This window comes from Dromaius novaehollandiae, chromosome 26 (genome assembly GCF_036370855.1).
Source record: "Dromaius novaehollandiae isolate bDroNov1 chromosome 26, bDroNov1.hap1, whole genome shotgun sequence".
In the NCBI taxonomy this organism is placed as follows: Eukaryota; Metazoa; Chordata; class Aves; order Casuariiformes; family Dromaiidae; genus Dromaius; species Dromaius novaehollandiae.
Window position 1 is genome coordinate 7,811,354 of NC_088123.1, and position 129,221 is coordinate 7,940,574.

General features: G+C 49.0%; 3 long non-coding RNA genes across 4 annotated transcripts in view; 2 read left to right on the top strand and 1 right to left on the bottom strand.

Annotated features, from left to right (window-relative positions):
* Window positions 1-1,310: 1,310 nt before the first annotated feature.
* Window positions 1,311-66,577, top strand: LOC112996721 (uncharacterized). The gene is made up of 6 exons (XR_003262524.2): window positions 1,311-1,416; window positions 2,120-2,245; window positions 13,171-13,365; window positions 17,436-17,535; window positions 55,381-55,578; window positions 66,409-66,577. It is a non-coding gene; the product is annotated as an uncharacterized LOC112996721 (long non-coding RNA).
* A 12,994-nt stretch (window positions 66,578-79,571) lies between these two features.
* Window positions 79,572-121,666, top strand: LOC135323671 (uncharacterized). Of its 2 annotated transcripts, none has more exons than XR_010385148.1 (3): window positions 79,572-79,847; window positions 118,427-118,523; window positions 119,980-121,666. It is a non-coding gene; the product is annotated as an uncharacterized LOC135323671 (long non-coding RNA). The 2 variants fall into 2 exon arrangements; XR_010385147.1 differs by lacking the exon at window positions 79,572-79,847 and adding an exon at window positions 100,924-101,041.
* Window positions 121,667-125,358: 3,692 nt separating this feature from the next.
* The window catches only part of LOC135323672 (uncharacterized), an 8,084-nt gene continuing 4,221 nt past the window's right edge, over window positions 125,359-129,221 (bottom strand). Inside the window, exon 2 of the long non-coding RNA XR_010385149.1 lies at window positions 125,359-129,221. This exon is cut by the window's right edge and continues 237 nt beyond it. This is a non-coding gene — a long non-coding RNA (uncharacterized LOC135323672).

A 129,221-nucleotide genomic window follows, 5' to 3' on the forward strand; every position in this document is an offset into this window, starting at 1 on the left:
TACTTTGCTATCCTTTGGGATGAAAGGTGCCTATATAACAATAAGATGTTATTATACTGCCTTTAGTGTTGTGTACACGCATAGTTTACTGACTGCTAAAAATCCCCTGGTGGAATGCCTCTTTGATGTCATCTGTCTTCCCTAAGTAGTGGTTACTGCTTGCTTCTTTCCTACCCAACTGGTTGTGATGCTGCCTTTGGCAATTTCGGTGGCTAAATTCCTTCCTCCAGTAAAATCTTAACTAGTTGGACTGAATCTTGAAACAGGTCCACATCTCCCTCAATAAATATCAAAAGGGAAATCCAGCTAAATATAAACAGAGAATAGCAAAATGGTGCTATTTATATGGTTCAATTTCCCTTCAGGTAAACCACTAATGGCACATATAACTCTTATAATTAAAAGCCACATCTGATGGAACAGTCGTCTGTGAAAGCAAAGAAGAGGGGAAGATGAAAGTGCCACCAGTACAAGCCAACAGTCCAGCTATAGGTCTGTACATGCCTCTTTTTCCTATTCTGAGAATCAGTCAGAGCTTGAAACCTCTTGACAAGTAGCTTCTCTGATGACAGATGTTCCCTGCAGCCTCCACAGGCTGCGAACAAATGCATTGTTCTTGCTGTCAGCTCCCCATTGAAAGGTGATTCCAGTAAGCAACAATTGGCCTCATTTGTTAGCATTAGTCAGCAAGCGGATGGATCAAATTTGCCAGCAAGAAAAAGGAAAAGCAGGCCGGAGAGTGAAAAAAACAGAGCTCATTACCAAGAGCTTGTCAGTGTGTAAGTTTTGCTCTTTGGAATGTGAGTGAGGGACACGTTGCTACTCTTTACTTCAACTTCTTGGCACTTTAGGACAGAACTCATTTTTGTGGAGCGGTCTGGATAAAGTGGTCACATCCCTCTGCAGGATAATCACCTGGACAGCCTACAGACTTCATCAGCTGTGGCAGGACTTGGTGGCTCTAGCAAAACTCTAATGTGAAAAGGGAATGAACTATTACAAAAAATTGATCCTTGAGCCAAAGTAGGACTATTGATCAGAAGAGGGTGATGGAGGAAGAGGGGGAGGCTCTGGATTAGGATAGTAACTATTAAGTAGCCTTGATTATTGTGGTGGTATCTCTTCAGCTGCAGCTGGAAAAAGAAAATGGAGAGCCTGCCTACTGCTTCTTAAACAGCAATTGGCAGTAGGGAATAAATTCCTGCTATCATTTTCTGCCCAAGTTACCCTACCACCTTCAGTGCATCTGACTGAGGGTAGTCCAGTACACAGTGTACAAGCTCATGTGCTTGATTCCAACTTTGTCATGGAAAAATTTAAATAACTATGTAATTTATGACTCCTTTCTCTCCTTAGCTCTCAGCAGCAGCCAGAGACCCAAAAGAAATGATAGATTCTCCCTGTCCTGGGCCCGAGGTAAGCAGATATCACACCAATATGGTGCTAACTATAGCTTCAAGCTTGTCTGTGGTGTACTTGTCTGTGCTTTACAGAGCATCAGAATTGCTCACAGTGCAAAAGCATAGAGCAGAGATGAGCCACAGAGATGGAGCAGATGATTTAACACTGAGCATGCAGGCTGGAGCTGCAATTGCACCTGATTTTTATTTTTTTTTTTTTTTAAGAACATCTCAGCACTTTCTCCCTAGCCCTTCCCCTCTTCTTTCCCCCAACACAGCTAGAAGTAGTCCATTAGTGTGAATGATGCGTGTCACTGCATGCTGATCTAGGGCAGAGCTCAGGCTGCTTTTCAGAGCAAGTGCCTAGAAGCGTATTATACACAGGCTAAGATTTTCAGTGGTGATTTAAAAAAGGTTTTGCTTTTAAAGGTACATCTTAAAGGCACCTAGTTTCCTAAAAATTTAAAAGGTACTTGGTTCTTACTATCTGCAAATCAGAAGCTCTCAAACTAGGTACCTAAGAATGGAACCATCCCATAGCATTAGTCACTTCTGGAAATATCGTTAACACAGCCTTATTTCCTTCTAGTCTGCAATTTGTGCTCACTGCTCTCTGTGTGAAGTGCCCAAGTGTAAATGACTATTGATGGGAGAACCAGGCCCCTAGGATTCGAGCAGGTTGTGTTCACATTGTTTTTTTCCCTGTCTGTGCATTTCAGTCACAGCCTACATCATGTCACCTTATGGAGATGGTGCTTCCCCCAGCCCAGCTGTGTCAGAACACCACAGCCTTGACCAGAACTACTCAGCTATCGTATGTTAACCTGGACTCAATTGCATCCTCGGTGAGTGGCTGTGATTCTGACCATCGTATGCCTCCATGTATCTCTGCCCCTGGTCAGTCCTGTTTAAGTTCCGATATCCCTGACCAATTCTGTATTGCTATGTCTGTTGTCCTGACCAGTTCCCTTAAGCCAGTTCCATTCTGAAGCTTATAGATAGCTCAACAGTTGTCAGTGTTGTTAGATACTTGAGTTGCTTTGATTGTTTGACTCTTCTCTAAGCCTCATAATCATCGTTCTTATTGTGGAATTCTTTGCAGAAAGGTTGTTAACCATGTAGATTCTTCAGCTGCCTTAGGTTGAGGAGCAGGCTCAACCTGACAAGGCTGGAAATACTAAGACAGCTTTTTGCCTGCGAGTTAGTTATTAAACTCTTCTCTCCAAAGCTTGTAATGGCTGCTGATTGTTATGGGGAAAAGGAAATTTATTTATCTGGGGTAAAAGCTTTAGAAATACTGACCTGAGCAAAGTTACAGCTGCTTAGCATCTTCCTGCATTTGCCCCTTCTACCTTTTTATTAATTAACAATTCAACAAGTTAAGCCTGAGCAATTGCATCCAATCCCATGGCTAGAGTAACATCTGTGACTGTACTCTGCCATTTGCAGAATGGAACATCTCTAATCTCTTGAGCACACTGCTCTTCAGTGACATTTCCAGGACATCCGCACTCCAAAAGGCATGCAGTAGCCTTGGATTAGAGTTTAAAATAGAAACATGTTTGCCTTTGTATGCAGCCTGGGCTTGCTAAGGAGTAATAGCAATGAGAGTGCAGTTGGATTGCCTGACCTACAGTAGTTGTATGGTTCAGAGGCTTTCGTGTGGTGGGACTTGGTCTGCCTTTTGCATTACAGTGATACTCTGAACAATTTATTCAGCTTAGTCAGGTAAAGGCATTACCTGTTCTTCCCAAGAAACTCTGTTGATCTTAGTACAACCAGTCCTTATTGACACAGGTCTAAGTTAGAGCAAGAACTAAGAATAATGCTTTAGAAAACTGGATGAACTGACTGAGGTACTTCCAATGTAACATAAATTCAGGAGAATCCTGCCTGGTTACAGAATAGTTGCGTTTGGAAGGGATCTCTGGAGATCATCTGGTCCAAACCCTCCGCTCAAGCAGGGTCGGCTAGAGCAGGTTGCCTTGGGCAACCTGTTCCAGTGTTCAGCCACCCTTACAGTAAAGAGTGGTTCTCCCTGCACAGCCTATGGATGAAGTTGTAGAAAACATGCCATTATTTTCCTTGCTCCAGCCAGCTGAAAATGTCTGTACCATGCAGTAGAGGGCAACTGGGAGGTGCCAGTCTGTTTTGGAGGCAGTGTGCCATATTAGTGCCGTGTCATGTCTTAGCTAGTGAGCCTGGTCTCTAAGCTGATGTGCCAGTGCACCTCCTGGTTGCTTCACAGGCTCAGCTGATAGCAGCTCAGGTCCTTTCTACCCTCCTCTGTAATGCAAAGTAAATACCTCGTAAGTTATTCTTGATCTTTCATGTTGCTGAAGGTTCTTTTCATAAACGTAAGCATGTTAGCTCCTGTTTCCTAACAAACAACAGCTGAAATAGATCTTCTGTTTGTTTGTTTTAGGTATGGTATTTTTAAATACTCACAGCAAACTGGTGTTGTTTATCTGTATGTTGATAAATAGTAGCTGCTGACTTTCACCTTGGAAGAGGCAGAATTTGAACAACTAGTAAATTGCTTGGCTAGATCAGGCACAGAACTCCTATGGGTAGATAAGGGGCATGTTTCCAAAAGGCAGTTTGCTTCTTAAGCCTGCTGATTTTCACCCTGAGCGGGGTGCATAAGCATCAATCCATGCCTCTGGAAACCTCCTTTGGAATCATTGTTTATATACCTACGATTCTGAAGTAGGGATTCTGGAGACCTTTGTCTGGCACAGGAAGTCAGGGCATGTTAAAGAGCTGGGTGCACAGCAGGCTTTTTCTTACTTTCTCCATCCCCTCTCTGCCCTTCCTCCTTCCCTTCTCCCCTCCTCCCTCATTTCAGCAGCCCAGTGCAACTCGCTGCAGGCTGCTGGTGCCCAGCACAGCCGAAGCCTGGCCTTGTGTATTTTCCCATTCAATTCTGCAGTGGCAGTTTTCTGCTGGTTTGTAGAGAGCATCCAACTGATTTATTGCTCCCAACGTCTCTTAGTTTGTAATAAAGTTTTCAGCAGCTCTGTCGAGCCCGCTCCCCGCCCCCGCGCACGCACACATCCCCGCGCTTGCTTTGTTCTTCTCACACATAATGTCAACTCATAAACCTTTCATCAAGTCAACCAGGTGGAAAAAACCCATTACTGAAAGAAGTGTTCATTCAGGTTCGGGGGGGAAATGGAGGGGAAGGCGGAGGAGAAAGTTCCCCAATGGAAAAAAAGAGGGGGGGGAGCAAAAAAGCTGTGTGTACTCTTAGCTGAAAAGCCGGCTTTGCTGCGCGCCCCAGGTGCCAGGCCTCACAGAAGCCTGACAGATCTGTCATCCTGGTGACAGGATATGGAAAGCGCTGTGTACATATTCAAAGAGGCAGCGATTTGGGCCTAATACCCGCTGATGAAAGGGAGGCTTCAACACAGCCGGCCTCTGCCAGCTTGAACAAAACCACTTGTGCTTTTGTACGGAAGAGAGGACCCCCCCAGCACCACACGCGTGCGCACACGCACACACACTCGTGCAGGAGGCTTCCCTCCTGCTTCCCCCCCTCCCGTCCCGAATCGATGCGTTCGAGCCGTGTTGGCTGGCGCTCCTGTGCTGAAAGACGCTGCTGGCCGCACAATAGAGGGGGCGACACGGGTGTGTCTGCAGGAGACATGCGGCGTGGAGAAGGCGCTGAAAAATGGAAGTGAGGAGGAACGTGTGAAGTGCAGAGATCCGGGAGCAGCCGGAGATCTCTTCATATTATGGCAGTGTGCAACTGAGAAGACACGTGGGGACAGGGTGCTCGGAGCCTGGGTGGTGCGGGTTGCTGTGCCAGCAGTGCCCAGGCGAGGAGCCGGTTCCCTCAGCAGCGAGCTGAACCGTCACTGCTGTCACTGCTACCCGGAGACCCCAGGGCTCTGCTGGGTGGGTGCCCTAGGGCAGGAACGAGGAGCGTCTCATGGGCAGCGGCATTACACCAGGACTCAGGAGATCTGGGCAGAATAGCCCTGGGCAAAGCATCTTCATTTTTGTGCACCAGCCTCCACCTAGGCAGTACAGATCATCATATTCCTGCTCTTTGTCTCAGCTACTCGGGATGTAAACTCCTTGAGGAAGGCACTGCTGCTTGTGTAAATCATTGTTCCCTGTGCTCAGTAACATTTCATAAATTTTGAACTGTGTTTCAACCTAAAGGGATGTAGGTGGAGTTCACTGGAAAATGAAATCTCCCTTACACCCAGCATTTCTGTGGTTTGGGCACACAATTCAGGTTTGGTGGATTTTTTTTACACACAGACTTTGAGAAAGTTCTGCACATAATTCTATTTAAATAAGGTTTTCAGCAGTGTGGTTCAGTTACTGCTCTAGAGAAGGGACAATGACTGGGCACTAGGGGATGGAGAAAAGGTGGAAAGCAACAAAGGAACACAGGCAGTGACATCTGTCACTAGTATTTTCTAAGTTAAAAATTCAGCATAATCTACTGCCACCCTGTCCGCTATGCTGAGTTCCAACAGTAACAGAATTGTCATGATTTCTACATGAATTAATTCAAATCTCTTTTGCATGATATGGCGTAAGAAAGGGGCCATCTGGTTTGTGTTCTAGGTGTCAGAACCACTCATACCAGCACACTCTCGTAGTGCAAGATGTAAATTGACTGCACATATTAATGTCTCCTTACCCTCTGCCTCCCAGAGATCTGATGCTGTTGTCCCATTATGGTGCTGCCATTTATACTGTCAATAGCAATAATAATAATAATGCAATGCTTGGCATGCACGTAGTACCTCCTGTTACAATTATGGGTGAGTGTTACGTATCATTACAGTATTTATACTGGTTTCTTCATACGTAGGAGGCCTAGAGATGTTAAATGGGATCATGCCATGATTAAGTTAGGAGTGGCCAAGTGCACAATAAAGGGTTGTCCAGTTTTCATGAAATTAGTATCTAACTAGATAAGGCAGACATCCTAGATCATATGCAGAGGTGAAGTGGCTTCCTCTAGACTACAGAAATAGTCATTGGCAGTAGACTTGGGAAAAAGAATCAAAGCATTTGGAAACCTGCTTATTCTATAGGGGAATGACAGCTGCCAATCAGATATCTATTTATAATAGTAAATATTTAAATGGTGGCTGTCAGACTTAAGAGCCTGCTTAACTTAGATAATAGTAAAAATAGGATGGTAGTAAGGTGACAATGCTGTACAGATTTATATTGCCTGATTTTTAGAGATTTAAGCAAACCTGGAAGTATTAATCCACACAACACCCTGCAGCAGTGCATTACTGGCAGTTCCTGAAAATGGGCCTGACTGCTGGCCTGGGAGCAAATACATCAGATAACAACTACTTATTATAGCAAGTTTTGTTTTTAATTTTGTTTGCTTTACAGCTTGGTGACAAAGTAGTTCGCTATGATTTTCCAGCAGTTAGTTGGATACGCAAAATCTGAGCAGGACTGGTGTGCTGAGACTCATCACCTAAGCCACAGACCCAGTTTCTGCTGCCTTGACTAGATGAAAGCAGCTCAGAATAGCAAGGAAAAAGTCCCGAAGAAGAAAAGCCTCATATACCACAGATTAGCTCTGTTTACATTGCAGAGGCTCTGGCTCAAGTGAGGGGTTTTTTTCTTAGAAATATTGTTTTAGCATGAATTTATCTTGAAATGAACTTTGCGATAAATAGAATTTAAGCATGAGTTAAATTTAAGGTCTTATTTAAGTGCTTTTCTACTTCACTTGCCAGCTAAGGATCTGTCCTGGGCTTTGAAAGTCTTAAGGGAGAAGAAACAGATTAATGGGATTAGAACACTTGTCTCTATAGGCTCTATAAAACATATTGGCTGGGTGTTAGTAGGCAAGCATGCTGAAAATGAGGCTTGCTTGTGCAACCTTTCAGATTTGGGGAACGTTTTCAGTAGCCTAGGGGTATGTTCAGTTTCACCAGTCAAGGTGCATTTAATATTTCTGCCTGTTTTTTTGAAATCCAGCTTTTTAGTGCTTAACTCTCAACCTTACTGGCCTAATTTCCTTCCTGAGGTTTGCGCCAGATATTTTACAATAGAATAGGGTCAGTAAATGAAAAACGTGATCATGGAAAATGGTGATGGCTGACCTCGGAACAGTCATGCCTTTGCCCAAAACATTTAAACTATAGCAGGGCCTGGACCGCTACCTGTTAGCACCTCCTCCAGCATGTCCACAGGTGTGTACCCACACTCACCCCTGCAACTTCATAGACAAGATGCAAATCCATGATACTAAGTTATGCATTTTTTTCTTCCTCCCATTTCAGAAATAAGCCGTCTCCAGAGCAGTGCAGTCAGGGAGTCAGAATACCCTGGTGAGCTCATATTTCACCCTATGACACTGGGTGGTTTCCATTTACACGATGATGCAATGTAAAGCAACCCCGTTGAGAATAATAGTGTAATGTGGATTGTCGGCCTCAGGGGGTGAAGGGGCTTGTCAAAGGGAGATTGAGCAATTGCAATAGACTGGAGTTTCCTGCAGCTGAAGTTCTCCAGTGGACAAAGTTAATCGGTTCCTCAAAGGTTTTATTTGCAGGAAACTAGCAAGAAGCCCAAATCCCACAAAATATAAGAAACTCCAGGATGTTTCTGTCCAGAGATTTTCACTAAGGCAGGTTTCCCTGAGAGTTTAATTGCACGTTCATCTGTTGCAGCCCCTGGTAGTTCAGGCTCTGAAAAGCCACATGGAAAGAAGTAGGATGAAAATTTGGAGTATTCTGAATTCTGCTCCTGATTATTCCTCGTCAGTGTCAGTTGGTTCCCTGATGTGTCCCTCCCTTAGTCAGGAGGAGAGAGGGAAAAACACAAAGAACTGAGAGTACCTATTCATGGAAGGGATGTGAAGAGCAGAGGGCAAAAGCACCAAAGCAAACTAACAAGGTTATTTATAGCAGTCATGTGCATAAAGTTGAGCGTATATTTAATGCAGAACTCTCCAAAAATGCAGCCAAAGTAAATGACTGTCATACAAAGCTTACACCTTTTAAGCAGGTGAAACACGGAAGACGTTTTGAGTGGTGCCAAGGCAAACTCAGTAAAACGTGCAAACCCTAGTTACAGCTCAGTTTCCCTCATTGAAATAGTGAGTATAATTAAAAATAAATCTCCATTGCTTTTAGTTTGATGAAATTACCACTTATATTATCAGCAGCTTGAGCTGACTTTAAATCAGTTTCTGCAGAATGTCACTTTGGGATTTAAATTATTTGATTGATTAAAGAATGTGTTGTGCTGCATTTGGGAAGGAAAAGAGTAGAAGGCCAATCAAATCACACAGGGGTGAATGTAAGAGGATTTTAGACTCGGGTGCCCTGAAGTCTGTAAGAAATGAAATTAGTCCTTTTGAAAAGGGCTTGATTGTTTTTCTCCAAAGATCCTCCCATCTACTCAATTCATCTGCCCTAATCTGGTGTGGGAGTCAATTTTGCCTTACTGGCCAAAGGGATGAAAAGAAAAAGTACATACTAAAAACACAAATCAGGGGATTCCTGACTAAAAGGCAGTTTGATTCCCTGTTTGTTACTGGTGAAGACATTTAAATACTTGTTCTAGAGATGATCTCTATTTAGAGTCTTTAGAGGATGTATAAAAAACAGACTAAAGCAAGAAGTGGCACAGTGCTATAAAATCTTCTGAACTGAAGCATCTTAGTGACTGGGAAGCCAAGCAGACTATGTGGGGCACAAGAACTTAGAGTCTTCCCTCCCCCCCAATACACTGTTCAAGTTGCACCTAGCAGAATTCAGCAGTGATCATACTGAACCTTTGATCCTGGTATGAAGATTTCAGTCTTTTCAAATGTGGAAAAAAGTCTTCCTACTTTGGTGATTTTATTGCGAGTTTCACAAAATTAAGTATTTTTATAAAAATCCCATCTTTTAAAGACATGAACTTAGATGAGAACCGTGGTTCTCATTCTTTTTTGTTTCATTTTCTTTGTTGACTAGGTTCCTAGCCATTGACATTGGAAGTTTAAAAATCAGGCAGATTTTTTTTTTTTTTAAAAAAAAGCATTTTCTGAAACTGCATTCTGTGTTGCAGTTATGGTAACTGAGGGGAAAGGAGAGCTTGAACTCATGAATTTTGAAAGTTTGGGGTTTATGATGCTGCAAAAGGACTATTCGTGAAGTACATGGCCTGATCTGGAAATGCATTTAAGACATGCATGACTTTGAGCATATAAATAGTTGCACAGAAGTCAATGGAACATAAATTTATGAATTTGCCTAAGTGCTTTGCTGGATCTTTGCCTAAGGAACCACTTACCATGAGTTTGAATAACAGAATCATGGCCTCGTTAATGAGCAAACCTCTGGACCAAGAGCATCAGTGAAATGTGAAATCCAGCTCCATGCTGTATCTATGCTACTCAGCTTGATTTCATCTTTATGTAAACTCATTCTGCTGTGCTGACATTTATGTCCTTTGCCTTCTCTAAAATGTGACTTACAAGTTGCATTTTACACTTGTGACTACAACAGGACTGTGCAAAATGTTAAGCAGCAGCCATAGCAATCTGAGTATGGTGCAATTAGGTCTTCGTTCTAGAGGGCAGGCATTCGAGCAGCTTTTTCACAGAAAAAAAGGCGCTTTCAGAGCTTCATCTGTGAATTGCAGCTTTCACCTTCTGCTTTTTTTTAATTACAGTTTTGGGGAAGTTGAGGAGGCTGACCAGGAAAGACAAACATGAATGAGTAAGATCAGTCCATCTTATCAGGTCTCTGCATACTTCATTAGTGCTGGCAAGCAATAGAAATGCAGATGGCACTGTGCAAAATATCATAAATCACTTCTGGAAATGGCAGTGGGGGCAGGGGTACTAGGAAAGGAAGAGAGGGACAGTTCAGACACTGCAGCACCAGGTAGGTGAAGACAGAGCCATTCATGCATTAGGAGGGCCCTCTGGATTGGGCCTTTCACAAAGAAAGATGTTGAGTTAAAACATCATCTGTTATTTTAAAAATGAAACAGTTTTCCTGCTAGAACAGTGACTACTAAGACCTCTGTCCCACGTGTTTTCCTGTGTGTCTAACTTCTTGTGAATGAGCAGTGCCGCTGCCATCAGTCTCCATGCTAGAAAGCACACGAGTAACAGCTTGCGAGGTTGGTGACTGCAAGGCTGCAGAAGGCTTCCTGTCCCCTTGGAGCTGGGCTGAGCAGAGAGACTGGTCTGCAACAGCACCATGGGCTGGAGACCAAGCGAGGAAGAGGGAATTGCCAGCTCAGTGCTCTTACGAGTAGTCGCAGGAAAGGATATCGATCCTGTTGACTGAACTAGTAAGGCAAGAGCTGCTGTGGCAGGAAGGCCTTGGAGGCATTGTATGTGGTTACGTGGACTCTGTTCCTTCATTGCCTCCAAATTTGCAGCTCCAGCAATGGGCAAATTACTGCAGATGGGCTGGCATAAGGCCTGTGCCACCACACAGGGATGGCCCTGGTGCCTCATGAAGCCTATTTATTTCTGGGTGTTCTGGGTAAGGCCATCTATCCCAATTCTTCAGTACACAGGCCTTGTGGTGGCTCTCTGCACAGGACAAGTTGTATCTACTACCAGCAGCTACTTGTTCCAACGCTGCCCGGCACCTCTGGGAATAGTCACAGCACCTGTTTTAAACTGCTCTGCTAACTGTTACCGTTATTAGCTTCGACAGTTCAGGTAGCAACTAGAGGTCAGATCAGGTCTCCACTGAGCTAGGCACGATACAAAAACAGAACAAAAATAGGGTCTCTGTCTTCAGGATATTACAATGTTAAGAAAAATAGGAGCATGGAAGTGCTTGGAACCCATGGAATGGTTATAGTAGCTTTGATCCTCTGCTGCAGGCACACAGAGGGGAAAAATTAAACCGATTGTTTTTCAGAAGTAAACCCCAAAACTTTTCCAGGATTCCCAGGCACTGGTTAAAGGGCGTCCACTCCTTCCTGTTCTCACAGCATCCTCAGCTGTGGGTTCACACACAACTGTGCTAACATGAGTCTGGAATATCTCAGCACCGTAATTATTTATCCTTCAATAAAACAAAGAAAACCATGTCTGAATCTGACTAATATCTCCTCTTCAACCTGCCAAGTGGGGCCTTGTGTTTTCAGTACTGAAAACCAAGCCTGACTTGCTGCATATTTTGTGTTACCATGGTTTATGTCCAAATGCAGGGATTTAATTTTGTCCGTCATCAAACCATGGCTTCCATATGACACCAGTACATTCCTTCCTTCTGCCTGCAGTTCTGACAGACGACAGAATAGAATTAAACATTCCAACTACGACGCTTAAAAGCAAGAGCTTATGTTCCTTAGGTTTTGGAGATCAAGGGGCAGATCTTCAGTGGGTATAAATTGTCTTCACTAGAGCTGTGATAATTTTCACCATTTACCCCAGCTGAGGTGCAACCTCAGATGTATTTATTGCACAGTGCAATTCCAAGAAGATAGATGCAAGAAGACTGATAAAAAAGATAGGCTCTCCTTGTCTCGTTCCGTGCCTAGGTATTGTGAATGATTACTGTATTTCCTCCTGGAACAGTTACTGACCAGCCCAACTTATGCCTCTGAAAGCCTGTAAAGAGAAACCCCTCCACATATTTCTCCACTGACTGCAGCCTGCCCTGCATGCTGGCCAATTTTGATTTAGCGATACCAACATTAAAAAAAGCCAATCCGCAGTCACTAGCAGATTGAGACTGGGGGTGGAAAAATGACCAGCTCCTTTTCAAAGCAGAGGCTGGGGTTTTCAGAGGAAACTGAGGGAATTACGTACACATCTTGCTTTGAAATTTAAGCTTTGGGTCTTGAAAGAATAGGTTTGTTTCACAACTTCACACCCTGAAAGGGCAGCTCATTGCCTGGGATTGCTATGATGTCATCCCTTTAGGGAATTTTTTCGGATGAACTCCGTGTACAAACCTAGGCCTTCTCGTGACCTCCATCTTGATCAGAACACCAGCGGTACCATCCTGGGCTGGTTGGGTTTTAAATGCTCATGAGTAATGGCACTTTTCCTGTCTGTCCATCAATAATGCTCAGTCAGTATGTTGGAAATACGGTATTGCATCCGAGCATTGTAAGAGGCTGAGCTGAAAAATCCCAGTGGATAGGAAGAGGAGATACGTTATTCTCAGGAAGGAAAAAAAAGAGTCCAAGAGGATGATAATAGCAATCCAGCTGGGCCTGCAAGTCAACACTGTTCCTGGATTTAGCCAAGAACTTTGGCAGTTTTTGAAGTGCTTGGGATTTTGCCCTGGATGTATAGTCTCAAGAGTGGCTGTTGTCAAGATTTGGTAGGTGTGGTAGGGCCACTGCTGCTGATGCCAATAGTCTAGGAGAGGGGAAGGGAAACCTGCTGAGACTTGGGGATGAAACAAATTTGTATTAATTAAAAGCAAATGCTGTATGTTGGCTCTTGGGTTCCAAAGCAGATGTTTGTCAAAATAGCCAAGAGATGGGTCATCTGAAAGCAAAAGCTATAAATAATAATAACTATGTTTCTCATTATTTCATATTTTCTCAGGTCAAAGCCATGTGTCATTCAGTGCTGGAAAATATCATAGAGTGAAACATACTGTGGTCAAAAAACAGTAACTTGCACGTTTTCTGTTGTTATGCTTATAGGGAGTTATGTGCCATAGTCTCTGTGTATCTGACCTAGAAACTCAAACCAATGTGCGGTTAGAAACGTGTGCATGGCATCCCACGTACAACTTGCTGTCGGCTGCACAGATGTTTACAGTAAGGCAAAACTTTATCAAAACTTTTGCAGGCAGAGGATGGGAGCCTTGCTTCTCATCTGACCATGCTTCCAGACCAGGAGTCACACTGTCTCTCTTCAGTTCTCTACCAGTTGGACACATCTGTATGCAGGGCACCAGCACCGCTGTGAATCCCTTCTCCAGTCCCATTATGCATCAGAAGATGAAGAAAGAGACCCATCTGTGATCCAAGCTTACTGAATAAAGTAAGTTTCTCTGGGGGAAGTTCCTGGTTTTAATTCAGCTTTGTTGAAAATGCTCTGCAGGACACCCAAGGATATTGGCAGCCAAATTTGGGATGCCTTATTCCCATAATGGTCTTTAATAATTCACCTCTGGTCTTCAGTACCAGCTAAGTCTTCACCCTTCACTCTGCACATGGAACAGCAGCTCCTGGGAGGCTCTCCCTATCCTGAGGGCTGCAGAAGCATAAATACATATAGAGCCAAACTCAGAACTGGCACAAGTACACCTAATCCATAACCTTCAAAAACATGTACCTGCTTGCCATTGAAGTGAACCTGGCCTGCTTATTTCCTCTTGTACCACTATATATAACATCCCTATAGAAACATACTTTGACCATGTTCTACTATTTATATACAGTGTGGTGTATACTGTAAAAATATCTCTGGGTTCAATTGCCAGCACATAAATCAGCACGGTTAAAGAAAGATATGGATTTACACTGCTTGCAATTCTGACTTTATAAATGAGTCAGTATGAGCCAGTTCCCCAGCGTGGCACTTCCCATGCAAATGCCAGCACTTTCTGCAGAGAGGAAATGGTATGAATTGAAGGGTAGGCCTCTAAATCTCGTACCAGAACTTTTGCATTCCACAATCAACTAGCTGGTGTATCTGTATAAATACAAAAAAAGACATAAAACTAAACTAACAGTTGGACTTCACTTTCCAGAAGAAGTGAAATGCAATTTTTCCCCCCAAACTTTAAACAAGTAAAGGTACTTCAGATTTAAAGAACACTGTCCATGGTCTGTATTCAAATTTGCTTACAAGTAATGTAATTAAGAGACATGTTTAAAAGGAAAAAAGAAAAAATATGTATGAATTACTTATCTTGGGATGTATCCATGTGAGTGTCTTCGTGTGTGTGTAGATGTTCAGATGTTTTGTATCTTTGAAGATATGTATGCAAGAGCAAAAAACCCTATATTTAAAATTAATTTGTGTGAATACACATGTTCATATAGACCACCTCCTTGTATATACACATTTAGTCACATTCATATGTGCATATATAATAATGTTTGTGTACATAAACACAAATTATGTACAGAAAATTAAGCATATGCCCATCTCACCCTAAATGATGCATCTCTCCAAGGAGCAACTCCGCTGTGTCAACAAGCAGACCTCTCCAACCCAAGAAGGTATTATTATGGATTCACAGTGAAAAGCAGAATTCTCTATACCTGTAATGGCAGTTACGTATTTATGCAACACATCTACTTTCTCCCAGTCACTCCCTCCCACTGCAGTCTCTGTCCCTCTCGGGCAGTGCTCCCTACCCTGGATCCTCTGATCTTTGCCCTCTTTTCCTTCAAATTAAATTTCTGCTTTTTTCAAACCTCTGGTAGAGTGACAAGCCAGTGCCAGAACTGTCTTTTAATACACAAAAGCATAAATAATGCCATCCATCAGAGCTGTCACTCAGAAAGATAGATTGCTACTTGTCCAGACACTGGGATGACACAAAAGTGAAAGTTAGAAATTGTCTCTTTTCTTTGCTTTCCTTCTTTCTCCTTTTTTTTTTTTTATTTGCCGGACTGCTTGATTCTGATTAATGGTGCTGTCAGGGAGGGATTCCGCTTGCCCGGATAATGAGTCAGGAATGTATTCCCTGTCACAAACACAGCAGATGTCAGGGGCAGAAGGGCCCAGGAATGCCAGAAACAATATACAGTTTCTTCCTAGTCCCCTGACAGGCCAATATGCTGCACAAGGTCTAATTTATGTAGACAAAATGCAGGCAAGGGGCTGTAGCAGCAGAGAAACTGTGCTGGGAAGTCTGAACTACAATGCAGCAGAGGAGCGAACTGAAGGGAGGTAATGAACGCTAGCAGTGGGACTCAATAGCACTGCATCAAATGGCCTTAACAAGAATGGCCCAGGACCACTTTGACTCCATTAAAGTGCACTTTACATCATTATAGAGAGAAATCAAACAGGGCAGAGGGCTTCTGTTTCTTTTAATGGCTCGATTAGGTTATTCACTGATCGGGGTTTGCAGCTGTCATAGTAATGCAGCAACTGCCAGGAGAGGTACAATAACACTCGTGGCAATGTGGGGCCCACAGCCCCTCTCAGAGTGGAGTGTATTGACTGGATCTGCAAATTCTCCACGTGCACACAACGACGAAGGCAAAGGCAGAATTAGAAGGGATTTGCCAGTCCTGGTAAAAGAATTTCAAAGTGATTCATCTTGAGATGCCTTCATTTTCGGGGTGGCCACCTGGAAGCACTGGAAAGGGGCCAGGTCTTCGCTGAAAGCTGAGCACCTGCCTTTGGATATCTGGGACCCTGGCTTGACATGCCAACAAGAGGAACCCACATTCACTTTAGAGAATAATGACCTTCCCTACAATGGAAAGAAAACTGTAGCTTTTCAGTTACAAAATGCTGATGTCATAAAACTAACTCACATATTGGGAAAATAAATTAACATTCTGAAGTATGTGCAACTGCACTGGTCTGTTGCACTTTCTGTTCAGCAGTCTGGGGCAATTTGGTTTGCCAGTGCTTGTTCAGCACTTGGTATAATGAGGTCCTGGTCCAGGAGGACTAACACTCGGGGCCATGTGATGGTGTGTTTCAGTTCCACAACACTTTCCCGAAGGTGCTGCCAGGCCCCCCCCCACCTATCACAGAATGATGTGAAAATGTTGGTTACAACAGAATCATGGCTTAGGAAAAGGGTTTGCTTCAGAGTCCTCTGATGTCTGCCATAGTTTTTGAATTGACATCAAGGGGTCATGCAACGAACTCCTAAGCACTTTGGAAAGGCACTGCTTTCTTGAAGATGCCACATTATGTGTCTAGCATCTGCCTAATGAAATCACATTATACAGGAAAATTTAGAGTGCAAAAAAAGAACACCTTAAGGTATGTATGAAGTCTCATCTTCAAGAATTCAGTCTTAATCCTAATACAGATCATTTCACTCCTGCCTTTAACTGGATTTAAAAAAATGAAAAAACAAAGCAATTTAAGGCGTTTTGGTGCGTTCAAAACACTTCCTGCTGGCTTCAGCGCACTTTATCGCAGTGCAGCAGCAGTCCATGAACTCTTCCATAAGAACTATCTCTGGCTGGCTTTTATCTCCCTGCCACTTTAACTTAATCTGAACCCTGAACCATGAAAGGTCCCAGTAACTCCTTCCTGAGAAACAGAAGCTCAGCTCTGACATGATTTTGGCACTGAATGGTGAAGGACCTTGAGGTCATATGATCTGCAGGAGGAGGGTGCATGCATCCAGAAAGGTAAAATGAAGAATGACGGAGAGATGAAAATAAAGATAAGATTCTGCTACCCGGAGACACAGGGTAGACAGGAGCTGCTGCTTTGAATGTGAAAGTACAGTCAGGATGCTGGCCTTGGCTGATTTCATGGCCAGATTGAATAGGATTAAATGAAAGTCTTGAGTTTTCCCCAGACTCTGCCTAAAACCCTGCAAAGTATCACAAAGCCATGTGTGTGCAGCGCATATTTCCTGATGTTGTTCATCTGGGTAGCAGACATTCAGTTTAAAAGTGGCACTGTTTTAGCGAAGCCCATTTACAGTAGTCGAGGAGCTGGGCTAGCAGGACTGGGTTTGCCAGACCCACACTCTGAACGCATGATGGTATTTTTACTCAGATCAGTATGAATCCAGCCACTGGGCCATATTTGATTTTATTTACAGCAGCAGCAGTCCAAAGAAGCTCTCCTACAAACACCAGTCTGTTTGTTCAGCAGCACAAATTAGCATAACTGTATCACCATCATTGAATTACATGAGTAGAGAGCTGTCCTGGTGCAGCTACTTTGACTTTACCGGGGTATAAAGTCTGTACTTGGTCCCACTCTACTGAAATCAAGCTAGTGACTTCATATTTACCAAGTGAATTCTAAGCAAAATCACACTTTGGTTTTGTGAGGCTCAAGACGTAGGGAAGTCCATCTCTGAACATGCTCCTGGAATTAGATTTCCCAAAAATGCTTGCAGTCCTTGCCCTCTTGAATCCGACAGTAAAGTCTATTTGCTCTCTCCACAGATGATGATCTTCTGATCTCCAAACCATCAGAATGATGTGACTAACAAGAAAGATTGCTTCTCAAGTTGCCTGGGTCAACACAGCCTTGTCCACAACACTGGTGAGCTTGCATTGAAAAGATTATTTCTTCTAAATTGATGAGGCTGTTGTTTTTTTTCCCCTAAAGCTCAACATGTTTTTATTTAAAATTTCTTTATTCCTGCTCAGACTGTCCCTAATCAGAACCAGCACCTAACAGCCTGAAAATAAAGGAAATAAAATTAAAGATTGCAATTGCTTTGGTTTTACAAGCCTGAGGCCTGGTGAGGCTTGCTTCAGGAGAGGGGAGGGGAGGTAAGGGACTTGTTTTTGTTAGTTTTGCTTGTACACTGATCAAAGCAGCATATTTTTAAGTAAGCACAAGCATGGCTGTAGAAAGTCGGCACATTAACACAGTTGTGATTGACATCAGATTGCAGGAGAGACAGTGCTCAAAGGGACTGCAAAGCACAGAACTCCGGACAAGGCAGGTCCTCAGATGCTGCCGGGAGGAGCTGAGCAGGACATGAAGCAGAGAGGAGGCGAAGGAGCTTCTTTGATGCTGCAGGTTAAATATGAAGCAAGATGGGAATGCAGGAAAGCAGTGAGCAGCAAAACAAAAGTAAATTTACCCAACGTGGCTAGTGCAAAGGCATATCCCAGCAGTGGCAATGTTGCCTTCATTTTCATTGCTGTCTCCTACCATTTGTATGATTTTTACCCTTCCTTAAGTGAAACAACATGAAACTTCCCTCTCTCTACCTCACACTTCATAATTCAAAGAGAGCTGAGTCTGACACCTCGCTGGGGGAAAACAGGCCTGGGCTGAGCTCCCAGCACCTTCTGCATGCTATGATCCCTGCGTGGAATGGCAGTCCTGTAGAAGCAGTTATGACATGGACATTAATAACAATACCAGAAGCAGTCTTCAGGCTGAGCTGTGTTATATGTTACCGGTGGCGCTGAGAAGAATGAATATTGTTTAACAAAGCAACCTTGACTGTGTATTGCTGGGCATCCTGTGTTATGGGGAAGGGAACACACATGTGATGAAAGTGGTGGAGATTAAGGTATTATAACATTTATTTTTTTATGCCTTCCATTGGAGTGAAAATGTGCTCTCACTTAGAGCAAAGTCTACAGTGATATTTTTGAAAGGGAGTCAGTGACACAGGCAAAGATATGCTGGTTTACGACAACATGAATGTAAAGTCCCTGCATTAGATCAAGGCCAGTGAAAGGCAAGTCATAACTCCACTGATGCTGGAGCCAGGAGGGGCTGCAAGACTTCAAGAGGTCATGTTGTAGCCTGTGAAGGGATCAGAAGTCGCTCAGCCCACAAAAGGCTGTTGTACTGCACCAAGGCTACCCTCCATGCCTGGTTGGAGAGCCGGAGTGCACTGCCAGGGCAGTGGCAGGAGTGGGGAAGGCCACAGACCACCCTCTAGCCTGTCTGTGCCCTCCTGCATGTCAGCATTAGCAGGCAGCAGCTGAACATTAAATTATTTAAGCTATCACCTGCTGAACTTTGCAGAAAGTTGCAGCCCGAAAGATTTATGCTTATCGGAGCCAGCACAGCATTTTGTGTAACCTGAGTCCTTGTAGGACCAGGTCAAAACCTGGTCAGCGTTCAGTCATCTTCCTGACTTCCCATCCACACAGCCCCATGAGAGGATATTGGATTTCAAACATGCTCTGTGTGTTGTCTTTAAAAGACATAATACAAATAAGTGACACCCCAGGACCAGGCGTCAGTATTGGGGGCGAGGGGAAGAGAGAAAAGCACATCTGATCAAAGATGCCCCCAGCCGCTTTGCTGAGGCATGTTCCTCAGGAGGGAGGCTGAAAAGACCAGTTTTCACAGATCTTAGCACCAGGAAATAGGCATTTCATCATGAGTTGAGTCATGGAAAGGAGGATTCGGCCAGGCTGCTGCTGCTAAGGCAGAGACAAATGTAATTTATTACCCTGAGGCCTGCTGAGGCTTGGGGAACTTACGAGGAACATGCAGCATTAAGGAGGCCTGGCCCCCTGGGAGGCTTTTTGGAGAGTGACTAATCGAGATGGGATATTCTCAACCATTTGAGCACGTTCAGTCCTTTCACACATTTGTATCATAAAATAAACAGCATGTAGGTACTGGGAGAAAGCGTGGCCTTGCTGTTAAAGTGCTGACATGGAATTCAGGACACCTGGGTTCACTCACAACTCTTTCAGGTGGCTTACACAATTCAGCAAGTCACTCAATCTGCTCCACTGTCAATTCCCCACCTGTAAAAGCTGATGATAATTGCACAGTGCACCCAGGCAGCAGGAAATACATGTGTCCGTATATGCATTGTCCCAGTGAATAGGAAGAAAGCAGTAGTGACTCTCCTGCCCCTAGCACGGAGATGCAGGGAATGCACAGGGACACTCACATCAGCCGGGGGCAGGAGTACAATCAGCTCCCTGTTACCTGTAATGGACTGCCTTGGGGGCTGCTGCATCAACAGCACTTCTAATGTGGGCACAGATGATTAAGAGTTGACACTACAGGTATTTCATACCACTAAAAATCCGTCATTGGGATTTTTTACTGCAGGTCTCTGGTGCTTGTTGAGGTGAGGGCATGTTCCAAAGGTCATTCCCCAGCTGATTTCAATCATGGGTGCATCTAGCTGAACTGCCCAGCTGCCCGACAAAGGAGTCTGGGGTGCAGTGCTCCAGCAGAAGGATGAGATAAAGCAGTATCAACTACTATACTTTAGTTCTTGCATCTGTGGCAGGTTTTTATAGAAGCTGTCTACCTCTGTGAGTTCTTATGTTTCATCCATCAGCCTGGTATGTATTTTGGATAAACAGGGTGATGAGGTTACATTCTAGATTCCACTGTGGGGAAGCTATATGATCTTGCAGGAGGGATTTCACTTCTACGGATTTCATTTAAGCCAGTTCTGTGGCTGAGTCTCCCATACTTTCAGTGCAGGGGAGGGAGGCTGAGGATTTGGTAATTTCTGTGAAATGCATTGAGAATTTTCAGGTGAATAGGGACCCTTTATTGCAATGTAAGGTATTGGTTTTTTCATGTGAGTGGTGATTAACTGATAGTACTAAATACTGAAACCTACCACTTCCCATATGTGCAAGCGTGTGTGTGTAGCAAGGCCAGGCAAATGACTAATGCAAACCTGAAGAGAGACAGCAGAGCATATTGTAAAGATCAACCCTATTTCAGCTTATGTTCGAATCGGAAATGCCAGAGATTGTTTCATAGTCTTCTGCAATGTTCATTATAAAAGTCCCCAGATGGCAGATGGCTATTAGCTCACTGTGACCTATATAAATGTCAAATGTAAAGCTATTGCCCCAGTGAAAATCTCAAAATAAATAACAACAGGAGGGATGCTGTTCTGCTGCCACCAGGATTTATGGATTATGAATTCATGCTAATTCATCCCAAAGCCAGCAAAGGAATGAATCTTGTCCTTTTGGAGGGATTCACTTAACACCTGCTTGCAGATGAATTCAAGTCCCACATGCCTGCTTCTTCCACTGATCTCTTCTCTGCTGCTGCCTCCCCCTCTAGTCATGTGCAGCTTATCCTGGAGGGAAAGCTGGTTCCTGGGAAGAACAGGGTATGTGTAGGGTGGTATTGATTAATGTGAGACAATGCCAATGTCACTCATCACTGACAGTGAAGACTCTCCTTTGTTTGCCAAAATCGTGTAGCAACAACTTGAACAATGATTTCAAGTTGTTTTCATTGCTCCTATTGATTGCTGTGGCACCTGTCAATCAGAGAAGGTGTGATTCCTCCCTAGGTTTTTAGGGAATGGTCATATGTTTGCAAAGGCCAGCTTGCACTCATAAGCGCAGTCCTTTTGCTTACACTGGTTCCTTTAGAAGAGAAAGGGTGGAGGAAGGGGAGCTTTAGTTGTTCTGTTATTATGTTCTTAAATAATCAAGACATGAATAATGCACACCACAAGTAATTGCACTTTTTGGAGCAAAATTTGTCCTAAATGGCCGTTTTAAGATGATTGGCTAGACAGCTCAGCAGTTGCTGTTCAGAATGTCTGTTTATGTTTCTACAGTGTTCAGATGCCTCAGATGGCATCAGGGACACATCATGTTCAGCAGTGTACAAGCACAGAAGTAAGAAAATTGCAAAAAAAATTGTGGAACTGAAAGAATTGCTTTTTTTCACACCCCAACCCCCAAAACAGACAGTTTCCACAAAACAAGTTGTTACTGCTGTCAGAATTCTTTGTTTCACACACATACATAATGGTGCTTTTTAATACATTGCTTGCTGAAAACATAAATTAGCTGATTTTAGAAATATTTCACCCCCATAAAAGGCATTCTGCTAAACAAAAAGTAGAAGTGAACATTGTATTAATGTTTTTGATAAGGAGGTGACTATATAGTGATACCATGTTGTGAATGATTCAGCTTACTAAAAAATTAAAAGGAAAAGTAGAAATGTGGGTCACTTTTATTAATGCAGGAACAGCTTCAACCATATTTTTTTCTGCAAACTTGAGATTTCATTCTTGAGCTGTCCCAATAATAAATATTCCCAAGAAGCATAAACTGACTTTCATTCTTAGCACACTGATTTATGCTGGCTGAAAGCTCGCAGGCCTCTGAAGTTGAGAATCTCTCTTTAAAAATAAACCTCATGTCATACCTAGAGTTGTGCTGCTGTTCTCTGATGATATCAGAATTGAGAAATGTAGTATATCATATATGGGGAGTATGTCCTATGTGAGGAAACACTGATTAGACTGTTGTAACATCCTCTGTAAGCCAAGCGAATCCGTAGAAAGCGATACAGTAAATCCAGGGCTCAAAAACTATCATGTAGTTAATAACCAGAGCTCTAAAAATGTGTATTAAGCATGACATTAAAGTGCCAGTACTAAATACTTCACATATTAAGTGCAGCTCTGGCTGATGTAAATTAGGAATAATTAAATGTAACAAAAAGTAGAACTGTACTGTAGTTGTGATCAGGCTGCACCATAGTTAACATGCATAGCAAAAAGGAAGGGTTTAACTTACGATGTTGGCCAGTCAAAAGTCAGTACTAGAAATAATTGTATTTCCTGCCCTTATTCTTCAGAACAGCAAAGGACACAACCATGCTCAGTGCTTCATTGCCAGCGTCAGCAGTGGATAGGTTAGCCTGACATTCAAGGAAAAATATTCTCTGGGTATGGCTTATAGGAGCAAATGCTGTCATTTTTATGATAGACTTAGTAAATTAATCCTGGTAACTTTTTGCTGCTCCAACTTTTACAAGTCTGTTCATCAGAACAGAGCATCATATTACCTTTAGGTATAAAATGAACTTGCTCCTCTAAAATCTTGGAGCTGTAGTCATTTACATGAACTAGCAATCCAGTTTAGCATAGGAAAAAGATCCAAAGAGGGTAAATTTCTTAGATACGTATTTATGTCATAGTGGGCTGGATATTTTCTTTGGAAACACACCGTGAAAAAGTGTACAGGTCCACTTCCAGTTTGATCCGTATCCGTTGTTCAACAGCTTTAGATCAACGGGCTACTGAAATTGCACTTGAAAATTAATTTCCCACAAAGCTTTTGCTGACAGCTGACAGGTGACAGATTGCTGTATTGGTTGTGTATATATTGTTCGTGCCCTAATGTGAAATGGAGGTCTTTGAACAATGTTTCTTTGTTTGTTTTTCTTTTATTAAGCTTGCAATTCCACAATAACAAAAATTGCAGCCAACGGCTAGTGCTGTGCAAAGACACCCAAGCTAATGTTGAGCTGACAACTCCAGAACCAGAATCAGCATACTTGTGCCCAAGCGAATTAACAGGGCAGGAAGGGCTAATAACCTCAGGATCCTTACCATGCGCCTGTAGTGCTCTGGAGACCTAGGCTAGTACCTCTGCCCGGCATTGCATGGGATCGTACAGAGAGGCTCACTGGAGTATCGTCGGAGGGTGAAGTTACTGAGGCTGAAGTAAAGGGCAAGTAGATTCTACTCAGTCCTCCTCTTAGACACACTGAACTTTTACGTCAGAGAAAACCAGGAGAAATAATAGCAAAAATGAGGAGCAACCTCCAGGTTTTGTGCTAGGGAACTTTGAAGCTGATGGTTATTTTCATACCTTTCATACTCCAGCACACTGATGTCAATCAGAAGATACCCTCCGAGGCGATTCACTAGTGCAGAACTGGTAGAAATAATGGCAGAATGAAGTCTGTTATGCCAGGCCTACAGAGAGAGGAAAAAAAACAGTTTAGCTGAAAGCATGTCTTTTCTTAGAGCCCAAGCTCCAGCTGCACATGGAAGCCATGTGCATCTGTGTAAGATGATGGTATTGTAGGAATTACCATCCCAAAGGATGGGGAGACAGGGAGAGCATGGGGGTGAAACATCAGCACCTTTGTTCCTTTGCAGTGTGGCAAGGTTAGAGTTAACATGACCTAGAAGCAGAAACAAAGGCTTTCCTTTTTCATTCTTTGGCATGCCTGTTTCTTGCTTCTCTGAGTATTTGCATGACCATAAATTCAGAGCTCTGGAGGATATTTTCAGCCAAAGACTACATGTGCAGGATACCATAATGTAAACTGCATATGTTGTGAGAAGTTGTTAAATGGAACCAGCAGATGATAATGTGCCCAGCACTGCTGCTAACATCACTTGATTTCCTCTCATCATAGGTAAAACAAGACCTCTTCCCAATCAATTCTAACTTTCTGACAGGCCTATAAATTAAAATAAAGAAGAGAATGGTTTTTTGGCTACCAGACCTCCACTAGAGACCCAGAAACTGGCCCCCATTTCTGAGAGAGGCTCTGGTTCTGAGAAAGCTCAGGCGTGTTTGAGCACAAATGGGCTTCGTTTGCTGTTTCACGTTTCTGCATTCTGCCTTGCAGACAATGAACAAATGTGTTAAAAAAAGTCTGGTACAATCCAGTGCATCTGCCACCTTTCCCTTCCCCCTCCTTTTCCAGTGGCTTTTCCCCCTTTTTGTGTGAATTTAGGGATAATAAGAGTTGCAACTTGCTTGAGGATGTGCAGCTGTTAAAGCCATGTTGTGTATACAGCAAACCCATTTCAAGGCATTCTCCTGGTCAGCTTCAATGGTGATAGGAGAAAGGGTGAGAAAAATGTACCATGGAGCCCACCTTATCAGTGCTTTCCTGGCACACAGTAAAGGCAATATTCTCTGAACTTAAGTTTCCTTGCTCACTTGTACCCATCTCGTGCTTTTCCTGCATGCGTATAAATGGCAGCACAAGAAGCATGGCGGTGAGGAGTCAGGACTGAGGTGGACAGAAAACAGGCACCTCTCCCTGTCAAAATATTTGGAGGTGATTACATATCACAAAAATAATTTGGATGCTTCTCTTGTAGTAAAATCCCAGTGGAGGCTGTTGTACCCTTTCACGGAAAATCCTAGGTTGAAGGAGAGAAAATGGTTTCTTTTTTTGTTTTGTTTCGTTTTTTTTTAACAGTATTGACAAAGACAAATTGTAAATGGATTATGTTGTTAGTACTACTGGGCTCTATCTTGGTTTGTTTGAAAGTCTAATATTGTATATCACATAGACAAAGATTACTGGGAGAATTTCTTAGGCAGGAACCATGCAATGTTGTAACACTCTTGGAAAATAACTTTTGTGATATAGAGGGAGGTAAAAGCTCACACAGAGGGGGAAAAAATCTTCAGTAATTCTCGTTGATCAGTTCTGACACAGAATCTCAACCTGAAAAATTCAGATTTTCTCTATGATAGCCCTTAACACAGGTATTACTGTCGATTTTACCTACCCTCTGGTTTGAAGCTTGGAACAATATTCAATTTTTCTTCCTGTGCCAATGAACTCCAAAAGTCAGCTGCACAGTGTCAATGAAATTCAGCTCTGAACAACAATTTCGGAGTTGGCCAACTGATCTTCTTCCTTGTCCTTTAGCCAGTGAGAGATGCTGTAAGTTTGGTTGTATTTTTTTTCCCCAAAAAGAATCAAATGGAGATGATATGTTTATCTAAATATTAACAACATCTAGAGGTATAACACTGAACAGTAACCAAACACATCGAAAGAATGTTTCAGAGTTTGCATTCGTTTTTAACTTTAAGGGGTCAAGAAGAGACAGCCACGTGGGTAGTTCAATCCTGTACCTGTGGAGTTTTTTTGTTTCTTGAATATCCTGCTATTGAGTTTCTTGAATTTGCTGAAGCATTTGACACAGGCCACTGTCAAAGGCAGGATATTGGGCTAGCTATATGATGTATGTGATCAAACCTGGAATTTCTTTCAGTTCTCTGTCAATTTTAGAGAGGAGCTAATTTTTAGAAGTGTTTATAAGTGCAAATTACAATCATACATCTTCGTTTTCAAGCTCAGCTGCTGGAGATCTATTTACTCCTTATTTACCTGCCAAGTCTCTTGCCAAATTGAGAATTTTTCCCTGTGAGATTCCAGGGTATTGCAAGCACCTCAAGCAGCACAGGCTGAAAGAAAAAGCTGCTCTGCTTGAGGTGTCCGAGATGTCACTAACTTGCTGAGAAAAGACAGAAACCTAAGCTCAAGACTAATGAAATAAGTAAAACAGACATAGTATTTGACTTTCCCTGTAGTTTCAACATGCATTGCATTTGCCTTGATGTTAATTTTGTTTCATTTCCTTTGCCATTTCTGGCTTTAAAACTTAATCTTTATACTTATTATTTAGTTATTGTTTGTCACAAAGGCTTCTGAATTACTCTTTAGGTGGGTCAAATGTTGTCTGGGGAGCTGAAAGAATTTCCAGTTCCAATCATTGCAAGACAATTACATTAAATCCCTGGTGCTGGGAATGCACTTGCTGTGATCTGTATCTGTGCAGTCACAAGTGTTCAGAGTCTAGCCAAGTTGATAAATCAGCAAAGCATTTTACACTGAGAGCCTAAAACATAGCTTTTACAATTATCTGCAGCGCGCTGGTGCACAGAATGTGGAAGCCCATTCTGCAGATACTTAATAAGGATCCCCTGGAATTTCTCTTTCCCCACAGCAAGTTGGTAAGCCCTGTAGGAGGTTAATACCAAGCTTGTTCTTAGGCACCCGAGTCAGGTGATGCTGTGACCGTTGCAAGAAAAGCTCTGGGCCCATAGGTGCGAGATACTACTTCGGGTCGCCATTTGGGATTGGGCAATACTAGCACTAGGAGCAACTGCGTAGCTGTGGAGGTATTCTAGGAAGTCTGCTCTCTGTGCTGTTTTCTGGGGGTTAAAGTTTAGGGAAAAGCAGGCATGGTTCTTTAATGCTGCTTCTGCAAAGATGGGGGATTAAGGCAGCCCTTCTCAGGAGAAGTGCAGAAAGCTTTGTACTCTGGCTTAGGGAAAAAAATGAAACCAGGCTTTGAGGAGAGGGAAAGAGAAATATTCAGAGAACTGATCTGTAGGGTGAAACAGTCCTCAGCATGACCACATATGATATAATCTCTGCTGAATGTAGTCTCCTAAGTGCTTTGCCGGTTCAGAACCCGAGTTCCTCAGGGAATAGTTTATGAACCAAAGGTCTGACCCTTGTATAGATGGTGCACGGAGACACTGCTAGACTTGTTTGTAGCCCCACCGCCTGCAGCGTTTGGGTGCTCACGGATGCAGGATGGGGCACCAAAGAACCCAGTTCTGGAGTTGCAGTGGAAAAAAGCTCCTATAGCCATCCTCCTTATCTTGTTCAGGAGAGGATTAATCAAGAGGATTTTCTATCAAGTCCTGCAGATTTTCCCACAAAGGCAGGTGTTGAATAGCCTGCCTGATGGGTTACAAGCATGCTCTGCCCTCCTGAAAATAAATTACTTACCTGAGTAAAGCCTGGAAGGGGGAACTTTTAGAAAGACAGCATGATTTAGATCCTCTGCTTTCCCAGGGAAGGTGTGTGCCTGTTCCTGAGATCACAGGCAATGGGGCTCTCGGGGGCGAGGAGTCCTCCTGCCTCCTTCCTTCCTCCTGGAGTGGGCCCTTTTCATTCCACGCTGCCAGTTCCCTGTGATTGAAATTTGAAAGCATGTAGCTGTTAATCTGGGAGTGATTAAAGAGCCTCATTTCTTGGAAGAGTCAGTACTCATCATCTGCCGTGCTGAATGAGCCTCTAACATCCCCTGATCCCATTATATTGTGATTAATTGTGCCAGTTTAAGTCAATAATTCATTTGTTAAAAATAGGCCTGCAAAGTATCATTTGTCTCAGGGGAGATATCAGAATAAAAAAAAAAAAATTCATTTGATACTTCTCATTAAATTAGTGTTGGGAGTTCTATTGAAGGGTTCTGTTCATGAAACATTTATTGCAGGCTTATTTGATAAGAAGTTGTATTTGTCTAAAATTATGTCTGCTAACAGATGTAACGGCCTGCATTTTTCCATTGTTAATGAAAGTATAAAGAGTCTAAATAACTGCGTGACTGGGGAGAGAAGTCTGTGATGACAATAAGGGAGATTTCTGAACATGTGTTTTACAAAACGGGCAGAAATAACGTCCTCATCTTTCACTGCAAAGTGGGGTTCTCTTCTCCCCGCTCCGTCTTCAGTGTGACAGTGTGGTAATGGGAGGTTATGTGCCTGCAATGAAAGATGGATGTGCCCCAAAGTCTCATATGTGTAAATGGTTATAAATGTTGCATTCATATTCATCGAGCCATTAAAAATGTTTCAGCTGTAAATGCTTCTAAAAGGAATATATAGGGAATAGTAGCTAGTCTGCTAATGATAATGGCCATAACTGACAAAGACACATGCTTAATATCTTCATCGCTCTAGTCAGTCGTACTTTGTATCAGAGTAATATTCCTGGAGATGTGTGGAAGGAGGTATGGATTACGAGAGCTCGCCAAAGCTGCACAAAACGTCCCTTCCAGGGACGGTCTAGGTGGCTAATGGGGTGTGTGGCCTCTGGTTGCCAGGTCACTGGTTTAAATCCAGGCCAGGCCACTAAGGGCCAGAAATCCTTGCTATCTAATGGGTGTTCAGTGGCTCGCGTGACTGCAGCCGAAGGTGGTTTCGATTGCTCCGACCTCTCCCCGTCTTGTTTATTAGAACATAAACCGAGTGGCGCAGGGCGCTCTAGGTGCCGGAGGAGGCATGCCGAGGGAGGAGAAATGATTATGTTTTATCCTTTAAAGGTGTGCAGCAAATCCCAGCCTGACACGACTGCTGAGATCCGTGCACTAAAGCTTCCCAGCACGGTCCCTGGCACGAGGCACTTCTGTGCCGTGAAGCAAAATCCAACCCCCGCATCAGCCAGTGCATTTTCGTACCTCTGGAGAAGCAGGGCTTCTCGCAGTGCCCCGGCAGTGACTGTGCACGCTGCCCAGGCGCTTACCACCGCAGCCGGGAGAGTTACTGGCCTTTTTAGAGGCTCTGAATGAAATACAACCCTCTGGCATTGCTCACCAGGCTGGCTGTTAGATTAAGCTGGGGTTACAGTCGCATGCGTAACTTTCTTTCTCTCCTTCCCTCTTTTCTACCTGATGTTTGTCAGCTTACCAGTGGTTTTATATAAAAGGTCTGTCACAGTTTCTAAGCTCCAGCACTGGGTTCTCGTTAATCATCCCCTTGCGCTGCAGGCCGCTGCCGGGACACCTGTCCGGGTGCACCCGCGCAGGGAGCTCGTCCCGTGCGTTCGCCCTTCCTCTATCGCGACGTGGTAGTCCTCAAAGAAGCGGTCCCCGTTATTCCTTCTGAGGCTCAAACACAGCATGAATGTTGTACCAGGTGAAGTAGAGCCTTTTTTGATTTTTTTTGGTAAAAAGCACCAGCACACTGTTCCTGTGCAGGTTAGAGTGCACCATGGTGTGTTTTAAATGCATTTTCACTGGCTCTATAAGGCCAGCTAAACTTGGCCCCTAATTTGTTTCAAGTAGTGAAATGAAGGATGGGGAGTGTGTACCAGGGAAGGCGGCGCTGGAGAAGATGAGGAAACACTGCGCTGTTTGAGGAAATGTGCATGTTAAACTAGAGCTAGGGTTGGAAACCCAATCAAGTCCAATGCCAGGGTCTGTTCCAAAATATATACCTAAAAAAAGTGCTTACAAACCACAAGTTTGTCTGCAAAACTGGGCTCTGTGCTTTTTGCTTGGGTCTTTGAGATATTTTATAGCTCTCGCATCAGGTTACCTGGTGATCAGCCCATCAGCCATGCCGCTCAGCGTACAATCCCTCCATTGTTTGAAAGGCCTCTTGTTTGACAGCAAGTTCTATTAATGTGATATGCTTGGCCAAAAATGTGTCACCACTGCAGAAGGGTGAACGAAAAGCGCCTTTGATGTCTGAGTGACAAGTTTCGTATGTCTGTATGGGGTAGAGGGAATGTGAGCTGGAGCAGTGATCAACAGGGAGGGGGAAAGCAGGGATGCCGTTAGCAGAACTGGCACCTACAGCCCATCGACTGTGTTTTTCTGTCTTATTCTTTGTGGATGCTGCTCATTGCTTCTTGGGAGAAAGTTGTCTATATTGCCCTATTTCTAACGTAATTATGCATTTACCACCCTGGCCTTCTAATGCACTCGTGCGACTTTGGATGGTCTCTATAGAGAAACATGATGGAACTTGCTTATGCTTAGCATAGCTTGGCTCGGTGAAGTCGATGAAGTTAAATCAAGGACAATTTCTACTCAATGAAGTTGCGAGCAAGTCTCTCTGTAAAAACAGTGCAGGTTGTGTCTACCCCTCTGACAGATGGCTCAAGGAAGGCAGGGATGTGCTGTCATTTTCTTACACTTTGGCAACGTTTTGTGTAGCTTCTCCCGTCAATAAAATCTCATTTGAATTGACCTGAATTGACAGATATCTATCGACTTTAGCAAGAGATGAATCCAGTCAATAAGCTTTCATGCCTCAGGGCATGAGCAAGTCACTAACTCAGGGAAGGTTAGAAAGAAATATCTGTGATGTGTTGATTATTCCATAAAATTGTCCACTAGGAGGATTTATGGGCTTTTGGTTGCTCACAACTACAATGTACAGGACTGTAGGGACCATTAACTTGTTCTAATCCAAGAGTTCTGAGGTTCTTCAGCTCTGAGTCCCTTTACAAGAAGTGTAGTAGAAAGATCGAGTATTGGCAGCGTTTAAAAGCATAGAAAGAAAAACAATTTTGTCACTGAATCTTAATCTGGATATTAGAGCCTGAGACATGCTTTCCCTGTGCCCTCCATCCTGCTTACAGGATCCTTTATGTAGCTTTGCACACAGCGCTCTTGCAAAGATCCTCTTCTAAATTCTCATGGTTTGTGTTCAGGACATACAAGCTTTAGTTTCTTTCTGATGGCTCACCCACACCGGTCACCTCTGTATCTTCAGCAGCTGCCAGCGAGGGGACTCTGTCCATTAGCTCTAAGGGTAGAGCTCTGCTGCAGTGGTTTATATGATTCATTCTCTCTTTGTTTTAACCAAGGATGCATTCATTAAAAGCGATAGCAATACTAATACAGCACTTTCATCTTCTTGGCCTTAATAACCTTCTAATTTATCTAATGAGTCTCAAGCACAAGCCTATAGGGTGAATAAGCATTTTAACAACTACAGAATGACCGTGGCACAGAAAGGTTCAGTCAGTTCCCAGAAGCAGCACACTAAGCTCTAACTCAAGGCCAGAAATTCTCTGCCCTCATGTTTCACAGCTTTAAGAATAAACTAGAACTAGGGTTTCTGTCTTTTTTTTTTTCTTTTTCCTAGGAGAAAACCTTAAAAGGGTCTCTTTAGACAGCTTTGTAGCTTGACTTACAGTTGAATTAATCATTGATCGCATCCTGACTAATTCACACCTGTGTGTTGTGAAGACAACCAGTAAGTTGCTCAGGACCACACCAGAGTGTGAGTTATTGCTCATTAGCTCCAATGCTTTCAGGTCCCACAGCTTCGTTTAAAAAAAACTTCTACAGTTGCAAAGCTTCCCCTCTTATTTATTCTTTAGTGACGGTCCCCCTTCTTTTGGTCCTTAGCTCACATTAAACGTTGTGGGGGTTTTTTTATTATTATTATTCAGACATGGCTTGCAGACATCTCAAAGCACCGAGATGCATGAGCAAATAGAAAGCAGGCCTTTAACTAAGAATGAGACCTTGTGCACTTCACACACACCTGTTGATAGTGGCTTTTATCGGCTCTTTGTCACTGCTTAAGTATTGGTCTCTATGAGGCTGTTCTTGCCAGCATCAACTGAAGGGAGATCTCTTTGCAGACTTGTTATCAGTTGTGTAGAATATTAACCCTGGATAGGAGTGCTAACCTGCAGGCAGAATCATATGCCATATATAGGAATGGCCATAGGATCTAAGTTTGTCTCATCACTGTCTCTAAAACATCAGGAATTCTCTGAGGAGGCTAGAGTCGCTCCCCAAAGCATGCTAAAAAGTCACCCTCCGTGTCAATTCTTCATATCAGTGCAGCCACAAAGCAAATAGTATCAAAAATCCAAAGAACCTGTAGGCCCACGCTATCAGAGGAGTTCTGGGTTTACAGAGAACCGAGGATGCTGTCCGAAAAAGAGAAGAATCTGGCACCTACTGCATGACCGTCGAGTTTCCAAAGTTCCCCCAGGCACCGCACGTTAACGAAACAGCCCAGAGGCTCACACTGCCGCTTCGCAGCAGTATGAGATTGCCCTGAAATGAAAGCCGCTCGACAGGGCTCCCCGTTCTGATCTTACCTATCCACTGTATATCAGGAACTACACGGGGATATCAGCAGAACTACACTGCTATAAAAATAACTAAAGGGGCGAATGGGATGTTTGGAGCTTACAGACTAAAACTTGGACCTCTGCTAGGCCTATGTTTTGTTGAGGATCTATTTGCATTTTACTTTGAGGGCTTTAGTAAGATTTAAGCCACTTAATGGCTTTTTGCTGGCTCCCTGCACTAATGGAGAGCAGAGAATTTTATAGTAGGCAGAGCTGGAGCATTAGATTTTTCCGAAGTTCCCAAACCCTTGCATGTCTGTTAGAGGCTGTGATTTGTTACAGGCTGTCCCTGACTTAAATGCCAGTGAGTTAAGGACTTGGGAGAATCTTGCCATAACTGCGGGTCCTACACGCTTTGAAATTCAGTCCTGTGGCATGTGGGAGGGAAATATTATCTTTGTTCTACTATTATTTTCTGATTCAAAGTTCAAATAGAAGAGGAAAGGTTACCGTTTTCATTCATCAGCAATTTATGTAAAAAGTGTGTTTGTTTTTCATTTAAATAGCAGGGGAAGGTGTGTTCCAGCTGGGCCAAGAATAAAACAGTTGTACAGATCACAGCAGTGCCACAGACCACCTGCATTAACATACCAGCAAAGCCAGACTAACTCTGTCCTGGCTTTGATACTGTCATTGCATTTATCCAACTCAGAAAGGTTTTGCTGGCTGAAGAAAAATTCAGAGCTAAGTTTTATGGCTCCTCCTTGTGTTTTGCACCCTGAAGCACCTGAGGTTTAGGAGTGCAGTGCTTGGTTCCAACTGTTAGCGGCTGTGAAATAGGCTTGGAGAAACGGTCCCACCCTTGTGCTACGTTTGCTTAAACTTAGGCTTGAAACATCCCCAGGATCTGAAATACTGAAGCTCTGCCCGGTGTAAAGAGCGCAGAGTGCCTGCAGACCCCCTGGAAAGGGCGGTTACAGGTGTGCGATCCAAAAGAAACAGTGGGCTTTCAAAGACTGTCCTGTATTTCACAAGAGGCCCTAGGTGAGGAGTGAAATCTGTCAGGCTGGTTTGCAGCCTCCTTGTAAGACTTCAGATAAAGCTATTTTTGATGACATTTTGTGAACACGTGTGTGTGAGAAGTTGGGATAACCTCACCCATTCCCCACAGGCATCAGCTAGGAACAACTTTTGCTTGCAGCCGTGGGGCGGACTCGAACTGGTATGCTGGAGGTCAGAAGCTGTCATTGCTATCCCTTTAAGTCACCCCCTGTCCCTCTGTTCCCAGCCGTCATGAGGCTGCCTGTCAGCAGGGAGCATAAAACAGATTGTGACACAGGGCAGTGATTTTTTTTTAACAATCCTATTATGAAAGACAGAGTGCTCCCATTTCCTCTGCAGCTTTTATCAAGACTTAAATTGCTGCCAAGGGAAAGGGGGGGGAAAAAACCCTCATTGCTTTTTTTATTTTTTTTTTTATTTTTTTAAGAAAAGATTTTGCTTAGTTACTAAATTCCTTCCTAAGTCTCCTCAAAGCAGAGATCCAACAGTGTCCCTATTAAATTATATAGAGCGAGTCCAGTCCTTGGCTGTCAGCGGGACCCATCAGTCCTAATTTATCGCCCCAGGAAACACAGTACAATTATGGTAATAAATAATAATAGGATTCAGTACATGACAACATGAATGATGGAGCCTCTCAGAACTCATTTACATTGCTTTGTGTTGCAATCACCCTGCTTCTAATGTAATGCCAAGCAAATGAGCCTTTTTGAATATTGTGCAATCTATTGCAAGTCAACTGGCACAAAACTCACTCAATAAATCATGTTCAAACACATGCCTCTAATGACAGGTAAATCAACAATGAAGTAATTGCATTTAATGTATTGAAATACTGGACAAAAACAGTGACCTCAAAGTGACTTTTTGTAGAAGATTTGATATAGTTGCAATGGCAAATGGGTCTTTTTTTATCAGGCGCTTCTTGCTCAGATGCACACGTGAGAACTAATGATACTATTTCCTTCGTGCACCTTGATTTACTGGCTGCTTTCTGTGCTCCCCCCACCTGATGCTGGCAGCGCTGGCTGCCGGGAGCTGCTGGTGCAGCCATTGTATTGCTGTACATGTCTGGGGACCAAATACCGGGCTCAGTTACATCCTCTCTGAGGATCAATATACTTAATAATCAGTGACGCACTAGATTCTTTGCCGCTGCAGAGCAGTGCGACTTCATCAAGGGAAATTCAGGTCTACCGATTTGTAGTGCTGGGGTTCAGGTCTGTCGCTTTCAATTGACTTTGTTCCGAGTTCCCCCAATTTCTGTGTTCCATTTGTTTCCACAGAAAAGGAAAAAGAAGGGTTGGCTTGCAGAGAAGAGGTTTTTCTGGTACCTCTTATCAATCTTCTGTGTGGTTTCTTGTGTTTTTTTCTGGGTAGCTGGAGGATGGAGGAATACCTGTGTTCAAGTTCTGCTTAAACCAGAAGCTTGTTCTGCTTTGGTGGCAAGGACAACATTAGACTTAAACTTCTGCACCTTAATGGGGTGTTTCAGGAAAGGATTTGGACTTGATTCCCCAATGCCTCGTGCAGATAGATATCTACGCCTCTGCAGGAGTTACCTTGTCAGGACCATTTTCTACTGTGCTACACCAAGGGAAACATGGGGGCGTTTCCTTCTTGCTTGCAAGGGTATAACTGACTGTAAGGATCATGTCAAAGATGGGTCGGGCTCAAAGAGTATTCTGCCTATGCAACTAGGAATAATGTGAAGAAATAGTGTTGTCTCAGGGTATTGTTCAACAAAAATGTCAGTGCTGTCGCAGAGGTCTTCTTATTTTTGCTGCAGTTCCCACACCCTGTTGCCTGCCTAAATCCTAGCAGCCGACCTGGCGGATTGCGACAGATCCTTAATTCCACGCGCTTGGCTCTTCAGCAGCCATCCCTGAACAAGATGCCTGACGAGATGCCAGATGGTCAGGCCAGACTACGGGCGACCATCGTGCAAGGAACAGAGATAACGGTGTGAAAAGCGGTGGTCTTAGCAAAGCAGCTCCTTGACTGTTGTTGCCCACTAAAAGCAAGGTAACATGGCAGACGAAAGTTGTAAGATTAGATCTGAAGGCTAATGAAGAAACGACGTTAGAGATTTTGGCTCTGACTTTCTTCCTTTACCCTTCTCTTGCAAGGGAATTTGGCAAGTGTCAAAGGTCTCCTTGGATTCTTCAGGCAGTGGAAAGGTTTTATATATCCTCAGGCTTGACTGTCTCTGCTGATAGCTCCCATATGATATAAACTGATTGGCAAAAAGTCTAGAGTTAGGACAAAAGAACTATTAACTAAAGAAAAGAACAAAAGATTTCTCCAATTTTAGAAAATTGTTACCAGTTGTACTTACATCCAGTTTGTTCCTCTGAAATAGGAATGTCAGGATGCAATCCCCCGGTTTTCCTGGACACAAGGCTTCAGTACCTTGGTTATAAATACTTCCAGTGTTGATGTTGTGCTTTTTTCTCGCTGTTACGATGGATTCCTGTCATCCCCAGACGCATGGCAGGCGTTTGGCACCAGGGCTTTCGGCAGCCAGGGTTCCAGGCGCTGCCTCAGGATGCAAGTCCATGGCACGCTGGTAGTCTGAAGGAAGGGATGTGGCGGTAGCTATTTGGCTTGGGGTTTTCTTAGATGGGGCTGTGCTCTGTGAATAGGAGCTAAGGTTATAGAGTAAACATATAATTGTTGAGCTAATTTTCTTGATGTTTTTAAGGGCTACCACTGAAAAAACTGAGGTTTTTAGGTATACTAGTCTGAGTATCAGTCCAGATAAAGCAGTCAGCTGCAGACTGGACTTCCACCTCTGACAGGCTGGAGGATCAAGGGTTAGATCCTGGTTTTGGTCCAAGTTTGTGCCTAGTATTTTGTAAAAACAGATTTTCTCTGAACTGCTGCATTTCACAAAGCAGGACAGTTGGCACAGCTGTGCTCACAAGTGCACCCTGTTACACATGCATGTTCACACACGCACGCACACATTAGCTTAGCTAACAGCGCACAGATCCTGCAGTGTTTGCTTCCACAGATAGACTTTCTTTCCCTGCTCCCGCCCCTCGCCTGCCTTCCCAAACCCCCCAGTGTGAACTAATGTCAGCAGTTTGGCGGCAGGAAATAGACTCACTCCCCTTGTCATTTTATTACGCAGCTCCCAAGAGCCAATAATCAGGCTCTGGCTGTGAAAAGACCCTGGCTTAGGCAGCTTGATTAATGACTGGGGGTCATTGCACACCACCTTTCCCACTGGATCGCTGAAGCACACACACAGCCCAGCTGGAAATGAACAAGAGTCTGAAAGTGAGGAATAAAGAGCCTGAACAATCAGGAGTTGAAAACAGCCGCAGCCAAGACAAAAGGGAGGAAATGCTGCTTTTTCAGGAGTCCTTCATCCAAGAGTTGTTTTTTTTCCCCCTGCAGTGAAGTCAGTGGAGTTACTGCATTAACCATTCTGGAGACAGAGAAGGGGGCAGGGTAGGAGACGCAGGCCTAAGCTGTAGGAAATGTGGATGCTCCCTTTCCTTCGCTGTTCTCTGCCATCCGTTCTGTCCTTGCCTGTGTGCTAAGAGGGACAAGGGGTCCAGGGAGATGTTTTTCCTTGAGACATATTAAAACACGCCACCCCCCCGCTTTTCCTTTCACTTGGTCAATAATTACTCTCTCTTTTCTTCCCATGCTTGGTTCTGCGCAGAAACCCAGCTGCAGTGCTTGGTGCAAACTCCTTTCTGGCAAGGATCCCTTAAGGGTGGAGCTAAGGTTGGGGCTATTTTCTCTTCTGCTTTTACAAACTTCATCCTCCAGTCCCACCCTGGAAAATCCACAGGCCAAGAACATGGCATCAGGCAGTGCGGTTCTCTCAGGCCCCCCGGGAAGCGCGGTTCTCCGACCCCTCTGCTCGGGCGTCAGCCCAGCGCGCTCTGCGCTGACCCTGCCGCTCGGAGGGAGTGAGGAGCAGAGCTGACGGTCTGCAGGACCCAGAGACGGTTCAGCATCCTCCAGAGTGTAAAATCCTGCTTTTGTCATATGAGTGCAGTCTTGGAACAGTGCCATAAACCTGAATGAAGACAGTTCTTGGCCTCCCTAGAGTTACTACACGTGTGCACCAGGGTACCTGTGAGCAACGGCTTGCACTCACAGTTCATTCTTTTACAGTTTACACAGGTTCCAGTTCTTCTGTAAGGCCTTGTCTATACCCAAAAGTTAGGTCTGTTTAACAAAAGCGGTCTCGAAACCACTCTAGTTAAATTGCAGGAAGCCCCCGTGTGAATACATACGTGTTTTGGTTTCAGATCATTTTAAGCTGGACTGAGAGCATCAGCACAGCCTTTGTGCTGGTTTATTAGGTCAGTTAAAAAGTATCTATTGATGTTTCAGATCCATCCTCCTCTTACCATGCCTTCACCAGTTGCTTCTCTTCATATGCACAAATGCAAGTTAACACGCATGAACTAGAACATTTTTCATTGATATTTAAGCTAATATATCTTAACTTGTGTCTGCCCTAATGTATTACATCGGTGGCAAGCGTGATACGTCAGTAGCACGTCCGAATCCTACGTGCAATTTGGGAAGCTCTGTTGCTAGGAGTGCCTGTAAAGTGGTGGCACTCGGGAGCAGTTCAGCAGAAATAATGGGGCTGCCCAGATGGGAAACTGATGCAGAACTGAGGAGGATCTGATCACGAAGCTGGATTCCCTGATACCTTGCACCAGGTTTAAGTCTTTGCAAAGGAGATAGGAAATGTTACCATTACCCTACGTAGCAGAATGAGGACATAGTAGCAGAAATCAGTCCAACAGAGCTCAAGAAATTCGCAATTAAAAAAGGCATGTCAGTCGCTTGAAGGAACAGAGAGAGATTTTGGATTTAATTTACCTCAAATTTCAGTTGATTTTACACAAGTGAGTAGTGATTTTTGATTCACTGCAGACAAGAAAAAGTGCTGATATTGCTGGTAGAGTCAGCTTTAAGAATTTGATTTGGGTTTGTCAAATTTTGTTCTTTTGTTGTTAAAATAAATCACAAAAACATGTTTATCAGAAGAAAGGGTGAACTTTTGCCCTTGAGTGAGTTCCTGATCTCTAGGGAGAAAGAGAAAGTTTCCTCTAGTTTGTGAATGTGTAGTTTCCCACTGTGATAGGCAATTCCATGTAAAACAAGCTGGGTTTGAAATGGAATGGTAAAAGAAAGGAAAATGGAACAGATGCAGCTGGAAAGTTTCTAAGACCTTATGGACTAGTAGCAGAAAATCTAATTCTCTTAGGTCACCTTGTTCACACTTACTCTTCTACCTCGGACCGACGCCTGCCTCTTCCCAGCGCTGTGTCCTGCAGTGCTTTGTCCAGCCAGCTGTAAGTGGCTCGAGCAACGTGGTTTTCACTGCTTCCCTTAAGAGTGTTTTGCAGTCTGACAGAGCTCGCCAGTAGGAAAGGTTTCCTGGTAATCAGTCTGAATGTTTCTTTGCTCGCTTTCATCCCATTACTAATTAGCTATAATCCTTTGGCCTGTTCTTCCTCGATGAAATGGCCCTGGAATCCCTCCTCCATCATATCATAGTTTCCTATTCCTATTTTCTTGCCATTTATTCATCTCCCACATCACCCACCATTTGCACCGACAGGCTGGGTCCGCGTGTTCTTGGTGTTAGCCAGCCGGTGCAAAAGACGCCCTAATTTCCAAAGCCACTGTGTGTGCAGGGCAGCGAGGTCAGTCTCGGAGCTCAGGTCAAGATCCAGCAAACTCAACACCAGAGGAAATTAGGTTGCTAGGATCCCGGGATTGTTTATTATGCTCTCAACTTTAATTAGCTGTAAGTAACATCATGTCAGTGTTCTGCCACAAATGTTAAAGCTGTCAAGGCAATTTTACTGAGTCTGGCAGCTTAAATCAGAAACAAGAAAGTCAACACGTCAATAATGGATCTAGACATGATGGATATATTAAAGGGAAAACCTGAAAAGTTCTGGACTTCATTATACTGACTTCAGCTCTGAAAATGTATGCCAGAGAAATCTGCACCTCATTGGAAAAGCCCCTTGGAGATACTGTTCTCAATTATGGGGCACGTCTCCTCACCTCCATGCGTTTGGTTTTTGCAGCATATACTTTACAAAATAAATTAAGGAAAAGAGCACGGGTGGAAATAACCCATTCAGGTTCAAGTTTTACAAATATATCTACAGAAGTGAGAGAGTCAGGTGAATCTATGGTTGGGAATGTTACTCCCCATTAAACAGGGACTTTACCCCCACTCTCCCCAAATGCAATCATCCTTAATATCAGGCAGTTTTTTTCATTGGAGGTTTCTGAGGGTGAAGCACTAGAGAATATTGCCGTGCTGGGAAGCCGAGAGATGGTGTTTCGCTGGAAGACACTGAAATAAAGATTAGCAAAGCCTCCCCAAGGAAGAAGTATGGCTGAGTGGTTAAGATGGGAAGCTAGGATTTGAGAAATGCAGACTGCCACAGATTTCTCCTGTGACCCTGCCCAAGTCCATGCTAGATTCGCAGCAGTCATGCATGATGCTTGCAAAGAATTGAGCATAATTTTTTGCAATTGAGTTTCAAAGCTATTCCTGTGGATGAATCCACAGCCTCATCAGAGACGGGAGATGCTGGCCCTGATACCCAAGGCACCTTTCCCCCATTCTGACCTGGGAAAAAGCTTTAAAGTGAGCTTAAATTCCAGTCACATCCAATTTTAGCTTTCTTAGCATAACTATCATAAACAGCATAACTGAGAATCAGGCCTTTTCATGATTCCTCCAACTCGGGCAGCTGAAGTGGTGCTCTGATGTCTCTGAGTCATGGCTGTTCCATCAGCATGTTGGTGGGGCTGGTTTTCACACGAATGATGTGCTTTGATTAACCTCATTTGACCAATAGAACAAAACTACAGCAATGCTGAAAACATGAGTGCAGACGGAGGCCTAGCTTTTTGCATGTTCTCCTCACCATGCTATCTCAGTGCCTTGAGAAGAGGCATTTCTTTATTTTTCTGAAAAAGAAGTTTGTGAGCATGAGGCTGCAGTGGGCAGCTGCAAGGAGGAGGTTGGTCAGTTGTGGCTGTAGGGAATGTATGAGAGAGAGAGAGAAAGAGCAAGAACCAACTTCTTATGTATTTCATTAGTTAATAGTTGTTTATTTTCTGACATGTCCCATTCTAAGTGTGTTTTGGCTTGTGTCTTATACATATGTCCATTAAAATTAAGCAGATTTGCCACGGCCTGACAATGTTAATACTTCTCTGAGAATGTAAACAGATGTTTTATGAGCTCTCAGGTTGTGGGTTAACCACAGCAGAAGTGTGTGCGTGTCAGGGAGCCTGTTCTCTCCAGTACCTGGCGGGAAAAGGTCCATGTGTCTTTAGGTGGGGCTGTCAACAGAGAAGCAGAGAATATTTTGTTCTACACTAGCAGCGGTAATGGTTGGTTCAATGTTTGTTTTAAAAACTGGAAATGTATAAGTTCTATAGAGGGAAATGACTCCAGAAATTCAAAGCATTTAGTCGAGCTGAACCAGCCTCTCGGTTCAGCAAGATATGCATGCACCTGCCAAATTTCGAATATCTGGATACCATATTTGCTCAAATAATGACCACACTTGAGAAACCGCCACACTTCACACCCACATACTAGTGTCAGGCAACAGATTATAGTACTTTCAGGTCAGACCAGAGCAATATGTCTGCAGCTGTCCTGGGGCGTGGGGATGGGGGAGGCAATGAATGAAAGGAAAGACCCAAGCTCGTTATACAAGCAGGAATGGCAGTCTGAGTAGCTGCAGTGATACTTCTCCTGTCCTGACGCCTTGCTCACTGAGGCCTCCTGATGCTTTAGATGCTTTGTTCACAATTCCTCTTTCCATGCAACTGTAAGCCGAGCAGCACACGTGTGTGTTACCTATCAGAGATTCATTTGCTTTTGATCAACCTTCTGTTAACTCTTGGTTGGTTTTGTTCCAGTTCCAAACTGGTAACCATACCTGATTAAGCATTCTGGATCTGGTTATAAAGCTGGACATTCCCATTGCTTGATTAGGTCATTTTTCAAATGTTTTACGTTTTAAAAATCTATTTTGCTTTTCTTTCTTTCATTAAAATGTTTTGCTATTGTTTTGCTGGTGGATTTCTGTTTTCATTCACTGCATTGGGTTTGAGGTTTGGTCTGAACTTTCTTTTTTTTCTATTGCCTGTTTTCTGTCAGTTGATTTACAGCATGTTACTGCCATGTAGCTGCGGTGCTGCAGACGTGTGCTGGCCAGCCCGGGTGTGCACACAGTGCCGTTTAATACCATATGGGAAAATGATTCAGGACCTCGGCGTGGCGCAGCTCCTCTAGCATCATGCCTCCCTCCAGCTGGCAAAGGCTGTCTTTAACGGCATCCTTTTTGGAGGCTCAGCGTTGTGCTCTAACAGCTCCCGCACTTCTACTTCTAGGGCTGCTGCTTGCCACGGTGAGTCCCTACGTCGTGCACCACGTGTGACACAGGATTGCTCCTTGTCATGTAATTCCCCCTTCTCTGTTGTCCAAACTGTGCCTCAAGCACGTGGGCTGAAAGACCTTTCTTTCTGCAGTCTTAAGGAGCCTGGTGAAATTGGCTTTGCAGCTGCCTTTCTGAAGTTCACCGGTGCACAGAGGCCATCACGCAATCAAAAATTTGGCCCCTTTACTCAAGCTTGCTTTCTCTTCCACATTTGGCTCTCCCAGATGTTACTGGTCATTTCTGGGTTGTAATAAATAATAATAAATCAACTGATTCCATCAGGGCTGGCTATTTCCTGCCACCACTTGGATTAGAGGGCTATTTTTTTTTCCAGATTTTCCAACTGCTGGTCAAGGGAAGCTGTCATATGGGGACTGTTGGTTAATAATAAACCCTACCACATTTCCTCCCTGGGAAAGTAACATCTCCACATCTGCTTTTGGGTGGAAACATCTGTTCCATCCAAGCCTTGTCTGTCTTGAGAAGAGACAGGCATTCTGGGAAAGTGTTCCAGCTGGGCGGGTTTTTTCTTTCTTTTTTTTTTTGCGCCCAGAAATCTTTCTGACATTGATACGCGCCAAGCAGCCAGCAGTATCCGAACGTTTGCCAGGCATTTGTCTCTTATGCAAAACTGTACTAGCAACCCAAGGAAAATCATGAACAATGCAATAAGATGAAAAAAAAGCTCCTTCCTTAAGGATGCAGATATTTAAGAAAAGTTTATCAACAGTACGAATGGACAGGAGCTCCCCAATCAGAGCTAACAGAGTCGTATCTTTAGCCTCTAACACCGCATAATAATGGGTGAGTCCTGTTATATAATTAAGTTTCAACTAACATAGTAGTAAAATTAGGTAGGAAAGAAAAAATCGTGCAGTGCTTCTGGGCTAACCCTACTTCAGGAAATAAATGACTATCAGATTATAGTAGAGAAACAACTGCTGAACTAGATATGCTCGTTCGAGTGACTGCAGCGAATATTTTGTTTCAGCATAATGGCGAAGCCAATGACTTTCTCATTGCCACATGCCTGCGACAGCTGCAGAGCACACTGTGCAGCGCAAGCCGGGAGGAGCTCTGCTCCGTCTGCGCTGGCTTGTCCCTGCCACCTTGGTTTCTAGACACTAGCAACACATTCACTTCAGACACGCAGAACTGAATTAATTCTCTTGACTTCAGTGCATTGACTCTCTGCCCTACAGTAGCGACAACAGTATTGGGCCCTTAGGCATCCAGCCGAGGAGTAGAGATCCCCATTGCCAATGTCTGTAACTTGCTGTGGTCTCGAATTCCTTCAGGAAAAGGACCATCTTGCTTTGTGTTTGTAGAGTAATCCCTGCAGCGGAGTCCCCAGCATAAGGAATTTCAGTGCTCCGCACTAGTGCAAATGAGTGAAGTATGGCAGCGATACTGCCACAGCTGCATCTTGAGCCTTTATCTTCTTAGTCCGTAAACAGCACCGCTAGTGCGATGAGACAGGATAGAGCGAACAGCTTGCTGGAGCACAGCGCACGGTGCTTGACAGAAGACGCTTTGTGGGTGCCCCCGCTTCTGGTTTCACTTTGCAGCCGCTTTTACTTCCAAGCTCCATTTTTATAAGTCAGGTTCAAAATACCGCTTGCATGTGCCACTATTCCGTTTGGGGACATTTCAACTAGCAACCAGAGTTGTCAGCACTATCTAGAGCTGCTCCCTGCTGCCCGGCACGTTGCATAGATCGTACGTTCCCCGTAGTCCTCGGGTGCCCGGGGTTGTCAGCAGCAGCACCCTGTCTGTCCTTCCTCTCAGCTGGGGCGAGTGTGAGCCGGGGTGATGCCAGGGGAGGTGAGCCAGGAACCTGTGGTGAACCAAGACACTGGCCCTGGCTGGCTGCTTCCCGGTGCTCTTATCCTGGTTGGAATGAGCAAGACAGCGGTGAAAGTGAGCCGCCAGCCATGGACACGTTCAGTAAATCTGAGGCGCTCCTTCCTCACCCCATAGGCAGTTTCTGTGCTGCATAAACAGTTGTTCCTTGTCGCTTGAGGGAAAGAGCACAGTGTGTATCAAAGCCAACAGTGTTCCAGCAGTGAAAATGTGAGGAGAGATGCTAAACAGTTCAGGAAAGGATTGCAAGACAGAGCGATGAAGCAGAGAACCGCAGCAGTGTGGCTGCAGAGGATCTGGGCCAGTTATTTATTTTCCTGCGGTCACTGTCTGCTCCTAAAAAACTAGCTGCAGGCCTTGTCCTTGCCCCTCAGTGTAGCCTTGACTGGCTGGTGCATTCCTGAATCTCCGAGTATGTGGCGGGCTCTGCGTTTGCTGGGGAGAAATGTCATTGGGAGCTCCATCCCCTGGGGCCTAGTTAGATGTGCGAGAAGGACTCAGCAGAAGCACTGCCAGGCAATTGCCTGGGTTTGTATTTTCTTTCATCACCTTTTTTTTCGTTTGTTTGGCTTGCACAAAGGATTCCGGGTGGCAGAGAGTCTGTGCAAGGAAGGAAGAGCATAAATTGGGCAAGACTGGCAGTGTGTGCCTCCATGCCTCGTATACATAATCTCCACCTCTGGCCCGGCTGACTCTCGCCAGAGTCCTGCTAGCACAAATTCGCATTCAGATCAGAGAGACGCTGTTGTGCACACCATTACCAAGAGCTGGACATGATGTGGAAGGAGAACAGGGAGTAACTGCTGCACTGGGTCAGCTGTGCAACACCAGCAGAGCAAGCAGTTGCCTAGGGCAGCAAAATGCTGAAGGAGTGGCTGACTCATGGTAGCTATTTTCCAGTTTGTAGGATGCTTCGCTGAGCTGGGAGCCTGTGCTGCTCTTAGGGGCTGAGATGCAAAAGTAACCAGCATGGGTAAAGTAATCACTTTCCCAGAGGAAGGACATACAAGATTTTAAGAAATGAATCCTGGAAGCTGTGGGAAGCGTCCTCAGTGCATCTCTACGAGGCTTGTTAACAAAGTACGTAATAATCCTCTTTTGAGATTATTTTTCAATGAGGATTCTTTTGAGTGTCCTGAGATGCATTAGAGCCCTCATAGGTTAAACTTCATGCAGTCCCGAACTGCCACATTAGTGTATTTACTTCCACTGCAAACAGGGAAACCGAGGCATGTTGTGATGGTCTGATTTGTCTCAGCTCATTCTGTGAGGCAAAGGCTGTGCTGGAGGAGCAGAGCTTGAACACCTTGCATCCTGTTCCCCTGCCTTCATCTGCAGCCCAAACTGCTGTGCGGGCGGTGTAGAAAAGCTGGCAGACTGTTGCTATTTGTGAGGTCACTGTCGAGGCCACAAAAATCACTGTTTTTGACAATGTTTTCTGCATAATATCCTTGCAAGGTCCTTTCCAGGAGCTCTGGAAGGCCAGCCTGAACCTTGCTGGTTTTCTAAGGACAACAGCCCTTATTTGAAGTCTTTGCAACTGTGCGAAAGCATTCTCATTCAAGCATTAAGCTCTATAATTTAGCTGTTTTGTAACTAAACCCTCTGGAGGGAACAGTCATGACTCAGTGGAAGGGAATGGGGCTGTGGGAGCTTATGCCTGCGATGGCCTGGCTCGTCTGCTGTGTTGCTGGAGGGTGAGTGGGGAATTGCTCCCCTCTGACCTCCACCTGTCCAGGGAATAGTTCCTCCATAGTGCTTGCACACCAGCAGGTACAGGCCTCTGCTGTTTATTACCTCCGGCCCTGCCATGCTGCTCTGCAAAATCTTCCCTGCCCAAGGGCCTCCAGGCTCTCCCGGCTGTGTTTGAGGGGTCTGGGGGACCACAGGTCCCAGCCCAACAGCAGGAGATGCGGCTGGACCAGTGCCGGGACAGGGAGGGCTGCCCCGTCCCTCCACTGCCACGGCCACTTCCGACAAAGCTGCAAACCTTCTCGTGCAGCGAGAGACCGAGGACGTGGTTTTGCCAGTTGGATAGGGATTTATGACTGCAGCGACGCTTTCCTCCCGCACTCTCCCCTCCTGTGTTCAGTCAGAATTAGTCAAGCCACGCGCACCCACTGCCAGGCCTTGTATGGATGAATTCACGCATTAGAGGAGGATTTGTCTCCCTCTGCTCCCCCTCGGGCATCCTGCCACCTCCAGCCGCCCCTGCCCTTGTTTACAAAGGGATGCAGCCCTGCAAGTGCAGCCCGCCTTGGTCCGCTCGCTCCAGCCATGTGTTGTACCCCATGAGCTGGCTTGTGGCATTTATTAGCAGGAGCGGAAAAGTGCTTGCCTCATCACAGAGAGCAGCTGGAGACAGAAGGGTTTTCAAAGGCATGTGACTGACCTCTACCTCGGCTGCTGGATGCCTGGGTATTGCCGACTCAGTGGAATTTTTTCTTCTTCTCTCTGTCTCTCTCGCCCTCTCTCTCGTTTCTTTCTGCAGTGTCCTGACCTTGCGAGGCCTTGGTCTCCCCCCTATCCATCTCCCAGCGCTCAGTCTCTCCTGTGAACTCATGCTGGGAGATTAATTGCCACTATCGCCCCTAATCCATCACACTTCCCAAAGATTGTTTTGACATCTAGTTAATTTTTGGCTGATGATTTATCAAATTCTTATTACCGTGCTCTGAAGGGGCTCATTTATTGTGTTGATTCATGGTAATGATAAAGGGGAACCTTTTTGAATTTTAACTACATTCCCTCATGTTCTTCCCAGCACAGCTAAAGAGGAAAAAGGGGAAAAAATATAGCCAGGGACCCTTAATTCAGAGAGTAAAAGGGGAGGGGGGAAAAAAAAACTTCTATCCTCCATTATTTGTTTGAGAGCCAAAAGTCCTAAAAGAGGTTAATATAGATTAAGACATATTTTTAGAGTTCTGGTCTGAACTGTGTTTCAAGAGCATCCCCCCAAGGCTCTTTAAAACATTTATTGCCCTGTAATATTACCTAAATGTCTACTACCATTTTATTCAAATAGAAGTTAATGCTAAATGATGTCAGTCATGTACCAGTGGAAATGTAAAACATGTCTCTCTGCCAGTCCATATGGCAATTCCAGCTTTTAAAAGTACACAGAGAATTTTCTGCAGCCCTTTATGTCATTCCCCCATCTTTGTTCCCACCTATTTTTAATTTGCTGTGCAGCTTTTAATAAGCCCAGATGGTAAAGGAAACACAGAGTAAATGTCCACTCTCTTTCCTTTCCAGGCAGCTCAGGGAGCTGGAGCCCTTATGTGGAGGGAGAGAAGCATGGCAGGGGGTGGACACGGATTCACGCACGCTTTCGGGGAAGGGAGGCTCGGTTGTAGCAGGCATCAAGCATAGCAGTGAGACCGCATTGAAGGAGCTGCTGTGATCCTAAAATGGGGAGTGCTGCTACGTGATTCATGCGGGTCATGACTGAGAGCAGGCACAGGAAGAGGTCACTTCAAAGACGCTCCGGCTACCTAACAAACAGCCATTTCCCATCTGCCCATAAAGTGACATCCTGTGTCTCCCCATTTAAGAGCTGGCTATTAGAAAAGGAAGGATGCTCTTGTGCTTAAAGCACAGCCCCGGGAGCCTGAGGCTTAGCTCCTGATTCTGCCTTGGCCTCCCCTTGTGACTGCAAGCAGTGATTTATGCTGTGCGTGCTTCAGTTTCCCACTTGTGAAAAGGGATAATAATCTTGCCTTTTATCCATCTGTCTTCACTATTAAGCTTGCAAGTTCTTTAGGGTGGAGACTGCCTCTTCTTCCCCATACATATACCCTGGCTGACAACACCTCTGGGCACTACTCCAGGATAATAAAAACACTAAATGAGAGATAAGGAAAGTAGAATCAAAATAGTAGGGAGAAAGCAAATGGTTCCTTTTTATCAGTTCAGTTTTCAACTTTAGCAGATCATTTTATTTAACCTTTAGGAACCCTGCAGGATTCATTACCAAAGCACAGAATTCATCACAGAAGAGACTGTAAGCATCCAGCCAGCAGCCGAAGGAAGGGAGATGGCTGATAGACTCTTAGCTGTAGTCAGGTTTAGCTGCAGGCCAAGGCTGCTCTGCGTGGGTTGCAGCAGGGTTGCTGGGCTCCCTTCGGGGTTCTGCCGCTGATTCCCGCAGACAGAGCAGTTCAGAGCTCTTGCTATGCTGTTTTATCAGTCTGGGTATCTTTCCCACCAACAAATGAGTATAGTAGTTTCCATCAAAAAAGGGGTATTGTTAGGTGGGAAACACAACAAAATGCCATGAAAATATCTGTTTTTCTATTTTCCTTAAAGAAATTCCTGGAAGTAACATGGCATTTTTTGGATGACCTGTACAGGGTGCTTCTGAAAGTCAGGTCCCAGCAGACAGTGCAGAGCACTTGGATATCTGGGTCCTGCCACTGTTATCATTTCCTCTGCCAAGCCAGTAAGACACACTGGGGTTCAGAGTAAAATTCCTCCAGGTTAGGTGCTCTGATGTGGCTGCAATAACCTTTCTAAACAGACAGGGGCCTCAGACCAGCGTATTAACAGTCCTTCCTGATTCTCCCGAGAGAAAGCAAAATGTTGTTTCAGCTCTACCCAAAGAGTCACGTTTTCGTTAACTCCTCTTCCCTCCTCCTGCTCCGGCCTGGCGTGCACAGAGCAAAGCCAGCCCGTTTCTGCGCAGGTCGGCAGGTGGGCTGGCTTCGAACAGTCCCTGCGAACTTTGCCAGGCGGCTGTGACGTATCTGTAGCCGCCTTTGACAGCATCGTGTGCTGGGCTTCGCGGTTCAGTTCAAATGCTGCACTTAAAAACAAATCTGGTCCATTTTTTAAATCCGTGGTGCAGTTCCGTTTTAATTTGTTTCAGTTTTTAGGGCTGGTGTTATTTATTCATTTTGATCTCACTTGTGTTTTTTGCATTTATTTTACGCTTGTTTTTTTCATGTGTCCTACCTTGTTTGCTCTGTTTCCCCTGCCTCTTCCTGAAGAGGTTGGTGGCTGAGTTTCGCACTGAGGGAAGAAGGGATGGAGGCAGTTACTGAAGAAGAATAGTATTTCAATGGAAAGCTGAAGGCTCTTAATAAGAGGACTAGACACCCACTCCCCGAACCTATTTATTGCCTGTAATCATGCAACAAGGAATCATGCCTGCCCCCAACCCTGAAAGGGTCACTAGTTTCAGGCTGTTTTATTGCCTTAGGCTGAAAATTGCTGAGGGACAGGGGCTGTTTCACAGGCCATCCCCACTTTGGGGGCAGTCTCCAGCGGAGAGGAAGGGTGGGCATCTTGTAGCAGTAACCGCACCCACAGTTGACCAGATCACGGGGTGTGCGTATGCCTGCGTGGTCCTGCCGCAGCCAGGAGTAACGCAGGCCCCTCGCGAGGAGCGGCGTTTGCCGGCCCTGTCGCACAGGCGCCCCACGGCAGGGCTCCGCTGCTGCCTGGACTCAGGCTGGTCCGAGTGGCAGCGTCCGGTGCCCGAACGCGGCAGCTTGCCAGGAGCTACGTTCTGTTGCCCAGTGTAAACATGTTCGTATTTACGTGGCCGCGGGATGCCTCGGTTTATTAGCAGTGCCCATCTCCTCCGAGGGCCCTCCCAGGCTCTTTTATCCTCCCACTGCGGAGTGCAGGCAGGCAAAAATGGGGCGAGAGAGGAAAAAGATGCTGAGATACGATCTCCCAGCAGAGAAGTGGAACAGCCCTGAGAGCTTGGGTAACAAGGCTGAGGTTCGCACCACAGCGGCCTCATTGTGCTCTCAGTAGCACTTGTACAAAAAGGAGTAACTCAGGGCAAGCAGGAGAACGCAGGTTGGCGCAAACCAGAGCAGCCCCATCAGCACCAGTCCCACTGCTGCAGTGCTGGGGTGAACCTGAAGCAGGGTGGAAGTTCATGGGAGATGATTGCTCATTTACATCACGCCTTCTTATCTTTTATTTTTCTTGTTCTCTCTTGTTCTCCTCCCCTCTCTCCCCCTTCTTCCCTCCCCCTCATCCTCTGCGCCTCTCATTTTCCATCCCTTTAAATGAGGTCACCCTGACTGAATGAAGGACGCAGGGAGCGGGAGAGGTCACGCATTAGCACTGCTATAACTGCGCTGCTACTGAAACTAGGCAAGTCATCCATCACGGCCTCCACTACTCCATTAGGCCCCGCATGAAATATGCCCTGCTCTGAATCGCACAGCCATACATCTCCCAGTCTAGACACCTTCCTGTTGTGTGAAGATCAATGCCGCGCGGTCATGCATCATGTGTCATCCAGTAGCCCTCACTCTAATAATCGTGTCTATTCTCTAGTCTGCAGTATAAATTATGGGCACTGTGAAAGTACTATATTATTCAGCAACCTTGGTCACTAATGGATTATTGGTTTATTGGCTGATAATGTGAGTCCTTTTTTGGCTGGATCCTACCTTTATTTATTTATCTTTTTTTCATGATTATTATTCTGAGTGATGGCTGATTTAGATTCTTATCCACAAGCTTTCACCCTTGCAAAGCAATTATAATAATAAAGCCCTTTGACCATGGGCCTATTGCCCTGGCTCTCAGTTAATAGAGATAGCTTTTGCTAAAGTTAAGTATCTGTCTCTCTTTAGCAACTCTGTTTCTCATCTTTTCCTCTCTTCTTTTAACCACTTAGCTCTTTTCCTGGGATACTGGACCCTGGATCTTTGCAGGTGATACTGCAAGAAGCTGATTTCTGAAGGAGATCTAATGCAAGGAACCTTCTCTCTCAGACGGCTGCAGTCCTTCCCCCCAGCTTTAAAGACACATCCCTATTTGAAGAATAAAAGCAGTCACGCTGAGTCAGGCCAAAGGTCTCGCTAGTTCAGTGTCCTGTCTTGGACAGTGTCCGATCCTGGATGCTTAGGAAAGGTTTAAGAGGGCGTGTAGCACAGCCTGCCAGCTCCCTGCAGTCAGCAACTGATCTAGTGGGATGTTTTTCCCAGTTCTGCTGATGCCTTGTTACGTTATACCTGACCATGCCTCTGCTCCACACCCTGCCTCAGACAGGGCTCTGGAACAGCAGAGGAGGAAGAAACCCCCGGGGGAAAAAGGCCCATGGAAACTGTACGGTAAGGCCACGGCACTGGGGCAAGAAGTCCGCGCAGAGACCCGGCCGGCACGTGAGCAGTCAGCACAGGCAGCATTAATTGACTGTAAAGAGTGCAGCATGTTGCTTTGCCGTGGCTTCCTCGCGTGTCAGCTGCTAATTTGTTGCTGTTTGTTTGTACATGACAGTAATGTGTTTACCTCATTAGGGGATGTCAAAGTTCCCCAAATCTGTAGCTGGGAGATTACGGATTTCCTTTCCTGACACGCGGAGGAAGCGCGGCAGACGAACGAGCAGAGTTTTTGGCAGTGGGACTAAAGGCAAGGAAAGCGGAAGAATGCATTAACCCTTGGAGTGCTTGGTCCATCAGAAGCAGCACACCCTCCCCTGCAAAGATCACTGATGTTCCTAAAATCAGCACCTGTGTATCGAACTGTAGCCATTAAATAGGCTCAGATACCATAGCAAGGACCATGATGTAAACCCTGTAAAACCTCTTAAAAGCAAGGACATGAGAAAGGATGAGCATATAAAGAAAGGGGATTAGAAAACAGCTACTATAGATCACACTCCACTGCTTGAACCACTACCAGGCCTCCGTGTAGCTATTCACAGAGCGGTGCCTTTCCATTAATTATGATTAAGCTACCCTACAGTTAGTTGTTCCTTCATTTGTAAAAATGCTCCTGTTTTCCAACCAGTTCTGAGCTTGGCTGTAATTATCCTGACGGCAGAGAAGTTACCCTAGAGAGCCTTTTCTTCCCCCTTTGATGTATTTGAATCTAAACAGGATTCCTCCTCTGTAACCACATGCTGTAGTTTCTTCCTCTGAAAGGACTACAGCTGGACTTGACCACATCTAACACCCCGTTTCTGCTGTGGGCTCTGATATTGGTACCATCAGGGACCCTGGATCTTGGTGGCCTCAGCCTTCCCCTGTTCAGTGACATTCATACCTATCTAATTTACAGGATGGCTCTGAGAATTAATTAGTTAAATTTTTGCAGATAATTCTGAAAGTACTAGAGGCTACTGTTGCCTGTGTTCTCTGCCAACACATCACATTTCCCACCTTCCATGTGAGTGAATTCCTAGGATGCTGTCCAAACTGACAAGAGGAGCAGGAAATACCTCCTGTGAGGGCAGAAGGAAGGTGTTAGGAAATTAAAGGAGCAATTCAAAAGCTGCAGCTTTTTCTCTCACTATATGAGACAGGAATTAGCTGTGTCACCCTCCCACATTCTCTACTCACCCTGCTAAGCCAGGCCATGTTTTCTCAGGCCCTGACGTGGGATGAAACCCCGGCAAGTACAACGGTGCCAGTGAGACTGTCCCTTTTTCCGCAGTGTGGCTGCAGTCCCTTAGAGGAGGGAAGGAGGAGGATGGAGGGAGGGAGAAGAGCCTGCGGGATGGGGAAGGGAGCAGGGGCCGCATTTGCTCCGTTGGGGTCATTTGCAGCACATGCTGGGAATTCCTCAGCAGCTGGTATCTCTGACAGACAGAAGGAGTATCTCAGGGAAGATCTAGGCAATCAGTTTGACGGGGGCGGCTGGTTCCACTTCCTATGAGACATAACTCCGGCACCACATTTGACTCTGCTGATCAGATAGGAGCTGCATTACAAGGCAATATTGTGGTTTCCCTTAATGTCCTGCCAAACTACATTTGTCTTCTCATTCCTTCCCCACCCTCCCTAAGCAACCCTGCTCAGGTCACGGTGTGGAGAGAAAGCCTTCCTTGTGGGAAGGAGGGTGGATCCTGAGGCTGATCAAGAGCCCTGATGCGGGATCTGGGCTCATAGGCGTGTTTTGTATTAGTCAGGAATGAGGCAGAATAACTTAATTAAAGGTACTCTAACTGGTTTGCTATACTGAGGTCTTGACCTGCGAGGATGAACACAGGAACACTAAAAAGCTGAAAGAGTGGCTGTAAAACCCTGGAAGGTTTCTGATTGCTGTTTCCAAAAACATCAAAAAAGTGGCTAAAATAGATAGTCTTCTGAATATGTAAATCCATAGTGAGGAGCAGGGTAGTGTATTGCAGCTGACCGAGTGCTATGGTTGAGTCCTGGAACCACGACATTTTAATTGCAGCTCTGCTGACGAGGTTTCTCCAGCAGCTCACACCTGGGGATTTGGGGTAGCTGAGTACCGTAACACAGAGCAGAAAACACTTGGGCTCAACCTCACTGGTGAAAGGTGGAAGGAGGGGTTCCATCAGCTTGTGGAATAAAGAAAATGGTTGTGCCTGGGACTTGGAAAAGATGCTGCAAAGAACAGCCCTGTGCAGGCAAGGGTGTGATTGGAATAGCTGAGTCTGTCTTTTCTTTCCCTTAAAATCGGTGAGGAATTGCAGCAATTTGTTCATGTGCCTAAGTATTGCTATTAAGGTCTGCTCACAGTCATCCTGAATCATCTTGGTGTAGAGGAGAAACTAAGTAAACAGCAACAGCCGCATCAGACCCTGAGCAGCACCAGCCAAAAAAATATTGCTGTGGCAGTTCCAAGTGCCATCAAGCATATGGCTAGCTAGGGCACTTTGTCATCACTGCCTAGCAGGGCTGAAATACTCTGCCGTCAGCTTCCATCTGCATCTCTGTCAATGGAGGAAGGCTTCCACCATACAACCTCTGTAGGTACCAAGGGAAAAAAAGCCTGCTCCAACTCCCTGAGAGGTCAGTTTTGTGACCCTCCTGTGGCCTGAATGTTCGTTGTCCTCTCTCCCAGAGATACCACACTTTAGTATCACATGTTTCAGGGACACCTGCCCAGCTGAGCTTACATATCTACTCAGGGAGTAAAGTGGTAAAGTCTCCATGGAGCCTGTAGTGTGTTGTTTTATTACAGACCAAATGATTTCACTTAGCTCGTTCAGTGGCATTTCCCTAAAAATGGATAAAGAAGCCTCATCAAAATTATATCCAGGGTCGAGTGTATTGAAATGAAGGGAGATTTAAGCACCTGCAAGTGGAGTGCCTAATTGTCTTTGTGCCTGTAGCCCTTCATCCCTCTGAGCCTCGGTTCCCAATCGGTAAAACAGGGACAGCGAGATGTCTCCTCTTTCCCCACCTGCCTGGTGTGCTCTCTGGGACTGAAGTTGTCGCTTAGTCTATGGCTGCACTTCTTACCACAGCTGGGCTATGCTTTTGATTGGAGCATCGAGATACAACTATTAAGCGCTTGTTTATAATGCACTTGCAGCCAGAAAGTGTTGTGACCATGGAGAGGTAGACTCCCCTCTGGGATTACATACAAGCTTATGCCAATTTTAATTATACATAAAATCAGTTACACACACACACACAGACACGCACACAGCTGGATATGCAGAGGCACAAAACCATACACAATCACCAGCACTTAATACCTTTATAGGGCTGCATACATACATAATAAGCTTGCCAGGCATATGCATGGATGTACCTCGTATCAGTACATGTGTATAGAGAGAAGAGAGGGGAAAAAAAGCTGAAAAGGAAATGCATTGAAACCTCCTTGCTTTCCTCTATCTGCTGCTCCAAAGATCTCTTTTTCCTGAAATTACTTCTTGCCACAGTGATATAGGGCTCTCAGGGCTTGTTGGGATACTCAATCCATCTTCAGGAGACCATAGTCAGAGAGGGAAAGAACAGAAGGGGGGAAAAAACCCAATTCCTAAGCACATTTCTCCATTGGTTTGATCCATTGCCAAGGCCCTCCACCTGCAGAAATCCTCAACTATCACATTTCTACTGCTCTGGCCGATAACGAAGATAATTGTTTCATCCACTTTGTCAAGCTGAAATGAAAAGAGGGCAAAGCAAAATGATGCCATCATAAATCATCAGGCTGAGACAGCAAAAAAAGGACAAGATAGTGACTTCATTAAGGGTTATGTATTGTGTCATTAAGTTGGCAGGGGTCACCTTTCATGTCACACTGCAGCCCCATGATGCATTGCTGGCTCCTCTTTCCAATAAAATTAAACGTAGATGTAAAACTGATTAGGCCGTGTTTGCTTCAGCCCAAGGCAAGGGAACTGCGCAGGGAATAATTGATACAAGATCGCGACTGATTTGTAATGGCAGCGATTTCTCTTCCTGGTCATTTCTTTGCTGACCTTGCCCATTAAAATAAGCCCGGCTGCCTTGAAAAGAGAGACGCTTATTCCACCCGTTCTCTCCCCCCTGCCGGAGTAGCTTGCCTGGAATTCATTTCCTCAGACTTTGTTTCTTTGGGATTTTTCATTCAGCATTATTGCAGATTGACTCGGAACGCAGGCGACCGCACGCTGCCTCTGCTCGGCAGGGACAGCCCTGTCTTACCGGGCAATACCTTATTGATATCGCTGGTGACACCATCCTCATGTGTCAGTGACATCACCTATTCTGGGTTTTGCCTTCATGATGGACAACATCATCTTCATAACCCTCCGTTCCTTCAGGCTTTCAGGCCTTCGCACTTTCCTGTGTCCCACTGACAGGGTGGGCCATGCTTTCCTGGGAATATGGTTATAGAAACATCCCAATGCATCTATCTTGGTGGTATGTGGGGCGTTTGGTAGGAAGATTTTATCGATGCTGTCAAAACACCTTCAAGACAGGAGGGCGTTAGCCCGAAATGGTCAAGTGTCTGCATTCCACTCAAATTTCAACCTTTCTGTCAAAACAAAAACTAAAGAAAAACTAAAGAAGAAAGAAAACTAAAACTCAAACAAAATCCCAGTGTTTTTAACTGAAAAACAAAAAAGTCAAAAAGTTTAAGCTTTCAGTTTTTGTATAAGTCCACGTCTTTATGTGTATGTTTTTATTTCTAGCTGGGGGGACAACACTTAAATAAATTCTGATTTCTGTCTTTTCAGAAGGAGAGAAGGGGAAGCACACGGGAGTCCAAGTGATTACCCTCAGTCCCAACAGAAAGCCTGTGAGAGTCAGGAGCAGAAGCCATCTCCTGAACCTCCTGAAGGCCTGAAACATGAGATCAGATGTCTTCTGAGAGCACCAAACAGTAATTCTGCACTCCCCGGCGGTACCTCTTTACTACCCACATGTACTCTCAGGTATGTAAAACAGCACTGAAATTAAGAGCCTTTGATATGGATGAGATAAGATGGGAAACATGGGCTGAATGTAAATTCCTGTTATACAGTATTGCAAACCCTAGGGCAAGTTACCATCTGGGATCGGGGGACTTGACACTGCCTCGTGCTGAGTAGCAAGAGCACGTAAATGCTTCCTCTCTAAAACTTGCGTGCAGGATCTCGAAGGCATTGTCCTTCTGTGCAGACACAGGGAGGAACTTTGGCTCCATCACTCAACTCTCTGGTCCTCGGATGCCCTTCACTTCCCCTTTCCAGGGCCCACAGTGGCACACAACATTTCAAACGAGGCTTCCCTGATGCACCATATATTACTGTGCCGGAGTAACCTCAGCAGATTTACACTCCGGCTGTTTACAGCACTTTCCCAAGTAAGGTTAGCGAATATGAGGCTAGGCCAGGGATGAAAGTGGGGGGAGTCACTGGTATTTTAACTTCCTTTTGCACTTTCTTTCAGGGGTTTTGAAAGAGTAGAAATGTAGAGCTCACCCAAAACACAGCGCCAGATCTAGAAAAACCTTTCACTGTGGGTGGCTTTCAAAGGGATTATTTATCCACTTAGAGCTAAATATGTGTTTACATGATCTGGTGGAATGGAGCTCGTAATTGTGAAAACTGTGCCTCGTTCTTGATGCCTTTTAACCAAGACTTTCCTAAGTGGCTACTGGCTTTTAGGTGCTCAGCTTGAGAGAGGTCCTAAAATGGCCTGAGTTTCTGAGCACAGTTATTAAACATTGCTGGAAAACTGAGTGTTGCTAAGATGCCTCAATTCAGACAATTAAGAGAGTGGATTCCTCCCTCCAGTCACAAAACACTTCTGAAAATCTCGGCTCTTGTCCAGGGTAAATCTTAACCTGCAAGGCCGCATCTTCAGCTGGTCAATGCAACAGCTTCTCTGTATATCACTCAGTGGAGTGAAGCCAATTCATTCTAACTGAGAATCTGACTCACAGCATAAATAATCGTGTGAACTTCCCAAGAACTGGCCTTCTACAAACATCTCTGCAATAAACCTAGGCAGGGTTTCAAAGCTCTCCCTGCTCCCATTTCCTTCACACTCAGATAGGTCAGGCAACCTTATAACTATCAGGCAATTGGATTGATTGAACCAAGCGCTTGCAATAATGGCACTGGAAGAAAACAGAGTAAATAACAAACATCGGATCTCCTTTGCAATGAAGAACTATTAGAGAGACAGAACCAGTAAAACAAACACATTTCCATGCATCAATCCAAGACATATGGACTAAAAATACATATAAGGAGAGAGAGAACATGCACAAGACTGAGGATGCAAGAGCCTTATAAATGGAGAAGTGAAAAACACTCATTTCCCATGCAATAACTAATATGATGTGGAACAAAGGAGCTGAGACCTTCTCTCCATAAACAACCGATGAAAATATAAACATTTTCTGGGGCGCAGATGGCTGATGCTTTGATTTTATTTTTCTTTTCTGTATATTTGACAGCTAAATTCAGTCATTTGTGAACAACGTGGCCATAAAAATGAGTAATAATGATTGGAGGTATCTTACTTTTGTTTTAATGGGCTCTAGAGTGATTCTCAGGAGCTGCTCCAACCCTTTGAGGGGGGAGAGGGGAAGTAAGATACTACAAGCCAGATCCTCAGTTGTTGTGCACGAACCTCACAGCAACAGAGCCACACCAGTTTACGCCAGCTGTGGATTGGGCCCGTAGGTTTTTTGCAGTACTGGCTCCAAACTTTAAGTTAACAATGTCCTCAGCTGTACTGTTTCAAATCCGATTGCAAAACCCTGTTGCTGACAGAGAGCTATCAGCATAACGTTACAGGGATAGGCGAAATCGTGGGCTTTTAGAGATTTATTCTGCTTTTCAACTTTTTTCTTTTTTAATTATTCGGGCTATGTCAAATCTGAGTTGAAAATTTTTTCAACAAGAAGAGTTAAACACCCTTGCCAATCCTAATTATTTGTATAAAACTTTTACTGTGGGCATTTCAGCAGGAGGAAAGCTACATCTGCAGGGAGACACATGGTTCTGTTCACTGCCAGTAAGTGGAGGGGGCTCTAGCCATCTCTCTGCCACACAGTTTCAGTCTATTTTCATCCACAGACTCACTATAAAACCTTAGGTGAATCCAGTAAATTCTCCATGCTTCACTTTACCCACCCATAGAAGGGGGATACTGGCTTCCTCTGTGTGAACTGCTTTGAGATCCTCAGATTAAGGAAATGCAAAGTGATATTGTTTGTTTTCAGAACTTTTACATATGGAGCAAATAACGTATGTGTGTGTTTGTGCACGTGTGTGTGTGTGTGTGTGTGTGCTCATGTACCTCAGATTATTGGTAAAGGCAAATAACGTGCCAAGTTACTAATTCTGGATATAGAGGAGCTGAGTGGTAACAGTCATATGAAATCTAAACACAGAGAACGTAGAAGAGAAATAGAAACTCCATTCTCAGCAATGTAAATTTTAGTGAGATTATGTATAATCCTTTTGTTGACACTTTTGCTGGGGTAGCACAAAAGAGTGAGGTTTGTCCTATATTCATGTCATATGTAATTAAGCATTTTGGCCTCATATTTAGGAATCTTCCCAATGTCACCTGGCCAAAGTTTGCTCTGGCTTCAGGAGAGTGGATTCAGGGGATGACTTTCTCTGGTATTGAAGGATTAGTTGGCCTGGAACTTGTTTAGGGACACATCTTAAAATATACAGGCCAGTGCTACACCTCAGCTATTCAATGACATGGTATTAGAGGATATTTAAAACTAAAGCTGGCTCTGGCAGTGAGATTTACCAGGCTGGAAAACTGAGCAATAAAGCACCACAAGCAGGAGATTCAGCTGCTTTCCCGAAGGCTGAAATTAATCCCTTTGCAAAAAGGCCAGAAGAAAAACATATACGGCCTAAGGTCCTATTTTGAGAGCTTGAAATCGTCAAGCCAGTCTCTATCAGGATGAATGCTATCCTAATATTGCAAACTGCTACATGCTTTGATTAAGGCCTTTACTTCCTTCATTCAACAGGAAAGTCGCTTCTTTACACTGAGTCCCAAGACAAGATCTGAACCCATCCCTCTGAGTATTCGAAACCACAGAGAACCAAACTCAGTGGTTTCCCCATGATAAAGCACTGACCCAGACTCCTGGAATCCTTTCCATTGGTTTCAGTGAGCTTTGGTCAGGGCTTTAAATAGTCCTTGCAGAAATATCTCTCCCCCACTCAATAAATGCTCCTTCTACTGAGCCAAGCACACCAATGCACAGAATTATGTTCCAGCCACACTTCTGACCTTCCAGCATTTAGAAAAGACATCTTCATAGATGAATACAAGCCCAGAGGGAGACCAGAAATGGTGCAAAAGAACAAAGTACATTTCTGCCACATTCTCGCTAGTGTTCCCCTTGCAGTCTCTCCTGATCACACTCTTTTACTGCCATTTGTAACAGAACTAGAAGACAAGGAGGAAAAAAAATAGCAAGCTTATTAAGTAGATCAAATGTTAAGGTACCATTATGTGCCACACTACATTCTGCAAGCTGGTGAGGACAGGATGTTATTCAGATGGTAGCCAGAGATGGCTTTGATGAGTTCAGTTGCTGTTTTTTTACATGGACCTGTAAGAATCAGGTCTCTGTGGTTCAGGAAAGGTTGTTGCGACAGGGCCTTTCTACTATGCTCTCCTGGGCTGGTGAAAGAAAAGACAAATGTGTTCCACTTCAGGGTCCTGGTAAGACTTGCCCTGCTCAGAAACGCTGGCAGCTCCTCTTCTGTGTCTCTTCAAGATGTGTTGTGCAGTGCCTGGCTCTAGTCTAACCTCAGTTAGGAAAACATCTCCAGCAGCCCCCCTCCCTACCTGGGCTGCACTTTCTTTCTTTTCCCTACCCCTCTCTAACTGGACTCTACAAAATGTTTTGAAGTGATGGTCTCTGCTGAAGATGCCCTTTCTGCAAGCTGTTCGGCCACTCACTGCCAGCCACTGACAACCATTGGCCTGGGAACCGATCAGAGCTGGCAATTCCCTGTCTTCTATGGTCATTGCACCCGGTTTGTCTCCCCACCCTTCCACCCCACTCCCATCTATTTTTTCCTCTTCGCTCACTACATCTCATCATTTTCCTGCAGCATGTGTTGCTGGGGCCGGGGTGCCCTCAGCTGAGTGTTTGTGAAACGGGGCTCTGACTCCGCAGAGCCTCCTCTGTGCTTCTCTAATAGTCCTAGTTAACACGCAAAGGGCAAACCTGCGAGCACGTAAAATGAGAGGCTTGGGCTCAGCAGGGCAACGCTCGTGCATCGGGTGCTGTGCCAACAGTTCTTAGAAGTTGCAGGGGTATTTAATTATGAAGGTGTCAGGGAGCTCGAGGCAACAGCTTATCAAAAGCAGGAGGGGAAGATTAAATGATACCTGCTCCCAGTGTCAGGAAGCAGATATCATCCGCACAGAGCGGTCTGCTGGAGGCCGCACTCCTCCATTTACTTCTCCCCAGTTCATGCCACAGAGTCAGGACAGTGAGCTCTGATCCTGGAGTGATTTTTCTTAATGTCTTTATATAGATGAGTTAACTCAAAGCCTTTCCAACATAAGCATGTTTTTCTGTTCCTTCATCCTGACCTTGGCATTTTCTTTCTCCACTCCAAGTTCTGTGCTGTCCTCTGGCCAGCTTTGCCTCTCATTTGTCAATGTTATTATTGAATTTTCAAATGCCAGTAGTGCACATAAATCAATGGCTGGCTTCTCCCCAGTGGCATATCCCTGCCACATGTGGTCATTCATTTTTTTTAATAAGTCCTCCTCTCCTTTCACCCATTTATAAAAATGCATCTTGTTCGCCTGCTGCCGTCCATCATTCGGTGAGTCCAGCTATTTGTTGCCCCTGAGTGCTTATTCATCAACGTTTTCAAAAGCAAAATCACTCTTCGCCTCCTGCTCTTATTGTGCCATCAATCTCGACTGGGGATCAATAAACCTCGCTTTTGCAATTTTTCCCCCATCGTCCTGTACTAGCTTTCCCAAAGTCTAGCCTTTGTATTTACATTTTTAACTGATCATCGGAAGAAGGACAGTGACAGTGCTGAGGAGCAGGACGCTTGCGTTTGCTCCCAGTGTGGCTATAACTGGCCCAGCATCCGTCATCTCACTTGGGGACCCCGAGGATTGAATACTCATCTCTTTCCCGGTTTGCTCGGGGCCTGCGGAAGGGGCTGGAAATGGAGAGAGGACGACCCCTGGCCCGCAGTTCTCGCAGGCGTTAGCCCTGGGGACTGGAGCTGGGTGAATATTTTTCTTCTAAAAATAATTTAAATGAAAAATAGCTTTTCGCTGAGAACTGATATTTCCATTGAAAAGTCATTTTTGTGATTTTTTTCAATAATAACAAACAAAACTAGAACTATGTTTTTTTCAAAAAAAAAAAAAACCTTTCCTCTTTCAAATACACACTTAAAACCCTGGCATTTACTTTCTGAAACAAGTTCCAAGAAAACAGACTATTTTATTTTTTGACCAAAAATGTTTTCCAAAGCTGAATATTTTTACATGCCTTTTGAAAAAGCTAAACGTTTCAGTTATCAATTTTATCTTTTCACTGAAATTCTAAAAAAAAAAAAAAAGGAAAACTCTGAAGCCAAAAGAAATTTCAGCAAAACCGATCAGCTTTTAAAGTTCTCCAAGACACCCCGTGCACGTGGCAGGGCTTGTGGACTCGCCGCGACCACGACAACCCGTGCAGGCGACACAAGTGCTTAGGGCTCAGGCTGAGGCACCAAACCTGTTCAAATTCGGCGCGGTGGCGGCGGCGCTCGGGGACGAGGGCTGCGGCGGGGCGGTTTCGCGAGGCCTCGCAGCCCGCCTCCTCCGGCGCCACGCTTCGGCACGGGCACCCGCGTTCCCCCGGCACCAGCCCCCTTCCCGCTCACCCACCTGCTTCCTCGGCTGCCTCCTTCCCGAGGCCGGGATGGCGCGCCGGCTCCGGGGGCCATTTTCCTTCTCCACTTCAGCCCGCTGGGGCTCTCCTGCTCCAGGTGTCCCCCGCTGTGGCCTGGTGGCCTTGGCGCAGCCCGCCACCGCCATGATTACCTCAAGGCAGCCCACCACAGCCATGATTACCTCAGGGCAGCCCGCCACCGCCATGATTACCTCAAGGCAGCCCACCACCGCCATGATTACCTCAAGGCAGCCCGCCACCGCCATGATTACCACAGCGCTGCCCGCCACCGCCATGATTACCTCAGCGCTGCCTGCCACCGCCATGATTACCTCAAGGCAGCCCGCCACCGCCATGATTACCTCAGCGCTGCCTGCCACTGCCATGATTACCTCAGCGCTGCCCGCCAGTGCCATGATTACCTCAGCGCGGCCCGCCACCGCCATGATTACCTCAGCGCTGCCCGCCAGTGCCATGATTACCACAGTGCTGCCCGCCACCACCATGATTACCTCAGCGCTGCCCGCCAGTGCCATGATTACCACAGTGCTGCCCGCCACCGCCATCATTACCTCAGCGCAGCCCGCCACCGCCATGATTACCTCCGCACTGCCCGCCACCACCATGATCACCACAGCGTGGCCTGCCACCACCGCGGTTACCTCAGCGCGGCTGCCTGCCCCGTGGTCGCCACGGCAACGGCGGTTGGCGGTCCTCAGTGACAGGGCGCCTGGGCCGGGGTGGGCGCAGCCTCGTTAGTGGCCACTAACGAGGCCGGGGAAGCAGCCGCCCCGCATTTTTCCTGAAGACAGACCCCGAAGCGCGGGAGAGAGGCAGCAGATGGGAGCCCGTGCCAAGACGATAAATTCAGGCCACAGTCACGAACATTTTGTGGTTTGACACTTAATTGATTAACTAATTTGAGGCAACAAGATTTAGTGTAGCTGTAGATTAGCGCCGAAGGGATAACGACGGCCGAGCTCCCGTTTCCGAGCGGCGTGCCGGCTGCCCGGCGCCGAGGCTCCCGCCCCGCGGCCGCTTGGAGGGGCTCCTGGAAGAGGTCCTCCATGGCCCGCACCCAGGGACTGCAGCGGAAAGGTCAGGCGCTGACTTATCAGCATAGACAAAATCCCTTCCTATAATGTATGTGTTTATTCTCAAATTAAATATATTAATGTATTATTTGTTCTTAAAATGTCATTCAATAGATAGTAGGCTTAGGTTTCCTGGCAGACCTTTGAAGCTTAAAGAGTAATGTAATAATAGTACATTAATCCATAAGCTACACAGTCGTCTCCCAGCAGACCCCAAAGCCCAGAACTGGCTCTGGAGCGCTGAATTTGCTGCATCTGTTTCTAGGAATTTCTGTGCAACAATAGTGGACTTGTTGCAGTGGCTCTGCCAGCTCCGGCATGAAATGCTGCTTCTCTCCCGCCCATCTGTTCGGCATTAACATTTGGGCACCTGTATGTGGTGTTTCGGGGGGCAAAGGCAGGTGTCCGTCCCGCTGACGATGGTGACACGTCTCCGTGCTGCTGGAACAAGGGTGGGCTGGAGGCAGCGAATCCTCTTCCCCCCGTCCCCGCCGAGAGCAGGTCTTCAGAGCCAAAGTTTGCTTTGGGCCAAGCCCCAGTTTAAGCTGGAGGAAATGCTACACTTGGACTTTTCCCCAGGCTGAATTCTTGGCACAAGCAAATCATCTTTGGGAAAAAAAAAATCTTGAAAGAATGTCTCCATCTTTTTCTCCAAATCATCCATCCATCTATCTGTCTGTCTGTCTAGAGATGATAGCTTGAGAGCTATCTAAATGCCAAACCTGATGTTTTGGAGAACTTGGAATCCATCTCTGAACTGCTCTGATTTTAATTCTGCAAGTCTTAATATTTGATTGACAAATACAGCTAAACAATCCATCACAGTTGCCTTATCTAAAAAATGCTAACCTTTTTTCTGTTTATGGAACAAGCACATGTGGAACATGTTTTTCTTTCACTGTGTATTTATTCCAATTTATTCAGAGCATTTTTATTTTGTAATTTTGTACTGGTTTTGCTTGTGCTTCCCATCTTCACATGACACACCGTTCACCTCTGCTTGCTGGAAAAAAAGGGTTGCTTGCAAACTGCCTGTGACTGAGTGTGAAAAGAGGTTTGAAAAAGAAAAAGAATCTTGGAAAAATCCCAGCGGAAGGAAAGGTTGCACTTTCTGCCCGTACCTTCTTAGACATCAGGGCCTGCCCATGGAGCTGGGCACTGCCCGTGGTAAAGTCCTCCTTCGAAGCCTGTGTTCAGCCCTGGCACAAGGGGTGTAGAGACTGAGTGCTCGCTCCAGTGCCATAATAACTATTAGGCATCTTCAAGCCTTTTAGGATAAATTGGGATCGTCTGTTTCAAGCAGCCGTGCTGGGCTGCCAACGCTGCAAGAACATTCGACAAAAATTGAGGTTGAGACGTGCTTACCACTGTGGATGTTACCACTAGTAGTGTTGGCAATTATTAAATTATAGTTATTGCTATAATGATAATAAGAGTAATGTTTGTTAATTGCTAAGGCAAATTAACAGCTTTCGCAGTGTCACGTTTGGGGGGAAGCTCAACAGACTGGTGACGCTGCGAGAGTTAATGGCGCCGCAGGGAGCTGGGCTGGGCGGGAGCCGTGCTCTTTCGCTCTACTGCAGCCCCTTTCTCCTCCCTGACCCACCCAGAACAGCTCCTCTGCTCTTTGGAGGAGAGCTTCAGCTCTGCTTACAAATGGCAGATATGAAAGTAAATAGCTGTATAAATGAGTAAGTTTGGCAGGAGGGAAATCCCTCCCCTGCCCAGCTTCCCAGATCCTCCTTTTTCTTGCCCATCTTGCGGGTGAGGCAGAGCACACCCAAGCTCCGCGTGGGATCTTGATGCCTCCCAAGGTGTCCGCTCTCCACGAGGGAAGGAGGCGAGGACGCGTTTCCCTGCTGGAGTGGCACCACTCTGCTCCAGGAGAAGGGGGAGGATTTCCTGGTGTAACCCTGGATCACAGAGCCATAAAGGTCACGGAGAGAACATGCTGGGATCCTTCTCTTCAGCTCTTGTAATGGTATTAGCAATGACTGTTTCTTACTCAATCATACTCCCAAAGGATTTTCAATAAACTTTTTATGTGCCATAACTGTTACATTAAATAAAGCTGAAAGTATTGAGTAAACTGACTGTAAATCACTTTAGATGCCTTGGAATTACATTAAGTGTGAGAATTATGGATCTTTTGCTGCTTGCAGAAACAGAGAGACGACAGAGCCAGAAATTTTTATGCTGCCAGCCCTTCTGAAGGCTTTTTTAATTTTTTTTTTTTACACCATGCTATAGGCTTCTCCTCCTGTAAATGGCTCGTTCAGGGACATGTTGGGACCAAGTGCCATCCCTGTGGTGTAGGATCCTATGGTGCCAGTGAATATTTTCTCTTCCTATCAAGCTGGGTTGGTTTTCTCAGTCTGGAAATTCTAATTAAATGCTGGGGTAAGGTTACTGTTAGCAGAGCTGAGCAGGCTGCAGGGTTTTATTGCATCAAGAGTGATTTTCCATTGGTAACCTGACAGCCAGTACTTCATCAATACAGATATTTATTTTGATATAAATAAATGCTGTGCAAAGATCTTCTGTCGCCACTCTTTAGGCACCTCAGAGGTAGCCTAAACGTACATCACAATTAATACCCTGCAGACAGGAATGCCATTTAATAAAAGCAGTCACAAGACCCCAACATTACGTAATAAATGGGCTTCTCCCCTCCTCTTCCCCTGTTCCCCCCCCCCCCCGCAGGATGTCCTGCTCACCTTTCCCTATCCACTATTGAGTGGGAGATAAGATGAGCTTTGGAACATGCGCTATATGTTTTGGGAAAAAGGGAAGAGCCAAAGGGGGAGACCATCAGCCAGGTTCCCCTCCATACTTCCCAGGCCTCGAGAACCTCTTGTGATAACCTCCTCTTCGCAGACAGCTCTATGTCGGGGATTTTAGACGTTCCAGCCTGGTCAAGGCCCCTCTCGGGTTCAGAGCAATCAGACCTGACGCAGCCTCACCCACTCACCCTGCGGACGTCATACCACCGACGCTGGGGCAGGTCTGCGCAAGGCAGGGAGAGCGTCGGCCCCAGCGCGTCCCAACGGGCTCGGAGGGATGTCTCCCGCTGGGCCTAGGAAGTGGGAAACGAAGAGCGGCGGTGTGGGGAGCTTTTGTTTTTGCGTGTTCTCATCACTGCTGAATTAGGAGTCTAACCCTCCGAACGAGGCAAGGCAAATGGCAGCCTGGCCGGAATCCAGCGCGGAGCACTGAGGAGTGTGTGTGTCTGCGTGCGCGAGAGAGCGAGGACGAGGCAGGGAGATGTATGCCTGCCTAGAAACGCTGGTCTGCGCTCCTAGCAGAAGCATGGCAAATCAGAGACTCTTGCAAGCCAACATCCTGAGGAGGAAATAGTTAGAAAAAGGCTCCCAGTGGGAAAACCTTCTGTTTTGCTGATCTTGTAAATCAGCTGAATTCAGCATGTCACAAGCACGTCTTACAATACACAAGACAATGCCCAGATTTTTGTAGTGCAAAAGCATATTAACCTTTGTGTACTCTTGCCGGCTTTCGACAAAAGATGTCTGTTAAGAACTGCAGGGCTCATTGTAATTGCTTGCCATGTGGGTAAATGATCCGGAGCTGTGTGAAGATAAGAAGAAATTGCTGAAGGCAAATCACCTGGGTTTTATTATGCTTGCCCTAAAAATAATTAGCATGGCCTATGAAATCATACTGCGAGGGGGTTTGTTTTAGAAGGAAACTGTAACCTATATATTGTAGCTTTCTTTCTAGAGAGTTGATTGTGTCTTTTTTTTTCATTTTCTTTTTGACTACAGTGAATGACAAATGAACAAGCTCCTATTGCTCTGAATAGCAGCAAGGTGACTGGTTGCCAGCCTGTAAAATCTGGTATCATCCCTCCTGAAGTCAAAGCTTGACCTTAAGAAAATTCTTGCCAGTTTCTCCAAGGAACATGTCCCTGTGCTGCTGCAGAATCCACTTTGCCCCAGGTAACACTTCTGACTTGAAATTACAGGTAGTGCATTTGCCACCAGGCATAAAAATTTACCACCTCTTCTGAGATGAAACAGCTTTGCATGGGAGCAAAGTGATTTTTTTCTGTTTGCTGCATCTATCTGTAATCACAAAAATATCAAGGTCAGAACAGAAAGTAGGAAATAAAATAGCAACCGCATATAAAATTACAGGCTTGCTGTTTGTAAGTGCCAGCTACCCACAATTCAGTGTGAATTGCAGGTGATCAGAACCTCTGATGTACGTTTGTGTGCATATAGTGTTGCCAATCCCAAACATTAAAGGCCCTGAGTCAGCCTTCTTAAAATCCTGTGTTTTGGCTGAAATAATATGAGATACTTTAAAAAAAAGAGGGGGGTGTTTGTATTTGCTTGAAGCCTTTAGGGATTTTCAAGCTTTGTTCCACCAGCCTCTTTTCTGTGACAATGCTTTTTGTTTGGTTGGTTGGGTTTTTTTGTTGTTGTTTTGTTTTTTAACCTGACTGCATTGAAGGTGTCAGTGGCCCAGGTACCTGGCTACAGATAAGATGAATTTTATCAGTACAGGAGAGCCTGGAGGCTGCAGAGACCATTACACATGCCGACTGCTCCCCAGGCTCCCTCCACAGTCTAATGGGGAGAGAAGGTCCTCCAAGGACCTCTGCTGCTGCATTACATCACCGACAAGAACTCCCCTCCCATTACTGGCAGCATAAGTAGCTGAGAAGGAACTGCCCTCCTAACCTGAACATCTAAGCTGTTTAAGCCCTTTCCAGGGTGATGCCTGGGGCTTCAGGTGGGCAGTTGTTCAAGGATTAACACCACTCTGCCTGCTCACCTACATCTCATTACTACTAATTCCCCATCTTCTTGGTCTCTTTGCAATTTTAAGACTGCAGTGCTGTTTCATTTCCTAGTATCTGCTGTAATCCTTGCATTATCCTGGAAAATTTTTTTTCAAGGTTCAGCTGATAACTTGTGTAGTTTTGCCATGTGTTTCTCTATGGAGAAGATGAAGGGAAGAAAGGCTACTGCCTTAGAAAAGCCGACTCAGAAATGTTCAGGTATATTCCTATTTGTGGGCTAAATGTTTACGTATATTCCTTTTTGTGGACTAAACAGCTTTCTCAGCTTGGAGCATCTCCCAGTCCTGGGAACTGAGATATCTTCTCTGTCTGTGGTGATAATGTAGAGGAGTTGATGCTGGTTTTCTTCCCCCCTTCACCCCGTCCTTTTTTTCTTTGGCAATACATTTGAAGGTTGGATAGATTACAGTCCAAAAACACTGCTCCCTGCTTGATTCTTCATAATACTTAAGGTGAGTGAAGGAAAGGAAGAACTACATTGAATTTTGCTTCTAGTGACTTTCCACAATAGCATTTAGTGGTTTCTGCACTGGGTGGTTATTACTGTTTTTGCAATGTGACGACTGTTTTTGCTTTGTTTTCTTTACTTTTGTTTACTTGTGGCAATAAATGCCCAGCCGGCCCTCATGCAGCTGGAAATCTTTGCTGTGGGTAAAATTCATTTCTGTATCAAAAGCAAACACAAGGCTTATGGATCTTCTTATTGTTTCTGTAGGGCTCAAGTACAACTTGTGGTGCCTGAGCTTGTGTTAATTTTACCCAGTGTTAGTAAGAGTTGAATGGTGCTTAGACCTGTTGCAAATCGATGGGACTCTGAAAGCAAGTACAAGTGAGTTTGTTCTGGGACAGGTAGCTAAGTTTTATCTGAGCCCTAAAGATGTGAATGGTGGTGTGTAGATATTATGGGCCTTTTGAATTTCAGCTTTGTTTCAAAACTGAGAGGCAAACAGTATAACAGCAGCTAATGGCAAAAATTCTCATTAGCTTTTGGGCAGCCAGAATTTCACCCGAACATCTCTAGTATTGTCCCCTACCCGCTGTGCCGCCTTGTCTCACGCCTTGCGTTCCCTGGGAGTGGCTGGCAGAGGGGCTGATGGCATGATGGGGCAGATCTTAGCTTTTTCCTTATTGCATCATGTGGCTTCATGCTCTGGCCGTGACTGATGTGCTCCCCAGCACTTCTGCAGCCATTTGAGAGCCGTGTAAGATGGTATTTGCGGGTTAGGCTGGAGTACAGTGCTGCAGCCGAGGAAGAGCATGTGCCTCAGGGCTGTGCTGCTGGGTACAGACCCCTGGTTTTGGGAGGCCGCGTGCGGTTTGTCACCAGGGCAATTAGCCGTATCCGGCACAAGGGGCTGGGAACCACTCCGTTGCCCCAGCTATCGTGACTCTCCAGAGCAGGACGTGTGCGTGAGAGACGGGCCTCACGCATGAAGCGTAAGATCTCAGAGATGCGGTAGTGGGAGCTCCAAGCACTGAATACTTGTGCTGAGCCCAAAGCTGGGCTGCGGGTTGACTTTGCGCTTACAGCCCTTGGGAGCCTGGGAGTTTTTGCCAAGATGGCTGATGCAGGGTAAGGTCTGGATGACGTCCCCATGCCACCGTCATGTGGCCAAAGGGCTGTGCCTTCCCCTTGGCTGGTTCTCTGAGCCCTCCAGGTACCACGCGCTTACTCTGGTGTCTAAGGACCTCAGCACGCTGGTATTGAAACTCCAGCGCCTCTCGGGCGGTTGTAAATGTCGGCAGTTGCTGCTGCACTTTCAGGGAGGAACGGACTGTGATTCCTGGCAGGGCTGAGCCCGGTGCGTTGTGACATGGTGAGGATATTCCTTCTGTTGGCCTGGCTTTGGGGACGGTGGTGTCTCACCCGCAGGCACCTTTAAATGCCATCTACGTACTTGGCAATACTAGGGGAAGGAAGCGGCTCTAGAGTGGGGATTTGGTGACATGTTCACTCAGACTCTTCACAGGAGAAAAGTCCTGATAGATGGGGTACGCTTGTCTGTTGCCAGCACTTGATGTGAAAGACTATAAATCCAGCGATTTCATCACTTGCTGGGAGCATTAGTATTCAGTGTTATTTATTACTGTAGAATTTGGGTGAGCTACATGCAATTCCTGGTCTGGGCCTATGTTTGCATGGGGTGGCAAGCTTTCTGAGGCAGATGGGGTGTATGGTGTGGCTCCTGGCCATCAGAAAATGTTGGTGGGCAACTTGTAGAATCAGGGAGGGTGGCTTCCCTTCCCAGGTGCAGGGGCCCTTGTCAGAAGGCAGCACCTTGCTGTGACCACAGGACTTCAAACAGAACGTTTTAGGGTATTCTTTGCTGAGCCAGTTCAGGGATTTGTAACTTTTTGACTTTTAGTGATAGCTGCATTAGGCTGGATGCCTAAATAAACTATTCAGATTTGGTGTGAACTGTTGGAGCTCCTGGGCGCGAAGGATTTCCGAATAGCTTGCCGTTTGTTAGCTTGTTGAGTCCTGCTTTAAATGCCAGTTCTGACCACCCACTTTTGTGACTGTCTCCAGACTAACCCCATGGGTGGGTTAGTGCTGAATGAGGGTTGTTCGTCTGTTTGACTCTATTTCTAACTGTGCTGGGTGCTAAAATCTTCATCATGACTGTGAATAATCTGCAGACTTGCTGACAGTATTAGATGGCTTTAGAATGGATTAAGCAAAGGAAGTTTGATCTATCATTTCTTCTCCTAAACAAAGTCAAACCATATTGATTTGGGCATTGTCCATTATATATTTACTTTGTAGTTAAACTGACATTTCCACTCTCACCCTTCAGCAACTAGTAAATGCATTTTCTTTTTAAATGGCTAGCCCCCATCTGCCACTGCTGGGGTGTTTCGTGTGTAGTGGACGTGAGAATCTCTACCTGAGTTCTGAAAAAATCCATCTCATAGGAGGGACACCCACTGCACACAGCTTCTTCCTAGGAATCCTTCCGTATTTGCTTTGTCCAGCCATTTTTTGAGCTTCCTTTTAAAGGTCAGGGAGAGCCATAAAAACCCTTTCCCCCATTATTACACTTCTGAAGCAATCGGTTCTGTTCTGCAGTCACTTGGGGTTGGTTTATTAAACCGAGAGGTGAGTTTCTCTCCCAATTAGTCATTCCAACGGTACTTGCTAGAAAAGCAGGAATACTCTATATAACTTGAATTGCATTTAAAATACAAAAAGCTTACTGAATGTGTAGAAAAAGGCAGGCAGTGGCCTACAAAGCATAAACCTAGGCTGTTGTTTTACGTTTGGCTAATCCCAGGGTAACTTGAAATAGCGTCTGTGCCCAGATCTAGGGCTAGAGAATGTGTTCCCCTTTGCAAATGTTGTGAGGTAGCTGAGACTGCAATAAAAGCCTGAAATTCAAATGATGGCTTGACCCTACAACCCCACCTTTTAGTCACACAAAATCAGGCCAGAATCTTTCAAGGGTCCAAACTCTCCCTAAGGTCACCAGTACATCCTGTGTGCTGAAAGAAAATTCAAGAAAAATCTCAGTGCCTTGCATCGAACATCTGGGCTGAGCCTAAACAACCTGCTGCTCATTCAGTGAGGTGCTGCTCCCTGCAAATGCCACAGAGCCGTTAAGGACCAGTAAACAGAAACAAAAGCTGGACTCAATCTGAACCCAAACTCCCCAACTCAGGCTTATTGCTGTGATAATAAATCAGCTATTCTGCTGGATTTTTGACTGTGATATTTTAGGCTTTTTGCAGTGTAAGGTCAGTATTGTTGCTCTATTTCCCTGGGAGAGGGGTGAAGTAGGGAACTTGCGTGACAGAGCATGCTGTCCTCTATCAAATGCCGACTGCATGCCCCGTCTGTGGGCCTGCACAGCTGGGTTACCGTTCAGATGCCACCACATGGTGAGAAAATACTCAGTACCTCTAACTTGACTCAGATTTATTCCAAAGCTGGGAGGTTTTGGAGACAGATTGATTTGGAACCGGCAGGCTTTCTCTGACATGAGTCCCCCTGTGCTGCTCAATGCCTCTCTGAGCTCCGAAGTCTCAAACAATGCTAGCTTTGACTCTAGCAAGGGAATCCCTTTCCCTGCTGATTCTGTTTTTCTGCAGTATAACACTGTAAGAAAGGCATTAAATCATATAAACCACAACAGTGCCTGGTCCTTATAGCCCTCAGTGACTTGGAGGCACTAAAGACAATGTGATGTAGCTGTGTAGTAGTTTCCACACTCTGGATTTGTATTATTAAATACCAGAATAAATAGTCATTTCAAACCCACATCATTTGTCAGCTCTTGAGTTATAGCTGCTTTGGTAACTTAGACACCCTCTCCTTCTGCCAAGTTCCCATGCTCTTTGTTTTGAATATGTATAATTTTGTGTGTTTGGACTTAAATAACTTCTGCTGTTTCTCCCAGATTCCTCCTGTGCTAGAACCTGCCAGACCCCTTCTAGGGTGGAACAAAGGCAGAGACACTTCCAAGTAGGATAAAAGGAGGTGTGGGGGGGGAATGGGGGCTGTGTTCTTGAGAAACAAACCTACATTGTTCATTTTTTTTGAAGGAACTGGAAAGTCACACAAATTGAATCAACTTTGCTGTTAACTTTGGTCACAGATCTTGGAAATGCGTGTCTTTCCCATGCAATGCCAGTGGCTTTCTGGAGCTTAGCACCCACAGGCCGTATTTACGAAGTCGTTTAGGACGTAAGAAGTGCCTAGATGCTAGAGGGATATACAAAAATTCCTAAGCATATTATGCACCTGACTTCCATTTAAAAACAGTTTGTGCCAGGTGCCTCCATCGTCTGGATGCTTTTTAAAAATCCCCCTAGAAGCCCGTAAGCCTCTTCAAGTATTGCATGCCAATATCCATTTAGACCTGTTTCACATGCATGAAATCAGGAGTTTGGCAACATTGCTTAAGCAAGTTCCTTGTAGAAAAGGATGCAAAAGAAAAGTCCCCAAAGATTTCAACATTCTGTCAGTGCTCAAGGCAAGTCTCCAAGAGTCTATGCTGGATCCTGAGCTAGCATAAATCAGCCTAGCTCAGTTGGCTCTACCTGGAGCTGTGCTGATTTACACCGGGGGAAGATGTGAGATGATGTCTTTTGTGCTTCGAGCAGTGGCTGGAACTGGGATTAAGTCCTAGTGAGTTCCAGGTTGTCACAAGTTTCCTGAATCCAGCCGTGCTTGCCAACACTGCTGCTTGTATGGTGTGATTAATCCTAGCATGGGCCAAGAGGATGAACTTTTCAGACCCTTTTTGACAGCTGACGGAAGTTAATATAGGCAGAGGTGGATTAGGGAAGATGCATCCCTGATTTCCCAGGGCTGGAGCTGTAAATGCATGCTTGAAGTTACCCTCTGGACTTGGGTTTGGTTTTATGTCACCAAATTGCTGCAGTATTGACTGTGGTAGTGATTCAGTTATGCTCTGTTACAACCTTCTCTCGCCAGGCTGCTGCAGATAGGGAGGACAAAAGCCCAGCCGTGCTCTGAGGCTCCGCGGGAGGCCACTGGCTCTGCCCGGCCCGTAGCCCTGCTCAGGGAGGACGAGGGATTTCCCCCCACCTTTGAAGCCGACCTGTTTTGTCTCACAAGTGGAAGGAGTTTGGCAGGTCCTAACCACCATTCAGCAGCCCCTAAACGTTGTGCTTGGACATGACAGAAGGGTAAGGGACATGCAGAGGTAACGGGACAACATGGATTAGGAGCAAGAAATAGCAGCATTTAGGACTAGCTAGAGGCTTAAAAAATGCAAAATCCGCCTCGGTAAGGTAGGAGCGATGCTTCCTTTTGGAAACATTTTGAGAGGCTCTGGGCTGCGTGGGGAGGCCGGAATCGAAGGCCTCCGGGGCTGTCGCTTCGTGCTGACAGGCCCTGCTCCAGGACCGTCCTCTCGGTGACAATCCTTGGAGCCAGGGCTCCCAGGCATGCCGGGGCCGAGCCGTGCTGGAGAGCTGGCAAACCCTGCCAGATCCCTGCCTGCGGGTCTGTCAGCATTTCACTGAAACCAGCGTGTCCCAGGGAGCACTGCAGCGTGCCAGACTGGTATTTTCCTACAGAAGTGTTGCCTGGGAAAATTTCAAACTAGTTTCACTGCAGAGCTGCGTAGCGAAGCCTGTGACACTAACAGATGGGAGACCAGCAGGGCGAGGCTGGGGTGCCGGGGCACAACTCTGAAGTAATCCGATCTAGATTGATTTTTGTTTAGGGAGCGCTATCTGCACCGCGTTCCCGGTGGTCTCAGCACAGCCGTCCCCATCGCACCCTTTTGTTTCCTTTCCTGACCTCTGGGGTCCCTGGCAGGAATCGGGGAGCTGATCTCCCAGCAGAGAATAACCCAGCGGACCTGCCCCAGCAGTGCCCGAGGGCAAGGCAGGTTACGGGCAGGCACAACAGGCACTTAGGATGTGGTAAAGAGGCCAGAGGAATATCATGGGAGACCAAAGCAGTCTGCAAGATGTGAGCTATTCCCTTCTTCCAAAGATACCTTCTCTGGCTTGCTCTGCTCCCTTCCCTACTCCTCTACCAGAGCTGGAAGTTTTGGAGGATACTTTTCTGGCTTGCCTTTATTAGAAAAAAAAAATAATAAAATATATCAAGGAATGCTAGAAAATTTCAGGGCAAGACAGAGCTGCAGTGTGGGCAGAAGTTACGGCAGCTCCTTAGCTACTCCTAAGTATTCCTCAGGTCTGGCACTCTGTTCTGCCTCAAGCATAACAGAGAATGGCTCTAAGGAGAGAGCTGGGCAGAACAAGCAGCACCCTTCCACGTGTGAGATGCAGACTTCCTGCCCCACAGGACAGGGAAACAGCAATATTCTGATTTTTATTTGCCATTTCGCCTGCAGCAGCTCAGCTAGTGCTGTTGCTGTGCAACAGTTCCTTCTAGCCGTGATCAGCACTGCCAGGAACCTTCTGGAGGGTGGTTGCCTATTCTCGGTGTTTCCCCTTTGCAAGGTGTGCACTGTGAGACTTCACCCGGGCTCAGAAGGCCTGAACCACGCAGGGTTTTGCCCTCTCTGCCCATGCTGAGAGTTAACTTCAGCTTCCCACGTCCGTAGCTGGCAGCTGCTTTGCTCTGCAGCAGAGGTCACTGTACAGCCAGGATAACGGCACAGCGCCGGGAGCGAGCGCTGCTCCGGGGACACCCCGGCCTTCCCTGGGAAGTGCACAAGGCCGAGTCGAGCTCCCCTTCTCCCTTCGATGGCCATGCCTGCCGTCTGGGGGCTCTTCCCCAGGAGGGACACGCTGGGACCAAGGCAGCCAGCTGGGGAGAGCATCCGTCCACCCCCCGGAGACGTGTGTGAAGGCTCTGCCAGTGCACAACGTACCGCTGCCAGTGCACAACGTACCGCTGCCAGCGGTGACGCTGACGGTGTGCCAGGGCTGGTGAGAGCACAGGGCAGCACTCGAAGCAGCGAGTGTAGGCTTCGCGGAGCTGTACTGCATGTTGAAAACACATGGCTGGAGACGGAGCTAGGATGCCAGGCATCCTACGCCATCACCCTGAGAGCTAGGAGAGTGGCTTTTTCCCCTCTTCACCGCCCTTTCTTCCCTTGTAAGCTGGAATATAATGCTGTTAGTGCCTGGAGGATCACCAAGTACTTCAGATTTTTAAATGTAAAAGCAAGCCCTGCTCAGTACCAGTAACCCACCTGCCACCATCCCAGTAACAGGCTGAACTGGACAGGGAAGGTCTTTCCATCACAAGCCCATCCAGTTGGACCCCCAGCTGGGGACGGGAGATGTGGCTTGGAGAGCCACCGTGGCTGCCTCACACCGATGCCAGAATGAGATAGTGCCAGCATCCATCCTGGAGTGCCGCTTTTAAGAAGCACTCCCAAAAGCTGAGTGCTAAATAACAGGGCCAGCTGGAGTTAGATTTACAAAATAACTCAGTCCTTGAAACAAGCTCAGTGTACTGGGCGTGTCTTGGAGCACTTCTGACTGTCTGGCAGATCTTGAAAGTCCTGCGCTCCTCTGAAAACTGAGTTCTGCCACTACAGCGTGGCTCACGCGTGGAAGGGCCGTGGCAGACAAAGCCATCAGGTCACGCCAGGAAAGGCGTTGGAAACGCTTGCCACCTCGGTTTGGAAAACCAGTCTAAAACAAATAGTTCTTTGGTTACCAGAACTAAAGAAACTTGTCTTCTGTTGACTTTACCTGTTGATTGGGTTTTCTGGATGACTTACAGGCTTCATCTGAACCTTGAGTCCTGACGGGAACTCTTTGTTTATACAAAATCTTTGGCATTTAATAATACATAGGCTCACACTACTATCTTTTTGCTGGCAGGACATTCATACCCTGTTTTTCTTCTTTCTTCTGTTACTTTTCTTGAAACGTAATGATCTCCGAGCCCTGTAGCTCTGCTAATCAAAGCTGGTTCAAATTTTCCAACAGGTGCAGAAGTCCCAGTGGGTTCAGCCCTCCCTGCCCTAAGCCTGACTGTGTAAAACTGCCTGTTGGTGAACACGGGGTGGAAAAAAGGTTTCTTCTGGTGCTTAAAATAGATGCATACTAAGTGTTCTGATGCCGAAAGCCTGCCCTGGCTGAGCACCGGAGGAGAGCGAACCCCGCGAGCACCTTCCTCCCCGAGCAGGGGCCGGTTACGGAGGCAGGGGATGTGCAGCGCACGCCCCAGCCCAGACCCGGCACTGAAACCAGGCGCCTTCCACCAGCCTGCCCCGAGGGGCTCGAAATAACCCGGTTTTGGTCTCTGCGCTTGGGGTGAGCAGGGCCCTACAGGCGTCCAAAGCTTCCCATTATTTGTTATTATTCTTTATTTACATGTTTATTGGGAAAACGCTGAAGACAGATGGATAATGTAAAGTTAAGCAACAAATTGCAGGGCTTCTGCGTGGCTGGCGAACGTGGGGCACGGCCTTCCTAACCTGCAATGTAAGTCCCTAATGGGCAAGGAAAATTATTTTGCCTTCCACTAAAGGGGCAATTTTCTGATCAGTTCTCATTTTGATGCATGCAGAGAGGAAAGAGCAGAAGAAGGAGAGAAATATATATTGAAAAAAAAAAAGGAAGAAGAAAGGGAGGGAGAAAGAAAGAAACACTTAGGCTTTAATGGAATCTCATTTTTGCAAAGTACCCTAGTGGCCCCCGTGGGCCCGGAGAATTAAACGCTGTCATTCATAGCTTGAAAGCGGAGCCATCCAGTTTGCAGACACCTGTCATAATTAAACTAATGGCTCTGAAAATGTGCCTTGATATTAAATCTATCTTCCGCCGAGGAGCAGGGCTGATTAAAACCGCTGTTTGACAGTTAATGATGAACCTCTCGCTTGCTGAGCTCCATAACTGGAACAGACCGGTTCATCCTCCCTCCCCTGGCCGAGCCCTTCCCGCATCCCCCTCCCCGCCGCCGCGAGCTGCGTGGCTCCTCCTCGGGCCCTCTCCTACGGGCAGCGGAAGATGGAGAGCGCTAAGGCGGCGGTGAGATGCCAGGCGGGTCGGTGCTCGTCACGGCTTTGGGCCACAGCTCCAGCGTGCGGTCAGTGGCAGGAGAGGGGCCCAGGCGAGGCGTGGGGAGACTTTGCAAGGCTTGACTTGCCGTTTGTTGTGCCGCCTTGTCCAGCGCCCAGATGCTGTTGTGGAAGTGTCCCATTTGCAGATTCTCGCATCCTGGTGCTCCCAAATGCGTGAGATGTCTCCCCGCGTTGATGGGGCTTTGCACGTCCCTGTCCCCCTCTGCCTTGTCACTGCAGCTAATGATTGCACTGGTGCCATGCACCCAAACGAAAGACTGATGAAACCTGGTCTGCACTGCATGCCCCGAGCCTGTCTCTGCCTTGGACGCTGTGGGGCAGCTACCGATAACTCAGAAAATGCTGAATCATATTCTTCTGCCCAGAAACCGTGCCCTGTCGGGGCTGCGTGTCCACGGGAGCTCAAAGCGCTCTCGTCAGTACTAGCGCTAGGTACCTGGCGTCAAATAGGGATCTGTCTTGCTGCAGGGTTCATCAGCTGCTCGTTCCCCCCCAAAGATGTCAAACCTGCTTGTTCTGACATCACAGCTCGTTGCCAGGGCGATGGGTTTGCTGTTGCGAAACCAGGATTATTAGTAAGCAGAGAAAGAAGAGTCCTTAAGGAACAAAGTCAGTGTTGGCTTGGAAATGTCTCCAGTAACAACTATTTGGTACTTCTCAATATGTCTCTAAATATACTGGTCCTCAGAAACCCATCGAAACAGTTATGTCCCCTTCTCCTCTTCTCCGCTTGCTGCTAACCTCATCAAGGACAAAAACTAGACGAGCTGTAAGGGCTGAACTCCCTCTTGCCCCTACAGGTGGTCCTTTCTGACACTCCTAAACCGCAGCAGTCATCTCAGCGTGAGATGCCAAGATAGACACAATAATCCCCAAGCGGTTGCAGAGCTAATCAGATACAGCCCCAGTAATTAGTGTGACACAAACTCTGCAAAGTTCAGATAGGCATCAGCAGTTCCAAGGAGCATTTATTATTATTTGCTGGGTTTCTTAATTTCTGGGTATTTCAATTCCCCAGCTATACAATGGAGATAACAAAACTTCCTTGTCTGCTTGGTTTAATTGATGGTGAGCTCCGTGGGGCATGGACCGTCTCCCTCTGAAGGTGTGCGTGGGGCCCAGCAATGGGACCCATCTTTGGGGCATCAGTATATTGCCATTATGCAAATAACAAACCAGAGTAATGAGTGAGGATGCTAAAGAAATGGTGAGGGGGTCCTTTATGTATACATAGATATATACAATATGTGAAATTATATATAGTGTGTGTGTGTGTGTGTGTGGAAAAAGAGCCACTTGTTGGAGCTGCCTGATGACAGAAGCCTGCTCTGCGACTGCCTCGCGCTGACATCTAGCCAGGCTCCTATCTGACTATCATTAGCTTTCTTACCAGCTCTAATGCCATCCGCTGCCACAACAGTAATTACCAGGAGATTAGGCGGCATTAAGCACTCTTTAATTTGACACATTGCAATGATCTCCATTCAGCCTTTCTGCTCGAATAACTCTCCATAAATATTTTGTGAGGCTACCAAAATAAACAGAGGCTCGGCTGTTTGCACAGCTGAGATCTCTGCAGCTTTCGAGAACCCAGGTAGCAAAGCTGAGGATGGCACCGGGGGCACAGACAGGAACCGTGCGGTCAGTTGGGTGTGCGAAAGCATCAGGGAGTGGGGAAATATCCTTGTACAGCGAAAGTAAAAATAATAATGATAATATATGCCTCACCCCGACAGCAATTTAATAGGAAACATTTTTTAAACAACAACCCAATAAAGAGAGATGGGTATTTATGTAAGAAGTGGCTGCATTAGGAGAAATAATAATTACACTGGAGTTGTTCTCTTTTTTTTGGTGTGCTATTAGCCTAGACATTATTCATTAAGTAATGCAATGGAAAACCACTGTTAATACAGCAATAAATCCCACGGGGCCCCATTGCTTCTGAGATAGGATCATTTGGTAATTACAGTGCATTAGAAGTTCAATATTCTTTCATTTTTTTCCCCTCTGCTCCTTGCCTGGATGAGTGGTGGGCTGCGGAGGCACGTGCTGGGGGGTTTACTGTAAACACACTGCGCGCTGCTCCGCGCCGCGCTCCCGCACCTGGTGCTGGCGCGGCAGGGCCCGAGCCCTGAGCCGTGCTGGCGCGGAGACGTGCGCGAGCAAAGCAAAGCCAGCAGCGCAGCGGGCGAGCGCGCGGGGAGCCCGCCGCAGCATCAAACAGCGGTGTGGGCTGCTGCACCAGCCGGGGCCAGCTTCTCCCTGCTGACCAGGGAAGGAGCCCAGGACAATGATGCTTTTAGGGGAGGCTTCTTAGTTCTCTAGCGGAGATGGTGTGAATTTGGGCCCTCAAGCTTGCATCCTTCTTCACGGGCAGTGTCTCTTCTTATTGCATGAGTAGTGGAGGATCAAGGACTTGGGAACGAAAAGAGAGATGCCTAGGCCAGGGTGAAGATGAGCCAAAGGTGGGAGATGAGGGAATTCTTAGCAGGTTATTAGCAAAGTCTTGATTAAAATAGTTGTTGCTTTCAGGAACGTGTTGCAGAGACCCACAAGTACGGGGCTAGGACGAGGCTGCCCATCTACCGCTCCCCTGAGCCGTGGAGCCTGGTGCTCCTCAGAGCGCCAAGCCCGGGGCCTGCGGAGCAGCTGTGTGTCTGTTACAGGGTAACGCTGCCTTTACGCAGGGGAAACTCCCCTTCCTCTGTAAGGCAGCTGCTGTTAAACAATAGGGAAATCTATTGGCTGCCTTAACAGATGTCTCTTCCCTGAGCACTGAGTAAACTGTCTCCATTTACAGTGTCAATACCGGCTCCAAGTCCTCCCTGCTCTCCAAGCACCAGCCGTGGCCGGCGGCCGCCTCTGACTCCTGCGCGCAGTGAAAGCTGTCAATAGACGTGTCAATAAGGTACTGGGGGCTATTGATTGGCATGGGCATTGAGGGGTCACTGGTCAATAGGAGCTCTCATCAAGAGATGTAGGAAATGAGTGCTTTCAAATACAGGCAGCAAAGTGAGACTCCCCAGGGAGGAATACCACAACTCAATTTTCCCTATCCTGTTGCTTTGTCAATTTGCCCAAGTCTGGAGAAGGTGGTGGCAGCGGGAGCAAGGAGAGAGGGGGAGGAGAGGGAACAACAAACCCAAGCGTTTGACTGAAAACATTTTGGAGGCTGAAAAACAACTAGCCACAATCCAACCGCAGACTGGTGCCCGCTCGGTGCCGGGTGGAAGGGCGGGGAGGCGAGCGGGCTCGGCGGGAGCAGCGCTGCCCGGCACGTCCAGCCGGCTCGCCTCGGAGGAGCACGTCGGGATCCACGCTGCGGCACTCGGTTTCCGTATAACCTGCGTTGGTGAAGATCTTCTTGTGGCTGAATGGGCCACAGAGGCCAGACAGGCCCGTGGTAGCTTGGTGGCTGGACCTGGGGGGGTTCGGTGGGTGTACGCAGCCGGGCTGCCCCCTCCGAGCAGCGCGGTGGCTGCTCGCCGTCCCTCGCTCCGTGTTGCTTAGCGCTCTGCAAGCATCACGAGCACACCGCGTCGTGCAAGCACAGGCATACAGTGTAGGCGCTTCATTTTTAAGAAATAGTAAATTGAAGATGGGGGCTTTGAGAATGCGGGTTTACTTGGGCCCTCGAGCGGCTGCAGGATTGTTACTGACCAGCACAACAGCCTTCCTCCGCCTTCCTCTTGCTTCTGCGTTAGAGGAGCTGCTAGCAGCCATTTAACCTGGCTGGTGCTGGAACATCTGAATCTTAATCAATACCTGTCCTGCAGATACAGTGTTTGCTGTTGTTGCTCAGTTTTGGAGGCGACAGTCAGACAGCTTCTGACAGCAGGAGCCAAGCAGAGCTGGGAACAGTGGGTAGCAGAAGCTTGCAAGAGTCTTTCATGCTCAGATGTCTCTAATTCTGCCTGCGGTCATAATTCCTCACAGACAGCCCCATACACGTTTCAGCCCTGGAAGGGGTAGTGCAGAGAGACCCACTCCAGAGACAGCAAAGAAGCTCCCACTAGGCTCGTTTTTAGCTTTACCCTCTCGATGCCTTCCCCTCCCCCCCCCCCCCAGGATTTGGTGCTGCTCTGGCAGGCGGGGGGCTGCCGTCGCTGCAGCCCTGCCAAACGAGGGTGAGCAGGCGGGAGCTCGCCCCGGGGAACCTGCCATCGCGCACCTCGAGACCTAGCTTTCTGCTGAGGAGTTGCATCGAGGCAACTGCTCTGAGTGCAGTCTGCAGACGTGGAGCCCAGCCCTTTGGGTTATCACGGGCCTGTAATATCTCGTTTGCAACCTGTATACTCGTGGGAAGCAGACAGAAACAGCTAGACTGAAAAGCACAGGCCTGGTGGAGATGACAATTTGAACAGGCCAAGGCAGAGTTTTTCTTTGTTTTCATTTTCTGCGCTCTTCTGTCTCATCGCAAGGCAGGTACAGACCACAGAATAAGAGCGTTTCCCACTTTGGAGTGGCTACTCTGGAGGCAGTGACAGCCTCTGCCCTAGCACGGTTAGGGTAGGCACAGTCTAAACCAAAGCTAGCTAAAACCTCAGCTGAGGAATGAGCTGTGCTCTGCTGGGTTCTTGGGTGCCTCATGTGGAAAGAGCAGAGGTATTGCAAGAAATCTAGGCCCGTGTAGAAGCAGCATGGGCAGATCCCTAACACCCCATGCCTTGTGCCATGATGAGATTGTGTGATGTGACACAGGTATTTGTGTTTTCCATCTTGTGTGACATGTCCCTGCTGGATTCCAGCTTCCAGCCCAGACCTGATACGTGATGGGGGCAAGCTGCAGCTACTCAGCATCACTTCCAATCGCTGGTGGCGTGAGTTTTTTCCTAAGTGCCATTGGATTGCATGCAAAAAGGCCTTTTCTCTGCAGCTTGCCCCTAGGCATTATTCTGTATATCATGGTATTGTTTTTCCCTCTCTGGTACCTATGGATAGTTTCCTGGCTCCATGTGCCTCTCTCACTTGCTTCATTGCGATACTTTCTCAGGATTTTTTTTTCCTGTTCAGTTGCTCAGGGCCAGTGCTTGAAATTAAACTGTCTCTCTGTGTGATGCAAATCAGATAAGAGAAAGCAAATGAGCCCCATGTGTTCATCTGCAGAATCCTATTCTGCTAAAACTCATTCTCCTTCATTCTGATCTTAGACAGATGTAAATCAAGGGGAACTTATTTTAAACCAATGTCAGCGGGGAAAAAGCTCAGCAGAAATAACAAAAATACCATGCCTTATGTGTTTATCACTCTTCAAGGTAAGATAAACTTTTAGCCCAATTGTGATTCGTCCTCTTGACTTCTCCTGGAAGCTTTCTCCCGTGCTGTGCAGGCTTTAGTGCACCTCACAGCAACACATCTGCGCTGTGACTGGAGCTGTGCTGCTTGGTGGTGTGACAGCAGCCGAGAAGGAAGGGGTGCAAGACATACTGACAGTCTGAGGAAGGGGATATACAAAGCCTAAAAGTGCAAATCTGTTTAGTTCAAGGCAGACTGAGAGGCCACTTGTGATCTTCAACTTGGAGGTACGTAATCTTCAGCTTGGAGGCTGTTAGCACAGCATGTGTCCCCCGTGCCCGAGGCAGTACGGATGCAGCCTCCTCGAGCCAGCGGGTCCTGCCAGCTCCACGCCAGGACTGAGCTCAGTTGCTGAGTATGATGTAGGTGAGTTGTTGGCTCCCAAAGACAGGACCCAGAGTGGCCTGGGACCAACAAAAATAAAACCTGCAAGGAGACTCGCTCCATTTCCTGTATGCCAAGGACCCCATCCTGTCCCTGTGGGCTGTCTTAGCAGAGAGGCCATGAGGACACAAGTATTTAGGCATATTGGTGGCATGGAGATGCCGTCGTGGCAGTGCTTCCACAGCAGAAGTGGCACCCAGCACAAAAGAGAAGGAAAAAAAAATTGTGAGTAAATAAAAAGAAGCCCATTTGCAAATATTGTAAGGAATGCATGTTCTCATACGTGCTGCTATTAAGTCCGTTCGTATCATATCAGCAAACATCATGTCATCTTGGAGAGCTTCCTACTTATTTCTTTTTCCTCGTGAAATGTTTTTCAATGCCTGAGCGAATCAAAATGAATGTAAATGAGCTTTATTAAGTCAACCCCACACGGTGCTGTATTGTCAGCGTTTGTAGGCTGTGACAGGTTAGTTATTGCAGTTTGAAGGGAATGTCACCAGCACAGCAGTCTTCAGAAGTAACTTTTTAAAAGAATAATAATAATAATAATAATAACAACAACAACATTTCAGGACTATCTGTGATTTTGGAGGAGCCACTTCGCGGAAAGGTGCTGGAGAAGAGGGGATGTGTAGAGGGCACTTCAGGCAGCCGCTGGAGCTTGCAGAGGCAGCGTGCTTTGTGCACAGTCGTGTGTGCGCAAAATCTGTGTTGGGGCCAGATATGGGCTCCAGAGTTATTTTCTCTTCTCTCCTGGTTTGTGTACAGTGCCAGTCACCACGACATCTGGAAGATATCCATTTGTAAATATAACCCCATTGAGCTGTCTCGCAAGTCTCGCTGGTCTTCGGTGAGCCAGTCTCATTATTTTTAGTAAATTACTTCGGCCTTGGCTATGCTACAGAAAACAAGTGGTAGCAGTAACATTAATTTAGTTATTTATTTAGATTTAAAATAATAGACACCCCCATCCAAAGCTCTAGGTGCCTTAACAATGTTAATTGTACAATAAATTCAATTCAATTACAAACTCGGCTTCATCGATACCCTCAGTTCCACAGGCCCGCAGCCAGCTAGCTGCCTCTCTGCTATCATTTAGGAAGCCTATTCGCCATCTTTGCTTAAAACTTTCTCTGGTCTTTTGCAACACATTTGAGAAGTCATCAAATCCAGATTATTTCTGACCAAGCAGACGTACTTTGAGAGTCTGGAGGCCTCATGGAGAATGCCCGGTGACAGAACTCGTGGGGATCCGGCCTGAGCGATCTTTCCCAGCGTAGCTTGCCACGACAGCAGGGCAGAAGTGAGGCCAGAGAAAGGCTGGTCCCAGGTCATTGTGAGACTGATGGGCATATCTGTTCCTTACAAAAAGACCTAGAAACTGATGTCATCTTAAACCAGCGCGTCTGTATTGCATAATCCAGCATCACAAGGGAAAACTAGCTTCGTCTGAAAGAAATACCTATTAGGAAATTTTGTGGATGGGATGTCTCCAGAACTGAGGCTGGAAATCTTCCAGAAAAATCTGACTCCTGCCAGTAAGCCAGGTTTCTGAAATGTTCCCCTCCTATGCAGATATCGTGTTTCCACAGTGTTCAAGACTTTCAAATTATACAAACTGCTGACAGTTTTTGAAGGGATTAGCCAGGAACTTCTCAGTACCAATCTGTGGGTCAAACATGCATTTGGGAAGGCTGGACTTCTGCGGAGTCTTTTGATGGGAGCTGGGATCTCTGGGTTTTCTCCATCCACTCTTAACTCATGAGCTGCTCATAATGTGGCCTGAAGGATTTGAAATAATCTTGGCTCCTAAAGATTTGAGAATGGCTTTCTCTAGAAAAGCATTTTTTTTGCCCTTTGGAGCTGAGAGTTTGTAGGCAGCTGGAGATATTTTCCAGGTTAACAATTCCTCACACTGCCCAGTCCCTGTATTCCCTGTAAAATGGATTCCCAGTACTTAGATTCTCCTCCAGCTTATTCTGCAGGAAGATCCTTTCACTTGGATCAGCCATGGGACTAGGATTTTTTTTAGCCAGCTTTTGAACCATGTAGGTGAAATCTGTGAGCTGGTATGGATGTGTGTACTCATACTCATACGTTAGCTGTCTCTACTGACTGAAAATAGTAGCCAGAATTAATACAGGCTTGTCTTCAAGGCCAGCAGATAAAATCCAACCCTCCTCCATAAGTGTTTCTAACAGTGCTGGCCTAAAATTGATCTAATGAAGCAGCCATAACACTTAATATACTTTGGCTAGGTTAGTGTTAGATCAGAAATGTTCTGGGGATGTCACATAAGCTAGACAAAATTATTTGTTCCCTCAAGCTATCGATCTGTGCAAGGTGCCTTGCAGTCCATCTGTGGAGGAAGGAGTTGCAGTTTGACAGAAACCTGCTCTGGTTTTGCATATTTATTCCTCCTTTAAATCATTTCCAAACCACTAAACCATTTTACAAGGGCGAAGGAAAACATCAATTACAATTATAGTGAAAAAACTCTTCCAAGGCAGAGCCTAGCAGAGAGAAAATGTTTCCGTCCACTTGTAGTTTTCATCAGGTGCTTCGTAATACTGTGGTCTGTTTCCTCCCCACCCATCATCTCTTCCCCGTCCCATCTCTGAGGTCTCCGTGTTTCCTGACAGCGGGTGCGAGGAGGGAGACCTGAACCTCCCGAAACATCTCTGTTGCTCACTGGTGACTCTTCAGTCTACGCTGCTGCCTTCCAGGATTTGAGCCAGGGCTGGCTCTGGGGCAGAGCATCCACAAGAGCAGCGTGATTAAAAGGATGCTTATATTTTCGGTCGGTCTACTTAGGGAGCTGAAACAGTATTTAAAATATCTGATGGAAAAGCTCGTCCTCAGGAGAATCCTAGCTCTGTCTCGTTGATGCAAATGACACAGGTAATGTTGAAGATTTTCCAGGTTTTGTGAACTTATTCCAGCCTCCACTCCCCTGCTTCTGAACTCTGATGTTCACATTTCCTGCTGGGCAGAAAGGTGAGGGCAAGAGGGATGTTGATCCAAGGCCTGCTAAGCCGTGGATCAGCTGCTGCTAGCTTCAGGGCCTGGCTCAGCTCTGCCTTGAGCCTTGTTTGTTTAGCGAAGCTCCTTCAAAGGGGCTGCAAAACTCCATTGCCGAGGAACAGCAGCATTTTGTACCACGTCTGTGAGGTTTCAGTTAGATTCAAACCAGAACTGAAAACAGATTTTCATTTCTGGAAAATTCCTGAAATTGTTTGTGCACAGGTATGTGTGTGTGTCTGTCTCGCTCTTTATCTGTCTTATCCATGTTTCAGTGCTTAACGAACAATCGTGAATCGTCGCTACTTCCAGCATCTCCCCAAGATGCCCAAAGCGCTGTATTTGGGAGACAGGTATTCGGCGTCTGGACTGGGATCTAAAGGAAGAGTTTGGCTCAAAGTTTAGGGCCAGGTTGTAGAAACTGGTTAGAATTTGGGTTAAATCATTTCTGACCGTGTCCCATTTTCCGTGCGTGGCTCTCCGCATTCGAAGAGGGCCGGACCCGGCGCTGGCACTTGGCAAGCGCAGACGGCACTCGCTCTGCACAGCCACCATGGCACTCAGTGGGCTGCAGCCCTGATAGAGCAAATTAAATTAGCTACTAATTGGTTAATTGGTGAGGGGCTCTGTAAAGCAGCTAGGAGCAAATTAAGCAGGAATGAGCGAAGTGCACATTTGTGAGACGTGATTGCTCTCTCCGAGGGCTGCCAGTCAGGAACATCGTGGTCGGGAAAGCAAATGGCGAGGAGGACGGCTGCTGCCTCCGCGCCGGTCCTGTCCCGCGCGTCCCTGTGCGGTGCGTGGCGTTAGCCTGAGTGACATCGAGGTGGCCTTGACTCGCGCGAGGGTGAACCGCTGAGATATGTGGGTGGCTGAGAGGGTCCTGAGCACTCTTGCGCACAGTAAAATCTCTTTGCTTCTATGGCAAGCTGGATTTTAACAGCTAATCTAGGTCTGTACCGAGGAAAGTCTGATAGGTCAAACGTGGGAGCCTGCGGTTACGCGTGTGCTTGCGTGACCTCCCCGTGTCCTCCCGTGCGTCGGGACGCGGACCCGAGCCACGCGTGTCTGCGCGAACCTTGGGCAGCCCTGTACGGCCGCGCGGAGGCTGGGGATTGACGGGGTTTTGTGTCTGGAAGCACACGCGTCCCTCCATGGCAGCGGTGCAGCACAAGATCTCCTGCCGCGGAGCAGCCTGCGCAGAGCCGCGTCCTTCCCGCGCAGAGGGGCAGCTGGCTGGGCGCGCGGGCCGGGGCGAGGAGGCGCGGGAGCGGGGCCTCCTCCGGCACCCACCTCCTCCGGCACCCACCTCCTCCGGGGGCTTCGCTCGCGCTTGTTCGGAGAGCCGGTAGCATCCCCAGATGGTGCCCCCAGATGGAGCTCTAGGCAGCAGGCTTTCTGCCTCCAAACGGAGCAGAGTTACTGCTCATCCTCCTTGTCAAAAAATAAAGAGGGGAAAAAGACCTTTTAGATGTAAATATGGGACTTCTACCTGCAAAGAAATACAGCCGTGTCCAATTTGGAGCAGAATTACCCGGTCGGTGTGCGAGCCTTGCAGAGCAGCCGCAGGTGTCCAAGGGCAAAGGTGGATTTGAATTTTCCAGCTCTGTTCATTTGCCTTTAAATTCCAGCCAGATGCCACATTAACTTGCGTGACTTCTTGCCTGTAACAGCACATAATGCAGCACGAATGATGTAACTCAATGTGATGCCAAAATTTATAGGAAAAGACACTGCTTTCTGAGGTCAGGCTGGTATCTGATTTAAGCTGGCAGCGGGAGCATCACTGTTTCTGCAAACCTACACTGTGGCTCTCCAGCAAATCGCATTACTCTCGAAGACTTTGGCGGGCCCCTAATCTAGACAGCTCTTCAAAACTGGGGACGTCAATTAGGCTGGAGTGCATCAAACCTACGCAGGGCTTTTTGGGATCCAACTCAGCCAAACTCCTAAAAGCATTTTCAATAAGAGGATTTTTTTTCCCCCCTTTTAAATGAGCAGAAGGATTCTAGATAAACTCGATAAGGGCTGGAATCAAAACAGGATCCTAGAGCCAAAACTGGAGTGACAGATATTCTGGGTGGTGAAAACGATGACAGCTTCTGAGCAGACAGGAACGAACATGCTGAGACGAGGAGGGCTATTACCCGCTCGTTTGCATTGCCGGAGCGCGCAGAGGTCCCGGCTCAGACGAGGGCCTTGTTGTCCCAGGCCCTGTGAAATGCACAGCAAGGACCGGTCCTGGAGACGAGCCTGGACCTCCGCGTCGCGCTAGGCCAACCAGGGCTGGGGAGAGGCAGAATCGTGTTGCATGACTGAGAGACTTAGAGTCGGTCCCAATTTTTCACCAAGTTGCTTTTTTCCGGTTGAAAATGGCTCCTGAGATGACATGTGGGCAGTAGTCAAGCCAAAATAGTCTGGTTTTGAAGAAAAACATCACAAGTCCCTAATTCCTAGGGGATTTTCCCTAAGAGAGGAATGTTTCTTGACCAGTTTATGGGGAAACTGGGGCACTGAAAGAGTAAAAGCCAGGTTTTCAAACCTGACCATGTTCTAGCCACTCTGGTTTAGCTCAGTTTAGCCATTTTTTCAGCATGTAGCTGTTACCTGTATCCTTGGGAGTTCCAAACTTCACAAAGCTGGTGTAAGCTACTTGCCCAAGGCCTAGCTTAGATGTAGGAGTTTCAGCTCCTCCCAGTTTCCAAGATCTTGTCTAGTCCTTAACCTAAAGCCATGCTTCCACTAAAACTATCCAGGCGCCAACCAGGGAGCCTGCAGGAAAGGGGAAAGGCTGGAGTTCAAAGAAGCCTTTAGGAGAACGTTTAGATATGACTTAGGGCAACATTAACAGGAGCCAAAAATTGCTCTCCGGGAGGAAAGCGGGGCGAGCTCCGAGTGCCGCGCCTGGAGCTTCGGTCGCTGTCTGAAGTCGGTCGCAGAGGCTCGCGGTCCAGCTCTCCTCTATCGCTTGAAGCCATTTGCAAAATGTTACCTTTAAGTAAGTGCTTATTTTTAAACAACGTTTGAAGTCTCACCAAAGAGTTTAAAATAATAATTTATAGCAATAATAAGCTAAGACATGAAATAAAGCTGCTGACGGTAGCATAAATAGTGTACAGAACAGTAAAAGCCGGTGCTGCCGCGGAGCTCGTGTGGTCGCCGTGCAGAGCACGCTGTGGCCTGCCGCCGCCGGGCTTCGTCCTGGCAGGGGGAGCAGGAAGGAGGGAGAAGCCTCGTGAAGGTTTTCCAATCACTCCAGCCACCACCTCTAATTCTTTTCTTCAAGTATAAAATCATTCTTCCCCGGATCTCACTCGTGGTCAGAGCTCAGCACAGGCCCATCAGTCACTGCGGTGATTTGGTTCAGCAGGTGTTGGTTGTGCAATCGTTCATTTCAGGCTAATCTGCTAGCGGCTGTCAAGGGTTATGGAGTATTTATTGAGTTTGTGTCAGGTCCGGATGACCAATAGCCGGCAGCCGCTGGATGCCCATTGACACTGATGATATTGCTGAATTAAACTAGGTGATGTATACAGAACTTGCTTAGAGCTAGTAATGAAGCTGGGAACCATTTGAAACACAATACAGAGGGCCCCTGTGCTTGGGGCTTTGCTCTCTACCTTTTAAATAAAAAATTATTATTATTTTCTTTTAACGCCAAAGGAGAAGCCATGAATTGAGCTCCCCTGAAATATTTAGAGAGAAAAATAGAGTCGCCCAATGGAAATGAAAATCATCTTTATATTCTGCAGATTTACTGCCTGCTCGTTGGCCAGTGACTGAGAAATTTCTCAGCTTCTTTTTAGAAAGGCATCGTGGGGAGAGAGGCGGGGAGGAAGATGAATTGATTATTGATTACGCTTCAAGGACCCGATCCTTTAGGAGAGGTTTTGCTGAACACCTTCAAGTCCTCTTGACGCCGGTTCAGCATGGGACAGGATCTGGCCACATATGCGTCTGTGCCATTTTATCACGTGAGATGCTTTGAGAATTGCACTTTACAGAGACTTTTTCTCCTTGTATCCATTAACTCAGTCTTCCTCCTTGGGAGGCAGAGCCCCTGCGCAGCCCTTGGGGGGAAACTGAGGCACGACTGAAACCCAGGCTGTGCCTGGGGCCATGCTGGCCGTCACCGACGGGCGGCACTGCCTCCCTCCCCGGGCTCCTGCGGCGGCTCGGAGGGGAGGCCAGCGATGACCTGGGCACGAGTGCCGGTGCGGTAACCCGCCGCGCTCGCGAGCGACGTGCGCGTGGCACAGCCCAGCCCCGGTAGCGGAGGCGGCCAGGAGGAGCCCCGAGCCTCTGGCGGGGGGGCCATGTGCAGAGCGCGCTCCCCCCGCGTGCTCCGTGCGCCCACAAGCTCGTTCTTAGCACCAGATGAGAGGGCAAAGTTATTTGCAAGTTTGGGGTTGGCCGTGTGAGACAGTGACTCTTCGTAGCCAGAGGCAGAGGAAGAAGCAGCGAGCGACAGTCCAGCTGTTCGCCTGGTCTCAGGGTTGGAGTCGGGGAGCGCAGGCAGCATTTGGGACTGCTGATACGCAGGGCTGAAGCTCCTCCCGCAGCTGACCTGCAGCATGTCCCACCGTCCCCACGCAGCCTAAGCCCTCCGAGCACCGCCGCTTCCCCGCGAGGCTCCCCCACTGCTGTGGCGATGGAGACAAGTTCCAGGGTGGTGATTAGACCATGTTGCTACTGAATTATTCTGCACAGAGCATCAGAGTTAATTTGGGGGACAATCAGCTTGTCTGAGGCTGTCAGCGCTCCCGGCTGAAACCTGCAGTGCTGGAGAAAGAGCAATCAGAGCTGTGACCTTGGCAAGGACTGGGGTTAGATTACAGGCATGATTAAATGCCAAGGAGAAGGCTCTGAAGCTGCTATTTGAATACCTGTTTACATGTAGGATAATAGATGGCCACCCGCTGCCTGCAAGGCTGTAATTCACTCTGGGGACTCTGGGACTCGGATGACACCATAAACCATGCGAGGCAGAGTGCAGGATGCTTGCAAAGCAACAGCGAAGCCCTGCCAGTGATTTACGGTCGTGGGCTCGCTCTACGGCTATCTAATCTATTGTCTTTTTATTGCAGACACTGCACAGAGAAATTATTATTGTAAAAATTTGTTTAAAGGAGCTCTGTAAACTCGCTTTGATCTGCCAGTTTCACCTTAAAATCCTCCTGTTTGTGCGGCTGGAGGAGAATATGTTTGGAGTCTAAATTATCTGCAGGTACAACTCCATCAAAGTCAGCGGTGTAATAGCAGGAGAGAATTTTCTCTTAGGATTTTTCTCCAGGTTATGTATCTCCAGATAAAAAGAAGCAGGGACAGAGCTGACTGAAACCCCGGCCCTCGGTGGAGCGCGCGCAGCCCGCGTCCCTCGCAGAGCGCCGAGGAGACGCGGTTGCGGTTAGGCTCGTGTCTGGGCTCGCGCTGTGCAGCACTCGGACAAGTCAGGCCAGGCTTCCCCGGCACCCCCCTGCCAGGCCCAGGGAGCCCGCGCGCCGGCGAAGGAGCACCCCAACGCGTGCGGGTGAGCTCCGCATCCCGGGGGAACCTCCCGCCCGCTCGCAGGGGAGGGGGTGCTGTTCACGGCCCCCGCCGAGCCCGTGTGACATAAACACGGAGCCCTGCACCGCGGGGGAGGTCTGGCACAGAAGTGGGGTGGAAGGAGCTGCGGAGGGGAGTGGGCATGAGCTGGGCTGTAGAGCAGGTCTTCTCTCTCCTCTCTGTTGCAGGAACGGGTGCTGATGACTTCTCTGGGCTTCTGCTCCTCTTCATGAACAATCTTCCTGCAGTCTTTTCTGAAAAGCCCAGTTTAGGGTTAGGACTGAAAGCTCAGTTTGATTGAGAGAGTCAGATGCAAATTAGGAAACATTTGGTGCTTAGTCTTGTTGCTTTTTATAACAGGGCCTTAGATGAAAATATTTCAATTACTATTTACTCTTCTTTAGTGCCTTTCATCAGGGGGCTGTCGGGAGCTCTCCGAGTACAGCGAGCTCCCCGCTGCGCGAGGCTCTGCGGCGGCATGGCGCAGCTCGGAGCGCGGGAGACGCTGTCGGGCGGGCTGCAAGAGTGGGGCTCGGGCATCTTGCATTCAATTACCTCGTGCTGCAGCCTCGCTCTGTGACCTTGGACAGGGTACTTAATCTCAGCTCTCAGTGGTAAACAGGAGATAATATTTCTCTATTTCCTGCAGTGCAATGTGAGAATAAATCAAGTGAAAATGGTAGGCTGCTCGGAGAGGTCTGGGAGCCAATGCCCTCCTGAGGTTTGTCTCTAGACCTGTTCTCGCTGCACTTCTCCCCTGCGCAGCCTGCTTTCATGCTCCACGCTGCTCATTGGCATCTAACTTTCCTCTGAAGTAGCTATTGTGCTTTTGTCAAACTCCTGACAACCTCAAACCGCTTTCTATGCAGGTTTCCACAGGATCCTGCAGCAAATAATCAGCGGCATTTTATCCAAATGGTCAGTGCCTGTCTCCCACCTTACAATTTGCCATCCATTGTTGCTTGATTGGCACCCAGACCTGCAAAGTCCTGATTACCTTAATGTTTTCCCCTTGCTGAAAACCATGAGAGTACTCCTTAGCTTGTGACTAATTGTCCAAAGCCATCTGACACAGGGATAATCTATAAATGCTTAATCTATCCATGCCTGTGTGGCAAGCAAGGAAAAAGCACTTTAGAGAGATCAATCATCTAAAATCATGTAGAAAGGCATTGGCACCCAGGCCCCTGCCCCTCCTCGGCTGAGAAAATGATGCTTCTGAGAGATTAAGGCTAGAGAAGAGCTTGTCTATGTCTCCATAGCTTTTTGATCCTAAGATAGATTACCCAGAGAGTGCTAACTGCTCCCTGCTTGTGCTAAACAGAGATAATAGCATTTGGCGTCACCTACACATAATAGTGCAGCCACCAAATAAATTATCCTTTCTCTCTTCCCAGCAGCAGAACAGGGAAGAGGACTTGGGCACCCTGATGGGGAGAGGTGGAGGAAAGGCTGTCACTTGTATGCTGATCTCTTGGGACTGCCTTAAAAAAAATCAAGTTCCTAAACAGCTGAAAAAACATAAAATGCTCCATATACTCTCTATAAACAAGCAGTTTATAGAAATCCAGGCTGGAAAACACTTGGTGGAATAAGGTCAGGCTTCTCATATGAATCAAATTAGTGGCCACTCAACTAGCACCACAGTACATTAGGTTGAAGGGACTGGGGAAATGCAGTATTTTCAAGGTTACACTTTTGTTTCCTCCCTGGGCTGCTTGCTGTTGGGGGACCTTGGCCACTCTGAGTTGCTCTGGAGGGATATTTTCTCTCCTGTTTCCAAAGTGAGCTTTGCAGATGAGGTAGAGGATCCCGGTCCCTTTTGGGGACAGGGAGATGGTGTCACAGACCATGTCAGTTCCCTCAAATGCTCTTTCTTTTCATTATTATGGGAAAGATTCTTGGAAATCGCAAGGAAAAGGTGGGGGAATCAAAGCCCTGCAGGAAATAACAGGGGCCCCAGGTCCCAGACACGAGCTGGGCTGCTGTGTCCCACGCGCGGGGTGCAGGATCTGCCTGCTCACTCGGACACGACTCAAAGCACTCTTGTATCTCACAGGCTTTCCCTGGCCTGGCTCCGCTCTCCGAAGCTGGGAGAGGCAGGGAACTGCCCCGCGGCTGCGCCGTAAGGACGTGTCCAGCCATGGATTAACCCCAGCGAGGGTGCCTGGCTGTCACCCTCTCTGCCTTGTTGCGGGCAGCAGGGCCCGGTGCTTGTTTCCTGCAGGAAAAGCGGAGCTGAACATTGCTCTACATGCAGGGAGAGTTTCTCGAAACTGAAGCGTTCAATTTTACTCCACTGAGCATCCAGTATAATCCATTGAAAGGGCACTGTCCTTCAGGCCTTTCAGCTGGGCTGACAGCTGCCCACTGATTAATTGACAGGTTAAAAAGATTGATTCCACATGTCAGAGCTGTAACCCTGCCAGAACAATACGGCTGTCAATTGGGCTGTAAAACAGACGCTTACATTAACAGCCCTGACAGCAGCAGCGCATGAACACATGCACCTGCCTTTATGGAGAGCCTAAACACACAGCCGGGCAAAGATTAATCATCTTGAAAGCAGTGTTGTAGGATCAAATAAATGTTTCTGCAGTGGAGAAGTGCTGCAGCGCTGACTTGGCATGGACTGCCGCCGCAGATGGTGCCCGGCGGGCAGCCGCGGAGGGCACGGGGACCCGCAGGGGTGGGGTCTCGCGGTTGTCTTCAGCGCTTGACTTATTATCTCGGCCACGTGTCCTCCCTGCTTCAGCCTGCTCAGCGCCTCGCGCAGACGCTGCACAAATATCTGCTGCGCGCAGAGGCACAGCTGTGCTCGGCCTCCCCGTGCACCGCGCCGTGCAGGTGCAGGCAGGCCCCGACGGCGGCAGGTACCCGGCCTTCTCGCCCTGCTCTCCACTTCCACCGCTCGGGCACGGATGGACTGCGGCAGGGAGAGCCCGGCCGCCCGGCTCCCGGCGCTGCTCTCGGCCGTCCGCGGCAGACGGCACGGCTTGGGGCTGCGGTGCCTCCGACACCGCAACTAACGGGCGCCTGGACATTACTGTGGGCATCGCAAAGTAAAACTCCCAAGTAAATCACTTTTTCCTCCCTTCTCTCACTTCTCCTGTCAGCAAAACGTTACTCATTAATATCTACCTTGCCGGGCTGTTTCCAGAGATCCTCAGCTGGAGCACGCTTCAGTAGTCTGAAAGACTAATAGTTTTTTGACGTTCTCAGGAGCAGGGCAAAATGCAGCGAGTTGCAGGCACTCGCGCTTGCTCCCGGGGTCTGTTCTGGAGGCCTGGATCGGGGCTGAGCGAAGGCTAAACCCGGTGCTGGTTTGCCGTGCGCGGTGAGCGGCCCCGGCCCGGAGCAGCCGGGATGGGAAGTGTGCTGACACCGGCCCGTACGCTCCCCGCCCAGTATGCTGAGAAATGAAAAAATCCTCTGTAATCTGAGAGATAAGGAGAGGGTGAGTCAGAAGTGAGCTCGGCTTTGCCAGAAGACGTTTCAAAGCTTTTATGGTGAGATTCAATACAGATATACAGAGATCAATTATCTTAAAAGCAGCAAGGAGGTTCAGCAAATATTTCCAGCTTTAAACAGGTTTATTTCCATCTGCACTTATCTGTGCTATTTAAACTCCATTGCTTGCAGTTAATCTTTTGTAATGCAGCATAAGAGGGCTTATTTACTTTCTAATGACATCAATTGGCCATAAATATTAGACATCTAAGGTTCGCTGAAGCTGTAGGGACAGTTTTCCATTCCTACTTGACATTTGACTATTTGCAGTGCTTCCTTTCTGTTTGTTCTTGTGTGACTCACTTATCGGCTGTCATAGGCCCGTGTTCGATTTATTTAAATTGAATGAATAAGTACATTAGGCAAAGCTGTCAGGAGAAGGGGGAATGGGAACTCGCGGGGATGAGTGATAAGTCAACAAGCTGCAAGGGAGATTCTTAGCAGAGCTGCACAAATCAAAGCGCTAAATAGGAGGAACAAAGACAGCCTGGTGACAAGACTCTGGTGCGAGCGAAACTATAGATCTCGGGGTAAACAGGACCTACCAGACCTGATCTGTGGGACACAGGGAGACATTTGTTCTGGGTGCCGTGTCCTCAGCTAGGCACTGCTGTAACCCAGCGGCTCAGAGCATTTTAACGATACTAATAGTTCTGCGAGTTATTACAGGATCAAAGACTCCAGACTATTATCTGCCACTAAGGTGGGAGTTGTACAAATATCCAGATATCTCCGTGCTTGGAAAGAGAGCTTTCTTTTTAATTTTCTTGGTTGCTTGGTACTAAGATGGACTAATTAGTTGTGGAAAGCTCATATCAGGGACCTACCAGCACTGTTTGCATTGCATCTATTAGTCATGAATCTGGGAGGGGGAAAGGTACCTCGAGTCATCCTGCCATTTTTAGATTATAAAAGTAATTTGCTTTGCATGAGAGTGACAAGGCTTAAAGATACCCTTTTCAGGGGAGCTGTTTTGGATGAGGCAGACTTTAGCGTGACCCAGCCGAGGGTGCTGGTATGTTCATGACTTGTGTGCTGCCGCATATCTGCTACTTCCAAAATCCAGCTGCATGTGGGTTCCCACGAGAACAGACGTATTCCTAATGCTTACGGTGGTGTTGCTTCTGGCCTTAGCTGGGGGCTTCAGCTGAAGCTGAAGATCTTTTGTGTAGAAAGAGAAATCTTCATTTTGGCAAACTTGTTATGAAAGGAGACTTCCAGGTGCTTCGAGCGGTGCCCTTTCTGCTTTCTCCATCATGCAAGGCTGTGTCCCGTTTAATCACAGCAAATTTAAATCTCTCTGTTGCATTGACCAAGATTTTCTGTTCTGTTTTGTACAAATTCCCTGGATCTGAGGCATCCCAGCTTTGAGCTGGTCCCGGTCCTCGGGAGCGGCTCCCGGCCTGGGACGAGCCCGTGCAGGCTGGCCCCGACCCTCGGCGAGGTGAGGGGCTGCGCCGCTCTCGGCGGGGTCACCCGCTCCGTCGGGGCTGACGGAGGAGCCCGTCAGGCTTCAGACGTGGGGCTCGTGCCGGGGTGAGCCAGCCCCACGCCAGCCCCACGCCAGCCCTCTCTGGGCTCTGCGAGCCCTGGGCCAGGCTTTGCGGGTGGTGAGTCTGACACAACACGAGTGGGTTATCCCGGGAAAGGTTTGGAGAGCCCCATTCCCGTGCTTGCTCCGCTGTTCCTCTCCTTCAACAACATGCTTTTGTTTTTCACCTCCTAACCTTTGAACCGCCTTGAAAGCTTTAATTGGCTGAACGCAGTAAATCAGAGCTGACAGTAGTTGAATAGCAGCTGATTAAAATCACTTGTTTTCAGGCTCAGCCAGCTGCAGACTCTTCCCTGCATGACTTTTGTGGCATTCTCAGCATTGCTCTCCCTCTCTCGGCCTTTCTTTTAAGGGAATTGCGTTGCATTTTTCTAATTCTTTAAGGATGAGATCCTCTCCTCACCCCTCTTCGCTTCCCCGCAGAGCAGCAGCCTCCATTTTACGAGTCCAGCCTTGTTTATCCGCGCGGCCACTTGTGGATGGCTGCGGCGCGGCGGAGCGCTCCCTTTCCAGTGCGCTGCAGCTTGCAGGCCACATCTGCTCTGGTTTTGTTTGTGTTTGTTTTTCTTGTTTTTTTCCCAAAAGCGGAGCAGGGAGAGAGGAAAAGCGTCTAAATTCGTAATTCCACATAGCCTGCCTGCTAACCCCACCGCTGGCCAAGCCAGATAATGGAGCAGTTAGGAAATGCTATTGAAGGAACAACAGCCAGCGGGGAACGGGCAGGTAGGCGCAGGCTGCAGCAGCTCAGTTACCGCTGGAGAGCGGGGCAGAGGTGGGATCTCTAGCGGATCCTGCACGTGCCGGAGCCGCAGGGCTGCGCGGAGGGAGCATTAAGATGCCAGGCAGTGCAGGGAAGGAAAAACGGCCCTTTCTGGCGGAGGGCCCGATTCCGAGGGGCACTGGGTGTTTTAGGTGACATGGTGGGTGACCTCCGTCTGCCAGCAGAGCCCCCGGATGACGGGACTTGGTGAGTCCCGGCGGGGCCGGGAGGGAGGTGTGCCTGCCTGCGCTCTCCCCCCGGAGCAGGCTGCAAGCCATCCCCAGAAAAATGCGTTCTGGCCGAGAGAGCCGTTCCTCAATCGCAGGCATCTACAGCCGTATGCATCGAATTAAAACCAAATGCAAAATATAAATCTTCTTGCCATTCCTAGGAAAGGTTTCACATGACAACCGCATTCCTGTGACACTTTCCATCTTATGTTTTACCGCACAGACCAACAGCTGTTTCCAAAACAAACCCTGGTGATGAACAGGCCGAATCCCGACTATTTGGACAAAGCTGTTGTTATTGCACCAGGGTCGTGCGTGAGTGGACAATCTGCGTCTGTTCATCTCTTTGGCGCGTTAGCAAAGCGCTGGACTCCCGTCGCAACTGGCAGCGCGCGAGCTTTCGGCAGGGAGCTCACATGCAGCCCTGGGGCCTCGCGGGGGCTGGCCTGACTCTTCTCATGGGTTGGTTTTTTTCACATAAACATACTCTGAAGCCAAGTAGCGTATAGCTTTAAGTAGGTACCTTCCCCTACAGAATAGACCTTATTCTACCTTAATAGAGTTTTCTACGCTGAGAGAGAATTTGGGGTCAATACCTGCTTAAGGCTTCGGAAGCTCCCTGATTCCTGCTGTCGTTTTTGAGGCTGTCGGCGGTGGGAGGTGTGCGAGCACGTACCAAAGCAGCGGCCCAAGCCTTGAGGAGTTTACGGTCCTGAGTAATCTGGCCCCATCTGAAACGAGAGTTTGTATTGATGAGTTTATCTGCAGTAAACTTAAGCACCTTGAAGCACGCGGGCGCACATCCTTCTGCAGGTCGCGCTGCTTTTCCAGCCTGCCCGTGGTGGAGCTGGCGTCGTTGCCGTGCCTCCGCCGTGCGCGTGTCCTGCCTCCGCCGCGCTCCCCCGGAAGGGGACCCGCTGCTGCGTGCCCTCTCCCGAGCTGGCGCATCCTCCTCTCCCGGGGCGCAGACCGGCGGCACAAATTCCGAAAGGGATTCCTCCTCTGCGAGGATGTTTACCTTCCAAAGCCGCCTTTTCCTTACGTTTAAACAGAAATGTTTCCTTTTCTAAACAGTTTACATTTCTGATTCCAGTGGTATCCAGCTTGCCAAAACCACCAGTATTTGTCTCACTTTAAATGCGTTTATACGCTAGTGCAGACACAGTCTGTCTCGCTTGCACACACACACACACACACACACACACACAACTGTATAGAAATTGCTCTTTTCTTGTTAGATTTACACGATATGACCATCAAACATCCTTTGGACTCATCTACATTAATTGAAACTTATATACCACCTAGTGTTCATGTGATATAGATATTCTTGGTGACAAACCAGACACGCACCCGGCTGGATTATCTGTCCAGGCTTGATAAATCGGTGCCACGTTTAGAGGAGGAGGAGAAGGGAGGAAGGAAATGTAATTTCAAGGATATGGCTCTGTATGTGGCTGGACAGCATTTCTCCCTTTTTTATTGCCTTTGGGATCATCTTACAACATTCTCCGTCCAAAGACTTCAGAGCACTTTGCAGATATTACCTGATTACAAGCTGCCGAGGTACGGAGTGCTTTTCCCAAGGTCAATCAGCCACTCACGGCAGTTTGTCTAATCGTTGCGATTTCTAGGCTGCAGAGCCTTTCGGGGTATGAAAGACTCCTCTCCTCTTTCTGGGGAAACGAGGTGTGATCTCGGCGCGTTTAGGCCTCTCCTACAAGGGGGAAGGGAAGCAGCAGCCGTCTCCGCAGCAGAGGCTGGAGACCACAAGCTCCCTGGAAGCCCTCCCAGAGCCCGCGGCACCGCCGATGCCAGCAGCCCCGAGGGAGGATGCCCAGCCCTGGCGCTGCTAACGACCAGGGGAGTTTTGCTGTCCTTCAGCTGTTTCAGGATTTTTATCTCACCTCTCTACTGCCCATCTCCTCCCTGTCTGCTTTCTGATGTTCGCTTCTCCCCATATTCCTACTTTTTTCTATTCCATATGATTCCTTTTCCTCAACGCTGTCAAGAGAGTTAGAAAGCACCAGCAACCCTGCCGTTCGTTAGACAGTGCTTGCAAGCAATAGCGAAACCTGATTAATAAACGTACCTAGAATGCTTTTCTGTTGAAAACTGATGATTCAATGGCGTAAAAATGTTCCGCACGAATATGTAAGCTTTGTTGAACTTTTACTTGAAAACTATGAAAACATTTTGCTTTTTAAATCCCCATATATTTCATTTTGACTTTACCATTTTGTATTAAGGTCATATTATAATTGATACACCAGGAAAGGATTGTTTCAGTTATAATGTAGTTGCGGGAGAGTCCTAGCAAACACTGATTTGGGGACAATTATTCTTATTTGAAACCTCAGAACTTTTCACTCAGTGGAAATGTCATTTTTCAGCCAGCTACAATAGTAACGCTATTGCACCAATATTAATCTTGAAAGGAAGATAAAAAACATCAAATCACTTGCTTCTGAGTAAGATTTAAAGAACAATGTCATCCCTAAACCAACCTCTCTTTCTTTCAAGTTTTCAAGACTGAAAACTGACACTGGAAGGGAGAAAATTTTGACTCACAGCAGACAAGTAGGACAAGTTGCCAAATCATCCAGGGCCCACTAAAGTTCAGCCTTATTCTCCTGGAAAATAATGATGGAAAACTCATTTAGGTATTGTGTATAGCTTTGCTGGGGTGGAGGAGGGAAGGGGCAAATCTAATTCAGACCCAGAACTCCCCTCAAACGGATGCTGAATGTAAACTTTAGCTGCATTTCTGTCAGACTTAATGGATTTCACTTATGGGAACTATAATAAACAGCTCATTATGGAGTCAGCTGCGGGAGCATTTTGAGCCCAATAGGGTCATTTGTTTTCCAAGGCAGATTTAGTCTAAAGGGGGTGGACAGAATAATACAGTGTTTGAAGTGTCTGTATTAATATTTGAGGAGCAGTGACAAAATGATATTTTGGGTCTCCAGCAAAGGCCACTCTTGATTAAGGCATGGCACGGCGCTCTGGAGATTTCCTGGGCTCGCAGCTCCGGTTAGGTGTTAGGGCACTGATGGATGCGGGGCAGCCAGTTCTCACAGAACAGATTAAAAAAAAAAGTCGTCATTAAAAATCCCAGCTCCTGGAGTCTTGCTGTTGCATAAAGATCTGAACTCTTTTCTCGGTGTGGCTGTGTGTGAGGAAGTTTCCATCCTTCACGCTCGAAGGGAAAATATGACTCCCGAAAGCCAAAGAAAGCAAGAGCAGAAAGACGCTTCGCTTTGTTCCCCTGGTTTTTGAGCCACTCTCTGGTTCAGAGGGGGAGGCAGCTCTCGCTGGGCGAGCAGAGCCGCTCTGCCCTGCAACGTGCCCGCTGCAGCGAGGGCCGCGGGCGACAGGGACCCTTCCAGCCTTCCCGGTAAACCCCCGCGGCACAGGGAGGGACTTGTCCTCCCTGGGGCCGTCGCTCCTTCCCCTTGGTGCAGCAAAGCAAGGCTGGCATCGGCGCCCCGAGACGCCGCCGGCACCGCGGGGCCTCCGGCCACAGGCCTCCCTCCCTCCCGCCCCTGCTGCGGGACCGCTGGCAGCGACGCCCGGGACGAGCGGCTGCCCCGCGGGAAGGGGCCGCTGCCTTGGCCCAGGCAGCTCACAGCAGCTGCCAGCCTTGTCCCCTCCCTCCCTCCCTCCTTCCTTCCTTCCTTCCCTCCCTCCTTCCCCAAGGCTGATGCCACCGTTTGCAGGGAGGAGAGGTTTGCCAGCAGTAAAGCAGGGGCAAAAGAGCAAGTGAGCGGCAGCACCACCTCCATCGTTGCTCGTGGGTACGTACGGCGCGGAGGGCCGGGCTCTCTCCGTGAGCACAGGGCAGAAGCTGCTTGCCGTGTCCTGGGCAGTCGCGAGGCCCAGCGAGGCACGGTGGCAGTGCCGGGCGAGGAGAGCAGCCACCTCGATCTGCACTCTAATGAACTTCTCCAAAGACTGAATTTATAAGTCAATAAACATCTGCAGAGTAGAGGGCTTGGGATCCAAGTGCACCCTCTGGAGCAGAGCTTCCCTTGCTCCACATCTGGCGGGGGCTGGGGGGGAGCAGGCATGTGCAGCCGCCGCGGCCGCAGCGAGCTCGGTACTGTCATAAATCTCCTCCTCCTCCTCCGCACCATTAATCTGAGCCATCCCCTCCCCGGGATGAAGCCAGAGGACAGCGGTTTCAAACAGTATGACTGTCAAATTGCTCAGCACGCAATAAATCACACACAGCGTCTTCCCTTTCATGTCTGCTCTGGCCGGGGGACTTGCAGACACTTCTTAAGCACTTCCATACCCACTTAGCTGCTCCCTGCTCGGTCTGCCGGCTCTGCTCGGGCCATGCGCGGGGAAACTTTTGCCTTTACTGAGCAGAAGGTAAATCATTCACCGAGGGAGCAAGGGTCGCTTGGCTTGTAAGCTTGAAAGGGGCTCGGAGAGGCGTTTGCGAGTGTTGGCTTTGACTTGTCGTTGGGTGATGCGTGCCTGCGTACACGCACGTGTATACATCTTTCCTCGCTTTCGTGGAGGCGCACACGGAGTGAGCTCACGTGTCCAAGTCTCGCGGCAGCGTGTCCGCGTACACGCGTGCATCCGCCTGCGTGCGCCTGTTCTTGAGGACTGAAGGCATTTTTCCCCCAAAGCAGAAAAAACATGCTGCTTTCAGGGATAGAGATCTGGGTTAGAGTAGGTATCTAGGCCAAACTGTGTGATTGCTGGACTGAAACAGAAGATATGTCATTTTACTTTCATCCTTGTTGATATTTTGGATTTGGAGAAAAACCCTGCCCTCTATTTTAGTGAAAGAAGGAGCAGTTCTTTTGTCAGGTCTCCCAGGTTTCACCCGGATCTTGTTTGCTGATGGCCTCCTGACTCCCACATGGATTTTTAGCTACGTCCAGAGCGGGCGAGAAATCGAAGGACATGGTTGGTGGAAGCACAGAAGATTGTTTTTTCAATTTTTCATGTTAATAGCAATTAAAAAAAAAGGTGCAAATTTAGTCCAGAAACGATACCTGTTAATAACCCTGGAATAAACTCCAAGGCTGCAAATTGCATTTGCAATTTTTATTGTTGTTGTGAAGAAATTGAAAGCCTCTGTCTTCTGTGCTGGAGAAATGATCTGCAGTATGACGATCCTCAAAACGTACCGATTCTAGGAGATGACAAAAGAATTGAGTACTCAGGGGAAAATCATTAGCTGCAATAAAAAATAGCCAGTCTTCATTGTATATTAGCTTATTTTGAGTTTTATTCCTGGAGATTTTGTCGGTGTTTGACCAGTTCTTTTGAGGTCAGCCTTATAGTTTCTCATCCCGTAATTATTGGACCATCTGTTAAACCAATGAATGTTATTAATCAAATCTAATTTGGCAACGGAATAGAGATAGGTCGCGGTGGTGTTGTAGCCTTCCTATAGGTGCTGCTATACCTGACCTGCGGCCATGTGCTCCCGGGGGCTCCTGGGGGCTCCAGGGGCCAAGCCAAAGTCGGCAGAGCAGCTTCTGCGCCGCCGGGGAGCGAGCGCCTTGGTGGGCTCGGTGAGGCCGGCGAGAGCTCTCCTGGTGAGCTTTGGGTCAGACGCTTAGGACCTGCTTCCCCCCGGAGCTGTGTCTGGTTTCACCTCAGTAATCTCATAGGATGCGCTCGCTTCAGAAAGTGCTTTGAGATCTTTGGACGTGACGATGCTTTGCTTTCCCTTGAGACTCAAAGCAGCTTGAAATATTAACTAAGCTTCTCCGTCTCCTTCTAAAATGGCTGGTTGCTATTTGTATCACGCAGGTAAAGATGAAGTGAGGTGTTCAGGAACCGTGTGGTGAACAAGCGTCAGAGGCCACAACAGGTCCGGCCTCCCGGGCTTGGTGCTCTGACCAAGGCACCTTCCCGGACCCACTCGGCGCGGGGCGTCCCGCTCCCCACCTGCAGCGCCGCGAGACCGCAGCCCCTTCCCCTGCTTTTCCAGCGCGATGATTTAGGAGCAGGGGCTTTTCCCTAGCGAGAGGAGGTATCTCAACTCCTGTCCGCTGTCACCCCGCCTCCCTGGAGGGGCAGATGTTCGCGTGTGCCCGGACCCAGAGCCGGACCGCGTGCACGAAAGCAGCAGCTCGAGGAGCCGGCGCGGGCCCGCACAGGGGCTGCCTCCCCGCCGCTGCCCTCCTCCCGCGCGGGAGGCCGGGCCGTGCGCGTGGTGCTCGCCGCGGCGAGAGCCTGGGCCCGCTAGCGGCAGGACGAAGCAAGGAGCTGAGAGCCAAACGAACGCGCCGGGGCTGCACGGAGCTGCTCCCGCGCTGGGGACGGCGGCGGCAGAGCGCGGAAGCGCCCAGCTGGCTGCGATGGGAGCTCCAGAGTCTGATGTTCGAGGGCTCTCGCGGGCAGAATATATTTACCGTCTTTGTAGCTGGCTGTAACTCACCTCCCTGCAAAGCACTCTGCCAATACAGCATTTGCTGATGTATAGCTACAGCCATTTTCGCTGTTTCCCTTACTCTGTCTCCGTATAGAATAATATGCGATTAATTGATTTTCTGTCGCTCTTTTAGTACGGAAAATTAATTTTGGAGCAACCTTGTTTTCTCAGGGTATGAATTCTCTACATGCAGAGTAATTCTGCTCCTACATTATTCATGAGAGAAAATAGTGATGGAGTGTGTAACTGAGGCAGCCCCAAGGCCACAAACTGATAGTCTGCGTTACTGATACAACAATATTCCACTGATGCTCCTAAATAATTCACGGCTACAGCTCAATTTGGCAGCAGGCACGTGGCTGGGGATGAGCCTGGTGCGCGGGGAGGAGAAGCACCTTGGCAGGATGCTCGGCTCCCCGGGGCGCCGCGGGCAGACTGGCACCTCCAGCACCGCTCGCTGCGTCTTGGGAGGCGTCTGCTGGCTTGGGGGGTCCCACGGCCGCTCGCAAGCTCCAGCCGGCCGGGGCGGTAGGAGGGAGCCGCCGGGGCCCCGCGCGGGGCAGAGACGGAGCCCCGGCAGCCCCGGCGCCTCGGGAGCCGGGGTCCGAGCCCAGCCGCCGGTGGGAGCTTGTGCGTGACCCCGGCGGGGTTTGCGGCTGCGGAGAGGGTTAACGGCCCGGAGAGCACTTCTCCGTGCGAGTGGAAAATGGCAGGGGCCTTTCCTTCCCTCCTTCCCGAGGTCTGGCACCGGCTCTCGCCGAGCCGGTCCAGATGACGACGGAGTGAGGGAGAGCCTTGTCCTGGCATTGGTCTCCTGTTAGATTAATGACTTGCGATGAGATGCCTAAGTCACATATTGGGATTTTGCGGCATTGAACTGTACCTGGCGCCCTGCAGCCATTTATCACCGGGCTGCAGATGGAAGGCAGCGGCAGCAGGGCTCGCGGAGGGCCAAGAAACACAGCCTCCTCGCCAGCCTCCTCTCGGACCGGCGGGGGGTTTCTGGTGCGTGTGCGTGTGTGGTTTTTTTAATCTAAAATGGTGAATCTGATTTCTCCAGGATATTGGAACAGCTGCAGCTGACCTGGCTATTTATCTGACAGATCTTCGGGGTGTACGATAACAGCTCTTAGAGGATGGATGTGGTGTTATAAGCTGTCCAGGCACAGAACATGATTAATGGGATTCAGGGAGATAAACAGATGGGGGGAGAGCTCACGATCTAAGAAAATCCTGTCCCTGGACTGGGAAACTGTTGGTGAGCTGGAAGGGGACCAGGAGGCTGAAGCTCTCCCTGACACCCATGCTCCCGGCGTGTGCCAAGCCGCCCGCCGCCGCCTCCCCGGCTCCCACGCTCCCGCCGCCGGGGTGGTGCTCGGGGACGTGCTGGTGACGGCTGTCGGTGCCGGTCTGGAGGCTGTTGGTACCTGCGAGTGCGGCTCGCTCGCGGTGAGCGTACGCTCGCTTCGGACAGGCCCTCTGCAGAAACGCAGCGTGGGAGCCCTCCCGCTTCGGCCCTGGGTCCTGTGCCGTCACCTTCCCCCGAGCTCCCGAGTGCCTTAACGTCACTGTTTTCCGGAGCTCCACTTCGGAGTGGCCATTCCTTGGTTTGCAGCTCACCTCTTTGGGGAAAACCAGTTTGGCAGAAGCTGAAAACCCATCTCTGCTTATCGAGCTGGGAACAGTCAAGCAATCTGTGTAGCCAGCTGAGATGACACTTGTTTCCTCGTCTCCTATTTTCTGCTGTGAGCTAAACACCTCCTTCCCCCAGCCTTTCTCCCCGCCCTCCCGCAGGGCTGCGGCTGGGCGAAGGCAAGGGCAGGCGCTCCTCCTCCTCCGGGGACAGCGAGGGGCCTCGGCGGATGGCGCTGCTGGGGAGCATCACCCGAAAGGCAGCGAGCAAGAGGGGTCTAAACAGTCCTAGCGCAGAAATTCGCACTGAAAGGGATGGATCAAATAAACACTGAGATTAATTAATCACCAATGGCATGGACGAAAGGTGACCCTTCAGCATTTACAGACTGAAGACAGCAGGGTCAGCACTGAAGAGCATTAATCTTACATGACCGGAGCTCCAGTCTTGCCAGAGGGGAGGAAAAAATCCCTTTGGTTCATGCGGAGGAAGCTCAGGCTTATTGCTTCCTGCCAGGTCCATGGCTGCATTTTTATGAAACACCTGCAATGAAAAAAGAACATAAACCTGAGAAAATTAAACCGCCGTCCCGGAGGAGGGCCAGAGCCCGCTGCCGGGGCGCCGCGCTCGGGCTGCTCCCCGCGGCCAGCCACCCGCGGCCGGGGCCGGCGGCCCTGCTCCGTGCAGCAGAGCCCTGCGAGGTTGTCGCTGTGTATTAATAACACCGGATCAATTACGGAGAGCAACTGGGAAAACGGATTTCGAAATCCTTCCTCTTTACTGCTGCAGCTCGTGTGTGTGTGCATGTGTAATGTTAGCAATACAAGCCACCAGAGAGGAGCTATAAAAGGTGCTTTCTTTTGCCTCCAAATTTTGCTCTGTGGTTGCTCTGTAGCATGCACCAGATGCAGCAGCAACAGCGCAAGGCCTGTAACCTCTTTCCAAATGGTAATAAATCCCCCAAGACCCTAACACACTCATAATTTACAACTCTGCTAAAATGAACATTATTTCAAGCTAAGCGTATTCTCCGAGGTGCGGGAGGAATGTGGCAGCTTTCCTGCTGACAGCGGAGTTTCTTTTTTTAAATGTCATGCATTCACTTTCATTACTTCCAAATAATTGCCCAAAAGATCAGCAGCCGGACGAACGAGAGCGTTTTATATCACTGTTAGTCGATTCCATCATCGTAAAAAGCAGCCACGGGGACCTGCTCTTGGTCGCGGAGAGGAGCTGCTGTCTGTTAGCAGCAGTGGGGCACGGGGACTGTCACAGGCTGCTGTTCCTCCATGGGCTTGGGCGGAGGCAGACTGCTGAAATCAGTGAGGTTAGGGGGTCTCTGCCCACCCTACGCTGCCGGCGAGGCATTGCCGAGCTTAAAAAAGTCGTGTTTGTTTGTTGGGGGGGTGGATGAAACGCTGGGTTCCTCTGCTCCAGCCTCGTGTGGGTTTTTCGCGTGTCGTTAGGGCTTTTCCGTGAACCGTCCTCCGTAGCCACAAGGGCTTCCTTGGAAATAGTCGTTTTATTGCAGGAGTCAGGGTGTTAAAACGCTGCTCAGTCACCACGTGGCATTGCCGCAGCAGGGCCATCCTTCCGGCAGGCTTCTCCTTCCCGGAGGACCCTGCGAGCAGGGACGTGTGCCGGTGCAGGGGGGCGATGGTGGGAGCGCCGGTGCTCCCGCGTGCCCCCGTGCTCCCGCGTGCCCCCTTCCTCCTCCTCCTCGCTTCGCGTTTCCGCAGGAACTGTCCAAAACCTGCCGGCTCCAGCCGAGTCTGTGCATGGGAGCAGCTCCACGCTTTCGCACCTTGGGTCCAAGAGAAGCTCCAGATCCTGACTGCGAAACCCTGTGGCCTATAAAAAAAGCCCTCGAGGAAAACTGTAAATATAGGAGCTGCTGGCAAAGTTCAGGTCTGGCCTTGGACTGGAACTCCCTCTCTGCCCCGGCCGGGGGTTATCTCGGGTTTTGGGGTCAGGCCTGTATTTCACTCTATCTTAAACAGCAGGAAAGCAAGATCTTTTTAATCTATACATGATTTTCTTCCCCCACTGGGAAAAGAAAAAGAAAAGGAGAAAAAAACCCAACAAAAAGCAACAGCTCAAATAAAAACCCCAGATGACAAAAAGTGCAAATGAGAATAAGGAGAGAACAAAAACCCGGGACCGCTGTAAATTATTCTGTGGCTTTTCTACCAAGGCCTCATATCATTTGAGGTCTCAGATCATTAATAAAAAATTATATCCTTTTTAGAAGAAAAGTTTTGATTGACTTTTTGGCCAGGGACAGCGGTTGTACGAGGAGTCCTGGAGCCCGAAGACCCTCCTCCGACGCTGCACGCCGAGCACGGCCGGGGCAGGGGTTCCCTCTCCGCAGCTGGTCGATTCATTTCCAATTTAGAAGGCTGGTTGTTTTTTATCAGAAAATAGATTTTTGTCAGAAAACCGTATTTTTGCTAGAAATCAAGCTGGTTTGGATGAAAACACAAGGATTTTAATTGGTAAAGCAAAATGTTTTGAGTTTCACTACTTTGGGTTTCTAAGGGGAGAGGGAGGAAAAAGAATTACTCTGGTTTTAAATTGCTCCTCTAAAACTCAAAAAATGCCCATGGAACAGTTTCCAGGTTATGAGAAAACACTGTTTTGTCTCCGTGGGAAATCGGCCCGGGGCAGCTCGCTCCACCTGACGCGTTTTTTCTCTGTTCGCTCAACATGTGCCAGACTCGCACGGGCCCCTTGTCCCCGAGGGGGGACCGACGTGGCAGCCCGGGCCCTCCCAGCCGAGGCTTGCGGCACGGGGTAAGCAGCGACGACGGCTTTTCGGGCAGTTCCCGGCTCCTCCGGCTCCGGGAGGGAGCCGTGCCGCCCGTCCCCGCCGGCAGCCGGGGGATGCTAACAGCCCGGCAGCGCTTCGGAGCCGGGAGCGCCGGAGCCAGCGCCCCGGGGAGGACGAGCTGCTCGGCCCATTACCCCGCTCCTCGGCCGCGCCGCTTCGCCGTGATTGACGCCGGGTGTGCGGGTGGGGAGGCGTCAGCCGGACGGCCTTGCGCCGCCTGTTCTGCGCCTGACGTGCCCCGGTGACCGCTGCGTCGCAGTGAGCTCCTGCGGGGAAAATCCCCGGTGCCGTCCGCCCTGCTCGGAGTCTCCGATGGCGGGAGCTGGACCTGAGGGCACAGCAGAGGGGCAGGAGTTGCTCTGGAGGACGAGGCGTGGGAAGCGCTGCGCGGGTCTCGGCGCTGGGCACGGGGTGGGCTGCGGCGGCCCGGCGGAGAGGGAGCCCGCGCTCCTCCTGCTGCACAAGGAGCCGGAGAAACTCCCGTGCTTGGATCTGAGACTCATCCAAGACCCTAAAGGTGGAGGAAGAACGTGTCGCTGCTCCCCCCATTTTACGCGAGAGGTGCAGAGAGGCAGCGCTGCTCTCCTGGAGCCTCCAAAGACCTGCGGAGGAGGCAGAAACAGTTTCCTGGGTCCCACCTTGGGGCCGTAGTCACCAAAACTTGACAATTAGGTCTCCTTAAGAGTTTTAAGCAGATGATGCTTAAATGATGATGCCTTCGCACACCCCTGGCGACGGCGAGCAGCCCCCAGGCCTGGGGCCGGTGAAGCCCGGCGGAGGATCGCCTGTCACAGGGCCAGCGAAGTCCTGCGTTTCAGCGCCTCGTGTCCTCTGCATAAATGTAATTTCCCTGAATGTCAGAGGAAAGCATTACAGATAACACACTGTGTGTGTCTCTGACCCAGTAAGTGCTGAAATCACAGATCTCATTATTCTGACATGATAGAATTTTTTTCCTCCCTGCTGCAACCCTGCTGCTGTTGTTTTCCAGACTGCAGACATAATTGCCGAAGGTGCAAAGCCTCCGCAGACAAATACGTCTTGCCTACTTGCCTAAATCTAGCAAAATGCCAGTTCCGTGTGTGCATAAGAAAATGCTTTTAGATCATGCTCACGAGCCGCGCGTTTCCATAGGGTGCCGGTCGCAGCCAGGCTCACCCCTGGGGACGGGGAGCAGGGACCCGCTTGGGGCTCGCAGACGCTTCCCAGACTCAAGGGCTCGGTCCTGCTCGCCAGCCCGCAGCCGGGCGCAGCCGGGTGTCACGTAGCTGATTACAGGAGCGATCCGGGGTATTACTGCACTTGCTCTCAAGCAGGGTCCGCGGTTCGAGTGTGCCGGACGGAAGGGACCTCCCTGGGGCCCCAGGAGCTTCTTGCAGCAGTCTGAGGACGCTGTACGGGACCAGGGAGCTCCGAGCAGGGGCACCGGGCCAGCAGCGGTGTGCGCAGCCCAGGCACCAGCACCGGGGTACCTGCCTCTGCGCAGAGCTGCCTCTAGACTGGTGGGACCGTAAGCATGGGCACTGCCAGGGCGTGGGACTGCTTCTAGGGTGTACGCGAGCCTCCGCAAGGCGTTGCCCTGCGCCAGGGAGCTGCAGCTCCCGTGCAGCGCTCTGCTTTCCTCCGCCGCCCGGACTTGCCTCGGAGGCAGGGCTGCGGCGCGGGGAAACCACCGCGGCTTTCCTAACTGTTTCCCTGGCAGTGCTGAAGAAAGGCAGTTTCAGCCATGTGAACCCCCAGCTGGGCCGCGCGCCCCTGCCGCCGGCAGATCACTTCTCGTGGCACCGCTCTGCGAGGCAAGTGAGAGTAACCGCCGCCGCCGCCGCCCTTTCCTCCGTCCCACTCCTCGGTGCCTGCTGGGGATGCAAACTCGCCAGGCAGGAGCTGACATCGTGCACGAGGGTTAGGTAACATGGTGTGGGGACCTTTGAGATAAAGCACAATAAATAAAATGTCAATTTTTATTAGAATAAGTGGAATTAACAGAAGAGGAAAGGTCTCCAGAATCTCAGCCTTCGTGCTAATTCTTCTGTAATTTTCCAGCCAACTCCAGTTGTTCTTTGCAATACAACAGCCCCAAGGAACCAGTCCTGCGGGGACACCCTGCCTTCACCAGGGACCATCCAGGGGAAATGTACTGCAGAGATCTACTTTTTGGTATAAAGCTTAACCCTGTGTGTGGCTTACCTAGACATGAAGCGGGATGTCCCGGTGCTCCGGTTGCTCTGCATCTGCCAAAGGCCATTAAAATGAAATTAGGGAAAAGATGGTGCTTCATTTCACATGGCGGCACCAAGCGAGTGGCTGGTGATGGAAGTGCCGTGAGTGCTGCAGCCGGCTCCCGGCCGGGTCGAGCGGGGCTCGCGGCACGGGGAGGCGGGAGCCCTGCTCGTGTTAATTAGTAATCAGCTGGCCCTGAACTGCCGGAGAAAAACAAGGGCTGAAGGGAGCCGTGGCTGGGGGGGAGTCCCGGGCAGGCTGCCTCCGAGCCCCCGGCGTCGCGGGCAGCGGCGGGTCGTGGTGGCCTCCTCCACAGGACCCTCCCGCCTGACCAGGAGACGTTTTCTCACTATGACTTTCATCCTTCAGCTTGCTTGCTTGCTTAGTCCACTTCTTTCATTACATTTTTTCATTAATGAATGCTTTTAATCAACTTTATGAATCCTCTTTATTAACAGTAACCCTGAATGTTTTTAATTGCGGTATCGTTAGTTCAGCCATGCAGTCATGCAGCAATTAAGCACAGCGTTAAATGGAGGCGGTGGGGAGGCAGAAGGAAAATGTTTGCTGTTCAAGAGCAGGAAGGAAGGACAAACACCCTCAGGATCTGGGGCTGTAAAAAGTAGGCTGCTCCAGGGCAAAAATGCCATTAAGAGGTTCTGCCAGGTGTGAAGTCCCAGCTGAGCCGTCTTGCATATTCCTGGACTTGGGGAATTTGAAAGCACCTGCGTAGTGAGCAGAGCTCAGCAGATGGTGGGGAAGAAAAGAAGGGTGAGGATTACCTTGAATTTTGAGTTGTTTTATGATGCGACTGCATGCAGACCAATTTACTGCTACTTTTCTTCAGACGTTTGTGGACTGTCAGTCCTTGCACAAGTGCTGATGAACGGATTGCGTGCTCTGAGCAGGGGTAATATGTGATATGCAGATATGGGTTTTCACTGCCTGCAGTGGAAATGCCTCGTCCTGGAAGCAGATCTGCTCTAAAAGGGTGGAGGAAATGACAGAGCTGAGATGCGCCTTGCCTCGTCCTCGCGCTGTCCCCTCTGCGCAGGATTGCGTGCTGTCATCAGCCTTTGCATCGGCAGTTTGTTAATCAGACATCAAAACCGGCTTCGTGTGATTAAGAGCATCCATTGCGCGCTTTAAACAGGGAAAATTTAAAGACAAGATGAAAGCAAATGTTCCTGAATAGCCGATGGGCTGAGAAACAGGATTGCCTAGAGGCTTCTCCACCATAAACCAATAAATCACTGAGATCAATAGACTTCCACGGATAACTCAGATACAGTTAGAAAGGAGAAAAGCGGGGGGGGGGGGGGGGGGGGGTTAAATTAACCAGCTAAATTGCTCACTCTGAGGAGTTTGGCCAGCTCTTGTCGCAAGAGCTAAAGAAATGCTAACGGAAACTTTACGTATGTATACAACCTTTCATCAGCACAGCCCCAAAGTGCTCAGCAAACCTCCGAGGCATGTATTCTACTGGCTTTTAGCTTGGGGGTTACTTGAGCAGCTTGGGCCTTTCTCCTAGCCGCGAGGGCGTGCAGAGCTTGCGCCCAGGCTTTGGGGATGAGGCGGTGCTGCGGGGACCATGGCATCGCCCGCCTGCCGCAGCGGCGGTGACCGGCAAAGCCGGCAGCACGATTTCTGGAGCCGCTTGCCACGTGTTAAAGTCGTGTAGAAATAAAATTAAATCAAGTGAAATCATGTGATTTGGAGTCGGGCGAAGGCCCTCTTCCTCCTCCGCAAAACGGCCGTCACCGCCTGCCTCCGGCCTCCCCTCCCGCGGGCGCCCAGCAGGACTGCGGGGATGATGCTCTTCCCGTCTCGCTGGCGCGTCTGTGGCTCGCTGCCGTGGCCGGCAAGGCTTGGATGCGACGGCCGTGGAAAGCCCGACCCCGGCACGGGCTGTGCTTCGCCTGCTGAGCCCTGCAGCTTCGCGCGGGGCCGAACGCCGCGGGAGCGTCCCGGAGGGATTTCTGCCGGGTCTGCGGGCGGTTTTGGTGGTCTGGTCTCTGTCCGAACAGCCATTGCTGCAGCGCTGCTCACACTGCTTGTGTCTGCAGAGTCTGCCTGGACCCCGGGGTCTGGCACGGAGCGGGAGAGGGGCAGCGACGCGGGCAGAGACGGAGCAGGGCCGCAGGACGTGGCGGTGACCTGACATCGGGGTGTCCCCCCGCGTGACCCGGGCGCTGGCGGCGGGGACGAGCGCTCGGGCACTGTTCGCACGCGGTCCCTTAGCTCCGCTCAGCCCGAGCCGCCCCGGCTCTGCTTCCCGGGCCGAGCAGACGCCCGGGAGGACCCCGCTGGCCCGGTGCTCGTGGGCGGCCGCCCCAGCAGGGTCTGCGGAGCTGCTTGGAGCCCAGCCGAGCCCCTCGCAGATCTCCGTCCCCTCGGGGCCCGGCGGAGGTGTCTCAGCGCAAGGCTCCCAGTTCAAATCTTAGCTAGAAAATGGCGGAGGGGGCCCTGCGCGGGGTCGTGGTGCTGGCACGGAGGGAACGCCGCCCGTCTCTCCCGCGCCGTCCCTGGCACCTGCCCTGCACCCAGGCTCTGCACCCTCCGCGCGGTGCGGGGCGGAGAGCTCTCCCGCAGGAACGGGCGTTGCGAGCTGGCCGGGTATTTGCACAGTGGAAAGCAGGCGGCTGGATCCGCTGCTTAAGAGCCTTCCCCTTGTGCAATAACCTCTCATTATTTTTTAATGTTGTTGTAACTTTATGGCTTAATCAGTATTTGCAATTTGTTAGTAGTCCGGGCTGCAATAAAATTGTTTTCCAGGTACTGAAACATCCTATCAAGGTTTGTAAAGCAGTGGTTCTTAGTTTATCACGCTCATAAAAAGCACTGGCAACTTGACAGATATAATAACTTTTTTTATCAAGTGTCTAATTTGAGAGGAAATTAAGCCATACATTACATGCCGATCTGAGCTGGAATTGGAAAAAGAGCCAGCCACCCCTCTCCCTGCTCCAGCAAGTTTCCTTCCCCATCCCAGCCTCTTCTCTCCAGAAAGCACTGCTTAAAGCTGGCCCTGCTTCTGCATTCGCTCTGCAGTATCCTCAAACTGTGTGTGTATTTTTACAGGGCACTGCACACTTAATAAAAAATTATTTATGTGGCCTGCATTGATGTCACAGCAGTGAAACAATACCTTTCCTTTACTGCAGCAGAGAGCGGTGATTTATACGCGTGCCTGGAAAAGCTTCCTCGAAATGCAGTGCAGATGCTCCAGGCCACTGTAGCAGCCACTATATCCCGTTTACTTACGGGCCAAGATTTTTAAATCAGGCAGGTGATTCTGGGCGCTTCCGTTTACGGCATCCATTCCAGGGCGCCTGCGGGGCCGGGGGGTCACCGGCACGAGGAAATCCAGCCCCTGCCAGGCTTTGAAAAACTGCGGTTTTGTCCTTAGGGTTTTGGTCGGTCTAACAGAATCCCCCCCTGATCCCTCTGCTCAACACCGTATCACTGAACGGGGAGATATGTGCTGCTTTATAACTGCCCCAAAATGGCCCTTCCCTCGCGAGGCTCCCGCGCTCCAGCCTGTCTGTTGGCCTGAGCTCCGGCATGGGCCAATTTGCGAGTCGCCGGTGAGCAGGATGCCCGGATCCGGCCCCGCCGGCGCCCGGCAGCGCGGGGAGGGTGAGCGCTCGCCCAGGCCATGCCGCAGGCCTGCGCGGCCCCGCGTTCGCTGCCCGGCTCGTGTCCCGCTCCTCTTGCCGACAGCTTTCCCTGCTGCGCGAAACCCGCGGTGGCCACTGAGGAAGCGTGCCGCCTCTCCTGCGGCACTCACTTTGAAGATAACTATTTTGGCGTTCAATTCCAGCGCTGATTTTCCCACGTTCCCATAAGTGGTACCAAAACACCCATAAACAATTGAGCGACCAGCACGGATCACCCCGAGACACCTTCCTGAAATACGACTTCCGAAGCTGTGCCCCAGTCTCCCGCGGGCTCCCGCGCTCCGCAGGGGAAGCGTCTCGCCTCCAGCGCCGCCCAGCTCCAGCGCTCGCCGAGGCCGGAGTGGATTTGCCTCGGAAGCCGGGAGGAGAAGTCCGAGGCTGACTACAAGCTGCGTACTGTATTTGTTTAAATTTTCATGCTAGCGAATGTCTCTGACACAGGAGACAGGTTTATGGAGAGCGAAAAAAAATGTTGACAAATGGCCCAGTAATCAACTGGAACATGCAATAAATCATTGCAATGCCAATAGCAGTCGCAGGGCGAGCGGCGAAAGGTCACTGCGGTGCCACCATGCATCACGCAGCGCCCAGCAAAGCAAACGGACATGTTGGGAATGGGATTATGGGAGAAGCATCTGTCAGTTCCACTTAAGAATTAACTGTGGATCCTATATAAAACGATGTGCAGTTTATTCCTATCTCCTTCCTTTCCCTACTTAGCACCCTGTTTTTCCCTCTCCAAAATGAAACTCAATTATTTTTAAAAAACCTCTTGTCATTTAATCTATTCAGTGGCAGAAAAATAACCCAAAGTGACAAAAGAGCGAAGGCAGAAGGGGAGGGACAGGAGGGTCTCTTGCTTGTGCCGCCCCTGCCGCACGCAGGAGGGCAGCCCGGCGCCTGCCCAAATTGCCCGAAATCCCAGAAGTCCTTCGGCATCTCTCTGGGATTTTATCCCCTTTAGCTGTTTGTGTGCGTTATCTGCACGAGGCCTTGGCCAGCGCCGGGGCAGGAGGAGGGACGGCTCTTGATTCACTCACCCGATCGGCGTTTAACACCCCGCAGAGACGAGCCGCGCTGGGAGCCCCCACGCACGTCGTTCTGCATGACCCCCCTGCGCCGGCGTCTCATAAATTGCCCCGGCACCTCCTTCCCTTTCACCTTGCGCTGCCCCTTCTCCTTCAGCTCCCCTTGCTCTCCCTCTCTCCCCCCATTAATCTGAGTTGCATTTCATCGTGCGGGCGCCTATCCCAGGTCTCCTGCTGAGAGGGCTATGCAAGCAGCCTGCTTTTCTTTATTATTATTATTTTTTCTTTTCTTCTCCTCTATATTTCTAGCCTTCTTTTCTGCTTAAGTTTGCATTTCTTCTTTTTCTCTCCTTTTTTTCTTTTGCTTTCTGCTGACTGAGACAAGACCGTGTCCTACTTCAACATCCCAGGATTTGTTGCGACTCGAAGGTGCAGGTTTATAGCCGCGGTTGTCCCGTTTATGGTACAGTTCTTCTTATGGGTTCTAATAAACTTTGTAGCTCCAGGGTGCTCTTAAATCCTGATATGAAAGATAGAGAAGAATCATTATTTAGTCCAACTAAATATAGGATGCTTCACCCTTGAAGGCTGAGGATAATGTTTCTTTCGCAGGTGTGGAAAGACCTATAACTCCCGCGTACAGCAAGTGCAGCTGCAGGAGAAAAATGATCAATTCTCCCCATGGAAATAAGCCTCCGCCCGCCGTGGGACGGGGAGAAGTGGTGCCTTCTGCGGTGGGCGCAGGATGAGAGGGAGCCAAATGGACAGGGACGAGATGCAATGATTTGCTTGGTAGTTTTGGCAGAAGTGTGTTGACTTTGTGGCCGTTTTTATGCCAGGGCTAGTGCAGCCCTCCACGGGCGCGGGAGGAGAGGAGAGGAGAGGCGCGGGCACCTCGGCCGCGGCCCTGCCCCGCGGCGAGCAGGGCTGTGGGTGATGCACGAGTTAAAACTTCCTGCCATATATCCTGTCCGCGCTCCTCCTCGGAAGGAGATTCGGTCTGAAATGTACTTGAATGCTCTGAGCAAGGGAGGCTAAATTATGAGAGCAAAAACCTCATCCATCTCTTCAAGCTCGTTCATCTCTTAAAAGCTCCTGTCCTGACTCTGCCTGTCAGCTCGAGCAAGTAGCGGGATGGGCTTTGGGGAATGCTGGCACTGCTCCTCTCGAGGGGACCCAGCCCCGGGGTTTTCTGCTCCTTCTCCCTCAGGGCGATCATGAACTTGTTGTTTCTTTGCGTCGCACCTGCTGATCCAGGTAGCAGATGAAGGCCCACGTGCCTTGTGAGTAACCTGCTCTGCGTCTCAGTCCACGGGCTGCCTGGGCCTCCACACAGCCTCGCGCCCACCGAGAACCGTAACCTGTCCGCGCGGCTCTGGATGTCGGCTGAGAACTGACGTCTTTGTGACAGGGAGGGCAGAGGGATGCACCCGGTTGTATAGTCCTTTACACCCCTGGCAGAAAGCTCCCAAGTCTTTGGTTTCTGCGAAGCCTTGGCGTGTTACACGGCGTTTTGCGAAGGCAGCACAGTGATTTGCCTATGCGACAAAACACCGGTGGGAAATTCGATGGCGTCGGTGCAACTCCAGCTGCAACCCCCCCTCGGTTCAAACAAAGGTTGTTTTTTTTCAGCAAAAATTTAGAGGACAAGCTCAATGGTAAACAGAATAAGTAGCTGGAGGCTTGAGAGCGGCGAGCGGTGCCCTTCCCGGGACGGGGAAGGTGTCTCGCACAGCCCCGTCACATCCCTGCGGCCGCGGCTTTGCGGCGCTCTGCACCCGCCGGCTGCTCAGCACCGAGGGCCCGGCCGCCGGGCAGCTCATTTCCCATTATGGTTTTGTTTTATTTTTAAGTAAAATAATAGGTTGCTTATAGGGGAGAAAAGAGTACGTTGGTGGAAGTTCATTAAAGTTAAAATCCTGTGTAAAGCGTAAGAGAGGCCCCGTCAGTCGGTGTAGCTGTCTAATGCTGCTCTCTGCACGGTGACATCCAAGTCTGTGGCTATAGAAGTCCCACTATTAAAATCCTTGGGTCAGGTCGGAAAGGAAAGGAAAGGGAAAGGGAAAGGGAAAAGGGAAAGGGAAAAGGAAAAGGAAAGGAAAAGGGAAAAGGGAAAGGGAAAGGGAAAGGAAAAGGAAAAGGGAAAGGAAAAGGAAAAGGAAAAGGAAAAGGAAAAGGAAGGGAGGGGAAGGAAAGGGAAGGGACCCCACACTGACCGCTCCGGCCAGGTACCGCTGCTCACTCGCGCGAGCGAGCCTTCCCCAGCCTTTATGTCGTTTTTTCACGTATCGTGCGGTGTTGCAATTATCCTTTCTTGGGAATGAGTGACTCAGTGTCACTTTTGGCTTGAACCGGACATTTAGCCCAGCTGCTTTTAGCCCCCGCGGCAGGAAACTCGCAGAAAACCCGGCAGAACGTGTGTGAATACAGGGAGCGTCCGCGAGGTCGTGGTAAGAGCGAGTCACCCCTGCACCGGCTGCGATTTAAACAGCAGCCTGCCAGGAAAGTTCCCTTTCCTTTCCCCTCCCTGGTCCCTTGAACCGGGCAGTCATATTTTCTGCAGCTTGGCCGTGCCTGTCCCCGCTCCCTCTGCGGCCAATGCAGGACAGCGGCACTGTCACTAACATCCGTGCGCCACGGGTTTTTCCCGCTCCGGTTTCCGGGAACATGGAGGAAAGTGCTCGTCCCCGTGGGAAGGGAGGGGAGTGATGCGTCTCCGAGCGGCTCTGGGCTCGCTCTCCCCCGCGCTGCCGGAGGGGCGACGGGGCCGGGTGCTCCGTCCTGCCGCAGAGCCGGCCGAGCCGCTGGGGCCGAGCGAGGGGCCGGCAGCGATCGCCCGCGTCCCGCCTCGCTTCGCCCCGACGGAGGGAAAAGCCCGTCTGGCCTCTGTGAGAACCACACTCTTCCCTGAAGTCAGAGCAGTAAATTGCAATAGGATCGAGTTGGATCTGCTTCTCAGGCCCTTTATAGTATCCACGAGATCAACGGCATTTGCTCTGCCCCGTGGCAGGCCTTAAATTCACGGTGCTTTACGCCAGTGGCTAAATCTCCCTGCTAACCGTAACAGAGGGGCGGGTTGCTGCACTCGGCGGGCTGGCGCGAGTGCATATATCCCCGTTAGCTGCTCGGGGAGACGCTCTGCTTACGGCTGCTCTAAGTGCTCCCGCTCTCGGAGCTGCTTCTACCCCGTCCTTAGTTACTTCCCCTCCTCGCCTCTCTGCCCGTTTCCTATCGTACCTTCTGAACGTCCCCTTTTAGCTTCAGGAACAGCTGGGTTTGAACAGAGCCTTGGGCACTTTCCTTATTCAGGATTGATTATTGCAATTACCATTAATAGTAATAAAAGTGTGTTAGCTTTTATAAGACTTTCTGTTACATTCGGTAGGTGCACGAGGACCCGTGAGCGAGCTGCCTGCGATCCCGGCGTTGTGCTGCCGTTAGGTTTTCTGCCTGAGGGACAACGATATACTGCAACGATTAAGGTGGGAATGTGCACTGCTCCAGCAACGCGATGCCGCGCCGGCTGCGTGTTTTCCGTGGCACGCGTGTGAGCGCACACGTGTCGTGGCCGGTGTCGGCGTGCATAGGTGCCTCCCTCCCCTTCGCCGTCTGGGGATGTCTCCTGTCCCCGGGGTCTCCGCGTCCCCGCTTCTCGGAGAGCTTTCTGCACAGCCTAGGAAATTGGGTGATGAAAGCCGAGTCATACATTTCTGCTTTATGTTTCCAAAGAAGCAAGTGTGACTGTCAGGTTTACAAAAGATTGTTTATGTTCAGCGGCGTGAAATGGGGAGCGAGTGTGCGGAGCAGAGCGCGAGGAAGCCTGCCCTGCCGGCTGACAGCGCGGCATTCATCCTCCACGCTACAGCAGACAACGCGCTGGGGCTGCCTGACAGCGGCCATAAATCACCGCTGGGAGATGCTGTACCTACAGCTTATACCATTCCAGATGACAAACACACAATAATCCACCCAGCGCAGCACTTTTTCTCCCCTCTCTCCCTCGGCGGTGACGACAGGAGCCGCCGAGGAAGGCTGCAAAGCCTGGCAGCCTCCGCGAGGCCAGGCAGGGAGCCGGCAAGGCCGCGCGGGCAGGGAGCTTCCGCGGACCTGCGGGAAGCGGGGCCCCGGCTGCAGGTGCTGGGCTTCCCGGGACCCTGGTCCTGACCCTCTCCATGGAGGTCTCCCCTGGCCTGTTCCCCCGAGGGAACGTGAAAGCCTTGGCCCTTCCTCGCCCCTTGGCCTCGTTGGCTCGTGAGCGCCGCAGCAGAGGGTTTTGCAGGCAGAGCCGGGAGTTAGCTGCTCCCTGCTCCGGCTGCGATGGCAGCTAGACAGAGACAAGCCTCGTTGAGGCTGAAGCACGAATGCCCGTGAGGGAGGCTGAACTAGATTAGCAGAATCAATTTAAATCAGGCCTGAGGTTAAATGGGTGCAAATGCCAGAGACACCAGAAATACCCAACAGCCCGGTCGCGTCTTTGGCGTTTTCCCCACCGAAGCACCCGAGCCACAGCCCTGCTGCGGCCGCCGTCGGCACCGGTGCGAGTTTCCCCGCATTTCCTTTGGATGTGGAAGTGGAAACGTCATGTTTGAACAGGGGGGAATGAAATGCAGAGAGGCAGATGCGCCGTCACCACCCTCGGCTGCAATTTGCTGGGGAAGGGGAAGGGAAGAAGTCTATATGGTTGGACAACCCTTAAATCAATGTATCCTAATTAACAAGAGATCTAATTCATCAAAGTGACAGCGACTCTGTTTATCTCACCTCCTTCCACGGGGGCTGCTGGGGGGTCAGGGTTGGGGGTTTTCCCCATTTCTTTTCCAACAGCTTTATCTTCCCCTCACACATTCCCTTTTTGTTTCTGGGGGAAGGATTGATAACGAAGCTTTACTTTGGGATACGGCCGCTTAATTGACATTTTCTGCCTCCCCACGAAAGCAGATGGAGACGGGGGAAACCTTGTGGTCCGGGGCTTGGAGCGGAGGATGCTGAATTGCCCTGTAAATATGAGGCCTGCATCACGTCAGAGGTGCTCTGCTGTTCTCCGCAGCGTTTGGACATGATATAGTAACGTAAAAATAGTGATAATGGTAACGTACACCCATGCAGCCGCTCCTCCCTGCCGCAGGCACGGGAGCGTGAAATCCAAGACGCGGAACCCGAGCCCCTTTCCCGGGAGGAGGAAATCCAGAAGGCTGCTGGGAGAAGCAGCCCCAAGGCAGAGCGGCGGCGGGCGGCTTCCAGCCCGCGCCGAGGCGAGAGGGCCGTAAACCGGAGCCGCCGTCCCCGGGGCGTCAGGCCTCTGTCCTGATGTGCCGGGAATACCTGCTTCTCCTCTCGCCTAAACTCCTGGTGAACCAACGGGCTTCAGAGCGCATTTATATGCAAAGGCGCATAATATGTCCCCTGTATCTAATTATCTGTCAACCTGAGGCAGTTTGTTTTCCAAATCGGCCTCTCGGCTGTGACTTTACGAGGTCATAAAGAAAACGGTGCCACTCTCGGGGCTGAAATGCCAGGAGAGGCTGGATCAACAAATTACGGGCTGTAACGGTGTCTCTCTGCCGCAGGTTCACCCGGCGCCGTCCCCTCGGACCATCCCGGGCGGACTAACCGCGGCGTTCACTGGAGCCGGCTCCGGCCAGGCCGCCGCGAGAGCCGCCCGCTGCCAGCGAAACCCTAGCCGCAGCATTCCTCTGCCCACGCGGCTCCCGTGATTAATGATGGAAAGGAATTAAAGAAAAGGAGCGCGGGAGAGGGGAGGGGAGCGGGTCAACAGCTGAGTGCAAGGCGAGTCGCTAGACAGGGAGTAATTAAGATACTTGGGTAAATATGATTAATAAGCTCAAACTGGCAGGGTGTGCAGTAAACAAGGGCTAACCAGATGGTACCCTTTCCTTTCTGACAGCGCCGCAAGCTTGATAAAAATAGGAAGGCTCTTTGCGATGCGCGGGGCGCTCGGCGGGCGCGGGAGGCCAGCGCCGGCCGGCAGCGAGTCACCTGCTGGGAACGAAGGACGTTTCCCCTCGTGGCACCGCGGCCGGGCCGGGCTGCGGGGCTGCAGCGGGGATGTCCTCGGCGTGCCGGCCGGAGGGTCCGGCGCGGGTCACATCCCGGCCCGGCCGATTGCTCCGGCACCGGCTGCACTCGGCGGCGAGACGCCGGGCCGGCAACACGCCTCTCTCCTCCCTTCCTCCCCGCGCCAGGTAGGGCGCTCGTTGCCGGCAAGCGCTGCTCAGAAACGGCCCAACAAAATGCTCCTCTGGCAGAAGATGCCATTTCACCAAAGGTGAAACATTTGCGGAAATGCACTGATTTTGATGAAATTGCATTTGGAAAGAAAAATCAAAGGAGAAAATCATTCCGATAAGGCCAAAGCATTTCAGTCTGACCTTTTAGGAATTAAATGGCGTAGGTTTTTTCCATTTCAAAATGCGTTTTGTTTCAATGTACTACACACACACACACATGTATGTAAGAACTATTGAAACCGGAATTAAATGTTGTGATTATCCCAACACATGGTGATATTTTTCCTTCAGTGCAATATCAGAAGAAATTAGGAGCAAATATCCTTCTGGTTTGAAATGGGGAAGGGAAATCTGAGGAATGAAAAACCCGGCTCCCCGCCGGCCTGGCGCGGGGCGGGCAGCTTTCGGCAGCGCCCCTTCCCTCCTGCCCGCGAAGGCAGCCTGTGCCCTGCCCTCGGCCTCCAGCTGCTCCGCTCGGCCGCGTCGGGAGCACCGAGCAGAAGAGCTGCTCTTATTTCTCCCGAGCCCTTTACGTGCACCGCAAGACGTGAGCTCGCCGCGGGTGAGAGCAGGAACGGAGTGTGCCTAAATGTCTGAGACTGCATAAAAAGGCATTTGCACATCCCCTGCGATGCCCAGAGCCAGGCGTTTCATCACCTGAGCTCATCTATGTCTGAGCAACATGCCCCGGACAATATGCTCAGGGTCTCAGAGCTATCAGTTTTCATTTGACTATTTACTGTCCAGTACTTTGGAAATCAAAAATTCGCCAAGTAGCCCCAGGTGTTAATAACAGATTAAATCACCACTTAGGTTTTGAGTTCCTGAGGACGGGGATTCTCCGTCTGCCCTTCGGAAAAGTTCCCTCGGCAACATCGGCGAGAACGAGAGCCGTAAACGCTTTATCTTTGCACGGAGACAGGCGGAGCGACGGGAACGGGAAGAAGTCTTTGACTCGCGGAGATGTCAGCCAAGGAGCAGGAGCAGCCGGTGGCTTGGAGGAGGTGGGGAAGACATTAAAGATAAAGAAGAAATTTCAGCTCATTGGCAGGGCACATATTTTTCCAATATAAAAGCAAATGGGGGAACCCTTAAATAAATTGACTCTATAAAAACGTCCTTTTGTATTACTGCCTCACCTTTTCAGGGGGAAAACACCAAGGTTTATTTTCATGGCTCTCAAATAAAAATATCATTGCTGCTTCATAATTTCACAGAACCAACAAGCAGTCCATATCTATTTAAAATACACAGGCCCCCCTCGGTCCCGCCATCCGCCCGGCTGCGGGAGCAGCTGCCACGTAATTACAAGTCTTCGTCACAAGTGCGGAGAAACAAGTTGTGGCATTTAGGAAAGGTCTGCAAAAATAGGTGTCAGACCTTAACTAATAGTGATTGTCCTTCCATTCTGCTGTAATTTACATTTAATTCACACATTTCATTTCCATTTAAAATATGATTACAGTGTTTTGAAGCACATCTCCCCTGTCCCCTCCGATTACGGCGGGATGGAAATAACACGAAGCAGCAGGAGGGAGGCTGCTGCCCGGGAGGAGAGGAGAGGAGAGGAGAGGAGAGGAGAGGAGAGGAGAGGAGAGGAGAGGAGAGGAGAGGAGAGGGTGCTTGCAGAAACGCCGCCCGTGCGGGCCGTTCAGCCGCCCCTCTGCGCGGGTCTTGCCGCGGGGTGCGAGGGGCTCCGGCCGGGCAGGACGGGGCTGTGGGGCGCCGGCGGGCAATGCGTGCTGCTTGGGGGGCGAGCAGCGATCCAGGAGTGCCCCTACACATGCTTAAGAGGACTGGGATGGAGCAAAGAAGGTCCCTAGGCTGCCTCTTCCCCCCTCTGCAGAAAACACCAGCTTATCCTTGCGGCATGCCAGTACGGCACGCGGGGATGGGCCATTTCCGTATGGAAAAGCACCTGCAGGAGCCTGGTCCGGCCCCGGCGCCCTGGGCCCGGCGTGCTGGGGCTCGGGCAAGGCAACGAGCTGTGGCCTCTCCCAGGAGAGCACAAAAAGGGGCTGGGAATGATCCCGTGGGCTTTCGATCCAAGGAACTGGTTTAAATCCAGGCCTGCTCAGGGAAAGCCGGGCTAGAGATTCTGCTGCCATCTTATTACTGCATCCCGCAAGTTCCTGTAGGAATAAGGCATTAAGTGTGGAGCTGAAGCTGACCAGGAGTTGATACTCCATAGTTCACATCCCGGAGTTTGCTCTTTGCAAGTCCGAGCACTTTCTGCCCCTGGGTTTCATTTCAGCACCGGGAGGATTCACCAGGGATTTCCCGGGGAGGTTGTGGTGCTCTCTGCCCAAATTCCAGCATGGATTTAGAAGCCGCTGGAGCATCCAGGCCGTCTTTGTGGCTGCCGTCCCTCCAAGGAGGCGGCCGGCCCCAGCGAATCCAGGCGCGTGGCCGTCTGCTCCGATCAGGTGAAGAATTCGAATCTTTAGTTTCCCTTTCTCTGCCCTCCTTCTTTTTAAATGAATTTAGGCTCCAGAAAGCTCTGCCGCGGAGCTGGAAGAGCAGGTCTCTGCCCTCGGCAGCCGGGGAAGGGGAGGTTTTGCCCTCTCCTGCAGCAGATACTATCTGGGATGAAATCCCCCCCCGCAGAGGCCCTCGTAAAGCCGAGGCACCGTTTAAGCCGTCAAAACAGGTTGAGACCGAGGAGCTCGGGGCGTGCGGCACCCGTGGAAAGCAGGTGCTGTTGCAGACACTCGTCTTGCACCGAAATGGGGGGAAATCGCCGTTGCTCCGAGGGAACGGGGAAGGCCAGAAGCGCTGCTCGTCCTCAGGACGCGGTGAACAAAAAGTTTGGCTCCTCCTTTGGAGAGTTTTCTGTTTTAAACACAAAAACTCTTGCCTAGGAAATAAATCAGGCCCCCCCGGCCCCGCGTCCTCCGCCCCCCCCCCCGCGGTGCGGCACCCGCCCCCGGAGCGCCGCGGAGGCACCGGCGCCCTGATTAATATCTGCGACGTGTAGGGGAAAACAACAACCCCGTAAACAGTATTATTAACCCATGGGCTGGCAATAAATCAGTGTGAGAAGGTGACCTCAGCAATGCTGGAGTAATCCTGCGTGTCAGGGTAAATTTATGAGGCCAATTTTATTGGCCTGCATGACCCAGGCTCCTTGGAGATGTCTCAGTAACAAATCCAATCCATATCATTTATTAGCTTTGTACAGTGTCAGCTCTACGCAGAGCAGGGATCCCATTAAAACGCCTTGCTCCCGCCGCAGAAGATGGGCACAAATAAGCTATCGGATAATTGCCGGCTGCAAGGAGCCCTGGATTGGGAAGCGGCTCGTCGCAGATTCGCCCGCAAATCCATAAACCCGGCTGGGCCTGGAACCGCTGGGGCTGGTTTCGGTGCCGCCTGCCCCGGGCGCAGCTGGCTGCCGGCTCCGGGCACCCGGCACCGTCCGGAGAGGGAAGGGTCTGGGCGAGGGTGGGACATCGCCGGGCGCCCGGGGAGCTGCCAGGTGGGAGCAGCTGCCCCCGGAGCGCTGCGCCCGGAGCAGCCCGTGCTGCCGGCAGGGACAGCCGGGGATCTCCGGAGCAGGAGCTCGCCGCTAGTTACCGCGAAACTCCTCCTACGAGGCAGGAAAGGGCTCGCGGGAGAGGAGGGCTCGGAGCGCGCTGACGGAGAGCGGCGGTGCCGGGCGCGGAGCGGTGGCCCTTGGGCAGGCGCGTCACGGCTGGCAGCCCCGGCGGAGGCAGCAGCCACGCGTTCGCACCAGCACCTTCCGCGCTTGATCTCTGTTGGCTAACCGGAGCCTGGTGGAGGCAGTTTAAGTCTGTTTGACTGTCCCTGTCATCATAAGGTTTACGGATGGTTAATTTATTCTTTATAGCACAGTCATTGATGGCTGTTAAATCACAAATGAGAGCCAATAAAGGGTGAATTGCAGCTGAAATTACACTGTTTATATGACAGCAGAGTGCTGGCTAAAAGATTCATATGCCGCTGATGAAGTACGTTATAAATTTTAATTACCATAGTTTGTACAAATGACATGTTTGAAATGCTATTGAGTAATGTGACCCTGATAATGAAACTATAAAATAAATCATTAACTTTCTGAATGAGCTTTTTTATTTCCATGCTACATGAAGTAAACTTTCCAATTTATTCCGGTACAGCCTTCTTCGGAAAAAAAAGGGAAGAAGGAGACGTTAGCGATCACCCCCTCCGCGGGAAGGGACGCCGACAGCCACGCTGAGCAAGGCACGGGGGGGACCGTGTCGGAAGGACGTCGGAAAGTTGGCCAGAACCCGCCCAAGGCCCCAAAGTCCTGGTGGCCTCGCTCCGGTTGGCCGCAGCCGAGGAGTTCCTCCTCCAGCTTAGCGAGGGCAGCGCGGAGAGAAGAGCGGGACTGAGAAGCTGCTCTGAAGATCCATAAAAATCTCAAGTACAGAAGAGGGGAAATCTCCATTTAAGCCAGGGCATAATTACAACTCGTCCTTGTCTCGAGGCTTGCTGCTAGCCGAAGTCGCTGGAGATCCTCCCTGGCCTCCGCGGGAGCCCCCAGCTCTGCCCTGCGCTGGGAAGCGGGAGCGGAGCTGCCTCCGCAGCAGCAGGTCCGTGCGGAGCCGGGATGAGGCCTCCAAACACCAAGGGGAAGAGCCGAACTCCCTGGGTCTCCAGGGTGCAAACGCTCCTCGTCCCCAGGGAGCGGGAGCAGAGGCCCCGCTCCGCATCCGCCTCCGGGAAAATCCGCCGGGTTCAGGGTCTCCCATCCCACTTGCCGGCCGCAGCGGCTGCTGCCTCAGCTCTTTAATTCCCCGGGTCCTTTGCAGGCCGAGGATTAGCCTGCCTATTTCTCGGCTTTTTCACTTTGTGAATAGTCAACATATCTGTCTCACATGGAAACAAAAGCAGTAATAAGAGTCTCCAGAAGAGCACCGGGAAAAGAAAAGGGAACGGGGAGCTGGGACGTTTTCAGCTGCAGGGTTTGCAGCAGCAGCAGCAGCACGTGCAGAGCCAAGCGCGGTGCAGCAGCTGGGTTTAGAGACTGGGCAGTTTATGACCAGAAAAACGTGAGTGGTTCTTTGTGCGGAGGCAGAGATGGATCCTGTTCTTCGGGGCAGCGGTTGCCTGCTGCCGGGGTCTCTGTGTGCGCGACGCTGGGCTTGGGGCCCATCCTTTATCCCCGGACGGGGTCTTTCTGCCGCTCCACCCAGGGCCTCTCCTCACCGGGGGATCATGCAGCGACTCCGAAACCCAGCTAATGGCAGCATCTCCCAGGGTTTAACTCAGGCACGGTGTTTCTGCCCGTGCCCGGCTGCCGGGCAGGCCGTCCGCGGGGCTCCCTCTCCCCGCCGCGCTTTCCTCTGGGGCTCTGCCTTTCCCGCCCGGCCCAGGCTTGTCCGAGCTCGGTGCCTGCTCTGCACATCTGCATCTGCACATCTGCATCTAGCAAACGCTGTGGCCAGCACATCATCCCTCTCACTGGGGATCTTGTTTGGTCTTTTTCTCCCCAGAAATGTTTAGGGTTTTGAACGCCTGCTTTTGTCTTATCAGCCAGACTGAAAATATTTCCAAGCAGGCTGCTCATGCCGCACTACTTACCATTAAAAGAAAGGACCACATTATTGCTGTTATAAACCATTGATTAAGGTTTATAATAGCAATAATCCCCTCGAAATTCATTGTTACTGCAGTTAATGACCAGTTTATTAGAGCGTTAACCATCCTTGGCAATGGGCTGAGTCGTTTAATGCTGGTAACGACCAATTTCTCAAGGGTTATTGCTTAAATAACAATCCTTTGTTAGATATATGTTCAACCAGCAGATACTGCTCCAGCTGGAACCTTCTCCTGTGAAATAATTGTTAATTATTTCCTCCAAGTTTTGCCACCATGCCTCAAAGTTTCAGATTGAAGGGGCTGCTCCGAGTGGAAAGTGCCCGGGAAGCGGAGCGCTTGGAGCGGGCAGAGCGGTGGGAGGCCTGAGCCATCCCCGCCTGCACGGACCAGGATGCAGGAGCTGCAGGTCTCGAATCTTTTCCCTGTCCTGCTGCCTCTGACTGCACGGACACGGCAGGGCTGCGCCAGCCGGGAGGGAGCGGACGCGGCCCCGCGTTCCCGGGCGCAGCAGCAAATGACCCAAGAAGGGTGAGACAGATCAAAGCTCTCACTCCCTTCTTTCCTATATTAATATGACCTGAACGTTTCATCACGTTAACGACGTCCTATCGTGTCACGTTAGTATCATCCTTTCAGCAGCACTCATCTCGCCTGACGCGGTGTGAAAGGTACAGCTACGATTACCCTTTAATTGTGTCATATTAGCAAAAATAAACACTGAGGCAGCGCACGGCTGACGCGAGGCGATGGCACGTCCCCGGCGCGGAGGAGCAGCGGCCGGACCCGGAGCCCGGCGGGGTTTCAGCGGCCGGGGCTCCTCCCTGCCCGCGGTGCCTCTCCGCAGTCGCCTGCGCCGGTGCGGGAGTGGGAGGCCGGCGGCACGGCTGGCCCCGCGCACAGCCCTGCTTTCGCTCCGTGCTGCTCGGCTGGTGGTGTTGCATGGGGAATTTTGGGGAAGAAAAGGGCAGGGGAAGGCGGGAGGCTCCGAAACCTGAGACAACCCCGGTCCTGGTTCGGGCAGGCGGCTGCGAAGCCGTCCCAGGGCGAGACGCGGAGGGCGAGCTGCGCCCGGCTGCGAGCGCGGTGCCCCCGGCCCCCACCACGAGCACCGGGGGCTGCGCAGGCACCCGGGTTATTCCGGAGATAACGCGAGCAGCGCGGAGCACGTCGCGGGATAGCGGCCTCCCGCTGCCGGGCTGTTCCTGGCATTTATCAAAAAATGACACCGGAGGGAATATGCTTGAGGGAGCCGAGGTGTCGATTCGGTGACTGCTGTTTTGTGATAAAAGTTAGCAGAAATAAAAATGAATCAATCAAAAACAGCTTATTTATAGCCGTCGCCAGCCCAGGAACGGACCTGGGACGTCTGGGGAGCGGCGCTGAGCCGAGCCCATCGCTCCGGCTGCGGCACTTTCACCCTCGCGGCCGGTTCGCGCGTCCCGGGCAGCTGGTCGTCCCCTCGGTGCGCTTGGCAAGGTTGGACCTCACTGAGAGTCTTCCGGGAAAATCAGAATAAGTCACATCCCATCGATTTCACAAATTCTCTATTCGCTGTTGTTTCTTAGAAAATTAAAAAAAACAAAACTGTTTTGGGGCTGGACACGCGGAGCAGCCGTCCCGCTGCAGCGCAAACCGCGCGTGACACCCCCTGCGCAGCGGAGCCCGGAAGAAAACGGGGAGTCCTGCGCTTTCCTGCATCGCAGCAGGAGTTACCGACAGCTCTCGCGTAGCCCTGGCGAGCGCGAGCCTCAGCCGAAGAGGTGGCAGGACGGCCGACCCTGCCGCGCTGCTCGGGGTGACCGTTCGCCGCGGCCACGGCCTCCGTCCGTGCAGGCTGCAGCCAAAAACCACGTGTTTCTGAGGCTTCAGCTAGCACAAAGCCCGGCTTGTGTCAGCCCCGAGCTGGAGCAGGTCTGCATCTCCTTGCAGCTCTCCCAGGGAATGGCAATATGCACCGGCCCAGCAGGTTATATACACAATATTTTTTACATATATATATACTGCATGTGCTTGTGCATGCTGCAGGAGGTCAAACGCGCGTCCGTGCGGGGCGAGGGGCCGCGGTCAGCACGCGGGGGGCTGCGCGGGGCCACGGGGGCCGCAGCGCTCTCTTCCACCTGCGCGTTACCCCAGCCGCAAACCCCAGCGACAAGCTCGAACTTCTCTCAATTGACATGTTTACAAGGGAAGTCCGCGTTTGACAGGAAAATTAAGCGCATCCATCACTTAATGAGCTCGTTAATGCACGCTAGCCCGGCGCAAAGCACGCTCGCCCGGCGCGCCACTGCAGCGGGGTTTCGGGGGGCGGCGCGGCCCCCCCAGGCATCGCCCAGCCCCTCCTCTGCC